The sequence below is a fragment of the Lemur catta genome, chromosome 22 (assembly GCF_020740605.2).
Source record: "Lemur catta isolate mLemCat1 chromosome 22, mLemCat1.pri, whole genome shotgun sequence".
Taxonomy (NCBI): domain Eukaryota; kingdom Metazoa; phylum Chordata; class Mammalia; order Primates; family Lemuridae; genus Lemur; species Lemur catta.
Genome location: NC_059149.1, coordinates 18,354,653 through 18,498,831, shown reverse-complemented (window position 1 = coordinate 18,498,831; position 144,179 = coordinate 18,354,653). Strand labels below are relative to the sequence as shown.

Sequence of the window (144,179 nt, the reverse complement as noted above, 5' to 3'; positions counted from 1 at the left end):
TATTGGTTTTCCTAAAAATATTTTTGAGCTTTGCTGTGAGATGCAGTTATGTGAATACAGTTTGATTCTTTTATGTCCTGCTTTTAAGCTTTGTTAGGGAAGACCAGCATAGTATTTATTCCAGGGCTGAATTTTAACATCTACTAAGGCAAGACCCTTGTTAATACTTTGATTCCCCATTAATTATAAGGTTTTCCACTCTGAGTTGAAAATGAGCATTTTCCCTTGACCCTGTGTGATCTGTGAGCACCGTTCCCTTTAATCTCTTGGTTAGTTTTTACGTCAGCCTCAGATTGCTACCTCACATATATCTATTGATACATCAGTACTTAACTGAATCCTTGAGAGGGTCTCTGCACATGTAACAATTATTTTTCAGCATATTTCTCTTCTCCCCAGTGTTCTCCTCTGTGCACAACAGTAGCTTTGGCTTCTCCAAATTCCTGGCTCTACCTCCTCTAGGTTATTCTTAGGTGTCGCCTCCCTGAGCCATGGTATGAACAGTCCTTCCAACACATAAGAGGGGTATGCATGGGTATCACTTAATTATTTTATGTTCCTTAGGAATCCCTGTTTTTTGCTGCCCAATGACCAGTGTTCTCAATGCCAACATTTCATGGAAAATGGCTTGCTATATAACTCAAAATATCCTGCCATGTCTTAGCAGTCGGGCAGTTTGCAGAACATACATAGCACTGCAGGTTGAATAGCTATGTACCTTTCTTGTGCCAGAGAAAATATGTGCAAAACTGTCAGCTTTGATAACTTGAACACCAGACCATGTGCCTACTAAGCTTTTAGTTTGAGGGGAAACATTTGCATAGAGCCAGAATGTCAGTGTGTATCAGTGGTTTCTCAAGGCTTACAGCAAGGTGCTATAAAAATAGAGATGAGCTTAGGCAAAATTGGATGTTTTACAAGCAATAGAAAGAGTTTATAAATTCAAAGCCTTTAGGGTTAGAAAGCTAACTGCAACTGAATTTCCTCCCCAAACTAGTATTTCAAATAGCCTCAAGAGATACACCATTAAGAGAGAGAGAGAAACAAAAGTAAATAAATACAGCAAGAATAAGTACAAAATCCTAAATAGATTTTGATGTGTTTACTACCATATAGATCTGACTGTAATTAAATTTTCCAGAAATCTATTCTATTTTTGAGAGAATTATATTCCTGATAGACCTCAAACTTGGCCCAAAAAGACTGCAACCAATTAACACTTAATATGACTCTACAGATCCCAAACATACACTATTCCAAAGTAGGTTGCACAAAGTTCTCATTCCCCAGAAAGGGTACACTCTCCTTGGTCCACAATGGTGATAGAGATTCATGGCCGAGGAAGAACATCTCAGAAGGCAAATTCAATGCCAGTAAGAGTAAGGACAATGCACTTCCAGTGTTCAAGGTACTTTCTCTATGAATAGGGAAAAATGTCCTCCCATACCTGTCCAAGAGTATTCTATCATTGTTATGGTTCAATTTCTATTGTGTTCTTCCCATTTTCCCTTTGATTGTCATTGCCATGTTGTTCTTTGTCACCACTGTATATTGGTAGAATCTTGTCTTTAATTCATTAGATTTCTAGATCATGAAGATGCACTTTGAGACTTGGTGTAGAAGACTGAATATCACCCTGAGATCTTGGACTTTGAACTGAATGTGGTGTCTTTATTGGACTTTGGATTGGCTTTTTTGGGAGGAAGGGAGTATGCTCTAAATGTGGGGATGATGCTGATGGCCGTTTGATGGCCAGGGACGGATAAGGGCAAAGACTGGTGGCTGACCACAAAATGCATCCCCTTCGTCCTGAGCACACAGATGGGCTACTTTTCCCAGCCTCTCTTGCACTTTTTCAGTGATGAATTTAAACACTAGGCAATGTCATGTGAGTACAAGTGCTATAAGCCAATCTGGGTTGTGGCTTTTAGGCAGAAGCATATCTCTCCACAAACTTTCTCCTTCTGAAAGTGCATGTACATAACAGACAGACATTACGGGTTGGAGGAGCCACAAAACAGTAGCAGGATGGGTTCTTGAATCACCATGTGGAGCAGATTCATTTGCTTGCTAAATTTGTGCTCGCAGTTGTCTTTGAAAAAAGAAAACATTCTATTGTCTTTGACCTTTTATATCTTCTTACCCCTTTGTTGTAATGATTTAGACAGTTACATTTAATGTACTCTAACATCTTTTGGGAGGAAAGAATGGTGTCTCCAGATTGAGAGGGTATTCTTAGAGCAAAGGATGGATGGAAAATGCAAAAGCCAAATGGCAGTCAAACTCGAAAATTCCAAAGATAAAAAGACCTAAACTTTTTCGGAGAGTAGAACAGCAGAAATAAATGGGCTCCCTTAAAAAAGGGAAAGAAAAAAATAATAATTAGACTTCTCAATGACAAAATGAAAATCTCCAAGCATAAAGCAATGTCTTCATGGTTGGGAAAGAAAATATTCAAAAGTTACAAAATCTTCTCTTCTGTTAAACAAGCATTATAGCATAAGGGAAAACAAAAATGTGATCAAGTTATTAAAGGGGAAAAAAATCAGAAAAAAGAAAAATCAATCAAAAGTGATTAGGACAGAACTAAAAAAGGTATGCTTAGGTTCAATTATATCAGCAATCTCATATGCATATACTGTTATATTTAATCACATCAAATCTCATAATTACTTAAAATTATATATTAAAATTAGCAAAATTTAAAATCCAGAGAAACAGAGCTGGTTGATGCTAGAGTCAAATATATGTCTACTTCACTGTTAGACGTTCTACTTTTCTTCTTATTGCTGTCTGCTATGGTCTGAATGTGTTCCCCTAAAATTCATATGTTGGAACTAATCCTAATTGCCAATGTTATAGTATTAAGAGGTGAGGGCTTTAGGAGGGTAATTAAGTCATGAGGTCAGAACCCTCATAAATGGGATTAGAGCCCTGACAAAAGAAGTTTGAGGGAGCTGTTCGTCTCTCTGCTGCCCTTCCTCGGTGTGACACAGCGTTCATCCCGTCTGGAGGACACAGAGTTCAAGGTGCTGTCTTGAAAGCAGAGACGGGCCCTCACCAGCCACCAAACCTGCTGTCCCCTTGATCTTGGACTTCCCAGCCTTCATAACTGTGAGCAATACATTTATTCTGTTTATAAATTGCCCAGTCTCAGATATCTTGTAATAGCAGCATGAACAGACTAAAACATTATTCTTACAAACAGCGAAGTTGTTTAATATCTCTCTTATTAGAAGTGCAGAAGGTGTTCCTTAGAAACCCTCCCTTTGACCTCTTCATTTTAAAGGGGAGAAAACTGATTTCACAGAGATTGCATGGCTGGCAGGAAGCCCATTCGCCTGATTCTCTCCAAGGTCTCCTGCAATGGCATCACAGGTTCTGCTTATTGCATAGAGGGTCCCCTTAAAAAATTATGTACCCCAACTATTCCAAGAAATTTGCCTCTAATGGGGATGTAATCTGAATTCAATCTATAGTAAATTTGGAAGAGAAGCTTCTGATGTTTATGAACTCATTCTAGAAACAAACTCAACTTGGAAAACATCCCAAATTATTCAGGCAGCCCCTTTTGTGGGGTTCAGGGGAATGAGGTAATAAGAAATAGATCTTATTTTCACATAGATCAGGGCATGTTGAATGTAATGATTTCATACGTGGTGGGTTCCTCCTGAGCACACAGCAAGCAGAGAACCTATATCTCATGTATTAAATAAGATGTCAAGATGAATTTCAGGAATTCTTCTATACCACACACAATCACTGCCATTTGGTGTGATGGTTGGCGTATTTGAAATCCTCTAATGGGCTATGTTGAAGAGACTGAATAAATACAACAATTGCTGCAACTTACATTTACAATGTCTCAAAAGGCTTCTTTATTTTGTTGCAGAATGTCTTGACACAATAGTCTGAACAGTCAGTGGTGGCAATTGTTAGGATCATGCCCCTTCAATTGGCATTACTGCTCCCCTCATTCATAAGTTGGCCTAATCAGTGAGCGGGACAACTATAAAATCACATCAGTGTCCTCAAATCCATTATTTGTTTCAAAACCACACACAGTGATTTAAAAATATAAGAATTTAGTTGTAATAAACAAAGTAAATAATAGCTATTGCAACTTTTATATTATTGTTTTAACAAATGTGTTATACAAAATAGCAAAGAGGAAGTCATTTCCCTCCTTTCTGTTATATTTAGTCTTTTAAAACTATATAACTGTTTTCAAAATAATTTTTTTTTAAAAAATCAATGCAAAAATCCTTTTGGTAAATTGTGTTTTGAGAACCTCTACAAAAGCTGTTCTGGGCATCCTGCACTACTTGCCTGTGTGCATTATCTGTAATTGTCTTTTAATAGACTGAGACTCAATTATTAGAAAAAAATAGCATCACCAGGGAGTAAGGGTTGTCAGATACTACTGAGATGTAATACATCAAATGCTCAGGTGTTCAGCTTTATCTCATGGGCTGTTTATTTTCAGGACATACATTTTTAGAAAAAGTTTTCAACCTTTCTAACCTGTTCTGATTTCAAATGAGCAAAGTAACGAGCACTAACAACAAGGAGAACAATAGAATTAATGAGTCCTGGACAACAGCAACATATTAGATAAAGGATTTGTGACTAAAAAAGAAGATAATTTAAGCCTTTTTTTTTTTTCTTTAAGCCAAGGAGCAAACATTTTGCTTTCAGAATTAATTAAAAGTTCTCAAGAAAAAAGTTTTCTTTAATAGTTAGGACTCTTACAATGGCTTCAAATTTTCAAGAAAATGACAGAATTTTGCAAATGGAATATTTTGTGACAATCACAAACCAATTTTTTGTCTCGCTCATAATCTCATGAATGCAGTACAGTTGTGGAAATGCAACCTGTGTCTAAAGCAGCTCTGCATGGTAAAAACAATCTAATTTAAAAGTTTGATTTAATAACAAATAATTATAGGTCAAGAATTTTAAAAACTATTTTTAATTCCAGATTAATTTCCTTTCAGTTGAACTCCATCCACCTTGGCCATTTTTAGATCTTTCTGGATGTTTTCTGTCACCCATGTCAGGTACAAATGCTCTTCCTTGACTGTTTTCTCCTCATCATATGAGAGTTTCTTCCATATTTTCCCATTAAATTTGTTCTTTTGTGATCTTGCTCTATTATTTACTTCCATGACCAAAATTGTTTCTTTATTTGCATTTATCAAATGACAACCTTCTTGTCCTTTAAAATGCAAATCATTATTCAGCTTCTCAATCTTAAAATTTTCTGAGTAGAAACAAAATAACAAGATCTTGTTTCTAATCTAAATTTAAGCAATCTATTCGGTGCACAATGAGACTTTCTCTCACCTCTGCTTTTAAAAATGCTAAAGATGACTAATATAAAAACCTTCAATATTTATGTTCTCCTTGAGCCAGTAATTCTATTTTTGGGGGTTTTCCCTATGAAACTGTGTGCAAAGATTTTATTACCATGATGGTGTCGCTAAAATGGAATCATGGGGAACCAAATGTCCCACAAATTAGAGTGGGCTAAATAAATTATGATGGGCTAAATCACTAATTTACAAAATGAAAAAAATTATTGAGTTAAAAATATATTTTAAGTGAACAAAACTAAATGAAAATCTGGCATTATCCTAATTTTGTTTAAAACACAAGATTCCAATATGTATATGCTCTTGGAAAGACACTGAAAAATATTTCATCATACTCTATACATCATCTTCAGTGGAAAGAAATAATTTTTTCTCTTTTTGTTTCCTAAAATTTCTAAATTATAAGCGCTAAACATATTTATATAAAAAGAAAATTATTTAAAATACTTCTATTCTAGCTTGGTTTCTTTTTTCTCCTTATAACAAGAGCTTTTATTTTTAAATAAGGCTCCTACTACTTAAAGAACTACTGATGGCTCTTGCAAAGGACATGATCAGTGTCATGGATGAACAATTCTGTGCATATTAATAATCCTAGATCTACATTTGGATTCAAAACTTGAAAGGGAGAAACTGCAACGCTCTTAAATTTTTACAGTCATGTGTCATATAACAAGATTTTGGTCAATGACATACCAGACATAGAATGGTGGTCCCATAAGAATGCAATATCATATTTTTGCTGCATCTTTTTTATGTTTAGATACAGACATGCTTACCATTGTGTTGCAGTTGTCTACAGTGTTCAGCACAGTAATATGCTATACAGGTTTGTAGACTAGGAGTGATAGGCTATAGCCCAGGTGTGTAGCAGCCTATAACATCTAGGTTTGTGTAGGTACACTTTGTGCTGTTTGCACGACAGTGAGATCTCAGAACATATATCCATCCTTAAGTGATGCATGACTATATTTTAATCATGTTTCCATCAAAATGAACAAAACTTTATCCTGAAGGGTAAAAACTGTATAACTTAGGGGAATTAAGGTGTTTTCATCCCTAGTTCATCAAAAGAATTTTCTCTCAGTTTAATACCATGTAAAAAACTTGTAGGGCAAATTCCTTACAACAACAACAGTGAAAGAAATGAAACTTGCCTAAGTGTCTTTCATAGACTGAGGCACCTCTGTATTTCCTCCTCCAATAATCCCTTTGATTCCTTCTAAACAATGATACTTCATAAAATAAGTAATAAAAGAGTCTTTATATCTTGTAAATGTTGGGGAGAAGACATCAACTTTTATGAAAATTATGCTTTAATGGACTATTTAAGCAGATCAAACAAGTAGTTAAAACACATATCACGCACACACACACACACACACACACACACAGAAAGAGGACAGACCTCTTTCCCCACTAATAATCTTTCTGTTTTTAGCTGTTTAAAATTTTCTTTCTTCTCATATTGCATAAGTACTTCAATTTTTTCTCAGTAAATATTTAATATAGTAACTTATTGATAACTTTTTTTTTTTACCCTGGCCCTTCCAGCAGTCAAAATAGACCTTTAGGTTGAAAAATTTTTGAGGATGAATCATATTCTTGTCTTTGAGTACGAAAATAGATTATTGAAATTCATAGAAGAGGAAATAATCTTGAAATCAGAAGATAGTAACGTTCAAGCGTACATTAAATCACAACAGGCTAACCCTTGAAGAAGGCAGGAAATAACATTTGTCTCATAATAAATAGATTGAGAAGAGGATAAAGATATAGGAAAAACAGTACTAATTAAATTCTAATAACTGATTGCTTGCACATTTACTTAAAAAGGACTCCCACAATAAATAACAGGATGGCAAAGGATGTTTGAAAGCTATGAAAGGTCAAGAAAGAGAACTGAATGAGAATGGATGTATTGAGTTTCATATTTTCTCAATGAAACCAATGCAAAAGCAATTCTTATTTTCTTTGTAAAAGCCAATTTCACCTGTTTACAATGTGAATATCAAATAGTTGTATTTATAATGTCCCATTTACATGCTGTATAATTCAATTGTGTCGAAATCTGATTTGACACATTATAGCTTTTAGGTAAACCTACCAATACAATTATTTTGTGCAGTTGGTACCTCTTGCAATTGCTTGTCAAAAGAACAAGTGTTGGATTTTATTTTTTAATATCTCACTTGAAATATTTAAAAATGATTTCATTATAAATGTTAGAAGAATATTGAAAATAAATGAAAGAACAACTGAATGTATGAAACTGTACAAAATAATTTTCAATGATTTCAGCTTTGTGATTCCCAGAAGCTGGAGATTTTGTGTGAAATTAGGATGTGAACACATGCTCAGAAGATTACATATTCCATCAAATTCCTTGCTCTCTCTCTCTGAACAGTTGTGAAGCACAGGCAACCTATTATTGACCAGATACTTAAATTCTTTCACAGGGTAATATCCTAGTCACCATGAACCATTTGGAGCGTTCTCAATATTATGAAATTATAAATACTATTCATCATTAGGTTGAACATTCAGTTAATCAAATGCTATTCTCATTTTCCTTAGAAGCATTATGCTAGAGAACACATTTAATTCTGCCAGTGGTCTTCCAAGTGTATAAAAGTAATCAAACTTATAAAGTGCACTTAGGGTGTTATAATCTATACCACTTCAGAAATAACAGCTTGGAAATGAAGTGTTAGAATCCATTTTTATGTTATGCAGTAGTTGAACTATAGATATGTAAGCCTCTGTCTCACAGAAAACATATGAAATATTTGAAAACCACTAAAATAATTTTTACTAAACAATAGGTACATACTTGAAAAATTAGACTCAACTTGCCTCAAAATACTTTCCAAATTAATAATCAAGCTTGATTTTTCAAGCATGTAATTGTCACTTAATAAATTGCACCAGTGCACTCATGGTGCTCTGACTTTCTGAAAGAGTTAAAAGAGCTTCCAAAACTGACTCATTTACTCCCCAGTTGTAGCTTGTGCCTTGGGAAAAACATGGATCGTGATGCAACCCATTGACTAAGTTATATGTTGTTAGAGCCAATAATGGGTAGTTAAGTTCTCTACTTTTTCCCAGGAAGGCTATATAGAAAGCAAGGCTATATTAGAATAAATAGCAATAAATTGGTAATTGTTTTTTATAAATAAGCTAAAATGTTTATTGACCTATTTTCCATTTCCAATATAATGAAACCAAAGTGTATTATTCTTACATTTTACAGATCTTTGTAATTTAATTGTATATGAATATCTATTTTGTTGAGATTTTATATTATGCTTGATACAATGGTGAAAACAGTGTGTAAAATAACTTCATACTGCTACACATTTTATTGTAAACAGCGCCTTAGTAAATTACAGCTTATGTTATAATGCCAAGGATATAGTTGTCATCTGCTATTGCATTTTTATGGTGGTAATTGATAATGATGTGAGGCATTTTATCAAATATTGTCTTAACTTAAAAGATTTAAGTTAGCAAATTGTCCCCTAATTTAAGTGCATATTAATTATCTTATAATATTTAATAGAATATAATACTCAAGTAAATAAAGTCTTTATCCCTTGAATAAAATGTTTGCAACTAATTAGGAGAGTTCAATTTCAAAACATATTTTACATGATAAATTCTCAGAAGATGGAAAAGGGTATTAGAGAGCTATACTTCTAATTTTTCATTAAAACACATATTTACTGGAAACCAAGAACATACATATATATGTACATATAATATCTAAATTACCTTCTCTATATAAATATTTATGTAAATTTTCAGAGTGCCATTTACAAGAGTAATCAGAAGATCTAGATACCTAGAAATAAATTTAACCCAATATATGCAATTTTGTAATATATACATAAGAGGGGAGAAAGAGAATTATTTATTTTACTTTACCATGAAATATGATAAAATGATTATAAATATGTTAAATATTCTATGCAGGACCTAGAGCAACATTGTGTTTTTCTGAGATGTTCTTACCCTTCCTCAATCATTGTTTTCTATTCTCAGCAAGAAAAGAACAATTGCCCATCCAGTGACCAGTGTCAAGCAGTGGCTTCTTTGGACTATGATGCCAGAGAGGTTTGGATCACATCCAGGCCCTCCAATAGTGTAGCTATGTGACATTGAACAAATTACGTCCTTTCTGTGATCATTAAGCTTCATCTCTACAGTGGGAACACCCCTACCTCTCCTCCATGCTACTGGTAAAACAGAACTGATCTAGCACACACCAGTGCCTACTGACAGTATTTGGGAGTTGGTAAATACTGAATTATAATTCGTATCAACCCTCTTCCTTTTTGCCTTCATATGACTAATGTGAGTTTGCTATGTTATTTGAGAAAATGCACTTCTGCCAGAGAAAACAGGAAAACAAACCAGAATGGATATAACATATTAAGTATAGATGGTAAGTAAATAACCAGCATGTGAATGCAGACAGGTTTCATGAGAAATGTTATATATATATAGAGAGAGAGTAATTTAATAGCTTACAAAATATCCTAAAGATAAAATACATGGACTACTAGTAGAACAAGCAAAACATTTTATTCTAGATAAGAAGGATTAAAAGACTAAGTCATAAATATGGCAGCTCTGCCTCTCTAAATCAGCCTACTATTGGTAACAAACAGTGTGGTTCCTTTCTGGCTCCATAAACCTGTTCTTCAGGTCAGTTAGCAGCTCCAGCTGTGATTAGGTATTAATTGCCCCTCCAGCTCTCTCTAATAGAGCAACAGTGTGTTGGCCACAAGCGTGTTCCTTCTCTTGGTCCCTCATACTCAGTTCTGGTTCCTTTGGACCATTTCCCTCAGTGTGTTAGAGGTGGAAGAATGCAGGAACAGACCAGCTTCCTGCTCCAAGCCCCTAGAGCCATACAGCCAATCTGCACAGGGGAAATGGTAGAGTTTTAAATATGATATGAGATTTCTAAAATTCAAGCTAAGAAACTTAAAACATTGGAATAATTATGGCATTAAAACTATACGCTGTTAAGGGACCAACTACCCAGCAATGAAAGGACTTTCAACATTACACATTTGAAAGCAGTGACTGAAAAATAATAAAACCTTTTCGTCTTTATACATAAGGAATTGAGAATCCTCTAATCACCAGTTATGCAAGTAATAAAACCATGGCTAACCAAATAATTAACAATAACTACAAATGTTCTGGCAGCTTTCAGATTAAAGCCAAAAAAGCTATGCACTCTAAATTCAGACAAAATCATCCGAACTTTTGTTGAAAATAAAGCAGCTATTTTTTTTTTTTAATATTGCTCTTTCCATTCAGTTAGGAAGAAATTGGTGGAATTTTAGTGTTGATTTCTCTTCCTGTATATATAAAACCAGTTTTTATCACCTTTTAACAAAGTAACTTTAGAAGTATTTATGAAAGTGGCAAGGAATAATGGTGCTTGAAGGCAACATATCTTATTTTCTTAGATGCCTCTGTAAGGCTCTTACTAACCCTCAAAGCTGACTATTTCTGGGAAATTTACTCTCTGAGCATCTCAGTTTCCCTGTTCTTTTCTTTCTGTATACCAATTTCATCATCTCTAGAGGAGAGAGGAACCCTTATTGGTAGAGAGGATTTTCAGAAGATACAATGGGCACAACTGTTTTTGATTTGTTTTGTTTTGTAAATACCAAATAGCTCAACAGTATTTTGAAAATCCTGGGATTTATAAAAGAAAGTATTGATATGTGAAATATATGACATCGTGAAAGAAATATTTTTAAGTCTATGTCCTGAGCTCACTTGTTATTTGCAAAAGGAAGAGATAAGACTTTTGGATGGACTTAAAACTCTAATTTCAGTAATAATCGATAGAATTATCTAATATTTAAGAAAATTTATTTTGGATGACCCAGGTAAGATAATGAACTGGTTAGTCAGCTATAATACCATTTATAAGTCATTTCTTCTTTTTCCCATTGATTTTACACATCACCAAATTCTTCCTCAAATAGTTTCCAGACTTCCTATTGTAATACATTGTATTTTTTGTCTATTTCTGAGCAAATAATATCAAGGAAGAAAAGTCTTCCCTCATTATTTTTCATTTTAAAAGTATTTTTGAGTATTTTATAGTTCTTCTCCAGATAACTTTATGATTACATCATGAATGTTTAATAAAAACAAAACACAGAAACAAAACATTCCATTTTAATCTGATTAGAAAAGCATCACAAGTGCTGGCATCTTTGCAATATTTAATTTCTTTATCTAAGTACATGGGATACATTTCTCATACATTAAATCTCTCTGAAGAAGCTTTGGGTCTTTTTGTATTTTTTTCCAGAATATTTCTTGCAATTTTAACTTTAATGCTTTTAATTGTTTAATTCTTTCACTATTCTGAGTGGAATCATTTGCCATATCATTTCTGACTCATCACTTTTAGTAATGTATTTGGCTTTATTTTGAAAAAAAATGAAAAGAATATTAGCACAGGGTGTTTTTTTGTATAACTCGAGAAAGATGTGATAATTTAATTGAAATACTCATCTCAAAAATGAATTAAATTATAGAAAGCTATTTGCCCATGGTCACATAGTGTGTTCACTGCCCAAAATCAGTATATCATCACCATTTGGCCCTGTAACTTTTGTAAAAATAAATAAAATATAACTTTAGAATTCTATCTGAATGTGTTAGTTATTAATCCATAACTACTTCCTAACTTTTAAACAATGCTTTAATAATGTATACCTCCCTTCACATGTATTGCATATTTTTTAAGCAGTCCTTGGTAATCAAGAAAATCTTAGGATACTTACTTTTTAGTTTTCTTAGTGTGAGGCTCTTACAAAATGTGAAGATTTATTACTCTATCAATTTTGGTAAAAGACAGATGCATGACCAGAGGGAGGAGAACCAAAAAGCCAGCAAGGCACCAAATTCCTCTGGCTTGCTGGGAGGCCACCACTTCCTCAGTGCAAGAGATGAGCTGCCAGCGATGTCATAATGAAACATGCCGATGCCTCCCAGGGCCTTAGATTACAAACATCTTTTTCATCTGGCTTTCCATGGAATTTTGAACAGACCATTGCAAGACAGATGATTAGTCTTTCTGTTTCCTTTTTATTGTTAATGTGATTGTTACATTTACAGAGAAAAAAGACCTTTTATTATATAACATAAAGCACTTTTTGTGTTCCTTTCAACTAATGTTTTATTGGTTTTGAAGACAGTTCATCCTAAATTGATAGAAAGAGCCTAGAGTGCAATTGAAAGTATAATTTTGTCCAGTTGCCAGTTAATCAGGAGTTAAAAGCACTTGAGCAGAGAATTGGCCAAACCCTCTAGTCAGAGGAAAAAGGGGACCTTCTTTGTCATATAAATGAAGACATTTCCCGCTGCAGAAAAAAAGGTCATAAAAAATGAATAGGCATTATTATCACATTACCCACATCATTTAATTTTGTTTTCTCCTCTCTTATAAAATTTGTCACTGAACAAATAGATGACATTGGATGTATGTGCGCTACTCCTGGTGACTTAACTATCGGCATGATTTAGGGATTCTTCTATAGCCAGGCCTATCTGTTCCTTTGATGCTTTGAAATTAAAACAGATTCTATCACCTCTCCTCAGTCATATTCATTTGCATTTTAGTCTTCTCTCTTTAGTTATGGGGCCTTAAATTTAGCAGGGATGTTATTTGCCAGTTCAAGAAGAAACAGTCTCTGTCAGAATGTGATTTTTGCATTTGCATAGAAATAAGTTGATTTTAACAATTGTTCACGAGCACCACAAAAACTTTAGATGTCATCTTTTGCTCCAGTATGAATGTGGCTATAGTCTTATTATAGTTCCAAATATAATTCATATTCTGCCTTAAGCAGTTAGCTCTCCTGTCTGCCATTACACTCTGTTCTCATACAATCAAGAAGAGCATACATTTCCAGGGGCATACAGGCCACAGTGGCTTCACTCATCTCTTTGGGCACTTGAAGAATATTGTTGAATTTGATAATGTTTTTGGAAAAAGTACTAAGCACAATGGGATAAAGGTGGAAGTATTGATATGCATACTGCTGTCCTTTGTTTTCAGATAATACTGTAGATAATGTTGCTATCAGAATGTGCAGGTAGGATTAAAAAGGCTAACAAAGGATGACAGGAAGTTGTTTCCAGTTGCATAAAAATGAAGACTGACTTTGCTTTGTTCCTAAAGTAATACTTAAAGTCACGCTTCTTTTTCTTCCTCCCCAAGATTTACCCACAGTGAGCTGCCAAGCTCTCTCCTGGTTATGGGCTTTATTGTTGTGCCTGTTACTATTCTGCCCAAGCTTCTCTGCATCCATTAAATTTGTGTTCTTATGAAAGCTGACAATGAGTCTTGCCTTGTAGCCTTCTAGGGCTTCTTTTGCCCACTCTGTCTAAAGTAATTTCATTTTACCTGCAGTACAGCAGCTGTTTACGTATCCTTTGCTCATCCATCCTTCACTATTAGCACACGTTCTATATTTCAAGGGAATAAAAAAGTGACTTACTGCTAAATGCAAGGCTGTACTCCAGGAATTCATTTGTAGGGAATCTATCTGAAGCTTAGAAAATAGTAGAGTATTGCTTGGAGCTTATAAAATGCTTCTATGTTATCCTGATTTTGCCATTATCATCCTTATCATCAGCAACATCACAGGTATACAACAGTTACTTTTTTTTTTTTTTAGAAGGCACTGAGCTAAGGGCTTTATCACAATCATCTCATGCAATATTCTTGATCATGAAAAAATATATAAGGTAAGGGAGGTTGCATGAAAAAATTCATGATTAGAGCACATATGTATCTATCCAGGAGTCATAAAAATTGATAAGCTTGTGAGACAAAACTGTGGAAGAGTAGTAAGTGACCTTTCTGGATTGTTAGAGACACAAATAAAATTACTAATGAAACTAAATGTTTCACTTTACTATACCTCAGTTTTCTCCCCTCTAAAATGGATATAATAGTAATATTTTCTTTATAGGCTTGTTGAAGATTCAAATTAGTATGTTTAATATGCTTAAAATATTTCCTGGCACATAGTAAACATTTAATAAATGTTGACTCTTGTTGATTTAGTTTCAAGTTAAACGCTACAATGATAGTTACCTTTCATATATCTAAGGAAGAACACTACTCATCATAATTTGCTCTAAGTAATATAGCTTAAGTGTTATTAATTACTTTTCATTCATTAATTCATTAGACATTTTGAGTCCCTATGATAAAGAAAGTTTAGATAAAGAATTTTCTTATAAACATATTTGCTCTGTGTTTCTCCTTATAGCCAGGCTTATTTTCACTGTAATTAACTCAATTGTACCTATAGAATTGTGCATAATCTTGGTAATTCCTCATTAAATAAATGTTACACTGCTCCCGTAAGCAACAGCTGCCATCTTGTAGAAGAGGTTAAAAGACTATTGAAAACTTTGCTTGGTCAAGGTCATCATCAGGACAGAAATTATTTAACATCTAAAGTATCATTATTTTGGTGAAGCGCTCAGATAATTTGACTTTACACTATTCTGATTTATCGTGTTGGAAACAAAGAAGGAACCAGATGAGAGTGAATGTTAATGGAGAGAAGCGTTAAGATGTATTAGAATGTAGAGGAGTTTCTAAGTTTGCTTATAAATCTCAGTTCTGCTGACAGCATCAAACACTTTGGTAAATAATATCGAATTAATGTGGATATTTATGTAGAAAACAAGGTATAATATAACAAAAAGAGTATAAAAATAGAGAACATTAAGAATAACATAAATGCTCTCTAATGGACAAAGAAATCATTCCAACAATTTTACTGTGATTTATGCTTTTTCTTTGTAAAATGGAATGCTTGATAGTAATTTCTACAGAATCCTTTCTATTAAGAATAATATGGAAATATTACTTAAAACATTCACACTAATCTTGCTAACCATCACTTATTCTTTTAAAAACTACTTACATACTAATCTTCATACTTTGGACAAACGATTGTTTCAGATAATAAAAATACTGCCATCCTTAGATTGATGAATAATTTTTCAATTTTCTTCTTTTGTTTCACCCAATAGATTCACATTTTAGATTTCAAAATGAAATTAGTTGAAACAATGTGAAGAGAAATGTCAGTGGTTTTGAAAAATTCTTTAGCATTTTCTCTTAAAATATTGCCTCTTTCTTCTGAAATTCCCCCAAGGAAGATATTAGACATTTTATTTCCAAAGTTTCTTGACACAGTTTGCGCTTCCTCCCCCCACCCCTGTACTGCATTCTCCTTGATTTCTTCAGATAAATCTTTAGGTTCAATAAGTCTCTCTTCAGTTGCATTTCATCTTCTGTTTAATCCACTGCTAACTGACTCTTTCTTAAAAAGATTTCAACAATTATACTTTTCCTTACTGGAAGTCCTATTTTTTTTTTTTTTTCATATCTGTCTGGTCTGTTCTTTATTGATAATTTCCAGTAAGTACCTCACATGTCTTTAATCATTTTATACATAATTATTATAATTATTCTACATAGCAATTCTACAGTCTCTGACAGTTTCATCCTAAAAATTCCTTTATGGGCCCAATCAGTTGCTTATCATTTGCATTGATGTTCACTCTTGTGACTTGCCTCCCTGTGTTTTTGGTGATACTTCTGAACTCATAATTGCTTGTTCCAAATCTGTGTGGTAATGAGTTGCTATATTTAGAATTTTCATTTCCAGAAAAGTTTTATGCCCACTTTTGCTGGAAGTTGAGGCACTTCAGGTCAGCATGTTTGAAGGAGAAAAATGGCAGCACTTCCTCCTCCTCCAAGTGCCTTTTAGCATAACATGGACTCTCTGGTTTAGTTCCCACGGCTTGCTGCAGGCCCAAGGCTCAGTGTTTGGATTGGAGCATGTTCAGCAGCATTTGCTCTTAGGCAAACTTTGTTCTCTAGCTTCCTTTTTTCTAACTGCTACCAAATCCAGTTTGGGCTTAGAGTTTGTTTTATTTATCTTCTGGGGGGAGGCAGGGAGAGATCATTGGAGATTTTCCTAATAACTATGTGTCTCTAAAAATGAAGCCAAATAAAGGATATTCTGTTTTCATTCATTAAGCAGCAAAATTATTTTGTAATACCATACTCATTGGTTTAGACCCATAAGATTATGATGAGCCCTGTGGACTATTGAACCCTTGATGAATGACTATATTAAAAAGGCAGGACCTTCTGCAGGGCTGATTATGCCTTTTCTTCCTTTCCTGATTATGCCTTTCTCTCCTTCACTTTGCCCCATCCACCCATGTTGCAGGTGGCTGAGACTATGTAAGTCATAACAATACACTGTGGGGTAATAGAAGCCGGTTCTTACAATGATCATGATAAAGCAACATTTCTATATTGGCCCTTTTCCATTGGTCCATCTTTCCTTGGAATTAAGTTTCCTTAAGGTTCTAAGCTAGATGTGCTGACAATTGGCACAATACCACAATGTCACCTGATAGCTCACACAAACCACAGTATCTCCCCAGGGAACTGCAGGCTGTCTATTTGTTTTTGGAGTAGAGAAATACTTGTACTTTTGTTTAGATTATGCTCTGCCTTAATCAGGATAGAAGAAAGAGCATCTATAAGGCATGAATGAAGGGATGTGTCTAGATTTCTGAAGTACCCATTTGGGAAAATTGAATTCAAATAAGAATATCATATTGATTTTATGTTCAATAATACACACACTGATTTTATTTTATTTTTTTCTGTTTTCCCATTTATTTGTAGCCCCATGGCAGAAAAAAAAACAAAACAAAACAACCAATAAAAGAAAAGGCAGCCTCACTGAAGATTACCTAAGAGAAAAGCAATTATTTATAAGCCTCTGTAGAGATATTCAGAATTCTCTTTCCTCTTTTTAATTTTCCAAAGTTCTGAAGACATTAGTTTTACAACAGATATCACATCTTGGTAAAATAAAAAGCTTAATAAAAAGATACATGATATATATCTCTAAGGAATAAAAGTAAATGGAATGTAAGTTCGATATATCCAAGGGTAAAATAAGTAATGAAATGCCTCTTAGAATATGAAGGAAATGAAAAGTGTGTATTTTTTGTAGTCATTCATAACATAGTATTGAGTTAGTGAAAAAGTAGAGAATTATCTTTGAATACATTTCTGCTCTTTTAAAACAACATCTATGATACAGAACAAGTACATAAAACTTGTTTCAAATAGTCTTCCAGTGTTAAAACTATACAGAGACATCTTTTCAGATGTATATTCAATTCATATTCCTATTGGAAATTTTTCATATTGTCTTTTAATTCAACACACATTTCTTGTTATTCCCTGTAGGACTGAAAGGTACACCTGAAAAAATAATATAGCTTAATTTTTTTCCATAGGAAATTTGGTACCTCCAACTGAGTTCTTCCAATCACCATTTTGCAGAATAATGGTAACTACCATGGGATGACTGAAATAAATATGGTGCCATCAAAATCAGGAAAGCCTAAGTGTATTTTTGTCCTTGTCATCTCTGAAAAGTTTATGACCTGCAGATGTAAGTGTACATTTTGTCCTATGGATGGAATTTAGTGCTATTGAAATTTATGATAAATCACACACACAGGGTTTATAAAAAGAAACTCATGAAACACAGGGCTTAAGAAATTTGAAAGTTGAGACACCATATAAAGAATGAACTGGCAAAGGAGACTAAGAAAAGAAGGACAGAATTATTGTTAATCGAACTTAGAGAATATAGTATCATAGAAGCCAAGGGAAAGTGTTAAAAGTGATAAACTGTGAAATATTCCAAAATTGTAAATATCATAATGACTGGAACTCTTTTTTTTTTTTTTTTTTTTAAAAAAGAAACAACTTCTCACTGTGTTGCCCAGGCTAGATTCAAATTCCTGGGCTCAAAGCAAACCTCCCACCTCAGCATCTTGTGTAGCTGGAATAATTACAGGTATGCACCACCATGCCCAGCTATTAATTGGAACTCTTGAATAGGGACTGGCTGTATGTAGTTCATTGGTGACCTTGACCAGAAGCATTTGGAGAATGGTGTGAATAGAAGCCAGGTTGCTACAGAGTAAACTGTCAATGAGAAAGTAGGAAGTGTGTCTGTACATACAATTCATTTAAGAAACTTGACTTTCAATTGATGCAGAGAAATAGGAACATGACAATACATAATGAAGTGTCAAGAGGAGGTTTTAATTTTATAAAGACATTCAACAAATTTAATTAGGTATCTTCTATATTTCAGGCCTTCTTCTAGGTAATGAGGATATAGTATTAAACAAGACTGAGAAAACCTGTCTTCTCATGGAGCTTACATTCTAGTGGTGGGAGACAGAAAATAAACTAGAGGAATAAGTAAAATATATAACAAGTTATCTGGTGATAAGTGTTATGAAAAAATAAAGAATCAAAGAAAGGTAATACAAAAATCCCAACTGAGATTGGGGAAATGCCTCTCTGAGAAAGGGGTTTTTGAGTAAAAACCTACAGGAAATGAGATAGATATCTTGTAGATGTTGGAGAAGAACATCTTAGAAGAAAATTCACTTACGAAGTCCCTGAAGAGAGAGTGTGTCTAGGGTGTCCAACCAACAGAAAGCTACTGTGGCCGAATGGAAGGGAAAGTAGAAAGAAATAAGATCAGGTAGATAATGAGAACATGCACATTCTAGTGGGCCAGAGAGGAGAATTTGCCTTATGCTCTGAGACAGGAAGAGACTGGAGGATTTCAAGCAGAGAAGTGATATGCTAAGACTTACCTTCTAACACAATCACTTTTACCGAGGTGTTATATGAGGCGAGGGCCAAAGCAGGGACCCTATTTCAAACTTGAAGAGAGAGATCATGGTATTGAGATCAGAGCAGGGCCTGTTGGGTTAGGGAGATGTGCTATTCAGAGAATTCTGGATCTATTTTTACAGTAGAGCTGGCAGGATTTGCTCATGGAATGGGTGAGCCTTTTGAGGGAAGAGGAGAAGTCAAAGATGGCTACAAAAGTTTCTAGCATCAGAAATGGAAAGAATTGAGTTGCCATTAAATAAGATGTGGGATGGTTGAGAGGAAGCACTTTCTAGAATGAGCATATCAGGAGCTCAAATGATGTTAAAATGAAGACGCCCGTTAGACACTCAAGTGGACACATCGATGAGATGTTATTGGATAAATGGGACTGAAGTTCAGGGGGACATATGGGCTGAAGATTGACATGCAGGAACTATCAGGTTCTAGATGATATTTAAAGCAGTGAGATTAGGTGAAATCGCCTAGGGAGTAAGTGTAGTAGAAAAGGAAAGAGGTCAATAATTGAGATCAGGGTTACACAGAATTTAAAAGTTAGCACATGAAAATAAAATAGCAAAGGGATCTGAATATGAATAACTAGAAAGGTAGGAAGGAAGCCAAGTGAGATGGTGTCTTGTGAAGGAAGTATGCCAAAAAGCATGAAAACGATCAATTATGTCAAATGCCACTACATTTAATAAGATAGGAAATGTGAAATGACAATGGCTTTAGTGACTTGGACTTGAGTAACTCTCAGGAAAATGCGAATTAAAACCATCTAGTGTTTTTAACAAAGAAGTGGCCTTTTAAAAACAAAAAAATTTCATCATCAAACATTCACAAACATAAAAAATGGATAGAATTGTATAGTACTTATAGGAATAAACATGATAAACTCTTAGGAAAGAAATTTCACATTATTTTGCAAATATGCAGATAAGCAAACACTATCATTCTGAAATCCCTCTCTAGTTATCTACCTAAGGAAAAGTTTGTACATCATATGCAAGAACCCTTGTAGCTGACTCTACCCATAAGGGCCCCAAACTGAAAACAATCTGAATACTCATTAAAAGTAGAATGGATAAATAAATTGGGAGTAAATTTATACAATGAAATAATCATCAGCACAGATGAATGAAGTACATTGATAAGAAACAACATAGATGATCCTTAAGAAGACAATATTGAGGGAAAAAAAGCAAATCTTACAGAATGCATAGAATAGTTTCTATTTAGATATGATTAATAAACGAAACAACATAAACTTTAAGGACAGAAACGTACATTATAAAATTACAAATAAAACAGTGAAATTGTAAACACCAAATTCATGATAGGAGTTCCATCAAGGGAAAAAAGTTATTAGTACTGTGAGGCACACATGCAATAATTGAAAGATAATGGTAAACTCTATTTCTGACCCTGAATAATAAACATATACATATTTATTACTATACTTCACATCCTCCGCATGTTACAAATATCAGTGTGTATCTACTCAATATTTAATAAAAACAAAAGTCTTTACCAATCTATTGTCATTGTTCATAAAATAGATATAACATGTATGTTAATGTCCTATATTATATAATCTCATAGTATCAGGTAACTCTTTTTTGTCACATTTATAAAGTCATAATTTTACATGTATCTTTGCAAATATTTTATTTCTATTTTCCACCCCATTAGATAATACACTCCACAAAATGAGAAGCTATACTTTTAACACCCTTATGTATTAAATGGCTAGCATTTTAGTAGGTTTTTAATACATATCATTGTGTGCATATATATATGTATGTATAAGTGAATGAATGAATGAATAAATGAATGAAAATGCTAACTTGTACAATGCACTCATCTTAAAATTCCTCATAATTTACGACTCCAGTATTTTAGAACTTAAAAATTAAATCATTTGCCACGTTTGAATATGACCTTCATTTTCCCATAACCACATTGTAGTTCAAGTTCAAGTATGTGCAGAGGATTTTATAGATCCTGTCAAGCAAATATAATATCCATCCAGCAACTCATTTGTTCAGCAATTCTTTGGCAAGTAACCATGACATGGTGGGCCAGGCTAGGGGTGCCTGTGATTCAGCAGCATACCATTCAGATCATGGCCCTCTCTTCATAAAACTAATTTTAGCAGAGATTCAAATCTAAACAAGTAAATTTATATGAAAAGTTCATTTTGGTGTTGTGTGATGGAAAAACACTAAACAAAGCAATGAAATAACAAGAGCCTGAGAACTAAGGAGTTGGAAGTCTTTTTGGGGTTGGGTGGTCAAAGAGGCCCCATATTTGAGGTGAGATTGGAAAAAGGAAAAAGAACAAGCCATACAACATTCTAGAGAACTGCAGTTCCCACAGAAAGAATACGAGGAACCACGGCAAGAGCTAGCTTGCAAATTCAGGGAACAGAAAAAGGCCAGAATGGCTAGAACAGTCTTAGTAACAATAGTCAGGGGAAGGGAGGTACAAACAGAATGGATCATGTAGGTTTTATAGACATGGTTAAACATTAGGGATGAATTCCAATTGCGATGGGATGCCATTGAAGAATTAAAGAGGAAAATGATATGTACAGAAAGAAGTATGAAGACATAAGAGAGGAAAAAGTGTGGAAATGAATATCAGTAAAGGTGACAACTCTTGTTTTGTTTGGGTTTGTCATGATTTATCATGTTGTCCCCCCAAAATTATTTCCAACATTGGATAATACATTTTCTGGTCTTTCTAGTATCCATTCACATATTGGCAAAACTTTTCAAAATATTTGTTAAATCATTACACACAAAATATTTTCTTTTAATTTTGTTTTGTAAAAAATAGAGAATAATTTTGTTTAGAATGATTTAGGCATCATCACTCCACCTAGATCTAACACGATACTTTTATACTATACCTCTATCTCAATTCCACTCCAGTGTTAGGGTATTATGAATTATATTATTTCACATTAGGTTGAGACTTATGAGACAGTTCTAAACCTGCTTTGGAGAAATTATCCAAATGGATTATAAATCATCTTTTTATTATCCTCGCAGTTGCTGCTGAATTGTTTAGATAGGAAAGAAGCATCATACTCTTTTATTAGCTTGGACAAAAGTGGAAAAGCAATAAAATGCCCAGAAAAGTGTCACACAGGGGCAATAAAGTTGTGATAAAAATGACTTGGATTTTGTTATTCATATTTGCTGTTTGGCACCCAGTGCCTAGAAAACAGGCAAGGGGGCCTTTATATTATAGGTAATAAATTATTCATAATCATTGGGTTGTAAAAGATAAGCACTGAAATCCTAAGTATTCTTTCTTTCCTCTCTCTCTCTCCCTTTTCTCCTTTCCTTCTCTACTCTGTAACTGGGGCTTAAACTGTGTAAAATAGAATCTGAAAAGGAAAAGCAAAAGTATGGAGAAGCTTCCTTCCACCAGAGCAGTGTAAGGCAACAAACTGCAGTCATTAAAATCGAGGAGTATTTAAAAATCTCAGAAACCCAATCCGATGGAAATTTTCTAGGAATCAAGCCACATACTTGCTCCTGGCAATTTTAGATGCTTTACAATTTACATATCTACTGCAGTCACCATAATGTAACTTTTCTTACGAGTTTTTGATATTTTATTTTTATTGTTGGAAAGAGTCTAAAATATGAAACATTGATATTGGGTTTAAAACACAAGTTCTATGGAAATGAACTGTGCACATAATGGTAAACAAAAGGCACAAATGCAACTATCACAGTCAGCCTCTTCAATTTTACCCGGACATAATTATTCCATTTCTACTTTCAACCCATTGGCACCATTATTTTTCTCCCAGGAAGGCACCTTCTCTGGGTACTCATTTTGGTTCTCTGACAGTTTTACCATTAGGAGAACTGATTGACTCACACCATTATTTTTGGACAGGTCAACTTGAGGTGGAAATTATCTTTCTAAAACAATTTCCCAAGTAGGTCATTACTATCATTAAAAAAAAAAGTTTAATAATATCCAGTTACTCCCAAGGTAAAATCTTAATAAGTTTTATGTTATTAAAAAATGTCATTTCTCTGGCCAACCATTCTAACTTCCACCAGTAGCCCCATGATCAACCCTGACTTCCGTTACGTGTGCTTGCATGCTTAACATTTTTGCTCATTTTATTTCTCTTCTAATGCTTGAATTTTAAGAGCATATTAAATGTCCTCCTTTCTTTGAAGACTTCTATGACTTTGAACCCCAGCAAAGAATGAGCCTCTCCCCCTGCCATTTTCCATACCATTGACTAATGTCATTGGTCAATTGGTGACATACTAATGGGCACTGAGCACAGTATCTGATCAGTAGGACAGGATTTTATTCATTTTTTCACAGCCCCTGCAAAAATTAGGGGCTGAATGATTGTTCTTTATTTTTGACTAAGTTAATTTCAAAAGAGTTGTCCTCCAGCTCTGAGATTCTTTCTTCTGCCTGCTTTAGTCTATTCTTAAAACTTTCCACTGTGTTTTGTATTTCCTTAAATGAATTTTTCATTTCCAGAAGTCTTTTTTTTTTTTTTTAACATGTCTATCTCTTTAGTAAATTTTTCATTCATTTCCTGAATCCTTTTTCTGGTTTCTTTGAGTTGGTTTTCTATTTTCTCTTGTATTTCATTGAGATTCCTTACAATTCATTTTTGGAATTCTTTATCTGTCATTTCAGTATTTTCATTTTGATTGGTATCTATTGCTAGAGAGCTGGTGGTCCCTTTGGGGGGGGGGGTGTCCTTTCTCTCTGCTTTTTCATACTTCCGGAGTTCCTTTGCTGATTCCTTCTCATCTGGAGCAGGTGTTACTTATTTTTGGATTTTCTTTTGTTTAGATGGGACTTCCCTTGACACTCATACAGGTGTGTCTGTAGCTATGTTGGATAAGAACCTTTGGCTTTGCTTGTGGGTGCTGTGATGGCGGTCGAGGTTCCGGATGGATGCCTTGGTTAGAGATATCCTTAGTGTGGTGGTATTCTCAGTTGCTAGCTATTTGTAGGCTGTAGCAACGGTGAGCTACGTGTGTGGGCAGATTCCCTGTCTCTTGTCGATGAGAGAGGATGGAGGTCTTTGAAATCCTTTCTCTTTCCCTAGCCCTGTAGTCTTCCTAACAGTGTGAACTGTGTTGGCACACCCAGTTTAATCTCTGAGACAATTGGTGCTTGTGGCTGAGAATAAATCACACCCTGTATGATTGATTGAGTCAGTGAGTGCTATAAAGGGCTGTGCAATTTGACCTCCCTGCCAGTAGGTGGCACTTGCCAGAAGGAACCAGCTGCAGTGTTGATTTGGGGAACTGTGACCAGCTCTGGCCCCTAAGGAGAAGCACTTGAATGCCCCAGGTGGTGGATGGTGCCCTGGAACATCTAGGTAAGTCCTTATTCTCCACCACAGCCGAGGCGGTGATGAAGTGAGCCTGTCCTCGGGCTCCACAAAAGCTGGCAAGGTAGCTGTCTCAGCAAGAGTCAAAGGTCCTTCCCAAATTGCTGGGGAAAGCCACCAGGGAGGGGCTTAAGCAGCCTGACCCAGGCAGAAAGTCAGCTTGTGGGGGGGGGGGGTTAGGGGGCTGTCTGACATTCACAATCTGGCCGTCAGGAGCAGGATGGCTCTTCTCCCCGCACCCCTGCTCTGCAGTCTCCTTCCAGCGTCTGTCAGCAGGCAGTAGCTCTCACTGGCTGAGCTCCCCAGCAGTGGCACTGGGGGCTGGGGGCTTCCCTGTCCAGGATCCCACCCTGGGCTGAGAGTGCGTCCTTCCTGTGGGAGGAGGGGTGCTCCACAAATACGCCACAGCTGGGACCCACACTACTCTCCTTTCAGTTCTGCCCACGAGGGCTCCTTCACCTCCCAAGATTAGTTCACAAATCTTCTCTCCTTGCCCCCAAGCAGGAAAATCAGATCTTAGGGGTCTGGATCTGGCCTGTGGGTCTGTCCTTGGGCCCCCAAAGATCAATCCCTGACTGTGCCAGGGAGAAGCGTGCTGGTCCCAAGTTGCTTATGGGGTATTCAAGCAGGTTTGATGTCCCTCCCCTTCGGGGTGTGCCCTGCTCTTATGGAGCAGCCAGGCAAGCAGCCCTAGGGAGGACTAGCTCAGAGTCCAAGCACCCTTAGTCCACTGCAGGTCTTGAAGAGGAAAAGTTTGAGCCCCACTCTCTGTAGAGGCCTCAGTGTGGTGGGTGCACCGACAGGAGGGGAAGCAGCTGCTCTTAAGATCTCTGGCTCAATCATCTCTCAGCAGCTGAGGGCAGGGGAAGGGGAATGGCAGGAACAGAGTCTGAATGGAGAAAAGCTAGCACTCTGGTCACCTCTGTCCCTCTCCAGAAGGCAGCCTGCCGGAATGTTCAGGCTCTGGGGTCACACAGATCCCCCAGGACCCACCGGCCCCCTGTGGCTCCCACAGTCTGGGCCAGAGTTGGGAAATGTTTGTGTGGGAATGAGCGAGATGAAAACTAAGGGGTGCACAGTGGGTGGAGAAGCAACATGGCACCTGCCATCTTGGCTCGGGTCTGTGGTTATGGGAGGTGCCCCAAGGGGCTGGTGGCCTCGTGCTTTGTCCTCAAGAAGCCCCCAGTTCACTGGCGGCAGCAGCTTTTGGGCTTGTGAGGGTAGAAAGGCTCTCCAGCAGCTCAGGAGACTGCTGAATGCCAGAGATGTGAGAGACAGAGAAACAACCCCCCACCCCACCTACCCTTTTTGCCAGACTGCAAGCCTCTCAGGGTTTGGGCTCTGCCAATACCTGGCTCCTTGTTCTGCTTTGCAACTTCTTCCATTGGCATCTCTGGTAGGTTCTGGCACTTTTCCCTCAGAATTTTACCCAATCCATGATAATTTTTTTTTCTTTTTTCATTTAAAACTTTTTCTTCTTTGTGAGGCAGTCTGGCAGCTAATGTCTTTGGTCAGCCATCTTGTCTCTGTTTCCACTATTCATTCTTTTTTTCTTTTTTCCTATATGTTTTTAGTTGTCCAGCTAATTTCTTTCTTTCTTTTTTTTTTTTTTTTTAGTAGAGACGGGGTCTCATTCTTGCTCAGGCTGGTCTCGAACTCCTGAGCTGAGCTCAAAGGATCCGCCCGCCTCGGCCTCCCAGAGTGCTAGGAGCCCCTGCCCCCGTCCCCACTATTAATTCTTAAACATACAATTCCACAAACTCCTCACACATATGACTTGCAATCCAGGAATTATTCAGTCATTTATTAAATAACAAATACTGAGCACCTGTTTTGTGCTAACCACTGAAAGAACATCAGTGAATAAGCCAGTGTTCCCACTGATCTCCAACATTACATTTTTTTCTCCTTACAATGCATTCTTCTCAGAGCATCCAAGATGATATTTTAGAAACATGCATCAGGAAATGCCAGTCCCATATTTAAGCCCTGCAATGGCTTTGTAAGGCAAGACTGTAGCCTTTTGCCCAGCGTTTTCTAGGCGCTTCCTGATCTCTGATCCTTTTAAATCTCTGTAGCATGTTATCATTTGCTCATCGCTTTCCAGACACCCTGGTTTTCCTGCCCTTTAATATACCAAGCTTATTCCTACCTCGGTACCTTTGTATGTGAAGTTGCTCAGTCTGCAGACTCTTCTCCCAAACTGTCAGAGAACCCTAGGTCTCAACTAGTCAACACCTCAGAGATGCAACACTTGAACTACCTTTCAAAAATTGCTCTCCACCCACACTCGAGCACCCTCAGTCACTTGGTAATGGGCTTTATGTTCTACATAGCAATCGTGTATGTGAAAGTCTCTTACTTACTCAAACATGATTTTTATATGAGCACCTTGTAGCTGCTTCTATGCTGGCCTCATTTCTAACTCCAAACAAAGGAATCTATGGCAGTGGAGGTCTAGAGTTTAGCAAATTGCATCTGTTGGATAAATAAATGTTGATTGGAAGTCATCACACTGAAATGAGATGAAGGATACCTTCTACAAAATGACTCCACTTCCGTAATTTCAGGAAATGGCAGTTTATATAGTTAAATGAGTTCAGCTCTGTTTTTCCCATTTAAGTGTTTCTGAATATCAGGGGTTTTTTTTTTTCCTTTTAGTTCTCAGTGTTTTCTTCTCTGTATCTTGAGGTATTAAATGCTTTCTTTAGTTATTACTTGAGGACGTATATGTGTGTCTGTGAATAGACATTTTAAAAAATTATTTAGTATGCAACTCAACGTATATTTGAAATATCATTTTCTAACTTTAACAATGCAAAGCAATCTGCTGAAGATCTCTAATATACATTTAATGTTATCTATTATGGTTTATTAAGGAGATACATCCTGAGGGGAGGCAGCGGAAATATTCAAAGGCACATAATGTGCTAAGATTGTAAAAGAGAAAATATTTTTACTAGTTTCCTCAGGAGGATATTACATTTTGGATTTAGTTGCCCTTGGTTATGTACTTTTTTTCCTTTATGTTGCTAATCTCCAACTTTTAGAACACTGTGTTTTATTTTTTCTGCAAATACTTTGCCTATTTCTTAGGCATTAGTTGTAGATGATCCATAGCTTTTCATCTAATCATATTTCTGAACTTCTTTTTGCATGGTGGGCTTCCTATTTTAGAGAATTACATAAAAAGTAAAATATTTCTCAAAAATATAAAAATACTTGCTAGCTTCATTTCTGAAAACTCTTTATGCCTGGGAACTAGTAGAAAAGTTGTTTTTTGTTGTTTTTTTTTTAAAAAAAAAAACTGTAATCATCTAAAAGCTGAAGGCAAATTTTATATTGCCTATAACAGTTTGGTAGGGCTGCTACAACAAAGTATCGCAAACTGGGTAGCTTAAATAACAGAAGTGTATTTTCTCCTAGTGGTAGAGGTTAGAAGTCCAAAATCAAGATGTTGTCAGGGTTGGGTCCTTCTGAGGGCTGTGAGGGAAGGAAGGACAGATCTGTTCCAGGTCTTTCTCCTTGGCTTGCAGATGGCAGTCTTCTCCTTGTGCCTTGTCACATTGTCTTGTCGCTAGGTTTGTCTTCAAATTTTCCCTTTTCATAAGGACACTGGTTATATGAGTATATTGGATTAAGGCTCACCCTACTGACCTCACGTAAACTTGACAACCTCTATAAAAACACTATCTCCATATAAGGTCACATTCTGAATTACTGGGGGTCAATATAATTCAACCCATAATTTTGGTTTATTACACAGTTCTATTTTTTAACATCAACTGACTTTTAATTATTAGTATGCTATTATAAATATATTTTAAATTAATTCATATTGTATTTCCTACATAGTCTCCATATGGAAATGGAAACAAAATTCCTGCTAACAACTGACTTTTTCAATAGTTCTATATAGGGAGAACGTTCTTTGCAATAAGGAGCAACTCAACATGAATGGTTGAGTCAGGGAGAAATTCTTTCCATTGCTCAAATTGTTTCGCTCCATTGCCTTTATCTGTTCCTGCAGTTCCTGCAGTTATCTTGTTTGTTTTAATATAATGTTTTTCCTATCTCTGTGAATTATGAAAATTAATTTACTAACTAAATCTCATGAAAATTCTCTTATCAGTGACATAGACATATGAAGATTGGTTATCAAATTCCTTTAAAAATCAATTCCCAGTGTTTTGTTTAATCACAAAACAAAAAAGTTCCTTATTTTTATCTTAATTATTTCTTATTAAGTAATACTGTTTAATAGAATTCATCCTTACCAGTTCAGTAACTTCATTTTTTAATACTTTTAAAAATATTTCTTTCTTTCCATAATCTCAGTCACTCACTTTTCCTAAGTCTCAATGTTGATCTCCAAATTAACATGGAATATATTCCAGCAGGCTTCTCTGGACATGCACGTCTGGATTTCATTCACTAAGTCATGCCAGGATGCTTGCCCTCTGTCTTGCAGGAGGGAGAGAGCCACAGTGTTACATTTCCCTGCCCATGGGATCCAGCAACACTGCAGCTGCTTCCCTCAGTAAATACAGGATCCAGGATTCCATGACACAGGTCAACTTTCCCTTGTAAAAATTGCATTTTAGAGCCGTGCGTCTTTTCTCCTATGACTGCAAGTGCTTTTGTTCTTAATACCTTATCATGAAATATTCTTAAAGTCTGAGACTGCACTGGCTTTACCTGTAAACTCACTTCTACCCATCTGTCAGCTTTCTGTCAAGAGCACTTCTTTCCTTGCCAGTGGGCCCAGGTCTTTGACTCTTGGTTTCCCTCTGTAACTCATTCATTCAGGTTGTCCCTTGGTACCACCATCAATACAAAGTGTCATGCACACATCTGGATCTTCATGGGCATGAGTGGTGGGTCTTTCTCTAGTGCCCTGAAGGGACACTGAGGTCCAAGTAAGTTTTCAATCAGAATTACTAAGATCAAACTTCCTGGAAAACTAGTTAAGTGTTCAATTACCATTGAAAAGTAGCCCCTATTCTTTCAAATGTTGCTGTATCTTCTGTTGAATTCAATGAGAGTTAATTCCCATTTCTTCTATGATAATATAACCTAAAATAGTCCCTGCTTCTGATTTAATATCTGTTGGAATGCAGCATTGTTTAGACAGGAAATGTGGATCAATTGTCTGGCTTCATTTAATGTTAGAAACATATCGATTTACTGAGATTTTCTAATTTATTCTTACACATAAACTATATTTTCTTAAAGCTAAGAAATGATTGAACATCCAATTTTGAATCAATTGAAAAAATAACACAGTAAAGTGATGCTGCAAATTTCCATTTTAATAAAGGTATGAAAGAGAACATCTAGATTCCTCTACCTCCTGGGATCAGTTTATTCTCCCAGATCATTTCTCTCAATCACCAATTATTTGTTTTGATGATAGTGGGAAGGGACTGTCTAAAGTATACAGTCCCATACAAGGTTGTCATTTTCTATGAACATAAAATAAGATTACATTATTACTCACTTTTATTTGATTCTTTATACCATCCACACTAATGGCTTTTATTCAGGATCAATCAAACAGGCAATAGGCAGTATAGTCTAGTAACTGTGTTTAGGTATCCTTTGGTCTTAGTATTAACAATAGGTTACTGAAATTTTTGAATGCTTTTTCTAGATTTTTCGGTAAAGAAACTTTTACAGAAAATGTTAAAAGCACATGCACAATAGGGAAGGGCACCACTTAACCAAAGTTGAAGGCAGGATTGTGCAGTTCCAGGACAAGGAAATTTTCAGAGAAGGCATTTTTTAGTGGGTCAAAGACTTGGCATGAAAGAGCAGTTCTCAAGTATAATATCTGAATACAGAACAAAGAATAAGCAACAATAACTGCCTGCCCTCCCCATCACACCCCAATTCCTGCCACTGTCTGCTGAGTTATTTACAGGTTGCAAAATATTAATAGTCTTTGCTTTGGGTTAGGGTTTGAGGCCATCCATGCTTCTCCCCACACTCTAGTCTGAAAACTCTTCAGACAATAAGCCAATAAGACATGGGGCTCATCTTGTAATAGTTTCCCCTCTCTGAGGAATCTCTATCTTGTGCTACCTTGTGTCAAATGCCTGAAAATCATTTTCATGTATTTTAGCTAGTTACACAGTTGTTTCAGGAAGGAGGGTAAATCTAGTCCCTGTTACTCCATCATGAACGAAAGCAGAAGTTTTATTTGTTTTTCTTTTTATCATCTTATCAAAAAACAGAGATGATTAAAATTTACATGTATACTTTATATTCAGATGGAAACTGGAAGTCTCAATGGCTCCTTGTATCACATGTTGCATCGGGAGTTATCTTGTGTTAAAGGTCTAAGTTTCTTAATGCTGAGGGCGTTGGCAATGGTGTCATTTATTTCCCTTTCAGTGGTTTGAAATGAACATAATATTTCTAGGTAAGCAGGCCTGGAGTTTAAAGCACTTTCAGTATTTTATAGTTTAATAAAGAATAAAAATAATCAGAGGTAACACCAATGCTATTCTTAAATGCAAAATCACTCCCTGAACATTTTTATCCTAAAAATTAGGTGAAATAGTTATTCATTTTAATAATTCAGAAAATAAAAGAGAAAACCAAAAAAGAGGAGAGAGGAGAAAAGTAATAAAGAGCAGGTATCGATATATATAAATAAAATAGTATTTTATTTTTGAAAAGTGGGCATCTTGCATTTTGCCACATAAAAGTCTTTCTTACTTAGAGGCAAAATTTTATTTTGCATTTTCTCTCATTCCATGAAATCTTCATACAATTTGTCAATCAAATTGCCATGTCATTTTCTAACCAACTATTGAGCATTTTATTTCTATTTTTGGTTGCTTTAAAATATGTTCACAAATTCTCTACTGTGTGTCCCTTCAAGAGGTCAAGCCTGAGACTCTTCCTCTTGATTGTGGACTATGTCTAGAGACTCACTTCTAATAAACAGAATAAAACATAAGTAATGGTATGGATTTTGGAAACTAGGACATAAAAAGCACTGTGATGTCAAAGTCAAATAAAATATACAGATGAATCTCTGAAATTAAAATAATTTATTTGAGAAGAAAGGATCTGTTGTGTGTTTTACTCAACACCTTCCTAAATATCAGCAATAACCCAGTTAGAAGATCTAACACGTAACTTACATTCAAAATCAATATGTTAGAAGAGGAAAACGAAGAAGCCCCTTTCCAAATAGAATTATAATCTTTACAAAGATTATAATATTTTACTCATTTGTTATTTAACTAGGGTTTAGTATAATGCTCAGTATGTACTACAGTCAATATTCAATAAATAATTAATAAATGAAAAGATGGATTGCAAGTATATCAAAATTAATGCACAGGTTTAGCATGATTCCAAAAAAAAATTTCAATGAAATATTATTTGAAAATTGACAAAATGATTCTAAAGCTCATCATCAATAAGAATAGCTATATTTTAAAGTGACTAAACAGTCATCTTAATAGTTTAAGAATAATATAAAACCATAATTAAAATCATTTGGTGTCAGCACACGAACTGGTAAATAAATTAATGGGGAAGAATTTTTATTATTATTAATACTTAGTATTATTATACTATTTAATACAAGACATCACCTTCATAGAACCAATGCAGCTGAAAATGCTTTTGATAAATTGTCTCTGACAAAAACTTCATACAGAATAATCATGGTAGGACACAAAATTAGTTTCTAATATGTTTAACACATTTTCTTCTTAAAAAAAATTATATGGGAGATGGTAGGATATATGTACACAATGCACAACCGTTGAATCAAGCTGATTAAAATATCCATCACTTCAAATACTTATCATTCATTCCTTCTGTCTAACTTGTCATTTGTGACAACATGAATAAACCCAGAGGACGTTATGCTAAGTGAAAAAAGCCAGGCACAGAAAGACAGATATGGCCTGTGCTTGCTTATATATGGAAACTAAAATAATTGAACACATAGAACCTATATAGGTAAAAAGAGGAAATTGCTTTTTAAAACCCAGAAATACACACAACTAATCTTAGAAGAGGTGAGGCTTTCTTAAGTGTAAAATCATAATAGAAATCACAATGGAAAATGTCAATATATTTATAAACATAAAATTGTTTAAATTTTCTGAACATCAAGAAATGGCAAGTGGTAGCAAGGAATGTGATCTCAGAAGCATTGTGCAGTTAAGATTTATTATAGCTAATATAAAAAGGAAAATATTGGAAGAACACTAGCATTAACGTTAATAAGCAACATAAAAGTACTGAAAGTTCACATAGTGAAATTTCAAGTTAAATATGTGAAATATGAGGCACCTCACTATTAAATAAACAAAACAAATAGATTTTCTAGGTCACCTACGAAACTGGAAATATTATTTTAAAATAATTATGCTAACAACTGCTACAGGAAAACAGGCAAACCATATCTTTCTAGTCAAAATGGAAATTAACACAAATTAATTTTTTATGCTTTAACCAAGAGTCCACCTTTGGGATTCTGTCCTAGAAAAGGAATTAAAGATCTGTATGTGAATTTATATGTGATAATTTTTATCAAACAGCTAGTTACAATGTTTAAACTGCAAATGATCTTCATAAAAAAATACAGGAACATTACATAAGTCAATAAAAATCATGGCATAATAAGCAGCCAATAAAAATGTTTTATCTAAGACTATTTAGAGACATGAAAAAATGTTCAGTACAAGATGAAACTTAAAAGGCAATAAAACATGCACACAAATTATAATTTTAAATAATAAATATTGTATAAATTGAAAAACAATGCCTGACAGGAAATATTCCAACGTATTAATAAAATTTATTTCTAAGAAAATTCAAGTTAATTTTTAATTTATAAATTTTCAAATTATCTTTATTACTTTCAGAACATAAAATTGCATGATAATTTTCAAATTAACAAATGCTGCAAATTGGATTATATATCTCATTTGCTCTTATAAACATGGAGACTTTTCATACTTCAATTACAGTGTTACTAGTTTTCATATAATTTGAGTAAACTTATTACTTATAATATATGTAGCCTGTTCTAGATGTCATGGCAATAATATTTTTTTCTATAATTATCATTTTTTAATTATATGCCTTGAATATTTTATGCTTGCTATCATTTTCAAGAATAAAACCGTTAGTCATTTTTGATATCTGAACAACAAGGTTTGGGAGTCTATTTCTTCACTTATTTTGAAGCAGAAATTTTCAAATCAGTTGTTTGAAAAATAGCGTAAGTATGAGCCACACAGAAAGGTCCTACGTCTCACTGGTTGGGAACATCTGCCAAGCTAGCTTTTGGGCAACACTGGCAAATGGCCTTTGGAATCAGAGTTATCGGTCTTGTTACAGGAAATTATGGCCATGCTACTCCAGAAAGAAAGCAAAGTAGCTTAAGTAACTAAGTAGGTTATTTAGTAAAAGTTGCAGGAGAACATCTGAATCTTGCTAAAGCTTTTCTAAATAATTACCAGTCGACACTCCCCACAAATGTTCTGGAACACGAGAACAGATCAGAGGAGTCTTGTTATTCTGCTCTTTCATTACTAAGAAAGCCTGGCTTAACTGCTGATTGCAGATCTACACTGAGTTTTCTATGCCTGAACAGTGTCATGATGCTATTTCTCATAAATAAAATACATTGTTCTGTAAGAAAAATGTCTACTAGAAATATTATCAAGGGAGAAATTTCTTTATTTCTGTCTTTTTAAAAGAGATGAATAAAAGTTAAGGAATAAAAATGTAAGGGGTAAAATTTAAGCTGTTGTTTACAAGGAAAGGAATGTGTGTTGAACAAAATGTAAAATAATCTGCAATGAAAACTATACATGTAAAAAGACAAAATGCACCTATAAATTATAAAACAATTCAGAAGGAAACCAATGTGCCTTTAGGTGGTATTTTCAAAATATATTAGATCTAAATTAAAATAAAAACTAGTGTAATTTTTGAAATGTTGTTAGAGGTGGAAGGTTTAGAAACAGGAATTAAGAAACCTAAAGGAACAAATAGGAGTGTTTAACATTATATTTGTTGATTAAGGAAATTTAGAAGGAATTGAGTACAGGAGTGCTATAAACATATGACTGCTATAATAAGAAAAGATGCCGTTCTTATATAGTATTACCTCAAATTAATTTGTTTTCTGCAAATAAAATTCTACATTTTAGAGTAAGAAGGGAAAAGAAAAGTATCTTAAAATTTCCATGTGTTTTAAATGAATTAAAAAGAGGAATAACTTGAAAGAGAGCAGACTGAGAGCTATTTCAGAGTTACAGGAGGAGCAGTGGTTAAGGTGACTATGTAAGAGTCAAGAGAGGAGAAAAGTTGAAGGAAGAGGATAGGTGCAACTGAATTAAATGCTGTTGCAGTTCTTGGTAGGATAAGAATTTAAAACACGCCCATTGGATTTTGCACAATGAGTGTCTGACTTTAACAGCCAGATTGGAGTGGAATATGAACAATGAGAAACTGGAGACACTGTGTGTAGATTACACTTTTAAGAAATTACTAATAAAGGACAGTATAGGATAGAGTAGAGATGTGTGGGGGTAAAGGATTTCTCTTTAAGTTGGAAATAATAAAGTACATTGGAGTACTGATGGGAATGACTGAGCTGAAAGAGAGGGAAAATATTAAATGAGTGGACAAATGACCCAAAACCTGAGAGACTTGTTCTCCAGCTGCCATCATTTGAAGGAAGCTCAGAACCAACTTCCAGGTTGCTGGATAGAGCTAAGAGGTAGAATTTCCCCAGGTGGGGCCTAAAGGGTCCCCTGTAACCACTTATTTACTCATGGTCCCTAATGTCACCTGAGATAGCAGATGACACAGGGACCACTCAACCAACAAGAAAAGCGTTTGCAATCACAGTGCTAGGAGAGTGATTAAGGAACACTTTCTCCCATGCTTCACATCTCCTGTTAACCTCAGGGAAGAATCCAGTCATCCATTATGAACCAAACTATTGAGAAATTCTCTTTCAATACTTGTCTCTCAGGTCTTAGATGAGATGAAAATCTATTTTTGCATATTTTCTCTGGAGTGGAAGAGCCTACAGATGAAGTACTGTGTTTTGTTCTTCCATGTATCCAACATTGATTCCATAAATATTTCTTAAACACATCTTTAAATCAGTAGGACACTTTGTAATGCCTAAACAACAGTAGGTGCTATAAGAAAAATCATCAAATAAATAAATTAATAAATGAATGAAGTAGTAGAAGGAGTAATCAGGGTTGGGTTTCATAGTAATTATTTTTCTGGAGCACATTTTTTTTTACTCTTGAACTTTGATATTAATATTCTTTGAACAATGTTTTATCATATTTACTTTTCAAAAAATTACATTCTTTACAAAACATTGAACCTGTTGTACCATTATATGAATATTAAAACACCATCTTTATTAAGAAAATCTTCATGTATTTTAAATGTATTGTCTTACACAAGCTAATTTTTCCCTAAGCCCACAGGATTTGCCAACATAAGCAGCAGATAAGAATAATTCTATGAAACTTTTAATTTTGTAATATCCATTCAGAAAGAAAATGCAATGGCCAACTAGGGCTTTAGTAAAACATGTTCTAGAATGAAGAAACTCTGATTGCCTCAACCAAAGATCCGATGAGAATTGCTCAAAAACTTACACTTGTATCTGCAGATCATTCAAGAATTCAAGATGCTCACAAAATAAGCAAAGTAAGCACCTACAAAGTGTATTTTCTATTTCCTGGCTATAAGGTATGTTGCATGACAAATAAATCCAAAGGTAGATATCAGGAGGCTTACTTCATAAACAACACATAAATATAATGAAGCTCCACTGTATTCACCATCATTGGGGGGAAAAAAGAGTAATAAAGAAAAAAGAAGAAAGGAAGAAAAAAGTGGAGAGACTCTAGAATTCAAAAGTTTAAAAGGTTGTTTTGAATTCATTTGTTTTTAGACAGCCACAGAAGCTGTAAGGACATTCTCTTTGAATGTACTACTTAAAGAAGCAATAAAATTTAGGATCAAATTCACTTCCTGTTAATATGGACCAGATCACATAAGACTTTACAAATAAGTCAGAGCCTAGGAAAAACTCTAAAGTGAAATTTGCCTTCACTATCTATATTTGGCCTTTTAAACTACTTCTCCCTTCTTCTATCAGGTCCCTAATGTCCTCTTGCTGTCACACCTATCTAACCAGTCTTCACAGAAGCCATGTGGGGGGAGAGTTAGGGACACTCTGACCCAAGGTCCTGAATTTGCTGCTACTGCCTTGATACTGACTGCTGCTGCCTTATCCAATCACCCTGTAGCTTGCCCCAAGGACCCTCCTCAACCCCACCTTACTGATGATGGAGAATCATTTATGGGGCATCTAGCGTTTGTAGCAAGACTCTGCTGAATGTCTTCTGGGCTCTGATTTTTCACTCAGGAATCAAACTCTGTTTTCTAGTGTTCAAGGTATCCTCTCAGTTTTTCCATCTGTTTTAAGTTCCTACCTGCTTTTTGACAGTGGTTATGGATTTTGTTCCTCTGTTTTGGGTTATTTGTATTTAATATTTGGTGTAGGAAGAGGAAACTTCAACATATGATCAGTTGTGCCATCTTGAATTGAAAATATTGCCCACACTCCTTGAAAAAGACACAAGTAAAACAACATGGTAAGATGTGATGGCCATGAGAACCCACCTCTCAGATCTCCAACTACGAGGAGCAGATTGATTGATGTTCAACTTCTCTGAAATCCAGTATTCACACAGCATCCTATGCTGCTCCCAGCCAATGACAGTGATACCAAGTCATGCTGCTCCTGAGAGATGCAGGACATCTCTGACATGTGACTTTGGCTTGATGCTTTCCCCTAGTGGCCTTGCTCAACTTTCTTTAGAACATATGACCTTCCTTCTCTGTCTCCTTCTCTCAGGTCCCTCTCTACCCTCTCTGGCTCCCTTCCCATTTTTTCTCAGCAGCATTTTCCTAATACATTTCTTGCATAATTTATCTTGTCTGATATCTGCATCTGCTCAAGAACTTGAACTAACATATGAGGACACAAATAAATACATACATAGGGTGTATATGAAATATATGAGCTGAATCTAGGGTGGCAGTCTGCTGGACTGTTACCCAGAAATAGACTGAAGTGTCTGGCAGTGAGTAGCAGAGACCAAAAGTTCACATAAGTAGTGAAACAGACAGAAAGAACTCCACTTACGTGAAAGAAACCTCGAAAGTCCTGGAACCACTGTCCAATGTTGGCTCCATAGAGCTGCTTAGCTACCGTGGTTGAGGGAGCAACAACAGAAAAACCTCACACAGGAACTGAGTCAAATCCCACCTGGCTAAAGGAATGAATCCATTGTCGTTGCGGTTTGGAGCCCATGAATACCAATAGAAGATCTGATTTTAAACTATGCTTCATGATGGCTTGGATTTCTAGACAAAAGGGATGGGTAGAAAAAGAGAGAGGAATAATGTTCCAGTCAAAATAAGCTTTCAAGCTAAAGTTACAAATATGTGAGGAAAACTAACACCAAATCGGCAATAAGAAGGTAAATTAATTCAAAATAAAATTTTTTTAAAAGTACAATGCTTCAAATCTTTAGAAGGATAAAAGGAAAAGGAAAATAAAAATAAAGAAAATATTTAAAATAATACTAAATATAGCTCATGTATTTTTTTATTTACTCCATACTTAAGGAGGTAAATAATTATGAAAAAGAAAGCATTAAGGTTATATGGAACATAGATTTAGCAACTCCAGTATGACTAAGAACCAGTACCAGGAATAAAGAGCAGTAATTAAAGTGCTAAAGTTGGAGATTTCCATAAAGAAAAATGTGAATGTTTCAGGAACACATCTAATAAGGAGAAGGATGAAAAAAAAATCACACCCAGACACATATCATAGACTACAAAACACCAAGAAAAAGGAGAAAATGTCAAAAGCTATCAAGGACAAGTGAGAGTACCAAGAAAAAAAAACAGCTGATTGTTCAAGACAGCCTATTACTAACAGCCACCAAAGCTACAAGAAAATAGATTAACTTACTCCATAAATTAACAGAAAATGTATTTTAAGTTAGAATTTTCCCATATAAACTATCATTCAAGAGTGATTGTAAACAAGGGATTTATAGATTTAAGGAAAACTAAAATATTTTACCAGAGCATTTAGAGTATATGCTTTTAGCAGTAAGAAAAGTAAATATAGAGGGAAGAAATACAATGGAAAAAGCAAGTATAAGGAATAATAGTATATAAAATATAAATTAGATCACATAAATATAAATCACATAAAATATAAATCATATAAAATTCATCTTATTCATTTTTTATATTAAAAATAGTCTGACTTCAAATTCTGTACAAACATTACAAGAAGGCAGTGGTAAATAGGTAATTAAAGAATACCAATACCTTTGTTTTGTGTAGCAGTATGATGACACTAAAAATATAAAATCTTATAGAAAAATATACATTACAGTATTAACTTAAACATTAATAGTTACCACCAAAATAAGCAAAATACAATACAAAACTTCTAAATCAAGAGAAGGTAACAAGGAACAACTAAGGAAACATTTCTGACGTTTCTTCTTCCCCTTTTTACACCTTCCCTTAAGTCAAACTCTTCACTTCCCATCACTTCAAGACTCCCAGAATGTGGGAGTGAGAAGACGAATGGTCTGAATCTTGGTGCAGCCCCAATTTGTAAGTTAAAAATCTAACTTCCAAGGTGATGGTGTTAAGAGGTGGGGCCCTTGGGGGTGATTAGGTCTTGAGGGTGGAGCCCTCAAGAATGGGATTAGTGCCCTTGTAAAGCAGACCTGAAACTCAAATTCACTTTTGCCACGTGAGAACACAACTACAAGGTTCTATGAAGCAGAAAGCCCTCACCAGACACTGAATCTGCTTGCACCTTAATCTTGGACTTCCCAACCTCTAAAATTAAGGGCAAGAAATTTCCACTGATTATAAATTACCCAGTCTAAGGTATTTTGTTATGGCAGGTGAAATGAACTAAGATTGAGAAGAGGTGGGAGCAGAATCCATTTCTTAGTTGCATTTTTCCTAATATTTGAGTTTTAAAACAAGCAATGAAAATTAAATAAATTTTAAATAGTTGATGTGAACTTCCCGAGTTCACCTTAAATGTTTACATAACAAGGGGATTGATTTTATAAAGGGGTAGGCACTATGTGTAAAGAATCCTCAGATAGGAACTGAGGATAAGTATTGAGAACATAAATATCTGAGCAGAAATCAGAGCTTGACAATTGTATGACATCAAGGTAGGCTGAGGGCAGAGCAACCTCTGAAGCTAGGGAATTAAAACCTGACTTTTGTCATTTAATCTCTGTGCACACGTCTACAAAATGTTGAGCAAATGCTATAGTGGTACCATGGGAAACTGTCAATATTGATATTGCCTATAGATAAAGGGAACTCGCAAAGAAAAAACAGACTAAGCAAACCAACTTAAACTATGTCAAAGAATCCCAATTATTATAATTTTTGAGAACTGCCCCATGTGAATACGTATTTGCCAGGCCTTTTGCTAAGATTCTCATTAAATCTGCATCATTTTAATTTAATTATAATTTGATTTTAGAAAATGATTTTTTAAAAAACTTCTTTATCATGCTGAGATCACAACTTATAAAATGACACCATCTTGCTGGCAGAGTTTAATCAAACAGAGCAATGTGTTTAAATAGAATTTTCTTTCTAACATTCTGTCTTATGTTTTATTTGGAAATTATCTATAAACAACATTTTTTTTCCTCTTGTAAATTGTCACTATTTTATCTTAATCACCGTTATGTTTTCACAGTATGTGAAGACTGCCAATTGGATAGGAAAGCATTTCTTTGCAGAAACACCCACTTTAAATATAGGCAGTCCTCACTTTGCATGGTAGTATAGAACAATAAAAATAACCATGCAAGTTAAAAATGTGATAAACAAACTTGGTCAAAGAAAAAAATTGCAATTGTCCCATTAACTTTAAAATATTTTGTCCAAACATTAAAAATCCTTTTACTGTTAGTTGTAAATGTATAGAAAAATGAAAAATAGTAGTTTAATACACTGTAGTTTAAAATATTAGAAACAGAGAGAATTTAAGTGTTTTACTTATTTGTAAAAAATAATATCAGGAGTAGTTTGAACAGTGCTTGTCTTCTTTTCCTTATATAATTTATAATATAGGGAAATGCTTTTTTATCATGCCTTAGCAATGTGTCATATTCTTTTCTAAGTCGACTTTATACATTTTATCCTTTTGCTTTCAAGTTGTGAAATATCCCCAAGATATCCTTTAATGTGAAATTTTTGCTAGCATCAACACCTCTGGAATATCTTAATTCTTTTTGTCACAACCATTTTGCCAATTTGTGTTAAGTTTGTCTTCACTGTGTTCCTCTAGCTGCATAGCTACAGTCTCGTGAGTAGTGGCAGTTTCAATATTCCCGCAGTCAGTTATTTCTCCTATAACTCCATTTACATTTGATTTGAATTTCCCTATAACATTATCACTCTTCGTTTCCTGGTTGCACTTTCATCTTTCATCTTGGACAGGTTACTCCTTTGATATCTATTTTTGTGAAATGATGTGTGAGTTTATTACTGGGAGAAAAGAAGGCAATATAAGTACATGCTTTGCTGTCTGTGCATGAAATTAAAAACAGATGTGCAATGGCCAATCAATGAAAAACTTTGAAAAAAGGGTACATCTGTTATTTAATGTAGTGATTTGTGGCTAGTGTCAACGTTAGATTTTATGAAATTACTCTCGGTGAATATGCCATGGTAACTGGAATTTGAACTCCTGCCGTTAAAGGAGTAGTATTATTCAGCTACACTGTGGTAACTGAAAGCCATTCATATCAGACTCATTCAAAGTGAAGATTGCCTGCAAGGAACAATATTAGATTAAAAGTTAAAGGATAGAAAACAAGTTTCCATGTCAGTACATACACATATGCCCACATGCACACTGGCTAATATCAGAAAAAGTAGATTTCAATAAATAGTAACACAAATAAGAGAGCTCTTTCATAATAATGTGGTACATTCAGGCCATAAAATCATAAATACATAAAATCTAAAAACAGATACAGAGTATAGGAACCAAACCCGTTACATTTGGAAGAAGAAATAGGCAAACATAGATGGAGATTTCAATAGCCTCCTTTGAATGATTAAAAAAAAGAAATAGAAAATTAGTAGGAATGCTAAAATTAGCGAGCAGCTGGACATAGTTGAAATCTATAGAACGATTCACTCAATGACAGCAAACTACACATTCTTTTAAAATGCACACAGCTTATGTACCAAGATAGATCATACTAGGGGCCTTAAAACATGTCTCAAAAAAATTTGAAAGTATTGGATGCCCTATAGGATTGCTCTTCTCATAGTTCATTACCATCACCAGTGTATGTCTTGACGTTCATTTCTTATTCAATATTTCCTCTAAAAAAATGTACATTTATAGACTATAGATTTTTATTTTTAATTTCAGAAAATAATCTGAATATCTGGGCCATTTGATCTATTCCATTATTTTACTTTTTCTTGGGTACTAATGATCTCCATGTTGTATGAATTTTAACTATGCTCTTTACTTATTCATTTTGACCAAATTCTTCTCACTGCGCTTAACTGTGCTTTCTGTGGAATATTTTGTCACATGTCTCTTCTTTTCTGAAATATCCTTAATTTTTTAGATCATTTTCTCACTGATTTTTGGCAGATAGCTACTTGTTGGTTTAACTCTGTTCTTTGAGTCCTTGTATCTCTTGTGTGAGCTTTTGTTTCAGAAAACAGGTTTTCTTTAGTTTCTTTGATTTGTTGGAGTAATGTTTATTCATAGTATTCATCTATTCTCTCATGAATATTTTTTCCTATTCTTCTGCTATTCGTTTCCATGGTTCTATTCACACACTTTCCTGCAAAGTTTTTATATGCATACCATATTGAACCCCTTCCAGTTATAAATTATCATTGAATGGGGAATTTATATATCAAATATTTGTTAAAAGATGGGATGAAAAGGGGCCAGGAGTGAAGTGCCCTACATACCTCACATGCTTCAGTCTGTGTTCTCTGAATTTTATTTCAGCAATCTGCTTTGGGTATCACTTTACAATAGTGTAGTTTTTCTAAACCTCCTTGGCTTTAATGAAAGCTCTGTCTTTCCATGTGTCTTAGGCCATTGTCTTCTCTATAACAGAATACTATAGACTGGATAATTTATAAACAATGAAAGTTTATCTGGCTCACGGTTCTGGAGGCAGGGAAGTCCAAAAGCATGGTACTGCATCTGGCAAAGGTCATCCCATGGCAAGACACTATGTGAGAGACAGAGAGAAAGGGGGCTGAACTTCTGTGATAATGGCATTAATCCATTCATGGGGGCAGAGCCCTCCTGACTGATCACCTACCTCTTAAAGGCCCCACCTCTTAATACTGTTACAGTGATAATTAAATTTCAACAGAATTTTGGAGGGAGACATTGAAACCACAGAACTATGTTTGTTATTTTTATTCTTTACAAGCTCAGAAGTGACTGTATTGCTTATATTCCAGCTTTTCTCCCATAGGCTCCACCGTACCATACAAATAGCCTCCTTTATATAAAGATTTTGTGCCTCTTTGTTTCTTACTTTCCTGTCTAGTAATGCAAAATCATGTACAGTATCACAAGTTCTCCGGCAGATTCTATTTTCCAAGTAAAGGGACAATGATGAAGTTCATGATATGAAATCTATTTTTGGACAACTTTCTGAGATAATATCTGTGTGTGGATTCTCTCCAAGGACACATTTTACTAAAATTCATAATTCTGACTTTAGAGATTGGTAGTTAGTAGCTATGACTGATTTCTTATTATGTCAAAGATGTACTTATATATTTTTTTAAAAAGTTTTATTTTAAATTGATTTTAGAAAGGAGAGAGATTACTTTATACCAATATTGTATACTTGAAATACTTAAACTTAGTTTTATAAATGTTAAATTTAAAATTATTTTCAGAGGTTGGAAGGTGAAAATATCCACAAAAAAAATGTGTGGATATATGAATTTTGACTTAGTACTGTGTGGACTCCAGATGTAGAGATATGGTATTAGGGCTATTTTTATATAAATGCTCCTAAAAATTATGTAATCACTGAACTTGCCTAGACAGAGTGCATTTCATGAGAAGTAAAACAAACAATGAACCAAAAAATAGTAAAACTTACTGAGAAGGAATGTTCCATGGTATAAAAGCAGAAATAGAAGTTAAGGGAGGAGAAATTTTTAATGAACAACCAAAAGCTCCTTGGTGACTTTAGAGCAATGTCTCTGATGAAGGCACATTGCTATTGGTTGAGGAATCAAATGGTGATCAGAATGAAAAGGAAAAAAGAGAGAGCGCCATAGATTGTTAAGATGTCAGCTAAACAGAAATTTTATTTTTAAATATTTATTTGTTGGTTTGTTTGCTTTTATTAAGACATGTTTGTAAACCAAGGAGAAGGTGCTGCAAGAACATAAAACATTGAGAATAAAACAGAAAAGAAGGAGGGCACTTGATTGGGGAGGATTCTGAGGCTGGAGGAAGGGGTAGCATTCAGCACAGAAGTGTGGAGGTCATTAAATATGAAATGTCTGATTTCAAATCAAAAGTGTAGATTATATCTCAAACAAGAAGCAGTATCAACAATCAAAGTGTGCATCTAGACCATCTACACAGTTTTTCCATCTTAACGGTAGCTTGTTTATGCCAGCAGTGAAGAAGCCTGGAGAACAAGTGGCGAGGAAATCACAAAAGGCGTTTTCCACATTTTGTTGAAAATTGAATATTTTTCCTTGCAAGAAGTGGTCCAAAGCTTGGAAGGAAGTGGTAGTCAGTTGGTGCAAGGTCTGGTGAATACCATGAATGACAGACAGTTTCCAAGTCCAGCTTCTGTGGTTTGAGCAGCATTGTTTGTGCAGCATGTGGTCGAGTGTTGTCTTGCAAGAAGATTGGCCTGTCTCTGTTGACCAGTCTCAGCTGCTTCATCGCAAGCATCCTCATCATTCATCCAACTGGTGGCAGTGGACATCCGCTGTAATCTACTGATGAGGTTTTATGAAGCCATAGTGAATAATACCAGTGCTGAACCACCAAATACACACCATTAGCTTTTTTGGATGAATATTGAGTTTTGGACTGTGTTTCCACACTTCATCTTTATCCAACCATTGTGCTGAATGCTTGCGATTGTCAAACAGAATCCATTTTTCATTACATGTAACAATACTGCTTGGAAATGATTCACTTTTATGTCATGACAGCAAAGAAAGACAAGCTTTGAGACAATTTCTCTTCTGACATTTGTTTCATTCATGTGGAACCCATCTATCCCGCTTCTTTACCTTGCCGATCTGTTTTGAATGGTCCAATATTGTTGGAATAGTAATGTCAAAACTTGCTGCTGATTCGCACATAGGTTGAGATGGATTCGCTTCTACTGCAGCTTTCAGCTCATCATTATCGACTTGGTCTCAGGTCACCCACGTGGCTCATTTTCAAGATTAAAATCACCAGAATGGAACTTCTCAAACCACCGAGATACTGTGCATTCATTAGCTACATCCCTCCCAAATACTTAGTGAGTATTTCAAGTTGTCTGCACTGCATTGGTTCTACAACAGAACTCATATTTGAAAATAACACAAATTTTTGACTCATCCATGGTTTCCAAAAATTGCTCTTAAAAAAAAAGTGAAAGATAATCCCAAGCCAAAACATGCATTTGAAAGACAGAGGATATACGTTCACAATAAAAATAAAACAAGAAGTGTCAAACTGAAATGTCAGGGATATCAGCTGTCAAACTTAGTACTTAAGAAAATCGGACATTTCATACTTCATAACCTAACCTATTATTTTTGAACAGCAGGGACTGTAGGGAGAAAGTCTCTGATTCTAGGAGCAAGCCTGATGAAAACACATCTAGGTAAATGTGCATGTTGAAGTCAGTAACCGGAAGAAGGTCAAGCTTTTTAATCTCATTTTTCTCAGGGAGGCATGAAATTAGATATTTTGCTGAATGTAAAAAGAAAGTGAAGTCTGATTGGAGCCTGAAGAGACTACCAAAAGCTTAGATTAGATACTGACAGGATAAAATGGTGATAGGTAAAAAGATTGGCATGTTACGAGGGCTCAGTCAAATTGGAAATAATGAATTTGTAGTGCAGCTCTCTGCGACATCTTGTGTGTCCTTCGCTGGCCCTGGAATAGGAGCCCAGAAGTTACATCAAAGGTTTGAATAAAATTGGAGATTTGAAGGGCAGGCACTCGAAAGATAAAGGAAAATTGGTTGAAATTGTGAGTGATCAAGTAGTTCTAACCGTTAAACTTTGTTTCCTGGATGGTCAGGAATGGCAGAGACTAATTAAATAAACTGGAGAAAATTAAAAGACCAAGGGCTTCTATAAATGTAAAAGAACTTGTGATTGGTCTTGAGTAAACTTTTGACTCACTCATTCATTTTCAATTCCAACTACCCAGTACTAAGGTATGCCCCATGTTGTCTGTCAAACATTTTTAAATGAAGATCCATCCTCTGAAATATTATAGAATTATATTTTAAAACTTTACTCATTCATATCTAGAATGAAGACACATGAATTGTGATATTTTTAATCACAGCACTAAAATTATTTATAGACGTTATTACCAAATTAGAGTAAATCACATGCAAATGTTGTTAAGTTGCACATGGGTGTCCCAAATATTTGAAAGGCATTAGTGAAATGTGAAAGAAGGAATTTAAAGTCTTCAACACTTTAAGAATTAAATGAAAACATGAAATATGATATTGTAGTAAGAGGACAGATGGATTATTTGTGTTTAAGAGTAGTTGCAGGTACAGATAACTAATCTTGAGTTAACCTATTTATTTTATGTTCAATTATGAAAAAGTATTCACTTTTCTCTTTATTCCAAAATTGAAGTTTCTATAGCTTTTTTTTTTTTTTTTGAGACAGAGTCTCACTCTGTTGCCCAGGCAAGAGTGCTGTGGCATCAGCCTAGCTCACAGCAACCTCAAACTCCTGGGCTCAAGCGATCCTCCTGCCTCAGCCTCCCGAGTAGCTGAAACTACAGACATGTGCCACCATGCCTGGCTAATTTTTGTGTATATATTTTTAGCTGTGCATATAATTTCTTTCTATTTTTAGTAGAGATGGGATCTCGCTCTTGCTCAGGCTGGTGTCGAACTCCTGAGCTCAAATGATCTACCCGCCTCGGCCTTCCAGAGTGCTAGGATTACAGGTGTGAGCCACCGTGCCCAGCCAAGTTTCTCTATCTTAAACAATGTTGATTGTCCTGCTATTAAATTTAGAATTATTGCAAAACATTTCTTTGTCCCACTTGGATGAAAAGAAAATTTGTATAATTTAATGTCAGTATTACATAGATGTTTTACTTATGAATCTTTCAATTGTGTTCCTCAGCTACTCATGCATATGCTTAGATTGGTGTGCATGCCAAATCTAGTTATAATACACATTCTGACTTAAGACACTTTATGTTTATTTCTGATAGTGACGCACGTCATTATATCAACTGTAAAATACACAGCTATTAACTTTAGTCATGTTATTACTCCCAAGTTCAAAGTCAGCAGTTTTTCAGTTTGTTAGATTTACAATCAATTCTATTAAGATTCGAGATTACTACATTCATCAGGGAACAAATAGAAGGAATCAATATTGTTAAAAAATGGATTGTAGGAAAAAATTAAATTAGCTGTTAAAATACTTTTCTTCACATATTTTATTTCTTTATTTTAAAATCAAACAAGAATACAAAATATATTCTCATATTTCGAAGCTCTACTCATGGCTTATGATATAACATAAAATTTAATATGGTTTGATTCAATTTGCATTCAACATAGGGAAGTGCTCAAAAATATTTACCTAACAGCTTTATGAATATTAAAATATGCTACTTGCTGTTCAGTAGAAATTTAAAATAGTAAGAATATTCTGTTTTGTAGAAAGACTAATGGTTCACTAGCTTCAATCCTGAGATACTATCTCATCATAATGATAACCCTTTTTCTTACCTCCTGATTTATTAACATTGAAATTCTCCAACTTGAAGACTCACTAGCTCTAGCTGATATTTTATTCTCAGCATCAGAATTTAGTATTTTAGTATTAAAATATTACCAAGTAATTAATCAAAATTTATTTTAAAATTGTATAATTTTAAATAAGATATTTAATTCATTCTTTTTCTTCATTGAGAATGTGTTTTTTCAAATATACTATATATTCTACAGTAATAAAATATTAACTGGTGATATTTTTGTGTGTCTAGAAAATGTTTTTGGTGAATAACAAAGAATCATGATTACCTAGCTTGCTACAGAATCAATGTCAGACGTCTTCACAGCAAGCACTGTATCTCTGAAAACTTTTATTTTCCTCCTCATATTTTGATGATTTCTTCCCTGATTCCCCATACCAGCATTTTCAAACTTAATTATTGCATTGTTTATTGCAGCTTCATTTTAAATCAAATGTCCTCTAACTCACTATCTTTATATGCTTACTTTTCTGCTTTCATTCTGTGGTCATTAATTATAGAAATTCTACCTGTTATGTAAGAGTCAATAATTGGTCATCTTTTGCTCTGACCAGATTGTCAATGACATCTTCATAATGTTCCCTGTGTCAGTTTAACCTGGCAATAACCATTATATGTATTAGTTACATAGAAATAGTTAAAATAACAACATGCATATTTGTGTACTATTTAAGCTTACAAAGGGCCTTTATATCTTTTCTGATTTGATCAGATCTCGCTAGTACAAGCAGCAAAGAAATTTGCCGGAAGACTATTTGGCCTCTCCTAGAATCAGTGCGAAGCCTGGAGTCTCTGGCTCGAGGAAAGGGCACACATGAAACAAAGAAAACTAAGCGCGTAAGCCCAGAGCCTCCTTCAGTTAAGGATGCTGCTAATCGCACCATCAACACAGGATGCTTCATAATAAATCTTCTAAATCTTCTGCTGGCCTTCCATTCTGGCCATCACTATGACTAGTTTCCTAAAATTCTAAGAAACATTTAAGATGTTTCTAACATCTTTGTATTATTTTTTCAGGATCAAAAACCCAGGCAGAATTGAGTCATTGGCTTGGCCTAGGTCCCAGCCTACCCTGCAGTTACCAAGGGACAGGGAAAGAGAGTTTGTAGTGCTTCCTGCCCTGTAATGGGAAAATGGACCCTGCCTTCCCAAAAGGCACCAACAATGAGGTATTCACCAAAATTTGAAAGGGTCTCTAATGGCATTTAGTCAAAAGACAACAGCCCACTTGAATCATCCTTATCATAGCCACAGATAATAGAGTGTTGGAAAAAATAATCAATTTAAGTCAGGTGTTAGCTAGAAGAAATAATAAATTCTGTTGTCAGCCCAGAGCTTTTCCAGACAGGACCTCAAAAGGGAGGTGAGTTGTCCCAGGGATGTGGCCTGAGGCTACTAGAAGCCATGTTAAAGTTTGGTGAAGTCTCTTAGAGTAGGGTTTGAATGGAGGGTGCCTGTCCATAGTTATCACAGTTCCTTACATGGCTCTTGGTTAGAATTTGCTAATGAGTGGTGCTCTCAAAAGATTAGGGGGTAAAAGAGAAAGGGACATCTATTCTCTGATTCCAGGCAGATCAGACAGCAAATGACAGATTTGAGCTTTGGAGGGACTCCTGGAGATCATCAGTAGTAGCTTCTGGAGGTACTAATATTATGGAGGAAAATGGAGATATATAAAATAAGCAATTATAATATGTTCATGAAGACTAAGTGACCCATGTGGCTTAGTGGAAAGAACATCATAGAACATACATTCTAGTACTATGATGCTCTGTTGCTGGCTGGGTGACCCCAGATGATTTATTGAAGAACCTTTAAATTGTCCCATTGCAAAATAAAGAGGTTTTACTGTGAGAATAAAAGACTATAGAGCATGTGAAATTGTTATAAAGTAAATGGTATCCACTTTGCAACAATTCATTTGGCTATAGTATAAGTCCTACCTCTTCTCTTTTTTGAGCTCTTATGCTGACATTCCATAATGATTTCATAAACTTGTGGGTAAGAATTTGCTTAAATGTATTTTGCTCAAGGCTTAAATTAACTGACACTTTCACAACTTTTAAACTTATTTAATCTGCATGGGTCTTTCACTATAATTCTGAAGCCATACTTCCCTAAACTCAATACAATGTGAGTTAAAATTTTTAAAATAGCATGTAAAAATGAGATCACATTCACTTTTTTATTGCATTTTTGTGTCTTTTTAGCAAGACATGATCACGAGGAAAGGGCAAGTTGTTAATGTTGCCTTTGGGAGATAGCTGAGCTTGCAAGGAAATTAGTCACTAGTATTTTGAGTACACTTTATTCTACTTCCCTGTCTAAGGACAGTGGGTCTTTTATGGTGTGGGATATACTTACTGGCCTTTTAGGATGAGGTTTTGTATTAATCTGGTTAGGAGTTGGGTTGTGTTTACCATTTGCTGTAGATACAGCTCCAAGGAGCTAAATTTTTCTCTAGTGTCTTTGTTTTTTTTGTCTCCTCTATTGTCTTTGGGTTTCCCTAGAAACATTGCTTAAGAAAGAACCTTTCAGCTGTAATCCGCTGGTATCATACTGGAGCCCTGCTGATGGAGGGATAAGGTGTGTTGAAAGGAAAGAGTTCTATAGTCTTACAATTAAATCTCAGCCTTTTAGTGGGCCCACGTCCCTGCATTGTGACCTTCACAAGTGTTTCTTGGCTTTTGTTTTGTTTTGTTTTTCTTTTTCCCTATTAAGTTGGACTGGAAGGCAAAAGGAGCAAGATGGCCTTTACCTTAGACATATATATCCCAGCAACAAAAATGAAGTCATCAGGATCTAATCACATTAACTGTTAGCAAGGTGATTATTCAGATGATCTAGAATGTGCCCATGTTTGTTGTTTGTTTTATATATAACATTTCTGAGAGAAAATTCATAGATCCCTGATAATACATACACTTACCTCAGATTGAGAAAATATAGATACATATTTAGCCAAATTTTGAAATCAGAATGAGTTTGCATAACATCTCTGATGACTCATAACTCTGTGATTTTGAGAAATTTACTTAATATTTCTAAGAAGTAATTGCTTAATCAGGAAAATGACCTGGGAAAGCTGCTGTGAAATAAATGAAATGACAACTGTAAAGCCCCAATCCCTTAGACTTTCCTTCTGTTCTTTCAATTAATCGTTGGCTTGAACTAAACATTTTCCGTGTGGTTCCTTGGTAAGGTGCTCTTACACAGAGTAAGGCCTAATAGGTAATGTCATATTGTACAATGCATTTTCATACATATAAAACCATACATGTATGGTATGTATATGATAAATATATATAGTATATATTAGATTAGATGAAGAATGTGGCAGTCACCAAGAAGGGAAGTGGTTAGCATAGTGGAAGTACAGATATACACAGAACAATATTATAGAGACATACTAGAAAGAGAGCTCACAATGACAAAAAGAAAATTCATTAGGATAGAATTTTGGAAAGTTAGTATCTTAGCTTGTTATTCCTAGAGTCTGACTTTTCTAATCACATAGTTTTGACAGGAGTATCCGAATTTAACAATATATGAAGGGATTCTTAAATGCCAGATTTTGTAAAAACCCCAAAAAGATCGTATTCTAAAATGACATGTAGATACAAGTAATTCTAAAGGAAATGGGGTGAGTTCTGTTCTTAGTCTCCAGTTCTTCTTCACTAAGAACTTGAGGACATTCAAAACCACTTAAACTACTGTAGCTAAGAAATGGCCAGTAGCCTTCATGTTGGTCCAGCCTGCATCAACTTGTAATTCTTTGTTTTAAAGCTGCGTAGTTAGAATGTGTGCGGCTTGCATTACTATTACTATCATAGTAGCCTTTTTAGTGGTTACCTTAAGAAGGGCTGTGAGATACGGTTACTTGGTTACCTTGTCTCTCTCAGACACAGTGCACCATTCTGCATTCTTTCTTCTAGGCCTATTGTCTTCTAAGAGATGGTGCATGTGGCAATTTTGGCCAGCTTTTGGTAGGAACTATGACCCTTTCTATTTACAGCACCAAAAAGCACCTATGGGATATAAACTAAACACCTTCTCCCAGAAGTATCAGTTGTTACATTAATGTTAGCTCATTAATGTAATGTTGAATTTTTTTTTTATGTGAGTCATTGTTCCTTTGACCCCATGCCTGAGACTCCTTCCCTCCACTACACTTTCTGGGGAGATAAACAACTTCTTAGGTGCCCAAAAGACAAATAATGCTAATATCAGTAGAGACCTGACGTGTGCATTATTAGATCATTACTTTTACTAACTAGACATTATATCCTTTCCTTGTGTGTTTTGTGTTTGAGGCTACAGATAAAGGTATAAGGGAAAATGATGAAGAAATACAAATCACTGAACATGGAGTTTTCCCCCAACATTATATAATACGAAAGAAGAGATAATGGGAATTAATGAATGTTAGACAAGGCATACATAAGTCCCAAAAAAGAAAAGATCAATCTGCCATAAATTCTGTGCCTTGTTTCAACAACCCTTGTTTCTTTTCCTTTTCACTTCTCCTTTTCTTTTTTAGTGGCCTAGATAGGAAGAGGAATGAATTATCCAACAGATTTAGATTTTGCAAGCCTCTGCGTTGATGAGCATGGTATTGAAACACATTGCTAAGAAAGGTTTTCAACACACAAATGTGTCATTTCCTTTCTTCATGTGGTAGACGCTGAAATACTATGAGATAAAGGTTTTAGGTTTCATTTGTAAAGGAGGGAAGTGGATATAAATCAGTGCTGCCTTCTTTAGGACCAAAGGTAAAAAAAAGGTTACTTTGAATGTTTTTGTTCCAAAATTGCTTCTAATGATTATATGTGTCTACTCTGTGTGTATGTGATATGTGAGATATATATATGTATATAATCAATAATTTCTAGTAGCATATTTTATTCAAACATCAATTATTTGGTTTGGTTGTTTTCAACTATAAAAATTAGGGATTTTGGCTAAGTTTTCCATGAGTGAAAAATGTTATGTATATGCATAAACACAGAAAATACATGAAATACTTTGTAGTTTAAACTAATAGGAAATTCTGTCATATAATTATGCATCTTTTGTTAAAAATATTGGCTTTATTCAAAGTATAATTTAACATATTTTGGTTATTTTGTTTTCGTTACTTTTCAGTAACATTTTTGGCTTTAACCTAATGCCTTTTATTATCTTTACTTGCTCATATAGTAAATATTGGCTGGGTAGCAACTATATGTGCTTCATTGAACTATGTGTGGGGAAGGAATACAAAGAATAAAATACATTTACTGTCTTCCGGAAGGTCATGATCGAAAGCATATACCTAAATAGGCATAATGTAATTTGAGCATCTTAAGTACCCTGAAAGTGCTGTAGATAACTACTATGGAAATACAAGAAAGGCCAAAATTACTACAATGGGAGAAATGATTATCCAAAAAAATCTTCATAGGAGATGCTAGAAGTGAGGTTGACCTTGAAGAATGGGTAGGATTTATATAGCATAGCATGGGGGCTTGGCATTCTCATTGGCCATGAGAAAATCATGATAAAAAAAAAGTCATAGAAATAAGATTATGAATATTTTATATAGAGATTAGGAATTTTATGCGCTAGTTAGGAGCCGATATTCTGGAAGGACACTGTCTGCCTGTGTTCAAATCCCTGCTGCCCTCCTCCCTTGCTATGTAACACTGACTAGGTGTTTAGATATTTTAAGTCTTGGTTTCCTAAGCTGTACAATGGAGAAAATACTACTGTATCCCTCATGGTCCTGCTGTGAGGGTAAAATAAGAAAAATGCATATTTTTTAAAAATTGGCATTTTAAAATAAAAAACATTTATTGATGGTTTTCTTGTGTATTGGGAATTTTACAAAAAATTATTTTTAATCCTCACAATACTTATTTGAATTTATATTGTAATCATATTTGAGATATAAAGAAACTGCACTTCAAAGAAGTTACAATATTTGCCCCTGATAATGGCATAGCTACTATTCAAATCCAGATTTCAAATTCAGCAATTGATCTCTTTCTTATCTGCTACCAAGGCTGAGTGTCAGTGATATCAGGCACAACATGGATGTCCCTGTTTCTTACAAGAATCCTTCTGACGGACAGATTCTTAAGCACAGAGCTACTGGTTTCACAAATCATGTTAATTTTCATTTTCTGTACATTTGCAACTGTTCTTACAAAAATCAGAGTGTTCATTTTCAAATATTGAAGAATATTACAAGGTTATTACCTACTCCAAATCTTAAAGATGAGATTGACTGTAAGAATATGATGACAAATTTAAGTAGGGGGCAGTCTTAGAAGAAAGAATATACATCAAATATGAACAGATGGATGGTAAATAATATATATTATGTATAAAGGGTTTATTCACACACACACATACACACACACACACACACACACACACACACACACAAAAGAAAGCCACCCTGGAGATTTATAAGCAATGAATATGAATAGACAATAACCCAAGAAGAAAAATAAATGGCAAAAAATTACATGGAAATACCTCTTCTACATTAATAATAAAAAAATGAAAATGAAAGCCACCTTGAGGTATCATTTAACTCTTATCAAAATCTAAAAAAATTCTAAAATAAACTTTATTACCCAATGGTGGTGAATTTGGTTCAAAATCGCCATATGCATATATGACTGGAGTATTTACAAATGTGTGTGATCTTTCAAAAAAGCACTAAGGCAGTAGATACCAAGAAGTTCCAAATAGCTTTCCTTTCACCTGGTAGTTCAATATATGGTGAATAATCCTAAAGAAATGTTTCAAAAGAGTAAAGCTAAATTATGAAAATATTTCTAACATCATTATTTATATTAGTGAATCATTGCCCTCCAAAAAAAGAGAGGAGAAATGAAAAAGAAAAAATTCTATTATAAGAAAATGGCTATATAAATAACAAACATATACTTGATGAATTATTATATAGCTCATCATTTTAAATTTTAAAAAATCATTTGAAGTAAAAAAAATACTGAGATGATTTTAAGGGAAATGTGTTAAGACCAAATGATAGGCACACAATTAAATCAATTATGCAACCTGGGTACCTATGTACAAAAACTCAAGTTTCATAGGAAAAATAAAGTATTTTTTCCCTATTTTAGAGTGATAGGATGACAGAGTTTTTTTCCCTAAATTACCTTTAATATTGTTACAATGTTTTTATAATAGAAACAAAAAGAGTATGGTTGCAAACAAGTCAACCTTAAAATAATCTTTTATCATTATTTTCTTATTGTAGCTTCTGTAAACTTTTCACCCACTATATAAAAAGCTGATATTACAGAAATGTGTTTCACTTCTCATGAGAACGTGCCTTTAATAGATTATACAAACACAAAAGATTTCACAATCCTTTAATAGTACATTGACATTTGGTAGGAAAAGTAACTTTGTATGAAGTTACTTTTTCTCCTAACTTTGAAACTGATATTTAAAGGCACACTTAAATGATGTAAATTGTTCACTGGCTGTTACCAAAGCCTGACCTGTGCAGATACACTAACATTGCTAAATAATTACGGTGATTATAACCAGAGTAAAGAGCTGAAAAAATTTGGAAATTCTAATAATAAATGCCTCTGAGGCAAAGTGGAGGAATTGAGGGTAATATTTTTTGTTTCACTTTGCTAGTTACAAACAGAGAGAAACATTTTAGTTTCCAATGTGTAACAGAATTTTTTAAATTCCCACGTTCATGAAATACAAACTTTTCTTGAGGCATAACCCAAGATATAAAATCCAGTCAGCTTGAAAAAATATTTTGCCTTTCCTTTATTTATGTAATTTTAAATACTGTATTATGTGTGTAATGAACAACTTCAGGAACTCTCTAGTCGCTGAACCAAAGAGGTAAAAACTCCATATCATGGATCTAACCAGTGTGAAAGAAGACAGACAATTGAAAAGATCAATAAGGAGAGTGGATTTTGTGTTAGAAGGTGATATGTTTTCAGGGGGAAAAAAATCAAGCCAGGAATGGGAACAGGAAGTCAAAGAGGCAGGTTGTCAGTTGAAATCTGATACTCAGGAAAGGTCTCCTTTCTTGAGCATGAGATTTTAGTGAGAAACTACGTGAGATGGGAAGTCACTTAGGGGTTTCAAACAGGGAAGTGACATGACCTCACTTACTTTTTAAGAGGATCCCTGTGGAAGCTGTGTGGAGAATGAAATGGAGGGGATAAGAGTGAAGTTGGCAGGGATAGGTAGGGAGCAATTAATATAATCAAGGTGAGAAAGGTGATGGGATTAGACAAGACAGTCCCAGGGAAGGTGATGGGAAGTTGTCACTTCTGCATAGGGTTTGAGAACAAACCAACAGGATCTCATAGGGGATTATATGTGGAAGATGAGAAAAGTTGGGGAAAAATGAAGACCCCCTGCCTTGGGCCATATTAGAAACCTAAGTAGAGATGTTGTCAGGCAGTTGCATGTATGGGCTTGAGTTGAGAGAAGAGGTCTGGGCGAGAAATAAAGATGCGAGAGTCATCAGCCTTTTAGGCTGATGTATTTAAAGCAATAAAACTAGTGAGATCACCAAAAGAGTGAATATAGAAAGAGAAAAATGAGGATGAGGGCTGAGCCCTGGCTCACTCCCGTGTTGAGAGGTTGGGGAGATGAGGAGGAATAGATAGGAACAAATAGAGCCCCCTCAATGTACTATCTCAGTGCAATCATCAGTACCTCTCTTCTCAACAGAAAAGCATGAACATGACCAGATTTCAGGTATACACTCAGGGTCTTTCATTTTTATACATTGACTACCTGTTTGTTGATCTCTCAAGAACACGCTTCTGATTCTACCACATAAGAAAAACAGCTCAAATTCTGTGTCCCAGGTTATGACTGTCCTTGCGTGTGTACAAATTCTTTTTTCTTTTCCATGACCACTTCTTGTTTTTCTCCCGCAGTGTTAACAGAGTTCTTCCTTGTTTTTTGTACTGGGTCTTCTTCTTTTGCTCGCCCAATAAATATGTTCGTTTTCAAGTTTATGTCCTTTGTCTTTTTTTTTTCCCCTGAAAAAATATTTTCCACTGTTTGATTTTTTTTTTTCTCCTACTCTTTGTGAAAGTGCTATGTTTTCATTCGTTCTTTTAATTGCCTCTTCTTTCTTAACATCCTTGGATTTACTCCTTAATTGCTTACCCCATTGGTACTACTGTAGATGCTTGGCTGGGGTAGGTAAAAATGAGCTGAAATCCAAAAATTGGGATAGACTGAAACAAATGGATTCAAGAAAGTCAGGATTTGTGCTGCCATTGGATATAGGTCTTATAGGTGAATGTAGTCTAGAATAAAGGCCTGGCTTCTGGTTTGTGTAACTGTGCCTTATTAGCATATACCTGACTATATTATGTATTCTCCTATGCAATAAGTAGATGATAATAACAAATTATTACAATAATAAATACCTGCTATAAATGGATGATCTAACAACATTGAAAATCCTGGAAAAAGAAAAATTAGGTTGATGTAGAAAATGCACCATTGGAGCTAGCTGTATTATTTAAAAAAAAAACCACAAACTAATTTTGTGTCTGAGATCTGAGTGGTATATATCAGTTTGGTCAGCCAACAGGTAGTTCAAGCCATGGAAGTAGATGGGATTCCCAGAGGAAGAATGAAGACTAAGAAAAAAGACAGTAACAACAGAAAATGCCAGCCATCATATGACAGCACTATGTATGATTAACCTAATATTTTTTGTTCCTGGAAAAAAATATATCAATATCTCATGCACTTCAGGATTAACTACCCCCTGCTGTACATTGCCCCAGAAAGCAAACAGAACTTCCCATGGTGTGCCTGTGTAGCTAGAGGGCAATATTTTTCATTCATCATTCGATTCAGTATATTTTAGTTGTCATCTGCCTTCCAGCCCCCTACACCTGTCAGCGAAGTCATATAGACCAGATATGGTCAGTTAGACTAAGCCACTTGTAGACATTTACTAGAGGGTTTTCTTTTTCAAAGTTTAGATACATCTGCCCAAAGAAACAAGGGTTTAAAATATAGTAATCTACAGACTATTTATTATCACCCCTATAAGCTAAATAAACACAGATCAAGGATTAGAGGGTTAAACAAAAACAAGACTGAGCCTCATCTCTATTTCAGGGTGAAAGGGAGAAAAGCAAAATGTTTAATAAACAATAGGTATTGTGTCACTGATAATATTAATCCAGGTTGCTACTGCTAAAGCAAAGAATAATTCTTTACTGATTTGTATAGATAAAGACTTCAGTATTGTATTTTGAATAGGTTGTGAAAGCCAGATCAGGTTTATCCATCAGAAAAATGAAAGAAGAAATTGATGAATATGATGCTACCAGCTATATGTCACTCCAGCCTCCTTTGCTGTGTCCTTTGCCCAGAGCTCCTGTTTCCATGATGGTGATCCAGTCTAAGTTTCTTGCCTTTTAACATGGTATTTTCCATCATGGAATAATCCTCTTACTCCAAATTTCTGCTCTTTTCTTTTTCTTTTTATTTTTTCTTTCTTTCTTTCTTTCTTTTTTTTTTTTTTTGAGATGGGTCTTGCTATGTTGCCCAGGCTGGTCTCCAACTCCTGGGGCTCAAGTGATCCTCCCACCTCAGCTTCCCAAGTAGCTGGGACTATAAGTGCACACCATTGTGCCCTCTGCTCAAAGCCCTGATAAAGTGTCATCTTCTTTGTGTTCCTGCCTTGACTACCCACTTTCCCAAAAGAGTTAATCACTCTCTTTTGTACTATGCCTGTAAATTTATATATATATATGTATATATACAGATGTCACACTCTCAGTTAATTATTTATAAAGCTGTCAGACTTATGTATTAGTGGATAAGATCTTTGGTGGTTTGGTGGTTGAGAATATTCCATACACATTGATCTTGACATCCTGGTAACTTGCACAGTGCTTGATATAATAACTCAATAAAATGACTTGATATAATGACCGAGCGAGTATGTGAATAAAAATAACATTTATAGTGCTTTATTGAGGCCAAGATTAGATCATTGGATTACCATTCTGGAATCGTCATTTTCTCTTCTCTATAAGATAATAAAATGCTTAAGTTTTGTTGTAAGAAGCATTCATGTAGACCTTAATAGAGACTTATAACATATATATTTAAAGGGCTAAAAACACAGGGAGTGATTTGAGAGATATTTCCTCAAACAATTTGAGAAATCTGCATTGTTGCTGAAGCTCATGAAGATATTTTTTTTTCCATGAAAACAAATGTTCATTAAAAGCATGTTGTCATTCAGATGGCTCAAGGCAAATAGCACACAGAGAGTGATAGTTTCTGTTTCTCCAACCACATTTCAGAACCATGTTGAACAGTGGACCTCAAAGAGGGCTGGGTGTTTGAAAATATATGGGGATGGGGTTTTGGATAGTGAGGTTTGCAGGAGGAGGAGTGATATGATAATTAAGAGACACTATTGACATTTAGAGGGTGACAACCTGGGTTGTTAAATGTTCAACACCACCAAGACATCCCAGATGAAAAAAGTATTGTCCTAATCAAAAGTCTAGTAATGTTTCCTTGACAACTGCAATGGGATGTAGCCAAAACTGGTTGCCAAGTGGGCCCAACAAAATGAAAACAAATGCAGATTAGAAACACGCTAGAGTGTTTCTATGTCTCAACAGCATAAACAGTCACCCAGGCCTAAGATTTGGTTCAGGTCCAAAGAAGCTATTAAAAGAATAAGAATGTAGAATGGCAAAGAAGAAATCTGAATTATGGATAAAACTTATTTTTCTAAGAATTTCTCTATCAGAATCAGCATACCTTTTGGACTATTCTCCAAACATTCATCTTACGTAAAAAACAAAAACAAAACTAATATAGGAGACTAATGTCTTACAAAAACCAAATGTGATTATTCATTCAACAAATATTTATTAAGTATATTCTGTGTTCTAGGTTGCTTTAGACTCTAGTGATATTATGTGAACAAAAACAGGCATGGTCCCTGCCCCCTCATAATTTAGTCTAGAGATATTTATCAGATTCAAAAGGTTTCACTTTTTTGCATAAACATTTCTACCCAGTAGAGAGAGTAATCTGAGATGTTGTCTTTGCATTTACATGAAAATGGAGTCATAATATCTCAAATATGAGGACCAAAGTCATAGTCAAACATATGGAGAAGGGACCATTAGGCCACCAGAAAGAAAAAGATTTCTAGTTCCAGTCATGCACTGCATAAAGATATTTCCCCTTAACAGCAGACTGCACATACAACAGTGATCCCATAATATTATAATGGAGCTGAAAAATTCCTACGGCCCAGTGACATTGTAGCTCTTGTAAGATCATAGTACATCGCATTACTCGTTTTTGGTAATGCTGGTATTATATAAACCTATTGCTCTGCTACTCATATGGCAGTCTAGAACATACAATTATGGACAGTACATAATACTTGATAATGATAATAAAGGACTATGTTATTGTTGTTATGTATTTACTATACTATATATTTTTTGTAGCATGTACTCCTTGTACTTATTAAAAAAAAGTTAACTATAAACCAGCCTCAGGCAAGTTTTTTAGGAGGTGTTCCTTAAGACAGTATTGTTATCACAGGGGGTGACAGCTCCATGTGTTTTATTGCCCCTGAAGACCTTCCAGTGGGAGAAGATGTGGAGTTAGCAGACAGTTTTATTGATGATCCTGACCCTGTGTTTGCTAAGGCTAATGTGTGTGTTTGCATCTTCATTTTTAACAAAAAAAAAGTTTATAAAACAAAAAATTAAAAATTTTATAGAATAAAGATACAAAAAGAGAAAATATTTTTGTATAGCTGTATAATTTGCTGTTTAACCTAAGTGTTATTATAAAAGTCAAAACTTTTTTAAAAGTTTACAAAGTAAAAAAGTTACAGTAAACTAAGGCTAATTTTTTGTTGAAGAAAGAAAACTAGGGGATGGGCAAATTCATACCTAAGAGATGCTGTCTGGGGAATGGACATACTTGTAGCTCTGACTTGGGTGGTACAAAGGTAATTTATGTAACCAAAGCATTTGTACCCTTGTAATACTCTGAAATAAAATATATACATATATATTTTTTAAAAGAGAAACAAAACTAGGTTTTTAAAATAAATTTAGTGTAGCCTAAGTGTACAGTGTTTATAACGTCTACAGTAGTGTACAGTGATGTCCTAGGCCTTGACGTTCACTCAACATTCACTCACTGACTCAGCCAGAGCAACTTCTAGCCCTGCAAGCTTCATGCCTGGGAAGTGCCCTATACAGATGTACCATTTTTTAATCTTTTATACCATACTTTTTACCATACCTTTTCTATGTTTAGATACGTTTAAATACACAAATACTTACCATTGTGTTGCGGTATATTCTGTACAGTAACATGCTGTATACGTTTGTAGCCTAGGAGCAATAGGCTATACCATACAGCCTAGGTATGCCGTAGGCGTCTAGATTTGCGTAAATGCACTCTATGATGTTTGCAAAATAATGAAATGATGCAGTTCTCAGAACATATCCCTGTCATTAAGTGACACATGACTGAACATACCGGGTCTATATGAACACATTCTCCATGGGCTCATCTTTTACAAACTGAATTTAAAGCTAAAAAGCTTTACTACATAGTCCCAATTACTTTACACTATAGTTTTAAGATGAATTTAGCCTAAGTTTTATTGTCATCTCAGTTCTTTGAATTATTTGCTTGTTTTTTCATTTATTTTGCTTGGTGAGTAAAACTGTTATACAAATCTAAAAATAGAGAAAATTAAAGGGGAAGAAATGGAAGGAGAGTCTAGATCTGAATGATCCAATTTGGCTTCTTACAATAGTCAATTTTCTCAGATAATGGTTTATTTTTTATGGTTTGCCTCTACCTGAGAAAACAGAAGATTTAGGTCCTGTACCTATCTCACTTCATTTCCTTCCTCCACAACGGTCAAATCCTTTAAAGAAAACAGTCTTTGGACAGATCGACATAAGATTCACGGAAGCCAATTCTCAGAAATGATGCATGTACAAAGATTGGCATTGCAAACTGCCAAAAAGACTCTCCTTAGTAATATTTTAAAAAACATATTGGCAAAAGTTCAGTCACATGCCATTGAGCCTTACATATCATTGCTTCTCCCCAAAGCAGAATGAACACGTTTGCATGAGAGTGATTGCTCTTCATTTCCTGGGCGGAACTTGAGTTTGGTGTCCTGGAGCTACCAGTGCACTCAGTTAAAACCCTGCTGTGCTAAATCCATAACTCAGCATTAGAGAAAATAAGAAATGATCAGAACATGCTGGCTTCATGCTAAATTTATCAATCAAATGGACTGAACTGTGTCCAGCAAAAAAAATCATGTCATTTCTTTTTATAGAAAATATTCTTAAGATATAGTCCTCAGACCAGATGCCTCATCTCTTGAGAACTTGTTGGAATTGCAAATTCTTGACCTCCATCTCAAATATCAGAAACTCTTGGGGTGAGGCCCATCCATCTCTTTTGATCAAGCCTTTCAAATGATTCTGATGCATGTTATAGAGACATAAGCAAAGATTAAGTCATATATTATAAATTGTGCTTAAAAAGGTACAAGGACATATTTGTGTTGCTGCCAGTGTATAATGAGAATGAGAAAAGCCCTGGAAAGAGAGAGACAATTGAAGAGAGAGAGAGAAGAAGAAGAAGAAAACTTTTCCTTCCTGATGTAGTGACTAGACTAGACATTTTTTATCTTTCCAAAGTGATAAACAGGTGTTTTGGCAAGGAAAAACTGGCTCATGAAGCTATGTTTAAAATATTCAATCCAAAACCATGAGAAAAGATCACAGGAAATATTTATTTCAAATGTGCAAAACTATTTGTTCTAGGGAAATTACTTTTTGTCTTTTCAGTGAAATAGTTATTTTCTGTCAGTTGCACAATATTTTCTTTTTTAGCTGTCTTCCCACATTCAAAAAAAAAAATACACATCTACAAACACAGATATACATTTGTACCTAGAAAGATCCATGAGTAGGTTCCACATAAATTTGTGTTTTGATATTAAAATTTAAAACCTATAGGTAAGTTTAGTATGTTGCTCTATATGGCAGATATGTAAGTTTAATTATACTTGTTTCTTTTTTCAAATTAACTTTCATTTATAAATTTCAATTTGAAACATTATTCCAAAGGGCCCTGGCCATTCCATATGGAATTAATATGTTTTTCCATGTGCTTGACAGAACTATGGATCAACAGGAAGACAACGACAGCTGCTCGGAATCTGTGAAATTTGATGCTCACTCAATGACAGCTTTGCTTCCTCTGAGTAAGTAGAAGGAGGACAGGGTGCCCATGGAGATTCTTCTTAGAGTTATTGGCAATATATGTATTATAGTCGTGAGACTTACCTTAAATGTGTATGGATGTTAAAATAAAACTTATCTGATAAATAGGTCTACTTCTCTCTTGAGACAGAATAGAAAATAAGCTTAAATTGCATGAAATTAACTAAGCCTACAGTATTGATTTGGTCCTCTGATTTCCCAGCCACAGGTCCTGGAGATAACTATGATCTTAGCCTATGAACTAATAATTGAAAATCATGGGCAGTAGGTGCCTCTGTTAGTTTTCTACGGATGTTGTAACACATTATCACAAGTTGGGTAGCTTAAAACAACAACAATGTATTCTCTAACAGTTCTGAAGTCTCACTGTCTGAAATCAAGGTGTCAGGAGGGACATGTGCCCTTTTCAGGGCTCTAGAAAAAAATCCTTTCATGTATCTTCCCAGCTTCTAGTGACTCCTGGTAATTCTTAATGTTTCTGGGCTTGTAGCTGCATCTCTGTAACCTCTGCCATCTTTTTCATATGGTCTTCTTCTCTTTGTAACTATGTGTTCTTTTCTCTTATAAGGATGCCAGTTACTGGATTAGGGTCACCCTCATCCAGTATAACCTCATTTTAACTTGATTACGTGTGCAAAGATCCTATTTCCAAATAAGGTCACCTTCACAGGTATCTGAGGTTAGAACTTCACCATATCTTGTTAGGGCACATAATTCAATCCATACCTGCTGGAACAGATGTTTGTGTAGGTTACAACAAGAGCTCAAATGAAACCATACTCAGCAGTATCCAAACAGGCTCATTTAAGGTGGCAGGACACAAATGCTTGTGATTCTGCTAAAACCTTGAAGTAGATATACACATCACCGAGGGGATGGGTGGAGAGAAAGGAGTCAGAAAGATATTTCAGTTAGAACAAACAGCGTACACAAAATTGAAGGGTCCTACATGAGTTCTTGCATAGGAAAACCTGGATATAGATCTCAACCCCAGGGCATGGTGGATCTCATGTACTCTGCAAAGGAGGGATGGGGCCATGTACCATCAGTGAGACCCACATAAAAGAGATAATAGTTAAAGCTGAAACAGAAATGGTAAGAGATTGAGGAAGGAGGACCAAGGCATTGGGAGCAAACAAAAGGCAACAGAAACATTTGAAAGCAATGAGAACATTTGAAATTTATTTAAAAGATAAAATACAAAAAATTCATTATTATAAATTAGAATGAGGGAGAAGATGAGTCATAGTTTTTTGACTTAGTCAACCTGATGATAGAATATCCTATCTTAGTTGTATTATAGGATGTTCTTTTTCTTTTTCCTTTCATCTTTTCTTTCCTTTTCTTTCTTTTCCTTTCCTTTTCTTTACATTTTAAACATTTTCTCTTCTTTTCCTTTTAATCAAGAACATTATTGGAAAATGGTGTAAATTTTGTTTTTAATTTAGGAGTTTGCAACCGGAAAGCAAAATTTACTTCTTTTTTATTGAGCAATGAAAGCAATGGCCATAGAAAAGAAATTTTTAATGGACTTTTAAGTTTTAAAGTTTGAGTCACCGAATCAGAGAAAGTCCTTCCTCATCTACTACATTTCCTGCCTGCATTGATATATCTCTACAACTAGCATCCCATTATATGAATCACTGTTCTATAGAAATGCATAAGACTAAAAGGTTATTGTTATTAGTGTTGTGAAACACCCAGAGGATGGGCTTCATTGATCCATTTTAAAATTTAGTGAAAATGTGAATCAATTTTTGGTATGTTTTTTTCACACCGTGTTCAAATCATAAGAGATATCCAAATGCAAAATTACTGAGATGGACTTGGAAAAGAACAATATTTTTGCATAATAGTTATTGAAAATAAATATTTCTTACCTGATTTAAAAATATGAACATTATACAATTACCTGAGAAATTTTACTTTCACTCATAATATATTCTCATGTAAAATACATAGAAAAATAAAATTTATATTTGCATATGTCAGTATCAATATTAAAATTACCAATTGACCCCCCAAAATGAGACAAGCACAATTTTGTAGAGGATAGTACCTTTCTCATGGATGTTTAGTGAATGGATAAGTAAATCAAATGTCCGTAGTCAGACCCGTATTGGCTTTTCCTGTAACTTTCCCTTTGCTTCCTACTGGATAAATGAGAACCTATATATTTTTTTTGTCCCCTTTTTATTCTAATAGGTTTGGTAGTAACAGTATAATTAGAGATTACAAAAAAATTTAAATAAGAAGAGTAAGTTTTCTAATAGTAGGCCGGGCTTTTGCTTTTTTAGATCCTAAAAATGGCCCTACCCTTCAAGAGAAATTGAAGTCCTTCAAAGCTGCACTGATTGTCCTTTATCTCCTTGTGTTTGCAGTTCTCATACCTATCATTGGAATAGTGGCAGGTAAAGTATTCTAGCGTTTTGAAACTTAGCAATTCACCCCATGAATTATTTATTGCAAAAGTGAAAAAAAAGCATGGAATCTTTTATATATGGTAGATTAATAAAGAAAACTTTCTATTACAAAGTGTAATATAAATTTATTAAATTAAAAAATAGATTCTGCAAAGTTGATTAGAAACTAATAGAGTTTTTTAAATTAGAAAAACAGACATATAATGCAAAGAAGAATAAGATAAACTTCCTCTGCTAAGAGACAGTCTAAGGGAATATTCCAAGGGAGGGCCAAAATCCGACTAAGAAAGGAATGGTAATAAAGACAACAACAATTATAAGAGTACCTGTCATTTTTGAGCATTTACAATGTTCAGGCACCAGACTATAAGATTTCAATAATTATCTTAATACACCCTTACGATTACTCTCTGAACAAACACTATAATTATCCTCATTGTCCACACAAGAAATTGGAGACTGCCCAGTAATGGAGCTGGAGTTCCCATCTGTGACTTCTAAATCCTAACCTCTGTGGTTCACTGTCTCCCAAAGTAATTGAGTTTTTATACAAAAAATATGGTTGGCCAATAAAAACAAGCAAACAAACAAAACAAAGTCACCACAGAAAAAGATTTTCCACAGGTAAAAATTAACTCCTATTTTGGCCATTAAAAACAAACAGAAATAAAATTCTAACCATACAACCAAATCAACCAACCAAACTATAGCCATCTAAGTAAAAGCTGATGTGTCTGGTGTTAATCAACTTCCTGATGACCAAAGTTTTCTGTATGTTGTTTATGTATATGCTTATCTGTAGTTTGTAGTTTGAAATGCATAACTGAAAGATGCTTCATTATTGGTTATAAGCTAGTTAGAATTTAGGTAAATTTCATCACTTTTGTACAAACCACAGCCTGCAGAGGCAACCCCAGGGAGTGTAGTTTCTCACAGGCCCATGTAGTAATAGAATACAGACGGAAGTCTAAAAAGAATTCAAAATTCTAATCAGGTTCAAAATCTCTAGGCTATTAGAAAACAGTAAGTCAACGCATTTGTTCTAGAATTGACAATGGTTGATCTGAACTAATTTGTTTACTAAAATCACAATAGGTACCTACGAAGATTGACAAGAAGCTAAAAACGTTCCCATCTTACAAGTTCACATTCTATTCAATAGAATTTGGAAACAGACCTTACCATATCTATCATGCCTTCATAATAAACAATTGACACCATGTACACCTTTAAGTTGAAGATCAGAATATTTTCAATAAGAAAGGAAAACACAAAATATATACCTCCACTTGACATAAAAAATTATAAATGTAGGCAAAATATAGCCCTAAAATGGTAGAATGTGAATTGATGGGTGAAGTAAACTGCTGTGCATTAAAATCCTATTTAACTATGAAGGGTGTTAGCTATTGAGAGATATTTTCTTAATTATAAAGTTTACTCTATATGCTACCTTTTCTTAAAGAAGCTGCTGAAACACTGAGTGTAACAACATAATATTGTGTCAGAACAATAGGATACAATCTAGGGTTCATGTATATAAATTGTTACTAAAATACTAACAATTATTTAGCTAACAACAATGTAAATTTGGAGTAGGAAATAAATACTACCAACATAAAATAGTAAATATGATCCATGGAATCAAGTATAACCCTCTCCTATGTGTTGACAGGCCATGAAAATTTGTCTCCTTTTATATGTGAAATAGAAAAGTCACAAAATGACATCTCTTCAATAAAAACAAATGAACTTTTAAATAGAAACTCTGGTATTCTTTACTTGGATATAGGATAAAGAGTTAAACATTTTTAAAGAAAAATTAGTTTTCATTTAGAGTTTGATGAAACTAGCAATTGTGTTTTTAAATCTATTAGCAAAATGTAGATTTTACTGTCAGCTGATGTTTAACTTGTCAAATTAAAAATTGTTGATCACATGACTTTGGTCAAATCAGGTCTTTTCTTTACATAGTGTGAAAAAAATTTGCTTTACTCATACAAAATAAAATTTGTTTCTAATGAAGGTAAAATTACATTGTTGAGTAATTACAGCCTTATGCCTAGTAAAATAAAGCATAGAACACTACTGTGTTCATGGAAACATCCAATGCCAGAAAAATTTTTATGTCACACAATGTTAACTCCCCCTAGTTAATCAATATTGGGTGTATAGGTGCTTGAATCACAGATATTGAATCCAAAATATTAATAATAAAAAAAACTGGAAATTTACCAAAAATGGAATATTAACAATAACAAAAACCAGAAACTTACCAAAAACAGAAACTTCCAATGTACCAGGAAATGGTCTAAGCATTTCACATAGAGTTCATTTAATTATTTAAACACTGCCTATTAGCATCCCATTTATACAGTCGGTAAAACAGAAGAGTAGCTTGTTCAATGTCACTGCTTATTAAGGATAGAGCCAGAATTCTAACCCAGACATTTCTATTCCAGAAGCTGGATTCTTAACTGCTACCTCAAAAGAAATAATAATCAAGAAAGAAAAATTTTTAAGGCACAATTTTGAAATAATTTGTAAAATTGTTCATTTGGGTTTCTGACTGCTAAGGTCAAAATCCATTCCCAATCATTTTTTCATTCCTGGAGTTACTCAAACAATGCTTTAAACGTAGTAAATGCTTAATAAATAAATCATAGAATTGATGAATGCATGAATGAGGCTATTAACCCAAAACTTGCTCCCCACACTGAATTTAATAAATGTGATGAGATGTTACCAAGAAATATGCTCTTTCTGTGGACTTCTGAATGCACTGTGGAGGGATTCAATTAAAATTTGCTTCTATTGGATGCTAACCTATCTTAAGAAAATCAATTTTTGATCTTACACTTAGAGTAGTAACTATGAAATGCTATAACTTGTCTCATTTAATGTACTTATTTAATGTACATGATTAAAGTACAACAAACCAAATTGAAACAAAAAAAGAAATATGCTTTTATGTCTAATTTATTGATAAATTAAGAAGTATAAAATAACATACATTCAATGCAATCTCTGTTGTAGACCACATCAAAATCTTGTAACACATTTTATTATTTCAATAAGCAAACATTACAGGAATGCAACCAGGAAAAATGACAATATCATACGCTTTTTAAAATTGGGATTTAATTGCATATATTATATAATATTTATTCTCAATATAATAATAACTGCAATAGTAAGCATCATCTATTAAGTAAAAGTAGTGAATAGATTCTACAGCTAAGATAACATCTTTCATGTATAAGGCACTTTAGAGTTAATAGTTTTCATATGTGCCTATTTGTATGCTATGTGATTTCTATATCCACATCATGCTCAGCATCACTGTTGAGGTAATTATTACTTTTACAAATGGAGAAAACCTAAGCAAAGAGAGAGAGATAAGTAACTTGCACAGAGTAAAACTGAGGAGTGGAACTAGAGTCTAGAATCAGGCAGCTTGGTCACGTGTGAATGGAGGAGACACCCTGAGTAGGTACCCTGAGGGGTAAAACTAAATGGTTTTCATGTGTTATCTCATTTAATCCTCAAAACTTTATAAAGCTGGTACCATTACCATATCACTTTTATTAAGAAAACTAAAAAATTCAGGTATAGCTGTATATATAGACATATTTTTTAACCATATGAAGTTACTCTTTTTATTGCTCTATAATTATCAAGTATGAAAACCTTATGCATTTTGATAAAGGTATAATATATTCAGATATATAGAGATATGGCAAAACAATAATCTTAACCATTACTGAAGAGTGATAAAATCATGCTTAACATTTTCTTCATTGTGTATTAGTATGTATTATTTTTATCTGAAAAGTTAATGTTTATGTTTTTTATTTTTTGAAACTATAAAACATATTCCTCTCGATTGTTTCAGGAGGATAATTGGCTTATTGAGAGAACATATGCTCATTTGGAAATATGTACCAGTAGCTCAGTATGTTCCCAGAATACCATTTAATAGAATTTTTTCTTCAGGAAAAAATTAATCACAAGATTATTCATCAAAACATTGAATGTGTTACTGAAAACAGAAGTAAACTAAGCATAGGGGCTTTGTTAAATAAATCTGGTAGACCAATATTTAGAACACAATGTAGTTATCAGATTATTTTTGTATAATAATATTAAATCATATGAAAAAGTATGATGTAGCATAAGATTAAAAGGTAATTTTCAGATTGTGTATAAAATAAAACTTTTAAAATAATTATATGATAGCAGAAACATCATCAGATTTGAGAAACATACACTAAAATGTTAGAGTTTAACCCAGGATGGTGAGATTCATGATATATTATTTTTTCTTATTATCTACATTTTCTAAATTTTCAGCTATAAATATATATTTTATAATAGGTAACAAGGAGTCTTATAAAAGCAATATACTTTTAAAGTGAAAAGTATTTATTTGCCCAATTGCCTGATCTCACAACTGCGAATTATGCTTGTATGAAATAAATGACAATTGTATGAATTGTATGACAACTCTCTGGTAGCTTAAGTGAAAGGATGAAGAAGATAAACTAATAATTCATCCGTAGTGTGGATGACACCACTATCTTACTACATATTATTTTTGTCATCATCGTTATAACTAACATATTCAACATGCATACTTCAGAAACTGGATTAAGCATTAGCTCATTTTATTCTAACAACAATCCTGTGGAGTAAGATACAATGCCTTTCATAATCTATAGAATTTTCCCTAACTGGCAAAGCCAAATTCAATGGCCAAAGAGATTCAAATAAGCAGAAATTCAGAAACCATGATGTAATCCTGGTATAAATTTTACTGTAAAGCAGGAAAGGGATTCTGTATGCTTCTCAGCAATACACTCAGTGAGGGTTACACATTGTATATTTAAAATAAATACTTGATTTAGCCTAGCATTCAAAGTGTTGGAATGGAATGGAACGAAATGAATGGAATGGAATGATATGGAATGGAATGGTGTACGCATTTGAGGACACAAGCCATGACTTGGTTTATTTTTACTTAAATATACAGCTCAACTCCTGAAGTGGGAAGTGAAAAATTGCACAGTTGGTTCAGTTTATGAAAATGGTATATCTCAAAGTCTCACGGAAAAAGGAAATGGCAGTGAAGAAGCAACGAGATTTCAAGAAGTTGTTATGGAACACATGAGCAACATGGAGAAGAGAATCCAGCATATTTCAGATACAGAAGCCAATCTCATAGATTCAGAGCGTTTCCAAAATTTCAGTGTGACAACTGATCAAAGATTTAGTGACGTTCTTCTCCAGCTAAGTACCTTGGTTTCCTCAGTCCAGGAACATGGGAATGCAATAGATGAAATCTCCAAGTCCTTAATAAGTCTGAATACCACATTGCTTGATTTGCAGCTCAATATAGAAACGTTGAATGGGAAAATCCAAGAGAATACGATTAAACAACAAAAGGTAAGAGTTTTTGCATTGGAAGGTCACGTGCTGGAATTGAATACATCCAGATCCTGCCTCCTCAGGCAGTCAAGGAAAGCGAAAATTGCAAACTCTATTTCAACATCATCCTGTTTATCCTGATTTCTCTGGCAATCTTACCAACAGATTTCAAATGGATTTACTTAGTGCCTTCTCCAGACTCCCAGAAAAATGGGAAATTTTTTCCCAGTGGATGTAGACACTCTAAAGGTATTTTTATTTTATAAATCCTGTTGAGGTGTCTTATTAGACTGTCTAAACCAATTATAATTTTTAGATTATCTTAACAGATCTGGAGAGGTAGGCACTCTGTATTTGTGAATTTTACAACAGGTTCAATATTTCTTCACCATCAAAAACATGGAAACCTTACATATATGGATATTCTACAAAATATAAATTTTATACATGGGTATTCTACAAAATATAAATTTTAAAATAATTTATTTTGCCGCTTCCAAGAGGTATACATAAGGTGTTATGTATATAAATAACTATTATATAAAGAATTTTGAACAGTGTACACATATTACCATCATGGTATCATCATAGAATAATAAAGTACACTCATTATCATCATACAATCAAATCCACATTAAGTTTTCTACTTCTGTGTAAGCACATAAGTGAAGAATTAAAACCAAACTGGAAACCATCTGGAAGGTGGTGGGAATTTTGAACTTGTTTGAAGAGATACTTAATGGAAAGAATCAAAATCTGGTGATCAGTGAGCTGTTTGAGTTTGAATAGATTGCGCTTACGTTTTGAAGGGAATTCCAGCATTAGAAAAGGAGATATAAGGGGATGGTGGAATTTTCAAAGCTATTTATTTTTCTTTAAGACAATAATCACTTGCAGCAATTTAGAAACTATTTAATAGGTCAGTGCCAGGGTATATACGGGTGTTTGTGTGTGTGCATACATGTGCACACTGAAAAACAACATTGTGACTCTCATCCCCATTGCTTGAACAAGTGTATTAATCTTTGCATCTTTAGCCCAATGCAGAAACTAGTCAATTAATTGAATGCCTGAATTTGTAAGTGCTACTTGAGGAAAAGGCTTATAAGTAATACTAGCACAATACTTATAAAAAACATGCCAGACATTAATTTGAACCAAAAAGAAGAATATTGGCACTAAATGGGAGATGGGGGTGGAATTTACTATCTCCATTGTTCATAGAAGAACTGTATGACTGCAAACTTACACAGCAATTTCCAAGAGGGCCACTAGTGGTAGTGCGTGGTGGATGTGCATGAATCCTCTATAGGATTTTTTAAAATCAAATGCACTTTCCCTCCTCCTAGTGAAAATAATTCCAAGTGAAATTTGACAAATGTGAGTGTGGTTTTCAAAGAAGGAAACAATAAGTCATCCTCAGCTTTAGGTATAAAAAACACGGGTGATTCCTGGTTTCTAGGTAGCAAAATCACTTTCTAGCCATCTAAATTCTGCTCTGTGGCTATCTGGACGTAGCTGATAATTGCAGCAATTTGTCGCCATCTAAATTAAGTCCAGTACATTTATCATAGTGCTATGTCCTATAAATTATCCATGCTCACTATTCCACCTTTATTGTAATTGTATGGAAAATGCTAAATGGTCGGGGAAGGAGGAGGTGGAGTGTAGAGATACTCTAATCTAGAACAAGGTTTTGGATGAGGGAAGGCACAAAGCAGTGGAAACTGATAAGCTTTTCTGCTTAAGTATAGTATCATTGAAGGGGCAAACCTGGATACACGTTCATTTCTTTTCAAAGCTCTTACAGCTTAACTGTCTTAATCCTCTCATCTCAACTAGTCTAGTTCAGTCCAGTCCCAAAGAGTGTAATTTTCTCTTCACATCTCCATCAAGGAGTAATATACCACCAGCTTATTTCCATGTGCAAATGGGAAATGAGAATCTATCACAGAAATACCTAGAAGTATAAACCATACCGTGAAGACAGAGGATGGGATTAAAGTAGAACAGAGAGACAAAATCATTACCAGAATAGATGAGAAGGTTTCATGCATCAAAAAGAGGAAACCCAACACCCAAAGAGAAAAACCAAGCAAAGGACTCAAAAAGAAAAGAAACAAAAATACTAATTGTTAGAAACTTGATGACTGGATACTTTAACATCATTATATTGAAAAAACAAGTTAAGTAACAATGATTTATTACATCAACTCTTAGTCTGCAAACTTAAATATATTAATGGTACCCAGTATTTGGGTGTAAAAAGTAGACACTAATACACAGTACATAAGGGAAAAAAATATTAGCATGTATTTGGAAAGCAGTGTGGCAAGGTTGAACAAAAATTTTAATATTTAATCCCTATGGCCAAATCCACTTCCAGGAAGCTGTCCTATAGAAGCACTTGTACAATATATAAATATATATAAAATGGTGTTCATTGCTGCATTGTTTAAAGTTGTAAAAAAGTACATATCTCAAAACTCTATCAATAGGATTTAAATAAATTATGAAAAATTCATACAATTCAATTCCACTAAATTATTGGAAATAAATCATTCTCTAAGTAATTTAGTAGGTAAATATCCTTAGTATATCATTGAGTAAATATACAAGCATATTCCAGAACACAGTATGATCTTTCTTGTTCACACTCTATATGTATATATGCATACATATGTATAAACACACACAAAATATGTTCATATTTGAAAACAAAAAACACTAAGCCTCAAATACAGAGGCAATAAAAATTGAAAATAAGGTAGTATTAGTATGCTAGTTTGAGGTTTCATTGAATATGAAAATCTACCTTTAATGTTCATTACCGGCCAGGCACAGTGGCTCACGCCTATAATCCTAGCACTCTGGGAGGCTGAGGCGGAAGGATCACTCAAGGTCAGGAGTTCAAGACAAGCCTGAGCAAGAGCAAGATCCTGTCTCTACTAAAAAAATAGAAAGAAATTAACTGGACAACTAAAAATATATAGAAAACATTAGCCGGGCATGGTGGCGCATGCCTATAATCCCAGCTACTCAGAAGGCTGAGGCAGGAGGATCGCTTGAGCCCAGGAGTATGAGGTTGCTGTGAGCTAGGCTGACGCCACAGCACTCTAGCTTGGGCAACAGAGTAAGACTCTGTCTCAAAAAAAAAGAAGAAGAAGAAAAAAAAATGTTCATTACCACTGACAATTATAACATTAAACTTTAGTTATTGCTATAAAACAATTTTGTTTATAAACCTATTGGATTCACAAAATTGAAATATGTTGTCACTCTATAGTATAAGGAAATTTCACTTCAGATAAATTAAAAATCTGAATTTTAATTAAAAATTGGTTTTAATTTTATTTTATTTCTAGCATCTGGCATCTACATATTTAGGAATAGAAGCATATCTTATATTTATTTAACTGATTTTGGTGAGGGGCTCAGGGTATAAAAATTTAGCAATTCAGTCAAAAAAGGAAATATTTCACAACAAAAGAATTACCATTTTAAAACTGTTTTCTAATTTCCATATTCTTGTTCCATAAAACTCCTGTAATGTATGTTTTTAAAAACTTGAACTTCCAAGACCTCTTGAACTTACATATTTGATAATTACATATATAACAAAAGTTGTGGATACTCACTTATGTTTTACAGGAAATCAGAACATTAGAGGAGCGTGTGTACAATGCATCAGCAGAAATGATGTCTATGAAAGAAGAACAAGTGCATTTGGAACAGGAAATAAAAGGAGAAGTGAAAATATTGAATAACATCACCAATGATCTCAGACTGAAAGATTGGGAACATTCTCAGACATTAAGAAATATTAGTTTACTTCAAGGTAAAATGTCTTGTCATTCCTCCAGAAAATGATATATGTTAAGATGTACTGATAAAAGCAAGATTTGGTATTTGAAATTCTATGGTTTAAAATAAGTAGTTTTTGAGCATACATTTATTACAGATAACCAGAGGAAGGAACATTAAAATCAGATCAAGACAGGGTAAGATAACCAATAGGCTGATATCCTTTAAATAGAAAGGGAGGGACAAATAAAATATCTCTTAAGGCCTAATGAGTTTCTCATTGCTAAAAATATTTCATACGTACTGAAGACGAATATAAGTTTTCTGTAAGTACAAAGTTCTCTACTTGTCCATAAATCAAGCTTGTTAGTACTGTTTTTCAAAGCTTCCGGAGTCTTTCTTACTTCTTACTAAACTGTATTATTAATTTAAAAGGCCTTTTGAAGTCTCTGTAATAATGATAGATTTGTCAATTTTTTCTTCAGTTCCTGTTAACAAAACAAGGTGAATTGAATCTTATTTTGTAATTAAAATATATAAAACATACATATTTTTATACTAGTTTTATTTTTACATTGTAGATATTTTTCTATATTTTGCTTTCAACCATTTGCCTTTTGATATCCATTGTTTTACATTTGTCTCTTGTAATGAACACTTACCTATTTTTCTAAGACAATCTGACAATCTCTTTTCACTGTATTTATTTTCACCATATTATTATGTGCTCTGTTTTCCCCCAGCTTGTTTGTTTCTTTTGCTTTCCTTTCTTGACACTTTTGGATTGATCAAGATTTTTCTCTTATTAAATTCTCTCCACCAGAGTTACCAAAAAGATTTTGGAAAATTTATAGTATATTTCTATTTTATTGATTGTTGCCGTTAAAATTTATCTGTAAGTCTAAAGTTGATCAGTATCTTAAACTTCATCCTGAAATAAACAAGGAACTTCAGTTATTCTAACTGATCACCCTCTCCCCTAGCTTCCTGCTGTATTTTAGAGTAGTTCATTTCTATTTTATCCATTTTTGCCAAGAATTTAGTCAATATTATTTTTATTATTTTATACAGACATATTTACTTTGATTTGCCAATGAATTTACCAATTGTTCTCCCTTCTAAATTCATCCAAGTCATTCCTTCTGGGATTATTGTTTTTATGACTGAAGTATATCTTTTGCAAGTTCATTCTGTGAAAGTCCATTGGTGGTGAGACACTTTGATTTCATTTTTTCCATTTTGTTTTGATCTTTAAACTTGTTTTACTATATACACATTTCTTAGATTGACAGTTATTTTGACTATTTCTATCAGTGTTTCAAAGAAATTATTTCCTGGCTTCAGGATTTTCTTTTTGCCTTTAAAATGACTGCTACCAATCTGCTAGTCAGTCTCTTTGTCTTTAATATCTGCAGTTTTACTAATAATCTATGTTTGTGTATTGAGAATTTGTTCATTTGACATTGACAAATGGAAAGAAAAAAAAATGAAGCATGTTTAAGAAGAAGTAGCCTAGAAGATTTGGCAGATTTTTATGATGATCTGAATATGAGGCAAGATTGAAAACAAAGTAGAAAATTAATGATCATAATGAATAGGAAATGGAGAAGCACGAAGCATAGCTTTGGAAACTTAGGCAGATATTATTAGGGCTGTTATCACCTGAGGAATTTAAATGATATAATATGCCTGGATTTGCTTTTCCAGTTACTGAGTAATTCTGATCTATAATAATATCATTACTAAGTATTATAAGTGAATACATTTCTTATGGCTATGTTGAAATTTTAGGGTTTTTTAAAATAATCATGAGGGGAAGCTAAATGGTAGATTTTGTTCATGTGTTTTACAGAGGCAATTGTTCGTGACAGATTATTACTACAGCATTTATAAATTATTCCTGTAACTTTGTAATTAGGAAATATTAAGGATGAAGAAAAGTACTGTGAATGCTTATGGCTTCTTGAACTGTGGCCAATCATACACTTTGGCCAATATTAACCTAGTTTCCCTTGACATAAGTCAGCAAAGAACCTGACAGGTAGCATTTTGTCCATTTATTGATATACAGAGGCAGTTATTAATGTGATTATGAAACAGAATTAAGAGGCTAAATAGTGACTAAGAACAATGAAAGTGATTACAATAGATTCTAACTACTGAATCACATTTCTTCATTCTTTTTTCCATAACACAGCAGAATAGATTACTACATTTCTTTATAGTTGATCGAAACTTTATAAAACAGATTCTTTTTTAAAAGTACCAATATTGAATGAAAAGGAGGGTGAAATAGACAAAATACATTCAAACTGATAAAGAAAAAAAAAAAAACTCTAGCAATAGTCTAGTTGCAGGATGATTAGGATGTGAACTCTAATAGGGACAGAGAGGAGGCCAGTTTGGGAAGGTAGCAGGATAGGACTATGTTGCTAATGTTCTCGAAACTTCTGCACCAGAAGCTAAGAGTAAAGTGGTATGTAATTTGTTTAATTCCATTTCCCAAAAGTATCTAGAAGACACTTAAATCATTTATTGAGATCCTTCCCACACATCGTTGGAGGCAGTGAAAGAGATATAACAATGTATAAAAAATAAAACACAGTAGATAAGATTAATATTACATGCAGAATAGAATAAGAATAAAAATGTGAAGTTCAACACACCAAATTAGAACTATACGAGAAAACCCTTTGCCTGGTTTTTATACCAGGGTTCTGATACCAGGTATCAGTATTTTTATTTAAAAATACACAGAGAGGTATCTTTAACTCCACATTTTATAAAATAACAGATATATTTGTTATAACTGAACTAAAACTCCAAAATGAGAGTTGTATACAGTTCCCATAGTTATATGCAAAACAATTGAAAGGATAGTTAGCAATTAGAAAAGAGTTCTATTTCTTACCAAAGTAATGGTGAAAATTCTACCTTAGCAGCTAGGATCCTAGATGTAGTCTGTGTGTTCCTTGTTTCTGTCTCACACATTCTAGTTTTTCCTAGAATGTCTGTGCGTTGCTTTAGAACCCTGATTACCAAATCAAAGTCTTTGCTTGCACCCTTTTTTTCAAAACACCATTCTTGAGTACTGTGGGTTTGCTTGTCCTCAATTTTCTGAACAAAATTCAGGCTGTAAAATTGAGTCTGTCTGTCCTGCGTGCTTCCTGATTCCTTGCTGGGTAGTGATGACTGGATGCATCTGTATTCTTGGTTATGGACGTTAAATCCCCTTTCTTGGGAAGAACTACCTTTTTCTGCATAGAATAGATGATGTATATAGATTTCCACTGATATAGAATGATCACATTTCTTGGGCAACACCTAAATATATGTCTCCCAACAATTAATCCATGGCTTAGAATTCTCTAGTTAATTACTTAATGCCCAATAGTACATGTTTTGCATGATGATTATGCAAAAAAAATATGCAGCCAAAAAAAAAATATATAGACAGACACACACTTGGAAAAGAAATGTTAATGGTATTAATTTAAAGGATACAATTATGAATTATATTTTTCCTTACACTTTGTCTAGGTTTTGTATTTCTTATAATAAGTAGAGTTGCTTTTATAAGAAAAATACAATAAAATATTAGTGGCCAATGTTGCATATGGAGAGAAAGGGACAATGTGCCATTGAGAAGAACAATGACATCTTGAGCTTCTAAAACTCAAGTTAGACCTTGAGAAATGGAACAGATCAGAGAAATAAAGAGAAGTAGGAGCAAGGACATCAAGAGAAGCAAAGAAAATGGACAGAATAGGCTTATTCATGAGACAATCTTTATGTGGCTCCCTCTTCAGGATATTAATGTCTCTCCACTTGATAAAAATTTGTAAACAATTTGGAAACAAGCATTCTAACCAGGGATGCCAAATATAGTTGTGTGTTGTCCTTGGGTTGTGTACGTGGCCAAACCATAGCAATTGAAAATGGCTCCTTTGAAACTCCACTATTTCATTATTCTATGGTACATCCGCAGAATAGTGTTTCTTCCTTCCTGTTTCTTTCTTTTGATACTAAAAAGAAAATCAAGCATTCTGCTTTAAAGGAAGGGAAGAAAACTTGCCCTGTTCCCTCCACCTGGAAGAGGGAATGATGGTAGAATTATCTTTAAGTTCTAAAGACATAGTCAGTACAATCATTCTAAAGAGGAGATTGCCAGATATCTCTGTTTTGCTGGACACAGAAAATTCAAATGACTAAATTAATGTTCAAACTCAGCACTCAGGAGTTGCCTGGGAAATTGTGAAGGCAAGCAGTCAAAGTTTTCCCTGCAACCTCTCTGCCTTGTTGATAATATCTATATCAAGAGAGTATCTATATCTAAGAGTTCTATCTAATATTTTGCTTGAAAAAGAACTCTTCTACTCATTTTCACCTTTCTTTCCTCATCTCTCTCTCACTTTCTCAGAATTCTCTTCCTTCTCATTCTACCCATTTTTTCAAGTACTTCTCAAATCCTGCTCCCTTAACAAAGAATTCTTCAACCATTACCACTCACACTGATCTCTATCTCTCTGACAAATATCTGAGTTTATGGTCAGTTTCCACAATATGCTTTTTGGTTGACTACTGTGTATGAATTTTTGTTTCCCTTGAGGGTATCCAGAATGTCTTATAAGTTCTTATTTATACAACTTCACACAGTATCTAACTCAATATCTAACTGCCTAGTATGTGCACAACACCAATGTGGCTTTGTGCCATCATGGTGTTTTTCTCTGCCCCCAGGTTCTTAGAACCTAGAAAAGTGTTAGGCATACATAAATATTTAATACACAATTAGATGGTTTAATTTGGGGTTGTATCTTTTTTATCATTATAGGGCATCACATTACTCAATAGTAGAACATTCCTCCATTCAGGAAGGTCAGTCTCATTCATTCTATGTTATTGAACAACACATAAAAGACTTTGGATCTCCTTATATAACTATATTGACAGATGACACATCCATTTAACCTGTGCTTAACAACCATGGTCAGTAATTGTAATTTTTTTTAAGGTCCTCCTGGCCCCCCAGGTGAAAAAGGAGATAGAGGTCCCCCAGGAGAACATGGTCCACAAGGCATTCCAGGTCCAATGGGTATGGTAATTATAACTACTTAATAATATACTATGACACTAAGTAATATACATCCATGAATGTGTGTAGGGGAGAATAGTTATTTTATTTTTAGTTATTTATGTGTGTGTGTATGTGTGTGTGTGTTAGAGGGATATTAAGTATTCTAGTAGCCTAATCATAAAATATACTGAATGCAAAGCATTGACATGATTTTTGAAGAAAAGCAAATGCTTTAACCAGAGTCACCACATGGAGTTGTTCATAAGTCTAGGGAGTGTCATCTATACCATAGACTGCAAACAGTACATGGCAGACCCAACTTAAGATCACATGTGAAGGAGAACAGGAAAATCATCTTTGCATTGAAAAATTGCAAGTTATCTGGTTTTTAAGACATAAAAACCTCATATTAGTGAGTTATGAGTCCAAGGAAAATTGGATTATATTTCCTATATAGTCTTTGACTGGAATCTATCTGCTTAAACTCATGAAATCTGAATATAAATATTGGCTAAATTATAGATGACTTTTACCTTTGCTGTCAGCTGCTCTCTGTATTTTACTGAGAGCAAAATTGTTTCAAATTATTTTCCTCTGTCTATATTTAATCTTGAAAGCAATATTTTGAAAGAAGACAAGAAGAGAAGAAGAGAGAGCAGGAACTTTCTTGGCTCTTAAAAAAAATTGAAAAAGCCAATAACAATAACATGATTGTCATGTTACTCTTGGCTGGAAATCAAATACTCTGCATGCTGTTTGAAAGTAGGAAGTATATTGCATGGTCTAATTATAACTAGAATGGTTTGTGCTGCCAAAAAGTGTCTCAATAGCATGTTCTTAATCTTATTTTTCTGTCCTTTGATTATATGAAATGTTCTTTCTGATCAATGGGTTGATTAGCCTAGGTTACATCAGAAAAACAATTTTTAAAATGAAACACATGAATGATACCTGCCTGACCTCTATTTACATCCTTATGCTTAAGAAGCAATATATAAAATTTACATTAAAAAAAGATTTTAAAAATATTTTAAAGAAAAAATATGTATATGTGTTGGATGGGTTGGTGTTGATGTGCCTTTGAAAGTACTATCAGGTAAGAATTTTTATTCAGAAAAGTCTTTCTACTTGACTAGCACTCAGTAGATATTAACAATGGTGTATTAATGTCATAAGCATGGTAAATAACCAGTATTAAATCAGCTGCCAGAACTGCTATTGTCAAGAGTCTGTCATCTCCTCCATTACAAACTGCAATTGTCAAAGCTTTATAACTCAGCCATAAAAATTCAGTCTGGGCCACCACTTGCCATACAAAAGCTTCATCTTGGGAGCATCTTTTGCAGCAGTTTCTGAATTATGAATATAAGAAATAAAAAGGATTTAAAAGTTTCAGCTTTTGTTAATGCCATAAACAGATTCTATTACAAAGATTCTTTTTCCTTTTTTTAAGCTTTTAAAGTTTTGATTGTAAATTGATAATGTATAATTGTTTACATTTATAGGACACAAAGTGATGTCATATTGTGTTGTTCTTGGTACTGCTCATTTACACAAATAGGAATTATCCAGTCCTTCATAAAAGAGAGGTATATAATATATGGTTGTTGAGGTGATGCATTGACTCTTCTAGTTTTTCAGGTTACCATTTTGTTTGGTTCATTGCAACAAAAGCTAACACAAAAATGTTCAGGGACTTTTCTAAGTGTTTTACATTTATCAGCTCTTTCAATCATCACATCAAACTGATGATGTAGGAACAAATAATATACCCATTTTACAGATGCACAGGGAGGTTAAATGTCTTGCTCAAGTTCAATCAGCAGCTGGTGAGTGGCAGGGCTGGTATCTAAACCCAGATTGGCAAGATTGCAGAGTCCATGCTCTTAACCAGTCTGCTAGACCACAGAAGGAAGACTGAACAAAGAGCTAGGGACCTAGGATATGTGAGTATTTATCAGACCAGGCTTAATACAAGTGATTTTATCTCTCTAGTCTTATGCTCCTGCCTCTATAAAATGATGGATTTGGACCAGATAACGTAAGGTCCCTTGGAACTCAAACATCCCATGGCTGAGATTCTGTGTCGTTGTACCTAAATTGCCTATGAGTTAGAAGCAGGTGCCAGACCCTTTCCACTTGTCACATATTATTGTAGAAAACTAGCTAATTGCCACCTGAAAGGCTCAGAAAATCTGGTCTCCTGGAATAAAATTCAATAACAATGCTTATATTTAGAGGCCACAGTTTCAAACATCATTGAACAAACAAGTTACATAACTTTATAGGCCATACAAAGTCTGCTTAAACATCTCCCATAACAGGGGACTAATAATGGACTGATTTCTATGAAAGTGTCCCATGTGCTTCATTTGTGGATTTATTTGCTCACCTATTGGAAATGTACATATTATAATTCATAGCAGAACAACTGTGTTCTGAGCGTCACTGTAATGTACCTAACAAATTATCATCAGAAAGGCCCTTTCTGTCCCCGCTGTCGAAAACAGATCTTAAGAAATTTTCTATTATATTTCCCAGTTTTTTCTAAAGTTATAACCTCTAAAATTATCTTCCTAATTTATTTGTTACCTTTCTCAACATGTCTCTCTCCTGTTTTTCCACACTGGAATATCTGTTTGAATAAGGACATTTTTAGTTCCAGGAATGAATAGAGACTGGCACAATATGTGTGCTCAATATATATTTCTTGAATTAATGGAGAAAATAGTAAAAATGGGAGTTATTTATGAGTAGCATTCTATAAAAAGTGGGGCAATGTTTTAATTTTTTTAAAAATGAGAGAATTTAGTGTCAATGTTTTTATTTGTAAATTTGAGTGACAGGTCTCAACTACAAGAACAGAGGTCTGACTACCTTGCTTATATAATGAAGGAAGGTATAAATAGTAATTGATCAGCTTGTCCTGAAAACAGATGTTAGGTTTTTTTTTTTAGGCTGTGAAATCCAGCCAATATATACTACAAAGTATAAATTGAGTTGAAATGTCTTGCCTTTACTAATATTTCTAAACATAATTTATCATTTTTTCTTTGGATATCTGCTTAATTTCTGTTGGAATCAAAGTTTTACATTGGGTTGAATAATATTTCTTAACTATTTAGAATAATACACTTCTTAAATTGAGCATTTCTTAGGGGATAATCAGCCCATTTTTAGGTATCTATATGAATGAACCTCAGAAAGTGATTTTTTAATGAATTAATTATGCATAAGCCTTGCCTCCTGGAACTTGCAAACTAAAGGCAACATTCTAAAAAATTGATATCAAAAAAAGGTATATAATCAATTTCTCATAATGTGCCTCCCCAAGGAGTCAACCAGAAATTGGATTAATAGGATCTCTGTGAATTGATAATGACATTTAAAATAACATACAAACTATTTTACGGTAGTTTATCTCAAACCACTGAACTCTAGGATAAAATATTTTATTCCATAGGAATAGAACATTTGCTTTTATGTGTGGTTTTTATGGTTACCATAGAAATATGGAAGAAAAAAAATGGCCATCTTCAGTTTTCATTTAAGCATTATAAAACCTAGATTTGTATAAGTATATAATGTATACTCATAAGTAAATCGGTAGTGAGTGTGTGTGTGTGTGTGTGTGTATTTACATTGTTTGGGATTACAAAGGGATTTGTAAAAACAGGTCCATGAAAGATAAAGTAATATATTCCAGAACTAGGACCTCAATTGTTTTATAAATACTCTTTGGTACTTTTCACTGAGTTATGTTTTTCTAAGGTAAACCTTAAGAATTCGATTTCCAGCTATGCACTTTTAAAGTTACCATTTCAACTACAGCAAATCCTGCCATTTGATGATTCCTGGTTGACTACATAAGCCCTCCAGTTAAAACTTGGAGATTTATTTTTTTCTCATATGCTTTTGGTTCTACAAACAATGTTATTTACTGAATATCTACAAGGTGCTAAATGCACAAATGTTTATGCTTATTGCTTATATGACCTTCCAGTGTCACACATGAAATTTTAGAAAAGATACTATTCCTCTGATTGGAGATTCACCTATTTCATATTCATTTATAAAACTAGATGGTTTCATTAAACTCTAAAATCTGTATAAAAAATGAATTATTACCCACTTTTTTTTTCTTTATTAACTATGTAGGTCCTCCAGGTCTTAAAGGTGATCGGGGAGCAATTGGCTTTCCTGGAAGTCGAGGATTCCCGGGATCAGCAGGCAGGCCAGGTATTATGATAATGAGTATTTTTTTTTTCTTTATAGAATATGTAAAAGTGACACCAGTTCATATACATATATATATATATAATTAATTCTTGGATAACAAAAAATGGTCATCATTGTATGAATAGTAGCATTCACATGCAGTTTATCTTGTGGTCTAAAACATTTTGAAACTGATTTCTGCTCACCCAAGGAAAGTTTCCATGTCCCAAAGGAAAATAGTTTTTTTTTAAAAAAAACACAGGATTTATAAATTCTATACAATCATAAATCATCATGAAGAATGCCGCCGTCTATCTTAGAAAAAATAGAGTGGAAAGACAGGCAAAGAAAAACAAACAAGCAAAATATAAATACCCCTTTAACCACCACTGGCCAAACCCTGCAAAGTTACAGTTTAGCAAAATACAGAGAAGTCTGAAATCTTAGCCCATGCAAAATAAACTGCCTGCTATTATCTATTAGTGCTTAATAATCAACCTCGTTGTAGCACTTTAGAAGTACACACATGATGATATAATTTCTACTGGCTATGCAAGTAGCCTAAGCTTGAATCGAGAACTTTGAGCAGTAATTCTAGAAGGCGTTAGGCTGGTTGTTTCCTAATTTCAAAGTAAATTATCATTAAGAGAATAGCAGTGGTGCTGGCCTGTCATTCCAGCGACTCAGGAGGCTGAGGTGGGAAGATTACTTGAGCTCAGGAGTTGGAGAGGCTGTAATGAATTTTCTCCCTGTAGCCCAGTGAGAAAATAACCTCTCTTCTCAAGTTTAATCAAAAGGATGATTCTGTAAAGTTTATGTCAAGTATATAATCTTAGGTTGTTCATTTTGGGCAATTAAATATTTGTCAAAGTGGTTTGAACTTGAAATTCATGGTAACATGTAGTTATTCCATTTATATTATTTTGTTTTCCTTCTTAGGGAACATAAGAGAGTGAGTATAGTACATATTTGAATCCTAGATTTGAATCCTACTTCCCCGCTCAGTCCCTCTCTGCCTCAGTTTGCTTATCTACAAAACAAGGCTAATAACAGAACCCACGATTTAGATTTTCTGTAAAAAGTAAAGAAATGAATAGATGTGTTAAATTGCTTCCAGAAGTTCCTGTCCCATAGCACGCTCTCTATATATGTTAGTTATTAGCTACAGCCTGCACAAGCTCGAGGTTTCTTTCCACTCTCAAACTCCTAGAGTTCAACAAATACTCACTGGTCAAATTACTTGGGAGAGCGTTCTTTGATGCATTCTCCCAGTCAACACAATTGGATGCAGGTTCGCTGTGTGCTGGGGATAAACACACGACAGCCGCTGCCCTCAAGGAGCAAGAGGCAGAAATATGTGTTAGCAATTAGCTATAATGTAATGTGGCAAATAATCAACATTTGTGAAGTTGGAGAAAATGCTACGGGAGAGTTTGGACTGATTAATTCTATACCGCAAGAACATGTATTACAGAGGAAGTAGTGTTAGTGCTGGCCTAAAAGATGCTTAGAATTTCCTTAGGATTGTATTTCTCAGACTTTAGCAGACATCAGAATCACCTGGAGGGCCTGATAAAACAGCTGACCGAACTCTGCCCCCAGAGTTTCTGATGCATCTGGGATTGCTCCTGCTTCCTGGCCCGTTCAGGGTGATTCTGCAGATCCAGGGACCACACTTTGAGAACCACATCTTTAGGTGAAGCAAAGAAAGGGGTGGAGAAAGAGAAACTTCGCAATAAATAAAAGCAAGAAAAAAAGGTAATAAATCCAAAAGATATCCTTAGGATATCACTTCCTTATTGAAATACTCAAATTTGGGCCGGGCGAGGTGGCTCACGCCTGTAATCCTAGCACTCTGGGAGGCTGAGGTGGGTGGATAGTTTGAGCTCAGGAGTTCGAGACCAGCCTGAGCAAGAGCCAGACCCCCGTCTCTACTAAAAATAGAAAGAAATTATATAGAAAACTAAAAATATATACAGAAAAAATTAGCTGGGCATGGTGGTGCATGCCCAGCTACTTGGGAGGCCGAGGCAGGAGGATTGCTTGAGCCCAGGAGTTTGAGGTTGCTGTGAGCTAGGCTGACGCCACGGCACTCACTCGACCCCGGGCAACAGAGTGAGACTCTGTCTCAAAAAAAAAAAAAAAAATACTTGAATTTGGTAAAAATGTGAGCAAAATGCCTGGTGCTACTTTAGTTATATTGCAGATTAAAAGAAGGGATGATACAAAGTCCCTCCTCTACGAGAGTCTAAAGAAGGTGGTAAAGTTAGAAATAAATCCAATAATTGACATAGTGTTACTGATGATGATAGCCTAGCCTATAATGAAAACATTATCAGATTTTGAAGAAAGTTAAGAAAGAGCACCTCCTATTTATTTTCTCCTATTTGCTCTCTTCTCCTTTTCTTCCCCACCCTGCTCCCCTCCTTCTACATGTACTGAGTGCACACGATCTATACAGGATACAATGCTAGATACAGGGAAATGAAAGGTGAATAAGACAGTCTATAATAAGATACAAAAACATGAGAAAAAGAGACTTCACGATTTCTCCATGCACAGCAGATCTATTGAGTAGAAATTTTTGTTTTCTTGAACATAAAATTTCAATTGGGAATAATTTACACTGTTTAAGTGCCTCTAGTCTCATGCTACTCATCACACATTGAATTTCTTTAATTTCCTAAATTAGGGGCCAAAAATCTTCTCTAAAAGTTGAATAAAGATACATATTCAAAATGAAGCATAGATCAAAATAAACTAGAGAAAGAAACCAAAAAAATAAGTAAATATTAACACTAAAATTAAGTATACTCATACCATAAAAATGAACTGAGATGAAAAATCCCTTCTCATAAACTGAAAATAAATCACAGACAGCAGATTCTAGCTACGCTTTGGGAGATGAAAAGCTGAAAAATAATAAGAGCTACCATTTCGTGCATGCATCTCGTATGGACAAGATATTTTATGAACATTGTTGCTAATTGTCAAGGTGGCTCTGCAATGGAAGGTATCATTTTTCATTTTATATAGACGAATAAACTTTAGCTCAAAAAGATTTAAAGACTTGTCCTGAGCCACATACCCTAGAAAATGGCAGAGCAAAATAATTCAAGACAAGGGTTTTTAAATTATTGTTATTATTTCAAAGTTCATGAGTTTTAAACTACATCCTCTGAGCTCTTGGATGGAAAGATAGGTGTCCTTGATTTTGTTGGAGGGTGTCAAAAACAAAATTTTGATTTAGAGGCTGACAACACTAGGATCGGCTCTACATTTATGCCAAGATGATAATTACTTGCAAAGTAGATATCTGATGGCTGTTGGGAAAAAAAATCAATAAACAAGTACAGCACCACTTTCATGAAATGAAATTGTCACCATTAAAATCTCTTGTTGGTACTAAAGAAAGATCTCCTGCAGAACCCTTTAAAAATAGAACTGTGGGTCAAGTGGCAATTCATTATTAGCAAAATGTCTAGCAATGTCTCCACATGCATTTGAAGCTTGATCTTTGTACAAAATGATGATATTTGTCCCATACCCCTGCATAAATGGATGAGGTTTCTCAAAACCAAAAGTGCCTAGCCTGTAGATTTGGATGCCCCAGGGTTCTTCCTACCTTCCCCATGACTGAGGTCATCAGAACTCAGCACTCCCAGAAATTCATTGACAGTCTAGTCTTTGGGATGCTCTACTCTCAAGAAATGGAAAATAAGATAAACTGTAATGGGAATAGGAGAACTAGGTGTGGAATGTGTTGGAAGGCTCTGGGCTTCCTGGGGGTGGGAGGAAGACACAGTCAAAGGAAGAGGAGAAAAGGAGAATGAGTACAAAACAAACTGCTTATGTTTCAGCTTTGCCTCTTTTAAGAAAATTGGATATTTAGTGTCTTTGGAAATAATTTGAAATAGCACATAGCAGGTTCATGACAGAGCTTCGAAAGTAATATCTATTATTATTATTAACATCACCATTATTATTACATTTCAAAACCTGTAGGCTGTTATACATTGATATTTTAGATTACCTTGTCATGCTCTATCCATTTAAACCAAGCATTGTGAATTGCCCTGATTAAAAACAATTTTTTTTTTGCTTTTTTTTTTTTTTCAAGGAAGTCCTGGACAAAAAGGCCAGAAAGGGGAAAGGGGGAGTGGAAACACATCAAGTAAGTTTATAGTTTTTTATTTTCTGTGTGCGTTTCTGTAATAAATACGCTTGGGATATTAGTGATCCTGGCTTGAGACAAATGTTGAGAACTTTGGTATTGATCCGTAGGGAGTCTCTGGAAGCCAACCACTGTTTTCTACAAATAAAGCATGCTAACTGGAGTCAAACAAATAGATTATATTATGCAACTCTTTCAATCTCATTATCCATTTGTGTTTTGTTTTTGTGATGAGCACTATTTTCTAAAAAATCCCACATAGAAAATTGTTCAGTTTTCAAGTCAATTTCCATCTACAGAGAGGAAAATCAAGCTAATGAAAAGAAACAATGACAGCTCCTTACTTAACTAACTGAGCTAACTGAAACCTCCTATGTAAGAACCTTGAAAGATTAACTCTGTAATGGCTGGGATTTTTTTGTTTCATTTTATTAAAAACTTTAAAAAGTGGTGTTCCATGCCTTAGACCTTTAAACCTGCAGCTGAATCGATTTTATAGCAGGAATCATGATCAGTGGAATGCTGGCCTCATGTTGCAGTATAGAGAATCTTTAAATTGGACAGTAACAGCTAAATATTAGATGTCTTCGATTTGCCATGCCATGAGTCAATCGGTGTGCCTAGGCTGAATGTACAATGATATAATGAAATGGTTATGAAGAGGAATGAAGAATCCCCACTTGATTTCTCAGAGTCAAACACAGGCTTCTCCTTCTGTATTCCCAGTAGGAGTTACACGTGGTAGGTGTGTCTATGGGAATAGCTGATACACACATAGTGATCATAATCTTTACTCATTGGGGGTCTGTTTTAGAGAGACTATAGCAAATCCCTTCGTGTACCAAAATCTAGCAGTTTTTAGTTATAATCATTGCCTAAAAATGTACAGTTGCCAATTTCTCTGCCTGAGCAAAAATAATTTTAACCTAATACTGTGTATTAATGTCACATTTAGACAACTTTGGGTGTAGTTGTGAATATCAGCCATCAAAGTCAGCATTAGGGTGACCATGACACTTTCAAAATTGAACACAGGATATTGTGTGCCTTTTGAGTGCTTTAGTGTTAATGACTATTACTGTTCTCATTATATTAAAATAATATAAACATTAGTATATCTTTTCTCATCTGTGTCCATTTAGTCCTTAATATGGTCACTTTTGTATACTTTTTCCTCCACTTACATCCCTTTCTTTCTCTTTTTCACTCGATTTATTTTTGGTTAAGGTCCTCTGATAACTTTCTCTTCCCTGTCTTTATCTCTACCCTTATTTTATCTTTTGTTTTCATTGTCTCCTTTTCCTGAGGCTTCCTCTGAGCTTCTAAACCTTGACTATAGCCAAATAAAATACTCTTCTATTTTTAGTCTGTAAACGGAGTACTCACACTGTCTTTTGTGACCTAAGGGTATCACATGCTTTGAACATTTTTTGCAATATATTCAGAAATGTTTCTGGTTAGATATTTTCAAGGCTATTTTGGCATTTAAGAGCATACTTTCTTTGAGAAAGCAAAAAGAGATGTTTCTATGTAACAGTGTGTTTAGCCTCTGAATTCCCCTTCATGCCTTCTCCGTGTAGAATGTAAAACTCCATGTTTTAAAAAGAGAGAATCATATATGTAAATATCAAATATAGTATGTTCTGCTTTTTGCTTAAGTTAATATGCCAGTCATCTGTCCACATCATTGCTTATGCTCTACCTCTTTTCTCTCAATGGCTCACATTATTCCAGTTATACAGCTTTACCATAATTACCATGATATAGCCATTCACTCCTGAACACTTAATGATTTTTGTTTGCTTTGGTTTGGCTTTAATAAACAATGCTACATTCAGCATTTTCACATGTGATCTTGTGGGAATACTACTTAATAGAGAATCTGCTAGAAGTAGAATCCATGGTTCAAAGGTTATATACATTTGACAATTTGATGAATTCTTGTAAATGGCTCCAACAAAGTCATACCAACTTACTCTGCAGGAAAGTGACTAATTTCCCATATTTTAGTTAATTCTGATATATGAAAATTTGTACTGAATTACTTTAATATACTTTTAAAAATATTTCTCAGGCGTGATTTATATATACTAAAAATATTCATTGATTTCCTCTTTTACATATGTGTCAGGACCAGTACATCGCCCTGGGCCCTTTTAAAATCAGGTGGGTGGGCGAGACACCCTCTGCTACCATCTCATTCGAGGGCCCTTCACCTCTGGACAAGTCATCAACACAGCTGACTTTCAAGATCCCTTTGTGGCTCCTCCAAATGACCTTGGTCCCCGTGTCATGCCCGACTTCCACATGACTTCCTCTCCTGGTCCTTGGTGCTATTTGGGCCTCTGCTCCCGTGTTCATACCTCTCTGTACTCCAATTGCCCCACTGTCACCCCGATCCCCTAGCACCCCCAGCCTGGACACCTTCCATGTGCTGACTGGTGGGCTGCTCCAACCAGTCCTCACGTGCCAGCCAGGAGTTCTCTGCTGCCCACTCACCTAGAGTCTTGCTGAACCCAATTTAATCCATTGGGTTCTAGGATAAATCTCATAGGTCCTGATGAGATGTGGGTTCTTTATATTGAAAACATTATTCACAACCAGGGGTAGGGATCACATAGAAGAAAATCCATTCATTCAATCATTTATTCACTCATTCATTTAGCATATTTCCGTTGTGTACCTCCATGAGCTGGATGTAACAGCTAATAAGACAGATATTGTCCCTGGCTTCTAGAGTGATTTTCCCTGAGAGACATACACAAATAAACAGGCAATTACAGTACATCAAAGTTACATTGGGGTTATCACAGGGCCGGATGGGTTTTCAGAGGAGGTAAAGATTGTTGAATTCCTTAGAATATTTAAAAAAATTGATTTTGATTCACTTAGTTTACCTTCTCATCTTATTCTCCAAATTACAGCATTATTTTTAAGTTTTAAAGTGAGGTAAAGTGGAGTTTGGACAATTTATTCAATACATTTAAACCAAAACCAAAACTTATTTTCTTATGTTACCTGGCCATTTCAAACAAAAACATTTTGATCATTAAAAAATACTGCTGATTTTTTTTATTCCAAAAAGTTCTTTACATGTTATGCTTTAAGTATCTAGTATATATCCTGGAGAAAAAGAAATACTTCAGTAGAACTGAAGATATTTTATGTAGGTGAAGAAAGGGCAGAAAATGAACAAAAAGAAAAAGAACAAAAAGGCAACAAAAAAGGAATAGGGAGAATGTAGGATTCCACGTTATTTTGAGTTTTTATTTACTGATTAAAAGACCACAGATTCACAACTCTCCTCTCCTTGAACTTTTAACACATAACACCAGGGTTTGCACCAACCATTAGGGCTCTAGCAGAATTCTAAGTAGTATGCCTGTGTGTGTCTCACTTTTCCCCTTTCCTCCCCTGTGAAATGGACATGTTAACACCTACCTCACAGGGTTGTTGTGAGGATGAAATAAGATATTGTGTGTGTGACGATGCTCTGTAAAATCATAAAGTACTTTAAAGATGTAAGAGATGGTTCACAGTGGTCTTTCTGAACTGGAACTGCTGTTCCTTGCTGGCGTAATGCAGACATTTCAAATCTGTAATCAGAACATGAGTGACAGAGAAATGAAATTGTAAGAAGCCAAATAAATGTCATGGACAAAAAGAGAGATGCTAGAGAAAAGGAGAAGATTTTATATTAGATAGAGCAACGCAAGTGTGCCCAGATCACAAATCAATGAATTTGTCTGAGCTGAGCAGAACAGCATTAGTTATAAATAAAAGAAGCTACTAAACAGCGTGCACGCCAGAGGCCAGAAGCTGTCAACAGAGGTCAGAACAAAATGTCAGACTAATAAAACAAGAGTCCAGTCTCTGAAGGACAAAGCATGAGCCCAAGACACTGTTGATGAGAAAGTTCCAAGGAGGGTTGCAACAAATTAGAATTGTCAGTGGTAGTCTGGGTTTATGTCTGCATGACACTAAAATCTCCAGTGGTAAAAAAGGGTGGGGAGAGGAGGAATTAGCCAGTCTTCCAGACAGTCTTGAATATTAGCAAGCTATCAACACCGATTAGCTGGTTAATGTAAACATCTAGAGATAAGTTGGATCTCTTTGCCTATGGTTTACTTTGATGCAACTTCCTATCCCACTCTGCCCTGGAGACCAGGTAGAATAATGGGAAACTCTATTCAGTAGACCTTGGTCCACTCTGGGCACAGAAAAGCCCTGATCCCAGAGATTCTGGGAGATAACTCCAGGGGATTTAGCTCAGTAGATTGTTAAGTGTGAAATACTAACCCAAACTTTCCAAATTAGGGGAGAAAGGCTTCTCTTCTCTCATTAGGCAAAAATAGATGCTGAATGCCCAGCTCAAATGCATAGTTACACCGACATTAATCATGTGTTAATATAATGAAGAGAAAAGAAGTCTGCACCAAGCTTTAATGCTAGTCACAAGGGGTTGTCTGCTCTGTTCTCACCCAAACTTGAAAGAGTACATGTTTCACTCAAGCAGAAGAATTCCTGCCATTCAGTGAAACACGTGTGTGAGCCTCTGTCCTAAATATCCCAATTACCAAGGTGTGGTTTGGTAGTGTTTCTTACCAGGATTTGCTCATGCCCACTGAGACTACAACTGAAATGTGAATTTCGAATTATTTTCTTATTTTGAACCTCATACAATGATAAAAATAATCCATTTTTCTTTTCATTTGATTTCCACTGAGGACTCAGCTCAATCTTAAAATGAAAATTGGTCTTTCTCAAAGTATTCAGTTGATCAGGGTCAAACCTTCTTCTCCAATCACTGAATAACTCTGATGATAAACATTTAGAGAACCCTTGCTATAAACCAGCTGCTTTTGATGCTTCATCACACCTAATCCTCAGAAGAGACTCTGGGTTAAGTGCTATTATTATACTCATTTTATGAATTAGATATTGAGGCTTACTGCTAGTAAGTGGAAAAGCAGAAACTCAAAGCCGGGTCTATCAGTAGCCAAAGTCCCTATGACTCCATTCAATACTCCCATGCTAGTTTGATGTATTTTTATGTATAAATACCACAGAAGTGTAGTGTGGAGGGTGTGGAAGGAGAGAGAGAGGGAAAGAGAGAGGGAAAGAGACATAGGTAGGGAGAGAGGAAAGAGAAAAAGAAAGAGATTTGTAATGAACAGTTTGATTTTCTAGGATGGGCCCAATAATTTGATGATCTAAGGAGATAAAAATTGTTACAGCAGATCAAATTCCAAAGAAGCATTCTCAATTAGTCTTTATTTGCTTATGTTTCCACCTTGATAACTACTCCAGTGACTGCCTCCAGTCTCTCTCCAAAGCATATTACTCAGAAACATAGACCTCCTGGAGCACTCACAAAGCTTCCATTATCACTAATGAGAGTTACTTATGTGCACCTGGGGAAGAGCCACATGTTAATATTCAATCTTTATTTTCATAACTGGCTCAGCTTTAACATTTTTCACTATCATTTGACTGCTACAATGTCTTTCTCTTTTTTATTATATCTCTTTTGTAACTCCACCATGTGCTTTCCCAGTAGCACTAGTTATGAGTTAACAAAGCCGAGACTACCTGAGCAGTGATGGCTCCAGGTAACTTAGATAAATGCTGCCCATTCTTGACAGTTAGGTGGTGTTTCAAGCTTCTGTGATTCCACAAATTGTTGCTTGATAAAACACACCACATTCCATTAACACAGTAGCTTGTCCCTTAATGGTGTGTATCACTAACACAGGCATACTTTGGAAATATTGTGGGTTTGGTTCCAGACCACTGCAATCAAATAAATATCACAATAAAGAAAGTTACACAAATGTTTTGGTTCCCCAGTGCATACAAAAGTTATGTTTGCACTACAGTGGAGTCTATTAAGTGTGAAATGGCATTGTGTCTTTAAAAACATGTATATACCTTAATTCTAAAAGATTTTATCGCTAAATATACTCACAGTCATTTGAGCCTTTAGCAAACTGTAGACTTTTTGCTGGTGGAGGATGTTGAAGGCTGTGACTGATCAGGGTGGGCGTTTCTGAAGTTTGGGGGTGGCTGTGGCAATTTCCTTAAATAAGACAATAATAAAGTTTGCCATATTGATTGGCTCTTCCATTCACAACAGATTTCTCTGTAGCAGGCAGTGCTGTTTGATAGCATTTTACTCACACTAGAACTTCTTTCAAAATTGGAATCAATCCTCTCAAGCCCTGCTGCTGCTTTATCATCTAAGTTCATGGAATATTCTGAATCCCTTGTTGTCACTTCAACAATGTTCCGGCATTTACACCAGGAGTAGATCCCATCTCAAGAAACCACTTTCTTTGCTCATCCATAAGAAGCAACTCCTCATCCATTCAAGTTTTGTCATGAGATTGCAGCAATTTGGTTATATCTTCAGACTCCTCTTCTAATTCTAGTCTTTTGCTATTTCCGCTACATCTGCAGTAACTGCCTCCACTGAAATCTTGAACCCCTCAAAGTCATCCATGAGGGTTGGTATCAACTTATTCCAAATTATGGTTAATGTTGATATTTTTACCTCTCCCCATGAATCAGAAATACTTATAATGATATTTACAATGGTGAATCCTTTCCAGAAGGTTTTCAATCGACTTTTCCCAGATCCATCAGAGGAATCACTGTATCTGTGGCAGCTTTAGCCTTACAAAATGAAGTTCATAGTTAATAAGACTTGAAAGTTGAAATGACTCTTTGATCCATGGACTGCAGAATGGTTGTGTTAGCAGACATCAAAACGACATTCATATCTTCACACATCTCCATCAGAGTTCTTGAGTTACCAGGTACATTGTCAATGAGCAGTAATATTTTGAAAGTAATCTTTTTTTCTGAGCAGTAGGTATCAACAGTGGGCTTAAAACATTCAGTAAACTATGCTGTCAAGAGATAAGCTGTCAGGCAGGCTTTCCTTTTCCATTTACGGAGCACGGGCAGAGTACATTTAGCACCATTCTTAAGGTCCCTAGGATTTCCAGAATGACAAAGGAGCACTTGCTTCAACTTAAAGTCATCAGCTGCATTACTCCCTAACAAGAGAGTCCACCTGTCCTTTGAAACTTTGCAGTTAGGCATTGACTTCTCCTCTCAACAGTTATGAGCACAAAATATAGTACACAATGCCGTGCAGAATGTCTGTTGTCTTTTGATTACCTCCAACTCCAAGTCAAGGTTAAAACACTCAGTTATCTTGGAAAATTATATTATCTTCATAAAAAGTCAGAGAATTCTGTACTGAGTTGTTGGTCCTGCCAATAACTGGACAGATTAAACTTTAGTGGGTCAAATTTGGGACACTTCTCTCTAAGACTCACATCTCAAATCCCCTATAATCTATGATTTCACAGGCTCCCAGAATAGCTTTTAGAATAAAATATAATTAATAATTCTATTATTACTGTTGATCTACTACTTCACGGTTTAAAATGCATTTTTTCACATGTCACATTTGAAACCTCAGTCCTAAGAGGTAGGTGTTATGCTTATTTTATAAATGGGCAAATGAAGACACAAAAAGGTTAAATCATTTATCAATGTCTCAACAGCTTATAAGGAGAGACACGAGGTCTTTTACAAGGTCTGGCTAAGGCCTATATTTTCAGAAATCAGAAGAACAGTAAAATAATTTATGCTATTTTACAATGGGAGCTTTCTAAATAAGCTCTGTTCAGTATCTTAATGGATGACTTGATTATTTTTGCTCCTTCGGGTTTTAAGTGGGAGGCAAAATTTTAAATGTCCTACAAATATGTAAATAAAATTCTTCTTTTATAAAGTTTTAAAAGTTCTTTCTAAGTAACTCTAGAAATTAAGACTCAGTAAGGAAATATTAAATAATAACAAGATTGCTCTAAAACGACGGCAAATCTCCCAAAATATGAACACTATCATCGAAGACAACAGTATGCTCCTTGAAATGCAGGTGTTTTTCTTTAATTGGCAATTTGAAAAATCCAGAGGTAGTCACAGCATTATAGCTCATGATACTCTGAAGAGAACTTGTGCTAATATGCACTGCTTTTGGCTCCCTTGACTTTTGAGTTTTGTTTTTTTCTCCCACAGAGACTTATTCTTAACAATCACATCGCTGTGGTGATCCATACAACTAGGGAGCTTTATTCTTTTCAAATGCTAAGTTCTTTTTTCATCTTAAATATTTACCATTTCTTGTAACAAGATTATTTTGAAGTCCTATCTTATGGTTCAATTCAAAAACTGACCAATTAAATATAAGAAATAATGGCCTACTTTTTCATTTTTATACATCAAAGTAATTTACTCATAATTAGGTTAGACTTACAGAATATCATCTGAGTTTAGTGTAGTTCATTTTGAAGCAACAAATTCTTAATCTTTATTTTAGTTGTTCAGTAGTTGAACTATAAGTGTTTAGTATCATGGTTGACTTTGCTAACTAATCAATTTCCAGCATGACCAAAATATCTACTGCCCAGCTATTCTGTTATATTCAAATGTTGGGTGTCATTTTGTTCTTCAGTATTGAAATAAAATTGTTTCAATACAGCACCAATGCCACATTCTGAGGCAATTCTGGTGCCTCCTGTCTACAACATTTTGATGAAAATAGAGAAAAATTATTTTCTTCCATGTCTTATTCAAATATCAGCCACCTCTATGGTCATGGGTTTTACAGTGTTTCCAAAAATTCATGCTCACCCCAAACCTCTAAATGTGGCCTAATTCGGAAGTAGGGTCATTGTAGAGGTAATTAAGCTAAGATGGTGTCACACTGGATTAGGGTGGGCCTTAGTGTCTATAAAAAGAGAAAGACACAGATAGAGACACAAGAAGGAAAACCATGTCAAGATGGAGGCAGAAATTGAAGTGACGTGGCTACAAGTCAAGGAATGCCAAGAATTGCTGGGAGCCACTGGGATCTAGGAAGAGGCAAGGAAGGATTCTTCCCTTGAGCCTTCAGAGGAAGCATGGCCTTGTGGACACCTTGCTGCCTCTGGGACTGTGAGAGAATAAACATCTTTTGTAAGCCACATGGTTTGTGATCATTGCTATGGTGACATCAGGAAACCATGATATCTTGTCATCTTTGGCTGCTACCTTCCCTCCACACCACCTCAACTTCAACAATGAGCACCACATACATCATCTCTTCCCTCTTCTGAGGAATTTTCCCACCTCTACTTGTGGATCAAAGAGAATTTTACTGAAGATTTAGGCATAACAGTAAAGTTAAGCCTAAGAGTCTAAAACTTAAAGCTGAATCTTAGACTGCACTGTCTTGAAATTCCCCAACTAACATAGACACTGTATTTTCCTCACTGGTCATTCTCCTAGCCTCTCCCCTGCTATCCTAAGATTTTCACACCCTCCCTCTCCAATAAGACCCTCTCCCTCTTGTTTTCTCTTCTGAACTCTGCCTCAGAATCTCCAAAATCCTTGTCTCCCCTAATTTCTGGGGAAGACTCAAAATCTGTTATATTTCCAGAGAAATTTAACTCTGTTTCTCTAGACATCTGATCTCTTGGTTATACATTTCGTTGCTAAGTACATTATGAAGGTAATTATTTTAAATAAAGATTCAGTTTCCTTCCAAAAGGAGTTTTGCCATGTCATAAGGACTTCCAAGTCAAACTGCAACCAGATATTTTAAAAACGTCTGTGTTACATTTGGATCTCAAATATCATAATTACTGTTGTAATACATTTAACCCTAAGTCCTAATTCCAATAAATTATACAAAAAATGACCATGAAGTAAACAATAGGATAATAATTGAAATAAAAGTGGTACTTCTCAAAAATCACTTTGAATTTTACTTCTTTATTTCTACACAGTAGTGATTTACACATGCAAACAAGTCCTTAGATATCACATTTTCCCTGATTTTTCTTTTCAAATTAGAATTTTGTCTGTCTAATAAAGGTTAGTAGATTCATAATATCTTTTTTCTACCTTGTAAAGAAACACCTGTATATGAAGCCCTTTCAAAATTTATTTAGGGTTCAGGTACGGCTCTATCAACATTGCTGTGACTCTACTTGTTCCTTCTTTAAATAAAATAAATTTCCAACATAAAGGAAAGAAGAAAGAATATTTATAGGAAATGGCTAATATACAGTCATGTGTACACTACCTGGATTTTCAAGATGTTGACATTTCCCATGTTGACTACAGGTATTTGAAGCCCCATTATGTTCACCTCACCTGCTTTCCAGGGTAAACCTTTATCCTGGAGCTTTTATGGTTCTTTCCATTCATGCTTTTATGCATCTACTACATATGTATGTAGGTATGCATAAATAATACATGGTATTATTTTGTCTGTTATTTTACATAAATGACATTATACTATATCTCTCATTTTGAGCTTGTTCTTTCCCTTCAGTTTTATGAATTTCAGCTTTATTTGAGTCAAAGATCCTTTATAACAGTAAAGACATTACTGAATAGTCAGCCCACCCTTTAATTTAATTAATCTTAGTTTTAAAAATGATATAATCATGAAAAACAGAAAAAAGATTGAAAATTCAATTTCAGTCCCATTTACAAAATTACTGTCAATATGCCTGGGAACTTCCTTCCAGTCTTGTAACATAGCAATATTTTTGGTGTAATTATAATCAAGTTTTTAATCTGAGTGTAGTCACTTAATGTTATATTATCATCTTTTTCTACCCATTTTCTACATGGTCACTTTAACAGTTTAAGCTTCTAAAACGATCCATCAAATTCATATATTATAATTTATTTAACTCTCTATTCTGAGATATTTAATATATATCTGTTTAAAAATAAGCCTTCAGTAAGCAAGATAGAAATGACCACTGAAATTGTTCACTTTTACTCTATTTGGAGTTATTTCCTCAGATTAGATTACAAAATTGTTCCTTCCTTTGGAAATTATCTTCTCTATTACTTTTTTTTTGGTGTCTTATGGTCATATAAATATGAATGAGCTATCTGTGTAATAACCTTTATATACATTTTTAATTTTATATACAGACTTTAGAAACTATAAAGGACTTCTCAGCATGATACTCTGCCCTCCAGAAATAGGAAAAAAGAATCAGGGGACTGCGTTTAGAAAGTTAAACTATAGAATGAACATACCATGAATCAGAGCAGAGATATGTCAACTCATCTAACCTGACTGAATGGATTAACATATAGAAAGAAAAATGTGCTAACCAAAGAGCACTGGGCAGTCCCAGAGGCAAAATCTCACTGCTGTGTCTCATTGTAAATTAATAAATTAATTAAACTAATGATTCACTGGTTGTGAGTTGGCTTCCCATGCAGATTGCCCATGGGAAGAAAATGGCCTTGTCAAGCGATTCAAACATTCAGTTTTTGAGGCAATTACATTTCTCATTGTAAATTGGATTGACATTTAGTCCCAAGATTCTGTTTAACATTAGTCTGCCTGTAAGAGATAGATCCTTTCTAGGAGCTGACAAAATCAGGTTTTGTGATGTCTAAGGCTTCCACCCTCCCACCAAATCCTCTCACCTTGGGAGGCTCTCAGTAGCCAGCCATGTAGGTTTTCCCCATAATAGGACTCGTGTTTGTGCCAGTTAAATCAATCTTTCCTTCATGATTCTTCTTGCTGTTTCTACACAAAGAAACTATATTCCTTCTAAAGACTTATAAAATATTAAATTATATTTCTTCTATTATTTGGTATACTAAGCATTTGTTAATTTAATCTCACTAGGTAATGCAGTCCACATATCAAGAGACGTTCACCACTCATGTCTTCACTCACACCCTAACTCTTCAAGTGACTACTAAGTGACAACCTACATTCTGTCAGGTGCTGAAAAGATAACCATAAGGGTTTCAGTCTAGTGGGGGATTAAACAAAATTACAGGGCTTTAATGTAGTATTTGTAATGGTGCTATAGGAGTTGAAAGGAGTAATCTATCCAAACATGGGGATTGAGCATGGAAAAACAAAAAGGGTGGAGGGGAAGGAAGAAGGAAACATTGCAGACAGTCCAAAGCCCTGGAAATAAAGAAGAATGAGGCTTATTCAGAAAATGTGAGTAGTTATATAACTGGAAGGAAAAGGTAAAAGGATGCATAGGTGGAGAATTTCTCAAAGGGTTAGATTGGAGAGGTGAGCAGAGATAAATCATGACTCTATGTGTTCCAGGAGTCAATTGGCAGGAGAATCCCCACTGAAATCCGCTATCATTCTAGTCTATTGTGTTTGTAACTCTACCAGGGGTTGCCAAAGTTTTTCTGTAAAGGACCAGATAACAAATATTTGGTTTGCATGCCATTTGTTCTCTGTCACAACTATTCAACTCTCCTGTCATAGCCTGAAAGCAGCCATAGACAATACATAAACCAATGAGCATGGCTGTATTCCAATAAAACTTTATTTACAAAACAGACAGCAGCCTGGAATTGGCCCACAGGCCACAGTTGGCCTCACCCCTCCAAAAAAATAGAAAATCATATTTGGAAATAATAAAGACAAACTAAACTCACATCATATCTGCAATCACAGGGCAGGTTTTATCTGTCTGCAGAAGCTCATTTTCATAGGTTAATAATTCCTCTTTGAGGAAGATGGCATTAAATGGAAAATTATTAATAGTAAATATATATATGCATGTGTATAAAGGTGATTAATATCACAGATAATACATCAATTCTATTGCTTTCATCGCAAAATAGAAACCTCAAAATTTTCAAAACATGTAAAAATAAAAACTTTATATTTGTAAACAATTTTAAAGAATGCATTATATCTTCTAATAATGCCCCAGAAAACTTAAAAACAAGGATATATGTTTTAGCCAAATTATTCCTAGAAACCAGGGAAGTGCCTGGCCTGGCACAGAGAAATTGTGTTTAAATGCATTTAACTTAAAGCGGATATTACCTTCTCTCTTAACAATTAAAAAATTTGGTCCCACAGAGATTAAATGGTTTACCAATGTCACAGTAACAGTGTCAGAGGCAGAACTAAAATCCAGATTATCTGACTTCTAGATTTTTAATTTCAATTATACTCTAGAGTCACAGATATAAAAAAGAGTATAGGACTAAACATATAGTATAATTGATATTACACAAATACACCAAAATTATGAAAATTTTTTTTATAGAGTGGACTTAAGATTTTTTTTCGCAAATCTCTGCTTCATCAAAGAAATGGCTCCCTATTCTCACTCCAAAAATGCTGTGTTCATACAAGAGACCTTGCCTGTTGGCCTAGGATGTTTAGTGCATAGATGGGCCTCTGGCCCAAACTAGGCCATAGAAGGGCTTCCCTGGATATTTTAGAATCTATCACTGAGAAAGAGACTGTAAAATATAAACTCAGGTGGCTGTCAGAGCTGTCAGTCTGTCACTGAGAAAAAGACTATAAAATATAAGCTTAGGAACTGTTAGCAGACATGTTTTATCATGTGAACTGGACGGCAATGATATCCAGCTTCCAACAAAAAAGAATCATGAAGCTTGGATAAAAGCTGGAGTTCTGAGCTAATTCAAGTCTTGGTTCAGCTGTTCTAGATATCTAACTATAACCTTATCCCTGGGTTCCACGGAAAATCCCATGATCCTTAAAATATATTATTATTTCTGTTTTGGTTTAAGTTACTTTGGTTTTTGTTTCTATTTTTTGTGGGGGTTTTGCCAATTTAAAAGTAATAATTAATATATAGAAACATTCAGAAGGCATATAATCAATGCTTATGTGTGTTGATTTGAATCAGGAAAAAGTCTACACTAATAAAGTTAAAAGGAGAATTAAGGCAGCTATGCAGAAGAAAATATATAAAAATTACTCTCTTCTGAAATCTTTAGATGCAATACAAAATTTCCCAAATGGAAAATCTGTCTGAATAAATATGTTAGCTTGATGCCAAAGGAACCATAGACATTGTTAACATCCATGTAACGATGAGTTAACTAGATTCAGAGAAAATTCTCAACTGCAGTCTTAAAGACAAAATGCTGCGATGGAGGCTGATGACAAAATGAACTTTTCACCATTGCCAAGATAGAGCAATTGAGTGGTGTGTGAAGCCAACTCTCAAATGAGTCCGTTGACCTATCTAGAGACCTTTCCTCTGTATTAGTTCAGAGGTGGTCAAGGATCAGTGAAATGTGATCGCCCTTCAATAGCTGATTTATAAATGAAAAATATTCCAGGTGACAGGTATGGATTGGCATACCCAGTTATAGTTGGTCCTAAAGCATGCAAATAGAGAGACTTCCTCCCCCTCAGAATCCCATTAGGATAGGGGATTTGTAAGAAAATTTCAGCCATTCTCTTTGCAATAAAGGAGACCAATAATAATGTAAGCATCACCATCTGTTTCTCATATAACATGCCTCCTCTTTTAAATATATAATGCAATCATCTAGGTCAGTGGATCTTAAAGTTTGGTCCTGGACCAACAGTATCAACATAATAATTTCCCAATACCTGGGAAATTGTTAAAAATGCAAATTATTTAGGCCCCACTCAAGGCCTGCTAAATCAGAATCTCCAGGTGTGGGGTCAGCAATCCAAAGTTTGAGAACCACTGCCCCAGGACAAGCAAGGCTTATTAATATTTTGGGGGGAGTAAGGGAGTAAGAGGTCAAGAATGCACAGTGAGAATGCTTACATACACTTGTTTGGGCAATAAGATCGCCAGGTTCATGCAAACAAATGTTTGACTATGCCTGTTTTTTTTCATAATATGCAAGGTAAATATATTATGCTTGGATATATCTGACTTATGTAATAATAAACATTTGGGCATGACACTAGTTAATACAACATCACTCTATTATGTAAAGACTATACACAATCCATTCTTGGATTATACTTTCTCATTTTCTTAGACAATTGCAGGGAATGATTGGGTCACCCAGGTATTTTGCTAGATAATTGAAAGTTTGGATACTGTAACAACAAATTGTTTTCATTTTTTAAAATATTTTAACTTATGCTTTAATAAGCATGGTGAGGAATGGCTGTGCACTTGGGTGTGATTACACTAATTCAGTATTTAGCACTGAATTATATTTTGGAAGATTCAATAAAATAATTATGTTATAATAACATATATTAACGTGCTATCTTTTTATGTCTCTGAATAGCTCAGTCAGTTTTTGTTACAGTAAATTGTCAATTTTCGTTAAGTGTCATTGGATTACTGTTTCAACAAAATTTACTTGAATTGGGGGGAAAATGTTATTGAATATTTCTTCAATTAATTGAGCTCTGAAGACCTACCCTAAAACCCTATTTTTACATTAGATGTTCTTGTTGTGGCAATTACATCTTGCTATTTTATAATATAGTGTTCCTCAAACATACATTTGAAAAGATTATTTAAATAAAACTGTATTAAATGGTTTTTATGAACATTACAGAATATTGTTATTTTTATTTATCACTAATTAAATTTTTAAAAATATTTTCTGTCTCTACCTTTCATTCTGTTTTTCAGATAAATGATTTTTTTTTTAACAAATTCTTACTGGAATAGTTCAGGCTGTTTAAATAATTTTGATACTCCAAGTAAATTTCTCTTATAATATTAATTGCACACTTTTATTTAGCTCTTCCTAGGTTCTAAATATATGTATTAGTTTTTAAAAATATAGGCCGGGCGCGGTGGCTCACGCCTGTAATCCTAGCACTCTGGGAGGCTGAGGCGGGTAGATCGCTCGAGGTCAGGAGTTCGAGACCTGCCTGAGCAAGAGCGAGACCCCGTCTCTACTAAAAAGAGAAAGAAATTATCTGGCCAACTAAGAATATATATACAGAAAAAATTAGCCTGGCATGGTGGTGCACGCCTGTAGTCCCAGCTACTTGGGAGGCTGAGGCAGGAGGATCGCTTGAGCCCAGGAGTTTGAGGTTGCTGTGAGCTAGGCTGACGCCATGGCACTCACTCTAGCCTGGGCAATAGAGCGAGACTCGGTCTCAAAAAAGAAAAGAAAAGAAAAGAAAAATATAAAAGCCATTTTGTAGTTATGTAAATCTCTCTACAGCATGATCAAGACTTTATAAAACTTTATGACACATAGGGTCATTTTGATTAGTTAGGCATTACAGAAAAAAAAGACTTTTCTAATTATAAACAAAGCGTTTTTTCTTTGTGGTTTATTGTTTTAGTCATTTCTCAAAATACACAAAAAACGTCTTGATTTTTTTCACACAAAAAAAATTTGGAACAAACTTCAGGTGTTTCACAGCAAGGAATATTCTCGCTATTTCTAAATGAATGTTGTCACTATAGTTACCTTGTTTCTCTTAGTAAAAGACATGAAATTTGGTCACCTATTTTTACATTTACTATATTAGGAAATATCTGCTCCTCAGCCTTCTGTACCACTGAAATTTGCTGAATTGTGTATTCCAGTTTGTGTGTTATAGTGTCAAGAAAACGAGGAATCACTGTTATAAATTTCTATAAATAGTATGAAAAATCTATGGCATTAATAAACTTGTAGCTGTTAAATTTTAAAGTCATTGGAATATAAACTTTGAATTGTCTCATATATATATAACTTGCATAAATGTTAGACTGGATTTTGCTTTTCCGCTTTTACAAATGCAATGTTTGCAGTTAATCTCTTTGCCAATAGGTGGTGCTAGAAAGTTTACTATTTATTTCAGTAGTTGAACTTATTTTAAAAAATGTGCTAAAATGCTTTTTAAAAAAGAAAAAAGTGTTATAAAACAATATATACATAAATAACTCTCATTTGTTTTTTTTTTGGTTTTTTTTTTTTTACAGCTCTATCTAGGACAGTTCGACTGGTTGATGGTGGAGGCCCTCATGAGGGTAGAGTAGAGATATTCCATGACGGCCAGTGGGGTACAATTTGTGATGACCGCTGGGAAGTGCGTGTTGGACAGGTCATCTGCAGAAGTTTGGGATACCAAGGCGTTCAAAGTGTGCACAAAGGAGCTTATTTTGGACAAGGTAATTTAGAGAAAATTTTATTTTTTAAAAAATGAAACATGGGCATTCTCTAACAACGTAGCACCAAGTACAGAAAGGAACATATAGGATAAGAGGAAAGAATTCTGTGTAGGATTTTTTAAATGGCCTTACCTAGGAAATGCAAATTTTAAAACGGCAATATTATAAACAAATGGCATGCTCTAAGACGACCTGTACTGTTTCAATTTCATGTAGATTCAGTTGGTTAGTTGGAGAATATTGACAGAGAGGAAAATAGAGTCATTGGTAAGGCAGATCAAGAACAACAGGGACAAGTGAATTATTGACAAGGCATGACACAACCTGGGTAGCTCAGTTTGCACAACTGGGTCCGGTGGGCACCTGAGCACTGAATGCCACGTGCTCGCTTGTGCTCGCCCTTCTGTGGAACTGGAGGGGAGAGTGCCATCCTCCTCTTCTACCTCCCTGTGAGGTCCTGCAGGAACGAGATACAGTACTCATCTCTGATGGAGTACCTGTATTCTCAACGGACAGTGAAAAGCCATCAAAGAGAAAGGGGCAATTGCAATTGCTTCTGGCTTACCCTCCTTTAAGGAACATGGCAAGAAATAAGGAAAGAGAAAGGTTACTTTCCCCTCCATTTGAATTTGCTAAAACATTGAATAGTTCTTTGGCTGCATATACATTTGTGTATTTTCACCCAGATGACTCAGTAACCTCTTCTATGAATGTATTAAAAGGGCTAGGAAGAGAATTTGCAGGGCACACACTACTTGAACATATACCTATGAAATTTTGACTGTCTCGTTGTTTTTCTAAACTGACATCTTATAATAAGTTTTATATGTAATTAAATATATACAAATTAAACATATACCAATGCTTCAACTCTGAATGACAAAGAGATGACAGTTATATGTGTACATATATATATATATATATATACACACATAGGTGCACAGACTCTCTCTAGGATTTTAGTCAATATTTACTACTTGTTTATCCTATTATTCAAATCTGATAAGTAATTGGTTCCTCTGAAGTTAATGTTGACCAAAAAAAAAAAAAAAAAAAGATTTGACCTTCTTGATTTCATAGGTTTTATTATTCTAGATACATATGGGCAAGCTGGCAAAAATGGAGAGGAAGCTATTATGCATATAAAATTATAGAGATAAAATAGCAGCCTTTCCAGATAATCTTATCTATAGTGATAAAATAGTGGAGTGTGTCAAATCATCACATCAGAAGACTGGAACAAGATAAGATGGATTTCTCAAATACCTAAAAGATATTGTTAGTGATATTATGCTATGGTCTATTGAGTAATAACTATATGCCAGGCATTGTGCTAAACAAACCTGAATAGGGTGACAGTAAGGTCACAATTATTTCCTTTATTCCTTTACCTAAACAAATTCCCATATTAGATTTAAGAGATGGGTTAAAACAGGGGCCCCAGGTTCTAAGGTCTTCAGAGGCCAGAAAGACACTTGAATTTCATAGAGTAGACAGAGAGACTAGAGACTGGTGATACGCCAGAGTTTCTGCACCCAGGTTCAGCCCCTGGCCACCAGTTTTGAACTTGTACCTTAAAAGGAAATAAATAGCTCCAAATAGATATTTGGAGTTTCCAAATTTCCCATCTCTACCACATCTTCAGAACTTTCTTTCCAGGTTGAAAAGTGTGGAACTGAAATCATTCTGGTACCTCAAAATTGATATCCCAAAGTAAAATTTTTTAAAGTCAAAAGCTAGATTTTTTTTTCTTATTTATTTATTATTTTTAGAGAAGAGGAAAAAGACCAAAAAAAAAAAAAATCCCCAACTCTTGGTCACTAGAGAATGCAATGATGTGGTTAATCGTTGAGCAAGATTGAGCTGCCAATTTGAGTGTCCACAATATTTTATGGGGAGAGAATCCATTTCTGTGATAATGAAGGTCCACAGAATGAAAGGCTATGTATTTTAAATATATAATTGTATAAAACAGTTCAAGTAACTATTGACGTCTATGAAGAGGACAGTTGTAGGTCTAATAGGGGACATAACAATTCTTCTCCATGCTGTCTTACTCATCTGGTAAATACCTGAAAATTCTTCAGTTTTAGAAATAACAGCTTGTGGATGCTTTGGGTTCTCAGGATGTGCATTTGTTGACAAAATGAAATACAGAGTTTTCCAGTGATTTGGGTAATTTAATCAACGTGGGCTAGCTCAGTTCAAAAAAATATATATATCTTCAAATGCCTTTAATCAGGATGAATTCTTTGGTTGCTTACATTATCCAGAGAGTTGACAACTCTGTGTTTAGCTTGTTTCCTTAAGAAACTAGCCCAATAGTACAGTTTAATAACCTCATGTCTTGAGGTAAACCTTTTGCATCTACTACAAAGAAAAAACCAAATTCAGGGCAACAACTGTAGCGCATGTACTTTAATTCAGAGAAAACTAATAAGCTTTGGCAAAATACAGCCTGTGGTATGGATGTGAACAGGACATTGCCCCTAGCTTTATTTCTTCTCTGAACATGAAGCTTTGCCATGGACTTCAAAGATATTTTTCCACTGGAGTTCCAAACACGGGTGAGAAACACACAGTTGGAGACTATTGTCTTAAGACTGCATTAACTTCAAGGCCTAGTCTCACAAGTGAAATATTCTTTTCCTGAAAGTTTTTCCTCATTCCTGCTTATATCACTAGAAATCTGTGGTCTAAGGAACTGATAAGAAAGGAAGGATACTGGCAAAAGAATTTTCTATTAAAATAAGGAATAAAACAGTAAAGTTTAGTCTCAGGTGAAATTATTTACTAGCTACGCAGAGAGAAATCTCTTGGGTTTTCTTAACATAATTGACTACATGTCTAATGTGAGTGTTTACTTTTAATGAGGCTGTGTGTTTATGGTAGCTGATGATTCTGCACATTGTCCCACAGTTTTATTATAATAAAACAAGAAAGTATGTCAGGATTTTGGTTTTCCTTTCACATAGCACCTAGTGAAGCAAACTGGAAAGATTAGGAGTTTTATAACTAAGAAGATATGAGTTGAAACCTTAGCTCTGGTACTTAACGTCTCAGAGTTTCAATTTCCTTTGTAAGAAAATGAAAATAATACCACCAACCTGGCAGATTTGTTTTGAATCTTAAGTGAACTAGCACAATGAAAGTGCCCACTACAAAACATGACTCACAGTGTTACTCAACAGTGACAGAGATCACTGCTAGCAGTAATACAAACTATATCATGACAAGTTTATATACCATTCTCTTTGAAAGAGTCAGATCAGTCTCGTATTATATAGTGATAATAGTGATGTTCCAAGGCTCAGAAAGTTAAATGTGACTTCCCGTTGTACAAAGGTATTCGGGGAGAAGACGACTGCAGAGAATTTCTCATAATCTCCCCACTCTACTCAATATTGACCAAGCTCTTTGTTCAGCTCTCTGCCTAGAGTTCAGTACCAAACTGAAGAATGATTGTAAGAATTTTAAAATAATAAAGCAAGATGAGCTGGGAGGAAAAATAAAACCAGAACTAAAGTGATTTGTTTGAAAGAAGAAAAATGTGAAAAATAAAGTTTATGATCTGCTTCGCTGGATGTTGTATTTTAAGAGACAGGCTTACACTGTGAACTGATTGGGGATTAGACATGGCGAACAACCTTTTTATGCAAAGCTGTTTAAACTCTTTTGCATTTTTTTCACTCCTCCACCTTAAATTTACAGTTTCACTCAGAAGGAAAAGAGAAAGCAATTTTGAATGCAGAATAGAGACAGGAAAGGAAACTTAGAAATGCGAGCGGATGTCTAGGGGAGTGAAAAAGAGACATGCATTAGAGTTTTAATTATTTGTTATTCTCTCAGGAGGGTAAGAAGAATCAGACTGGTATTGTACATCATTACCAAAATTGAAACAAAAAAGAAAAAAATTAAATGTATCCCCTGTATGGTTCCCCCATTATAGAAAGAATATACTTTTCTAGACACAACACCTCCCTCCTACCCCTGCTATTTCTTTTCTGATTTTAAAATAGCAAACCTGGCTTACCAGATAGAATCCTTGTTAGTTTTAAGAACAATTAGCTTTGCAGCTGCAAGCAAAATGATTTATGGCAATAAAGCTTAAAGCATGCTCCTTTAAATAGGTTCTTTCATTTGGATGCACCTTGTGCATAAAGTGGAATGTTCTTTCTTTTTCCTGAATAGACAAAACAAGTTAAATTAAGGAGGCACTGAGAGGTATCTGGTGCTTGTCATTGCTCGGGGTAGGGAAGGGAGAGTGAGTCACTTTTCTCTCCCTGTCCAGAATTTTCAACCTCTTGTCCCAGTGGTCTCCCTGTAGCAAACTTGAATGAACTTTATCAGAAAATGGTGGTACCTAAGGAAATTTGTTCCAGGTATATCTGAGCCTATATGGATGCTGATGCAGGACATCAGAGCTGGATCTCGGAGCAGCTATTTCATCTTCTCCCAAGTTCATAGTGCTGAAGCTCCTAACCTGAAAACAGAAACAAAAGAAAATTCTAAACAAAAATGTCGTGGAGGTTTTTAAATCTTAGCTTATTTAATCAGCTTAATTCTTAGCTGCCTATTCTTTGCTTCTGTATTACCACTTTGACATTCAATGGGTATTATTTTCTAAGTGGAATTCTCAAAAAAATGCAAGGACAAACAGAAGGCAGTCAAAAAATATAACTCTGCACCTCCGAACTATCCTTTAGTTAATGGAAGTAAAAATAATCTCAAAGATAAATAAAATATATCAATGGGTCAGAACTCAAATTCTTGTATACTGCTCTCTGCAGTATATAGTTGAAAGTTTTTAAATGTAAATTTTTGAATAATGAATATTATGGAAAATAATGTAGAGCCCATAGAATTTATAACATATCTGTTTTGTTACTTATAATAACAAAGACAATACTGAGTATGGGAAAGCATTATTTGTCAAGTGCATACTATATGATCTCATGTAGTAGTCACAATGTCTGGGAGAAATAGGTATTATAACCCCAATTTTTCATAAAGAACGTAAATATGGGTAGCAGAAGTCACCAAACTTGCTCAAATTTTCAAATTTTCATAGCCCTTGTGGTGCTGATGGAGGATAGTGGAGGAATATCAAGATTCATGACTTAACCTGACCTCATATCACACTCTTTCCACTAGACAGAACATCCTTCTAAGTTCTTTATCCTTAAGAATTTCATTTCTCAAAAGATTGCTTCTCCTAAATCTTAGAATGTTAAAGGTAGATGAAATCTTGGAACTATTTTAGCCCCATCCTTTTATTCTGCATAGGATAAAATTGCAAGAAACTAAGTGGTTTCTCCAGAATCACAAAACCGGAATCCAAGCTATAGTTGACGTTGACCTATTCTCTATTCTGATTCCCATGGCAGTTTCAACTTTAATCCAGAAACTCAATGTTTTTCTCAAAGGAAACACTGTTCACAAAGCACTTCCCACATAAAAGTCTTAAAAGTGATACTGATTCATGTCACCCAGCCATGACTAAGTATAATTAAAATACATTCAGACACTTTTAACCATTAGTGACTTTTGCTTACCCTCTTATCTATTCAACAGCTAATCTCAAATCTTACCACTGTTTATCTGAGTAATATATGAAAACTGATTACTTTTTTTCCCCATAAATGTGTTGGTAATATTGAAGATACTCAAATCTCCCAAAGAAATATCAATATCTGTCTTTTCTATAAAGAGGTTAAGAGACAAATAGTATCCTCTGTGAGGTATACTCTCAAGCATCATAAACCGAGATCATGAAACCCAGAAGCCATGGACAACACTCCTATTGTTGTCTGCTCTTAGAAACACAAAATCAATCAATTTTTCCTCCCTATATCCCTTAAATTGTAAAGGAAATCATAGATGCATGGATGCATAGGAAAATAGGTAGATAAGAGAGAGAGAGAAGAGAGAGAGGATGAGAGACTAAAAGCCTATCTAAGATAAACACATCAATTTTGCATAGCTTTCTACTATGTAGAAAGAATAGTTCAGAGGCAAAAAAAAAAAAATGACAGCAGCAACAACAAAAATCGTTGAGTAACAGTTATTATCTAAAGAAATAAAACCAAATTTGTTTTTTATCTTTTAGGTTTACACGAGGATAAAATTTTATGAATTTTATGCTATCTTTGCATTAATTTTTTAATGCAGAAAACAATTTGGAATGAGATAGGAAAGATGTATTATATAAATGTTTCCCTGAGGCCCAATTGTCCTGAATGTATTAATGTAGAAGTAAAACAACAAATCTTTGGAAAATATTTCTGTAACTCTATTTGGGCATCTATGTAGCCAATGAATATCACTAAGTTTTAAGTGTCATCATGTTCTGTTGGTTGGCTCTATTCTCTGTCATTTTGGGAAAGTCATACACCCTTTCTGAGTCCCAGTTAATTTATCCATAAAATGTAGATAACGGCTATAATTTTTCAAGGTTATTATAATAAGTAAATGTAAAGTTAGACGTGAAAACTTAGCAATAGTGTCTTATACCCAAGAACCCAAAATACGTTCACTGTGTCTGAATCTTTTCCACATAGCAAAAGACAGAATTAACCGAATGGTACCATAAATTTATCACATTCATGTGTCCTCAGTGAAAAAGAACTGGAATAAGAATTCAAGGTTCTAGATACAAGGATCGGCTGTGTCACTAATTGTATATGTGACCTCAGTTACTTCGTCTACCTAGAACATAAGCCCTCACTAAGAGGTCAGTCCAAGAGAGAAGGATTTTGGTTTTGTTCACTCATTGGACATCCAAGGCAGGTTTGTTGAATGACTGAATCTAACCATGCAAGGGATTGCAGTAAGTCATTGATTTAAGGTACTGGCTCAGGGCAGACACAGGGTGGGAATGCTCTGTAACCTACGATAGATCCTTATTCTCTTGGATTTTCAGTTTCCTCAATAGTAAATGGCACAATAATGGCACTTAATATTTTAAGGTTGTTTGAGGATTCAGTGGGATAACACATCAAAAATGCTTTGAATGTTTCCTGCCACATAGTAAATTCTTAAATGAGTGAGTTTAAATTTTTATTATTATTACCACAGCCTTGGTCTTCTAACATGCATGAATTCCTTTCCTGCAGTTTTTAAAAATGTGTGCTCACTTGTCCACACATTAATCAACTAAATAATTTCTTTTTTGTGCTTACCCTGTTGGAATGGCCTTCCTGCTGCTGTAGCCATTGGAAGGATTCTCACTCTTAATTCTCTTTTCCTGGGTGGTAAAAATTCTGCACTGCGGAAATCTAAATCTACTAACTAGATCTATAAAATATACAGCAAAAGTATCACAGTCCCCTGGGTCCGGAAACCATGAAGTCACTCCATTCTTGTGTTCCCAAAATTATGACAGAGCCATGGCTTTCACCAAAAATTAACTTCTGTTTATTTATATGTTAATAATTCATAAATGTCAATAAATATAAGAAATGCAACTTATAAATTTCCCACTGCTTTGGTCCCCTTCTATGTTAACATGGGAATAGTTTTATTATTTGTGCAATTGTTTTTATTTGTCTGTATTTTTAAGTAGCCTTTGGGAGCTTTCAAAAAGTTTTCATAGACTTTAAAACTTAAAAGGAAATATAAATACACAAACACACCTACACATACAGACATGCTCACACATATAAGCAATCACAAACACAAAAGGGAATGTGCCATACTTAGGAAGAATAATTTGGGAACCAAAAATTGTCTCTCGAAAGGTTTTCTGATTTTGAGATCATATTCCCTTATTCTTTCCTTTTTGTCTGCCTTAAAATTCCAAGTTGAAAAGTGTCAATTCTTTATAAACATTTCAAAAAATACTTGACCTGTCCAGCTTACCATTACTACTCTTTTAATTGGTCAGCCCAGGAAAACCTTTGCTTTTTTGTAATGGAAGCATTTGTTTGAATTCAAATAATTTAATTATGAGTATAGTAAATAAAAAATATATTTTTCATGATTAATTTGATAATGCAAACTAAAATATAATTTGTTTCATGTTTGAATATTTCTGTTGATTGCACAAATTATTCAAAAATTAAATGAATGCACCAATTTATTTTACATGTAGAAATCAAAAAGTGTGTCTAATTCTAAGAGCAAATAAAAACATGAGTCTTCAAAAAAAATGTCTGTATAGACATCCATGAACTGTCCTGATTTACAGATTCTTTCTCTTCAATCCAACTTCCACATTTCTGTAGACATACTCTTCTAAATTATAGATCTGATGATGTTATTTATTTTGGTGACTCACAATAAAAAATTTAAGTATTTTTATAATATGGCCCCAGATTTCTACCTAACCTTCCCAATGAGTCTTCCTCCTCTCATTAATATATTTTGAGTTTTACATGCCAGGAGACTGTTAACTGTTCTAATACATCAAGCATTTTCATGCTGTACCTACATAAGGAATGATTTTTTTTTATACATGTGAAAAGCCTCTATCAATTTTGTAAGGTTAGCTCAAGTGTTATCCAAACTGTAACTTACAAAATCACTAATATCTGCTAATTTATTTATATTTACACATACTGTTATATACTTATGTACATTATTAACCATGTACATATTGTTATATTTTATTCATTGAGCTCACAGAATATTATATTGTTATTTATAGGCCTCTGAAAAACAAGGCTTCATTTAATACTGTATCATGTAACTACACAGAGGTCTGTTTCTAAGTTGAAGTATTTTTTTTTTTTTTTAATTTTTAAGATGGAGTCTCCTTATGTTGCACAGGTTGGTCTCAAACTCCTTGGCTCAAGTGATCTCATGCCCAGCTACTGAAATTATTTCTAAATATGTTTTATATATCTCTTGTGACTGAAAGAGAACTAGTCAACATCTTATTGATCAAAATTTAAGAACTGTGTTATTATGCTTACAGTATTAAGATGTTTATTTACCATCCACCAATTTTACAAATGTGTTTGTTGAAATTTAACTACTAACTTATTGATTTCTTGATGGCACGAAATGTTCTTGAAAGCTCATCAGGGGGTTTGCAATTTTACATATTTAACAAAATCTGATGAAACAATTCATTTAGAAGTTTTTCAAAGATTCTGTTTCCAAAAGTCTTAAGGGTAAAAGAAACGAGAACTAGAGAATATTGGAAAGACATTTCCAAATATTTATTTTCAAAATTATCTTTTCATAGCATGGACTCCTGTCAAAAAACAGTTGTTTTCTTATTCATTGATAAAATAGTGTCCTTATCAAATAAGTGATGGTGAAATTTGTTTATTTATTTAGTTAAATATCTGCTAAGTTAGCCTAGTGCTGACAGCTATTGATTTTCCTTATAATGTATCTGAGTTGAGCTCAAAGAGAGTATTAGCTCAGTCACTTTCTTGTTGTTAGCTTGTGCAATTAGTAATATTCTTAATCCATAGTTTCCTTACCTGGATAGTTTGTGAGCCCTTTGCTGATTGGATTCGTGTCCGTTTAATTAAAAATAGATAATATATTTGGTAAAACAGGCTCATGTAAATTGAAATACAATGGAAGCTAAGGAAGGGAGGAAGATGCTGCTATTGGATCGTCCTTTCTCCCATATATCTTATGCTTCAATACACCCTAAGACCCTTTGAGATCCAGATACACTTAGATCATCAGATTATTATTAATACATATACCCATAATCATCAAGGCTAATTTCCTCCCTTATTTTTAGATTAATAATAAAATTAATTTAAGTCCTTTAAAAAAATCAGTCACTCTTTAATCTGCGCTTCCATAGAACTGTATACATGCCTTTGTTATACCTCTGATGGCTTTGTATTTTAGTAATATACATGTTGAGTATAACGTTTTCTGAGACAGGGAATTAATTTTTGAATTCTAACAGAGAGTATAGAACTTAGATCTAGATAATGATCAACACTGTCTTGTTTAATGAGTGAATGAATCAATGGCTTTATCCCACACAAACACTCAACTGTGCTTACCAATGCATTTGTATCTGATTATTGCAGGTACTGGCCCAATATGGCTGAATGAAGTATTTTGTTTTGGGAGAGAATCATCCATCGAACAATGTAAAATCAGACAGTGGGGTGTGAGAGCCTGTACACATGCTGAAGATGCTGGAGTCACTTGCACTTTATAATGCACCATATTTTCAGTCACTTTTATGAAATCATTGCTCAGAAAATTTATTTTTATTATTTTTTCCCATAAAATCAGTTTAATGAATATTTAAGAGATTAGGAATATTTTCTAAAGAATAAGAATTGTTTAAATTACTGAATAAATATATTGAATATCTTCTTACTATATATCTATATTTAAACCATTACAACTTCCACAGGTTTTTAAGTGTAATTTTCTCATATAATGATTTATATATTGAATGGAATATATTGAAATTTAGGAAGAAAGGGAGGGAGGGAAGAAGGAGGGAAGCAAAGAAAGAAAGGGAGCTCCAAGGAATAGAAAATTTGCTAATCATCTCTTGATTATGGGCCCCAAATTTTGAATTAGAAGGTAGGTTGGTTTGTGATATTCCATCTTATGCTCAAGAACTGAGTAACAAATTAATTGAAAGAAAAGGCCCTGGAGACTATAATAATACTAGATAATTATTTCTATGTTAATATTCCTATCCTCAAGTTTACGTCCTACTTAAAAACAGTCTCATTCCATGTTGCATGTAGTAAGAAAGTCAAGGAATCACAGAGAAACAAATTTATCCTAAAAAATTTCCCACCAGTGTCTGTGTACCCAGATTATATTATATTTGGGGAAGATCTCTGCCCTGAAATGTAACTTGTGTTCACATATGGACTACATAACAAGCATTTCCTATGCTAGAGCACCATTTGTTTTATTTTTGATTTTGAAATAAAACTGACAAAATTAGTTACCTTTTAATCATCAACATTGAGTAAAATTATAGCACACTGAGATAAAGCACAAATGCACAATACCCTCTATCTGCGGATGATGCTATTCTTGCAGAGAATAAATACTTAAACAGTTCATTACTACTTGCCAAATGCCTTCTCCATGAACAAGGCAAGCAGTGTGTGGTCAGGGAAAAGGGCTGGCTAGAATCTGTCAGGAAACGACGTGATGTGGTTGGCATATCAGGCAGTACTGGGTCTGCCCCTTGCTGACAGCACATTCTATAGAGTCATTTAACTTCTAATCCTCAGCCTCCTAGCAGGTAAAGTAGGAATGATTATCTGTGACCTACCTAATTCAGGCTGTGATTGTGAGGACCAGAGGTGAACGTGTATTACTGATAAGATAAAAGTTCATAATTTTCAAGTGCCTGTAATATCTACTGGCCCTCCCACATTTGACGGTGTTAATGAAAGTAAAAAAAATTGAATTACTTTGAAGTTGCTTTTGTTTTTCCAGACTGTGTCCTTTTCATTTTGACATGACTCCGAGACTCCCACATGTCATAGTTTTATTAGGGTTCAAAATGTGATAGTGCTCTGTAAATTATAGAAAGTTTATTGTGTTAGTTAGAACTTTTAATTTTCCCAGATCTCTAGGGAGGGAAAAAGGCTATGTGAATCAGCTTCCTCTAATTTAGTGAAGGAAGTGTCCTGTAAACTGAAAAACATTTTTTTTCTTTTTTAAAAAATATATACATGTGTGTATATATATATATATATATATATTTTTTTTTTTTTTTTTTTTTTTGGGACAGAGTCTCACTCTTTTGCCTGGGCTAGAGTGCCATGGTGTCAGCATAGCTCACAGCAACCTCAAACTCCTGGGCTTAAGCGATCCTCCTGCCTCAGCCTCCCGAGTAGTTGGGACTACAGGCATGTGCCAGCATGCCTGGCTATTTTTTTTCTATATATATTTGTAGCTGTCCAAATCATTTCTTTCTATTTTTAGTAGAGACAGGGTCTTGCTCTTGCTCAGGCTGGTCTCGAACTCCTGACCTCAAGTGATCCTCCCAGGTCAGCCTCCCAGAGTGCTAGGATTACAGGCGTGAGCCACCGTGCTTGGCCTGAAAAACATTAAAAAAAAAAAACAAAACATTAAGGGGGACATTTCCAAGACTGCCTGGGAAAACTTGGCCTGTCTGGTGTAGAAAGCCAGTTCTAGGCTTCCACAGGAGTTCAGATAGAGAAAGAGGAATTTTCTCTGATGCCACATGAAGCCTGATGCTACATGAAGCCACAGCAGAAATCTCAGATCAGGATGCACTGGCAAAAACACTCCCTAAGTAAATCTACTTCCTCCTGCCTTCCAAAGTTGCAGCCCTTTTAGTTCTCTTTTCCTCTGTGCTCTCCTACTTTCATTGTGTTTTTACTCTCTTCTTACTCCAGAAGGGCCTGGGGTTTCATTTGAAAGTTGCTAAACTAAATCTGGCCAGCCCTGCAGAATGCCTGGTGCCAACTTCTTCCTGCAAACCACTTGCTCACGATGTCAGTCCTCCAGCCTCTGACACAGCTCACCGTCCTCCAAGTCAGGCTGCGGAAAGTTCCCGAGAGGTAGGCAACAAGAAAGAACAAAAGGGAGAGACTTGGACCCCTTCGGACTCCTTTATGATCTGAAGGAGAAGAATGAGGTTTGGCACGGAGGAGATTTTTATAAGTCGTGCCGTGACAGGATGGAGTTTTAACAACCAGCGTGCAAACTAAAAGCTGAAACCAAACAAACCAGTTGCTAGAAGAAGGAAAGGCTTCAACTCAGGAGTTTTCAGTTGGATTTAAGAGGCATCTGGTCACCCCTGTAAAGTCATGGAAAGGAAAGTACTATCTAATGATGATGGGACTACAAGGAAAGCGGGTGATCTGGAGGCTTGAGGCCCTGGTTAGACGAAATACAGGAGTGGTAACGAGGCTTGTTTGAGCTGAAAGTGTGCTCCTTAGTGTTGCTGCACAGTAAATCAGAAATGGTCACAAAATCGGGATTGAAGCCTCAACAATGCCCCTGATGAGGACGTTATCTCTGCTTAGCATTTTTTTCACCTTTAAAATAAGGTATTTGCACCGTGACTCTCGACCTTGCAGTGTCACTGGTGTGATAAAATTCAATGCTGGTATGAAAATTTGTGTTAGCTGTGCAGTCTAATAACATTGAAATTAGCATTATTATTATTATTATTAGTGCTGTCTAGGAAGAGATGGCAAGAGAGAGGCAATTACCCCTTTGTTTCTCAGATACCTCTTTCCTCAACTCCTTCTCTTTCTTCTCAGGCTATAATCTATCACGCAAATGCCTATTAATTACTTGTGCATCACAGATCTTCATTTTATTTTTTTAACTATGTCCCTGACTAAGGAGTCTTACTTTCCTTTTGTAAATCTACCAGCAAACTTTTAACTAATACACTTAGCATTCTGTCTAAGAGATCTATTTTGAGCTGCTAAAACAATATGCTCCCCCATCCCATAGGTTAGTTTTAAAGAGAGAATATCATCATACATTTACTACAAACTGAAAACAGGCAAGCGTTTATCTAGATATTGTGGGAGGAAACAAAAGTCAATAAGATGTCCTGGTCAATAAGAGGTGAATAGTCAGAGTCACCAAGGTTTCAGGTATAATGAGCTTATTATTCAGATTTAGCAGAAGCCTTTAGCAAACAAATAGACTCTGTTACTTAATGACTCCATCTGGCTAGTTCTTGAAATAAGACTGAAAACATGTTAGAAGCCCAATCCCAACCCAAGCAGATGCAATCTCAAACCACTGACACAGCTATACTCCTGGTATCTATTCTATTTCCAGAGAGTCCTGAGTATCCTTTTACCTCCAAAAACTGCCTTCTCAGTATCCTTCCTATGTTAGCTGGCCAAATTATTGGATGTTTGCTTCAGGGCCTGGTTATCACAGGGGTTCCCTGCCAGCCTGGAGGACCCCTTGGCACCCTGGCCGGGTTGATGGGGTCTTATGGTCCTATTTTGTCCTTGCCAATACTCTCTCCCATTTGGTCCAGCCAGGTCCTCTGGTCTAGTAAACCCTAATTGTATCCCTGCTCATACCAAGAGAGAACCATGAAAACTGCAATCCTCTCTATCCTGATTTCTGGTATTGTCACTTATTACTTGGACTCACCTAAAGGATCCATCCATTGAATGTATCCCATTCAGCGTTTAGAAGAGGTGGAGCTCACTTAGGCCACTTCCTAACCATCTCTTGCACCAGACTCATTGATCTTGTAGTTATCTCTCCAGTTATCATTTCAAACTAGTTGAACTCTTTTATCACTTTATTCTACCAGTAATGTAATACTTAACTTTACAGCCTGGTACTTTTTAACAATGGTCAATTTCAAAGATAATGTGAATCACTACTAGTACAAGCACAGAATTATTAATAGACCATAAAAAGGTATTTGTTCATATAAAGTATCACTCATTGCCTTCCTACCATACCCTTTATCTAAGCACGGTGTTGATGTCTGTGTGCAGCAATAATTTCATTCTTGAACTTTAAAGTAAGCCTTGAAATGACTTAAGCATCTGCTCCACCAAGGAGGCATAACCTTCCCTGGGTGTTGGTACCAGGGCCTATTGACTGGGCTCTCTGAACATTTTCTGACTTCTCATAGCACATTTTAATAAATTAAAGCTAATGTAAAACAATTTATACCCAAAATAGCAGATGGGTTGAAAATATAATAAATTAGTTTTCAAACTTTTTCTATAGCTGAGTATTCTCTGACATGAAAGTGGTGGACTGTCAGAATCAGCAGCTTTTAGACAATGGAAACAGGCAGAGAAGGAAGCTGAAATAAGAAGAAAGGTTGTAGAATGAAGAGAACTCTTGGTTTCTCAGCATTTGTAATATCTGAGGGTTCATCCATAAGGCCTAGTGCTGGGGGAGGGTGGAGGATGGCATCCCGTCTGCCCCAAGCCAGAACAGAATGGGATACAGGGTGGGCCTGGGTGAGAGATTTGTCAAAGTTTCATCATACACTCTGCACTGAGGCACTGATGTGATGCAATGAGATTATCCAAGCTGTGGGTTGACTATAGAAATGGGGACTTGAAGTGCGTATCATGGTAGGTGAAAAAGCGCAATGGAAAGGAAACAATCTGAAGTCCGGGAGCTCTGAGGCCAAATCCTGACTCTGCATTTTGCTAGTTTCCTAGTTATATAACCTTAGTCAAATTATTTTACTTTCCTTAGACTCACTGGCCTTATCTATTATATTACATGAATGTAATAATAATTATCACAAAGCAGCATGGTAATCTGGAGGCCTTGTTTAGTGGAAGCCTTACTGAACCTTGTACACTGTATTCTGACACTGTTCTTGGATGATCCCACCAGTGATGAGCATTAGGGATATTTGTTCACGGATAACAGGGTGATACTTCTGGACCAATGAGGAAGCAAGAAGTGACTAGAGAGAGGATAGAACCTGTTGAAAACTCACACTAGTGTTTAAATATGGAAAAAAGACAGATGACTCTGGGCCATCTAGGAGCCTGTAGAATTGGGGCAGAATCCAAGGGCGGTTGGAATTTGGGTTCCAGCATTCAGCATTAGCACATTATGAGCTGCTGAGCTCTGCAGTAGGGAGGGTGTGAGCACAGCACCACATAGGAGCCAAAGAGCTGGCACGGCTACCCTGTCCCAGCCTAACCCAACTGAGGCAGCAACTGTTTCTATTCTTCTCTATTCTTCTGCTTGTTCTTCCAGAACATCCTCCCTCAAGGTTAGATCAGTATTTATAAGGCCGTTTTGTCTACAAGAAGAGGAAATTACTCATTCTTGACTTCCCTCATAGATCTATGAATATGCTCATTGAATATTTCTCCACCAAGCCCTTAAAAAATGGTCTTTGTTATTTAGGGGTTAATGATTAGTACTTTGTTGCCCTGCAGTGATTTCTCTCAGAGGCATCTGGGTATCATATCACTGAAGCACCACCTCTAAAATCTCAGAGATACGATCCACAGGCTCTGTCTCACTATGATAAAATCTGAAAACAAATGCCACTGTATTGAGGAGCTAAGAGATGGGTACTAGAAGTCTAGTTTTCAACTGTATTTATAATGTTTTAACTCTCCAGATAGGCAGTGGCCTCTTTGGTGTTTATCCTATTATTTATTCAAACCTTTTTGTCATTTTAATAATTTCATTAAAATTTTTAAAGAAAAAAATATTGTAAAGGTATGCTATTTGAAGGTGACTTTTTTTTTCCAGAAAGAGGGAATGGGAATAGTGTCACATGCTGCAGAAAGTTCAAATGTAAGAAGTAAAAAGTGTCCCTTGGATTTAAGGACCTAGAATATTCTTGTTGACTTAGTGGCAATAGTTTGAGTGGCATCGTAGGAGTGGAGGTTGAGGAGAAATTGGAAATTGTAAAGTAGAGACAGGGACAATATACATTAAAGATATATTTACTCCACCTGAATTGTGTTGTAAGCCAGCCTGGCACAGTTTAAAGCAAACCTAGTCTGAAGAGGTTTATCAACAGATACTGTAATCAGTATATCTCTTGAGAAGGCCTAATGACAAAGCAGGTGCTTGTAGTTATGCATTGTGTATTTTTAGAGACCTTCGTTGCTTTGGATATAGGCTATTTTACGTACATGAGAAGTAGCCAAAAAGGCCTACAGTCTGAGTACTGTTGGGTACTAAATTTACCTCAGAATGAACTGGGCTTGGGGGTGGGGAGAGAGTTTCCAACTATCCTCTCAGTTTAAGGGTGTAAAAGTAAAATGAGAGGTGGGGAGGGATAGATCCAGGAATCAGGAAGACACAAAAGAGAAACAAGAAGAAATAAAATAGTGTGAGAAATGAGGATTAGGAAAAGCCTTCCTCAATTTGCAATTACTAACCCGTGAGAACGCGTTTAATACTTCCTTTGCCTTCAATAAATACATTCACAATTAAAAACACATTATCTGCGCATAACACATTGTAAAACTACGTGCTGTCTTCTTGAAGCAGCCAAGCTCAAGTATTTAACTAAATGCTTACAAAAATGTTAATCCCGTGGCAACCACGTCTGGGAAATTCTGTGTACCAAGTAAAGTCAGAAATAAACGATCTCCAATGAGGGCAAAACCAGAACATCATACTAAACTATAAAGATGGGAGATAAGAATTTAATAGTAGTAATCAAAATGAGATACAGTCAATAATCTGTTTTTACTAGGGTTGCCAGACTTAGCAAATGGTAACACAGGATGGCCGTTTAAATTTGAATTGAAAATAAACAACAAATAATTTTATGGTTGTGAACTAAAAATAAAATCCTTGCCCCCTGGTAACTGAACGGGGGCCTCTTGGCTAAGAAACTCCTTAAAACTGAGTTAGTTCCCAGCCATGGTGGGATGGGAGAGATAAAAAACAATTAGGTGCATCTGATTTCCCTTTAAAAATATTCACGACTCCTCCTATAGCTTGTGGAATATGTGTATTTGATTACCCTGCTTAGTGTACAATCCTGTTCCCTTTTGTCTCTTCTTTGAAGCATGCGTGCCTGGCTTCTGGCCAAGGTTCTGCTTCCCAGCCTCTTGGAATGGCAGCCCAACAGGTTGCTGCCCTTTATGAGAAATAAACCTCCTTAATTAATAGTTAACAAGTGGTAAAAAAGAAAAAAAAAGTGGTGGTAAAAAAGAAAAACAAAGTGGTAACCACTAAGGGATCTAGAGACCTGCAGCTTCCCTCAGCATGATGGGAGGTCAAGGCATTGACCTCTGCATGAGCCCATTGATACAGCTCAGCTGTCTCCCTCACCTTGCCGGGAGAAGCTGCCCTGGATCCTGGATCTCGCGTTTTTTAGAACTCAGGTCTCGGAGGCTTTATTTATCTCCACCCCTTTCCTCCATTCCTCTCTAGTCCCGGTTCCCTCCATTCCAGAACTCCGAGGGAATGTGTTTGTAGGCCTCCTGGTTTGGGGGGCCCTAGCTGGATTCGCCGGTCCATAAGGTTTTATGAGGACACCCATGTTTCAGCTCTTGGGGAGGACGCTCTCAGAAAGGTAAGTCCAGCTATAAAAATAATGTTATTGTGGTTATAGTTTTAAAGAGTCCTTATCTTCTCTAACTAGCTGTTTAAGTATTTACAGATAAAATGATATAATGCTTCAAAATGATGGGGAAAGAAAATGATATATAAGTGAAACAAGATTGGCTGTGAGTTGATAATCAGTGATCTGAGTAATGGGTACACCAGAGTTTGTTTTATTATGTCTGCCTCTATAAATATTTGAATGTTTTCCTACTAAAAGGTTTAAAGAGTGAAGTTGTGGATGTACATTTATTGAGGTTGTAAAAGATGTTCATAATTTTTTGCTAACTAAAAAAGTAAGCAGTATATGCAGAATGGTTGTTTTTGGTTAAAAACCACACATAGATGTGAATAAATAGGAAATTGTTGGGAATAAAAGGTAGGCTAGGTTAAGCTATGATGTTTGATAGTTTAGGTGTATTAAATGCATTTTTGACTTGTGATATTTTCATTGTGTGATGGATTTGTAGGGACAGAACCTCCTTCTAAGTCAAGGAACGTGTGTGGATTTTTGCAAATGAAAATTTTAAGTAAAAAGTCATTTACTATATAGTGTAAGTTCATCTCTGTAAAATTTCTAAGATGATGCCAAAGGAAAGAATTCAATAAAGTGATTACAGGTAAGATTCGGGCTGAAACAGTGACAAGAGACAAAATTATATTTAATACTATGTTAGAACCGTTTGTCATGGTGTGAGACTCAGAGTATTGAGAAGGTGAGTAGAAAACTCCAAGAGATTGGGAAGGAGGGTGGTCTGACAGCTGGGACTGATAGACCAGGTGTCTAGCAATCATGTTATTTGTTACAGCTGCCTTTAAATGAATGGTTAGACCTTTAATCAAGACCTAAGGTAAAGCAGCCTCTTAGACCACTGTTGTCTTAATATTTCCTGAGGAGACCTCATAGTATCTTTCACCTGACTACAAGTCAGAAAATGCTTGGCCCCAGCCTCCAGTCCAGATAGATGCACGAAGTCTGTGAACCAAGAGCAATCAAAAAGCCTTTTCTTTCCCTCTTTCTCCACCCCTTTCCATCACCTTTTGCTTCTCTAGGTCAACATTGGTGGGGTAATTGGGAAGGAGGGAGAATGATAACTTTGTAGAAGGCTTCTGCCTTTGTTTTAGGATCATTGCTAAGAAAATGTTAGCACAAAATTATCTATTTTTGACAGAACATGTAATAGGTGATTCCAAAAATCAAACTTAGGATAAATATCAACAAAAAGAGGATAATTTTTGAGTTCTGGTGTAGATTAAAAGGAAGACACAGTACAAAGCCCAGACTTTGTACTATCAAAAGTATGGAAATATGAAGGGTGATGAAGGATCCTTCTCTGCCAATTCTATCTTCTGGGCAGACAGGTGGTACTCCCTCAGGCTGCCTCCCAGGTGTTTATAAGCCCCAGGAAGAAAGCTGAGTGGGGGTGGCTTCGGTAGGAGTGACTACTTGAGGACTGTAATCTTTGCTGACTTGGCTTGATAGAGTGAGACTTGGAATACTTGTTAAATGGCGCTAAGAGATTGTTTCAGGGGGAGAGAAGCAGCCACTCCTATTTAACAGAAGGTACAGAAAGAACAGCTATTTGAAGCTGCCATGGTTGCAACTTTCTTCCAAGGTACAAGTTATGGTTAAAAACTTTGAAATTAAAAAAATAAAAATAAAAAAACTTTGAAATTGTTGGTGTTTCCCATTGATTCTTCTCTATAGATTATATTTTTAATTTAGAAATTACTCTGCAGGTGCAGAATCTGCTAGATGGAATACATTTCCAATTCTGTTTTGTATTAGAACATATAAATATTTCAGCTAAAATATTTTCAAAATTACTGTTTTTTGCCTACTTTCGGCATACCTTTCTTCCGTAAACATTTTTACAAGAGAAAAATACGTTTCTATTATTGGTACTCTTAATGTGTCGTGAAATTTTGATATGGCATAATCAGGCCCTCTCAATTCTTTCTGGTACAGAACTGAATGTAAATGTACCCAATTATGAAAACAAGCACCATCAAAAGATTCTTCCCACATGTAGAGATATTCCAAGCCATACATATAATTTCAAAATTGTATCTTTTTACAGTGAGCTTTCATCAATTAATTTGCTCAATTTCACCCTTGTTCTCACCGGGATAACTCTCAACATTTTCCTGTTTATAACTGTATTTTTTATTTTTTTTATTTTTATTTTTTTTTTTTTTTTGAGACAGAGTCTCACTTTCTTGCCCGGGCTAGAGTGAGTGCCGTGGCATCAGCCTAGCTCACAGCAACCTCAGACTCCTGGGCTTAAGCGATCCTACTGCCTCAGCCTCCCGAGTAGCTGGGACTACAGGCATGAGCCACCATGCCCGGCTAATTTTTTTTTTTTTTTTGTATATATATTTTTAGTTGGCCAGATAATTTCTTTCTATTTTTAGTAGAGACGGGGTCTCACTCTTGCTCAGGCTGGTCTCGAACTCCTGACCTCGAGCGATCCACCCGCCTCGGCCTCCCAGAGCTGGGATTACAGGCGTGAGCCACCGCGCCCGGCCTATAACTGTATTTTTTAAAGACATGTTGCCACTTGTTGATATTTTTATCTAATTTTTATAACAGCATTCACAATGATGTCAGATATTTACATTTGAAAAGGAAAGCCCTGAGTTACTGACATAAATGGATATGAGAAACACATTTTGAGAATGCATGAACATTCAAAATTATGAGGAAACGGCCTAAAAGAATCTGTAAAACCTTCCCAGAGATCAGAATCAGGAAGACCATTTCCTTCCCACCTATTTTCCATAATAACTTAAAATGGATGCAGGAGAGAATAATTGACTGATCCATTAACATGCAAATCGTCTTCCACATTTCACCTGGTGGTTTGACTATAAACCCCTACATTAGATGAGAATGTTCCTAAAAGCCCTGGTTATCAAGAAATTTAGCCTCAGGTTTCAAGCTTTGGACAAAAGCAGAAAAATGGCATGGATTTTTAATGGGAAAAATATGTAAACATATCCCTCATTGACATTGCATGGGGAAACTTTTGTTCTTATGAACTCATGGAAATACACTAATGAAGGGGATATTAGTTTGGATTCATGACTGTATGAAAAACTTTAATTGATACAAGTGGATATGAGTGGGTATAAATTAGGAAAAGGGAAAAAGATTGGGTGCCCTACATTTATTTGGGCCATGAGTACTCTTTATAAGTTCATTTTTATTTTTTTAAATTTTAAATGTTTTTGTTACATGGATCACTTTTATAATGCTTGAGTCATGGCTGTAAGTGCACCCATCACCCAGATAGTGTTCATTGTACCTGTTAGGTAGGTTTTTCCCAATCCTCTCCTCCTCCCTCCCCCCTGCTTTTCACTGAGTTTTACTTCTCTCTGCACATGTGTGCTCATCAGTTAGGTCCAATTTAATAGCAAATACATTTGGTGCTTGTCCATTCTTTAGATATTTCACTTAGAATAATGGTTAATGGTCTCCAGTTCTATCCAAATTGTTGCAAAAGGCATTAATTCATCTTTATTCATCTTTTTTTTAATGGCTGAATAATAGTACTCCACGATATACATACACCACATTTTTGTTAATCTGTTCATAAATTGATGGGCACTTGGGTTGATTCCATGTCTTGGCAATAGTGAATTGTGTTGCAATAAACATTCGAGTGCAGGTGTCTTTTTGATAAAATGATTTTTTCCTTTGGGTAGACACCCAGTAGTGGGATTGCTGGATAAAATGGTAGCTCTACTTGTATTAATAATTCTTTGAGGAACCTCCATACTGTTTTCCATAAAGGTTATACTCATAGCAGTCCCACCAGCAGTATATAAGTGTTCCTTTCTCTCTGCATCCACACCAGCCTTTATTGTTTTTGAAATTTTTAATAAAAGCCATTCTAACAGGGGTAAGGCAATATCTCATTGAGGTTTTAATTTGCATTTCCCTGATGATTAGTAACACTGAGCATTTTTTCATACAGTTATTGGCCATTTGTCTTTTGAAAAAATTCTGTTCATGTCTTTTGGCCACTTTATAATGGGTTTTTTTTTTCTTGCTGACTTGTTTGAGTTCTTTGTAGATTCTGGATATTAGCCCATTATTGGATGTATAGTTTGCAAATATTTTCTCCCATTCTGTAGGTTGTCTATTTGCTCTGTTATTTCCTTAGCTGTGCACAAGCTTTAATCAAGTTGTTTATTTATATTGTTGTTGCTGTAATTGCCATTAGGGTCAGTTGGCTATATGTAGATGGTTTTACATCTGGATTCTCTGGTCTGTTCCATTGGTCTATGTCCCTATTTTCGTGCCAATACCATGCTGTTTTGGTTACTATGGTCTTGTAATATAGTTTGAAGGCTGGTAATGTGATGCCTCTAGACTTGTTCTTTTTGCTTAAGATTGTTTGGCTAGTCAGGTTCTTTTCTGGTTCCAAACGAAGCATAGAATTATTTTTTCTAGATCTGTGATATATGTTGTTGGTATTTTGATGGAGATTGGGCAATTGTGTGGGAATGAGCAAGACAAAAAGTGAGGGTCTGAAGCTCACTGAGGAGGAAAAAAGGGCGTGGTAGGTGGAGAAGCAACATGGCCCCTGCCATCGCAGCTCCAGTCTGTGATGATAAGAACTGAGTCCAAGGGGGCTGGCAGCCTGGTGCTTTGTCCTCAAGAAGCTCCCAGTTCACTGGCAGCAGCAGCAGCTTTTGGGCTTGTGAGGGTAGAAAGGCTCTCCAGCAGCTCAGGAGACTGCTGAATGCCAGAGATGTGAGGGAGGGAGATACAAACCCTCCCCCTCTTGGTCGGGTTCCAAGCCTCTTAGGGGTTGATCTCTGCTGATATCTTTCTCTTTGTCCTTCTGTTCTGCAGCTTCTTCCTGTGAATCTCTGCTAGGTTCTGCCACTTTTCCCTAGGATTTACACCCAATCCATGTTTGCTTTCTTTTTCTTTTTCATCTAAAACTATTCCTCTTGGACGGGTGCGGTGGCTCACGCCTGTAATCCTAGCACTCTGGGAGGCCGAGGCGGGAGGATCACCCAAGGTCAGGAGTTCGAGACCAGCCTGAGCAAGAGTGAGACCCCATCTCCACTAAAAAATAGAAAGAAATTATACGTACAACTAAAAATACATATAGAAAAAGTTAGCCGGGCATAGTGGCACATGCCTGTAGTCCCAGCTACTCGGGAGGCTGAGGCAGAAGGATCGCTTAAGCCCAGGAGTCTGAGGTTGTCATGAGCTAGGCTGATGCCACGCACTCTAGCCAGGGCAAAAGAGCGAGACTCTGTCTCAAAAAGAAAATAACAATAAAAAAAATAAATAAATAAAAGTTTTCCTCTCTTCTGAGACTATGTGGCAGCTGATGTCTCTGGTCAGCCATCTTGTCTCCTCCATGAGTACTCTCTGTAAGTTTGATGAAAGAAAAAACGTTAGCGTGAAGGAGGCATCCCGCTTACATGCACCATCCCATCAGGAAAACCAGCTATTTCTTTTGGTCAGAGTTCCCTGAGAGCAACACTGTATCAAAGATTCTATCATGTTTGTGTGTGTTTAATATTAACCAAACTATTAAAGTCTCCAGCTCCAACCCCGACTTCTGACAGCTTAGGGCTAAATAGGTTCTACCTAAGTATCTCTAAGGACAATATAAACAGTACTTCCTCATTACTTAGGAAGAATATTAAACTCCACATTTTTAATGGAATATTTTTAAAGTATCACATTGCCACATTCCCTTGATATGTAAGTCTGCTAGTGACAATATTGGCTGCTGCCGCATGTGCAAAACACAACGGAGAGGTCCAACATTGGATTTCTAGGCAGCCTTGCCAACGTATAAATCGCTTTGTCTACTTGGCACATTGGTTTGTACATGGAAAGAACTCAATAAATGTTTGACAATCGAATGGAAAACATGAGTGTGAATTACTTCTGGAAATCAGTTTTTAATACTTCAATTTATGTGAGTATATATCATGAATAACAATGCGGTATCTTTATTTTGCTGACTATTTCTGAAACTTTCAAAGCCTATTGCATCCCTAAATCTATTTTTTAATCTTGAACAACTTCATTTTCTTTCCCTGTATGTATGCTATTATTTTATTTTTTCATTTGCAGTGAAGGACTAGTACTATTTTTTAGATGGGAATAGGTTCCGGAGCAATGAACTACATTCTGCAGATTTTGTAACGTTTGAGAATACTGTTTTTTCTCCAAAGAGGTGTTTGAAAAAGCTGAAGTTAACCTGATTGCTTTAAATGGTATTGAATCCCCTTCCTCCTCCTTCTGTATATTGAAAAAGACGTTTTCTTCACTCATATAATTGAAAAATGTTGCCATTATTTAGAATTATCTTTTTTAAAGATTTTTTGCTCAGTTATATCAGCTCCTTTTCAATGTATATACTTTTTAATCTATTTTCTAGAGCATAAGTTTGGTTTCCTATTTCTCTAGCATCCTTCACTGATTTATAAGGTTTATTTATAGCTTAGACATTGTAGCTTTTTAGTTCTAGGGTTAAGGAGGTGATTTTTTTTCTTACTATGATGAGTTCCTTTAGGAAGAACATTTTTATTGTCTTCTACCCTCTAAATGATCACAGCTCACTTTTATATTTCCTATAATTTGTTTCTAAATTTACTCCTATAAAAGTCAATTTCTGATCTTTTTCAAATTCCTTGCCAGAATGAATTGGATTCTTTTATGTCTCTTTCCTTCTGTCTCTTTCTAGGCTGCTGTGCTCAGTTGTTATACTAGCATTCATATCCCCTCTCATTTATCTGTTTTTCTACCTGCTTTCCTGCGTTACATTACAGGAATTATGTAAAATATGTGTTATGGGCACCTCTTTGGGCCAGATCATTGCCCTTCATATATTTGAAAATATAATTTATCTCCCAACCCACCTTTCCATTGTTGGAGAAAGCACTTTACCACTTCCTCTATTACACAAAGTTAAAATGTCTACAAGGTAGCAACAGTCTGAATTTAAGAATTTTGGAAATCCACACACGGGAGTAAAGATAAGTGGTAATTTGGAATAATGACAGAATGAAAGCTTATAGCAAGTGAGAATATGAACTTTAAAAGAAAGAAAATAAGATAAACAGATAAGATTCTAAGCCATGTTAGGCAAATCTGCTTTCCTGAGTTGTATGTTAAACATCTTGAAGTGGAGGAAGCAAGTTTCTCATCAAAATATTTAATTGCAAGGGAATATTTTTAATATCAAATATGCAAAGCAAAATGTATGGTTCTATAGGGGGTTTCAGGAGCTTGAAAAGAATGGCATGCACATCATGCTTTCTGGGAGTTTACAGTTTACTTGTGGTGAGAAAATCTATAACACAAATAATTGCCCAGGAAAATAAGTAATACAAGATTCTATTTGATTAGGTGACAAATAAGTGGAATAAACCATCAACTCCAAATTCAAGTTTTCAAAGAGGAGAAAGAAGTTTTATTACTGAGATCAATGCCTTGATCCTATTGCATTATTATTTTAAAATATTTCTCTACTAAATAACATATATCTTTCTATACATTTTTTATTTTTTGTATATAATTTATGAAGCCAATAGCTTACTGATTATTAGAAACCAAACATCTGTGGTTAATTAAAAAGGGAGTTTGAAGTGACTGCAACAAAAAGTTTGAGATGTTTGCAGTTTAATTGAAGACAAAATAATCTGTGCAGAAAATGGCAGTATTTAATAAATGTTCATCACCACGTAGAGCTGTAGACCTGAATGTGTAAACTGCCCAAGTGCTTGCTAATTAGGAATCAGTAAAAGTCTCTGCTGCGGTGCTGGATGCAGGGGGCCAGGAAGTCTTAACACAAGGAAGAAAATCAAAAGTGAAACTTAAGCTAGTAGCTAAAATCATGGATTACATTAAATAAATGATAAAATAGCAGGGTTCGAGAGAGAGGTTGGCAGTAACTGTAAACCATTTTAACTGTGTGTTTTTTTACAATCTTCTGCAATTTTCCACTTTTTCTGCTGAAGCTATCAAAGATCACTGCAATTTTGTATGAAATGTTCCAGTTTTTCCATTGATTAAAACTCAATGGCAAAATAACTGGAGCTGTCCCCAGATCCCCTTGAAAATGGCTGACAATCACAACAAATAACTGAAATCTTTCTCAAGAAGCCATGTGCTGCCATTAGGCATTTTGGGTGAGAGGAAGAATGCACTGAATAGATACTGTTATTCTGATATTATTGTGGATCCCCTCCCTCCTGCCATTTTAGAATGTTATAACATGTATTGGATGCTCTCAAAATATACTCGGAATGGACTTGAGCTTTGAGAAATTTGAGACAGGCTCAGGAATAGCTGGGAGTGAATGTGCAGTCTGCATCTCCTCTTTCAGCAGTGTGGGGCACAGACAGCCTGAGGTTTGAGGCAAGTAATGTGTTCAGCACGTCCCAGCTGTTCCTGGGAACACTGTGTAAGGCTATTTGCTTATAAAATTATTTGGGAGGGAATCATAAATAAAAGGGTTTTTGTATGTTTGTTTGTTTGTCAATTTCCTTGGAATGTCTTTCCTCAAGTTATATTAGAAATTATTTTTTTAAATCAGAATAAGTCACTCTGGTATTTTTGAAAATCCTTGAAGGGGAGCATTGCCTAGAAGATAAAACACTGGGTGCCTGTCATGGAATGGAAGACCCTGTAAAATTGTCCCCACCCCGTCTCCCACCTCTGAACATGGTGGAGTGTGCCTGTAGTCCCAGCTACTCAGGAGGATGAGGCAGGAGGATGGCTTGAGCCCAGGAGTTTCAGGTTGCAGGGAGCTGTGATCGGGCCTCTGCATGCCAGCCTGGGCCACAGAGTAAGACTCTGTCACCAAAAAAGAAAAAAAAATGTTCCCCACACCTAATGCTTCTCCTGCCTCAAATCCCCTCACTTCTGCATGAGCTAGAACTGGCTACTCACAATTCTACCAACACCTGTGCATTTTCATACCTCTACACGGGCTTTATTTTTCCCTCTGCTTAAGATGTCCTTGTTTCTCTGATAGACTCTTCAGTAATTAAGAAATGAAAACTTGCCCAATTCTTCCATGCTACCCTTGACCCTTCCAAGAAACTGCCCCTTCCTTGCTCTGGCATTTCCCACAGTACCATGTAAATATTCTATTGTCCCTTATCATATTATTAATAACACTATTTTAGTTTGATCTCCTCGATGGTGGAAATTGTGCTTATATTGCTGGAACTAAGCATCGTGACTAGCATAGATTAGAAACTCATCAAATAGTTACAGAAAGAAATAACCGAAAAAGAATGGAGGATGGGGGAGATGGGAAAGAGAGAAAGAAGAGATGGAGAAATGAAAAAAATCAAGGAGGAAAGAAAGAGGAAAGAAAGGGAATGAGAGGTAGGAGGGGAAGGGAAGGGAAGAAAGGAAGAATTACATAATAAGAAAATAAATGTTTCCAACCATCTGAGTAAATAAAACTGTCACTGTTCATCAAAAACAAAAAAAAATCAAAATTCAACATGTGCTCATTTGGGAAATACAGAAATCAGAAATATTAATAGTTAGTAAATACCATGAACTAAAAATAAAATTCTAAGCCTCCCTGCCCAGGATGGACCCCATAAAGTGGTATCAACCATGACAGCACAGGCACATGTTTTTCTTTTCATAAATACTCATGACTCTTCTGTAGTTTATTAAATATGTATATTTGGCCACCCCGCTCAGTATAAATTCCTGGTCCCACTGTCTCTGCCTGGAAGCTCTGGTTCCTGCCTTGTGACTGACTGTAGGCTCTGCTTTCCAGCCTGCCAGAACGGCCACCTGCAGGCTGCAACCTTTTATGACAACTAAAGCTCTCCTTTTCAAATTATGAACCTCATTTTGCCTAATCTATCAAATTATGAACCTCATTTTGCCTAATCTATCAAGGTGACATACTTCTTAGAACTTGATTATCCAGTATGTGCACACGTATATGTAACTTTCTGTTCATGGTTCATGGGGCATCTCAGTTCAGCCCACTGTAATGGGTTTGCTCATGTTTGCCTATGACATCAAAGCATAATGACATTTTGCTGAACTTGGGTTGCCCTTTTTTCGCACCTGTTTCCATTGTCCCTCTCTTTCTTCATTCTTGCAGTAGATTGGGTTGTGAACAAGAAAGACTGAGCCACCTGCAAAAAAGAAGCTTGACAGGCAATCAAAATTATAGGAGGGAATTACTCTTAAAACATCTCACTGCAATTTTCTGCCTGGCCAACACAAACTCCATTAAGGAGCATATTTAAGGCACAACATTTTCTTTCCAACAATTTCAGGCAGCTACGTTTTTCTTTTAAAGAAGCCAATAATTAACCACTGGTTCCAGAAACTGTAATAGGTTATGACTGTCATTGGAATCACTGTTAGTGAAGTATTGATGGCAGGTTTCAGACAATTCCCAGAGAACAAGCAGAGCATTACCTGAAATACTTTTTATATAGCTTCTGTGGATGTCTCTAAATTCAATTTTGTATTCTGTGTGACAGGGGTTCCCAAACATTTCTAGAAAAGCGTACTGTGAAAATCTTGTTCCATACTGCAAGGTCTCCTTGGGAATTGATTATTTCAGCAACAAACTTATTATGAAAGTTATGGCCTAGAATGAACTTGGATGCTTCCACTGGAAGCCAGTAGTATGCGGTGTGCACTTGGAATCGATTTAGTTTGAGTTTTTCCTTCATTTATAATAAAATCTGTTCACTTAATCCTGATGATATTTTCTCTGTTCTTTTCCCATTTTAAAGCAAAAATATGGGTTACTAGGGCTCAGTCCTCAGATTGGCTGCAGGTCTGTCATTTTCTCGGAACCTGCACTTAGTCTGTGCGATTCCCTGCCCCTTTTAACTGAAAGCAAAACAAACAAGCAAAAATGATTTAACGTGAAAACAATTCAGTGTATTTGGGAAGGCATTTATAATTTTTAACATAATAAATTAAGATGCAAGGCAAATGACTGTATGCCTGTAATTAAGCTTCAATTATATTATCTGTAGGGTGGGGGAGGGCTTAGGCTTAAATAATTGATATCCTCAAATAATCCTCATTTTGTAAACCGTCTCAACCTACCTCCTTACTATTCTCATTCAGAAGCTGTTAATAAACAGAAAAGTTGATGGGCTTGAATTTCACTTTTTAAAATTTCGCTATCTCTCTCTGATGGTATTGCTAATATTCAGTAAAATGATCCTAACTAACATTTTGGGGGTGAGGGGGCTCCTATCAAACTAAAAATATAGATAATTAGACCCCCACAAAGGTATTCTCATTGGTGAGTGGTTGTCAGATTCCATTCACTATGGGGAGAAGATATTAGAAAACTTCTATTGTGCCATCTTGCTGATGTCACTCTCCATTTTTCTTTATTTAAATCAAATATGCTTTAGGGTAGACCGTTTTTGATACTTACAATATTTCTGAAACTTCTCAATCACACCATCCCTCCTGTTATAGTTTGGATGTTTGTCCTCTCCAAATGTACAAACCTGGGAATCTCTTTTTCAGCCAGTGAGTTTAATATACCTTCATTTAATGTGATCACTCACATTTTTGGAGTTTTACAATAAAATTTACTTTTCCATTAACTTTTTCCTTTTTTTATTATGGTTTTAAAATGATGTAGTCTGCTTTTTGGGGTTGTTACCAATATTTTGATAAGATTCATACAATCATAAATGTACAATTATTAGATCTTAAAACCATTTACTATATTTCTTTAGTTGATTCACTTTCATGTTCTCAGCTGTTACACTTAGAAAACTTTCTGTAATTTCCTCCAACTTCTCTTGCCAGCACTAAAGCCTCCTAAGTAGTCCCCCCAATTCAATTTTTGCTCCTCCCGGATAAACTCTTCAAGAACAGCTAAAGTGACCTTTATTTTTTCTTTAAGTTTTTATTAAAGTATAGCATATACACACAAAAATCCAAATATCATACGGGTACCCCTTCATGAATTTTCACAAACTGAAAATATCCATGTATTTTCATTGCTAGTCAAGAAACAAAACATTGTTGGCATGCAGCTTGTTTGGTTTTGTCTGTTTTTATGGTTTATATGAATGGATTGGTAGAGAATGTGTTCTTTGTTGACTGGCTTTTTTGCTAAGAATTATTAATATGGTTATAAAATTAATCCATGTTCGTGTATATATAGTTGTTGTATAGTATTTTATTTGAATATGCTAATCTATTTATTATGTAGTATTACATATTTTTATTGTGTATATATACTAATATATAATCCACCCTTAGATGCCATTTATATAGTGGGCATTTGGTTTACAATTAAGTCTATCATGCAGTAACACTGCCATCAGCTGTGCTGTTGGTATCTTTTGGTGAGCCTATGTATGCCTTGTTATTGCACGTGTACCTAAAAGTATGCTAGATAATGCATTTATTCCATTTTATTATATAATTTTAGTTTACCAAAGTTTAGTACCAATGTATACTAACAACAGCATGAAATTATAGTTTTATTTACAGCTGTAAATAAATGAGAGTGGCAGTTGCTTTAAATATTTGTCAGCACTTGATAAAGCCAGTCTATTTTTTTTCCTTTTAAAAATTCTGGAGGATGTGTAGTTGTCTCGTTGTGGTTTCAATTTGCATTTCCCTGATAACTAATGAAGTTGAACACATTTTCATATTTATTGGATATGTGGATATCTTTTGTGAAGTTCCCATTTATCTGCTGGGTCCGCTGGCTTTCCTTATTTGGAGGAGTTCTTTATACATTACGAATATGAGTTCTTTGTGAGGCATATATATTGCAAATATCTGCTCCCATTCCATTCATTGCCTTTTCATTCTCTCAATGATGATGTTTTAAGAACATAATTTCTTAATTTTACTATAGTCAATTGTACCATCTTTTTCTTTCTGGTAAACATTTTATTTATCCTTTAAAAGGATCTTGGCCTGCTCCAAAACCACATTTTCTGTAAGTGCTTTATTGTTTTATCTATTACATCCAGATCTATAAATTTTCTAGGATTGATTTTTATTTTTGGTATGAGATAGGGGTCAAGATAAATTTGCTTTCTATGTGATATCAAATTATTCCACTACATTTAATGAAAAGACAAGTCTTCCCCTCAGTGCACTGTGGTGTCACATTTATCCTAAATCAGATGACCGTGTATGTGTGGGTCTGTTTCTTTTCTGTCAGCTTATCTGTCTTTGATCCAATATTACATTGTCTTAATTGTTATGCTTTGTATTAGGTCTGATTCTTGATACCTGGGATGGTAAGTCCTATACTTATTAATCCTCCTTCATGATTTCTTGACCTATTTTTGGCCTTTTGCATCTCTATGTAAATTTTAGAATCAGCTTATCAATTTGCTTAGGGAAAAAAATATTGAATCTCTCAAGCACTTTTGGGGGTGTCAATATTGAATCTTACTGGAACATGGTATATTTTCACATTTATTGCAGTCTGCTTTAATTTCTCTCAATGATGTTTTACAGTTCTAAGTAAAAATGTCTTGCACATCATTTGTTAAATTTATTCCTAAATATTTGATTTTTTTATTTTATCATAAATTGTTTCATTTTATAGTTTCCATTCCTCTTTATTGCTAACATATAGAAATACAATTGATTCATGTATATTAATTTATACTCTATTATCTTGTTAAATTCATTTATTCTAATATTGGGTCTATAATTCTTTAGTATTTTCTATGTCCTCTGTCATGTCATCCATGAGTAGCTACTGTCTTATTTCTTCCTTCCTAATTCTAATGCCTATAATTTAATTTTCTTGCCATATTTTGCTAAGTTTCTAGTATAATGTGAAATAGAAGTTGCAGCAGTGAGCATTTATTCTCATTTCTGATCTCAGTGGAAATTTTTCAATATTTTATAATTATGTTCATTTAAGATTTTTTTATGGGTAGTTCTATTAAATTAAGGAAGTTCATTTCTATTTCAGGTGTATTAAAATTTTATAAATGGGTGGTGAATTTTGTCAAATTTGTTTTCTACATCAATCTAAATACTCAATTTTTCTCCTTATTGTATAAGTCTGATTAATTACATTGTTTGATTTTCTAATCTTTAATGGTGCATACTCGAAACAAATCCCACTTGGTCCTAATGCATTCTCCTTTTGATATTACTAGATTTAGTTGGCTAATAATTTGTTAAGGATTTAATGGGATAGACTGGTCAGTAATTTGCCTTTGCTAAGATAGATAACTTTGTTTCTTGAATTAATGTTATGCTGGCCTCATATAAAATTTTTCAATATGGCAAAGCATTAAGCACTGCCTCTGTAAGACAAACAAAACTGTGCTAATTTATGGTTTCCCTCAATTTCTGTCTTATTTTTGATATACTGTATATGCTTTCTATTTTATCTCATGCTGTCCCTCATACAAAACTTATTCCTGTTGATTAGTACACACACACCTCACTTACACACTCAAACCCACACACCCCTAAACGTAGCATTTTGTAGACTTAATAACTTTACAACAGATTTGGGGGGGTGGAGGCCAGGGAGTCATATGACACAGTGGAGTATTCTTTTTCTCACGCTGCTCCTTCTCTGAATCTTCACATCTCTAACATCCCGATACCAAGTCATGTCCATGCCCTGCAGAGACTCATTTTCCCAAGTGGTCTAATCAAGGCATTTTCCAAACAAAGGCAGCTTGATCCCTAAGTCGCTTTTTCCTACCAGCTATGAGAACTCAATTTTCTCCCTCATTACATTCTCCTGTGAGCAAAACAGTTATAGCTCCTTGCAAATTTATTTTATTAATTCTCTCCTTGGACCCGACTGTGAATAAAAGAAAAGCACAGTGACAAACAGGCCCACTCAGTCGGCCCAGACTCTGTCCTTTCTAATCTGCAGTTGGAAAGGACTCTTCTTAGAGGCCCCAGAAAGGTAGTGTTTCCTGAATTATCCGTGTTGTTTGTCCCTTTCCTCTTTGGCAGGATTCATTACCTACCGTGGTCCTCTTCTGCGTTTGAGACCAGCAAGCAGCTCCCCTTCCCTCTGCCACAGCACAAATGCTCTATGGGCCATGATGGTGGCCAAGAAATGTTCAGATGTATTTAAGTACTTAATACAAATAAAAGAGCAAGTTTCAAGAAGAAAAAGAGTAAAAAACAATTCCCACTCAGTCCCTTGGCACACTGTCTCCATTCACAAAGCAAGGCCCAAACCCCTTGTTTGCAACCCTCACATGTGACAAAAGTACCAGGAACATCAGCCTCCTGCACAAGAGGCCAGCAAAGCTCACCTCTCCATAAACACACCTTCCAGTTTCCAACCTTGTTATCCAGTAGAGACCACTTCCCACAGGAACCCCATTCTCTCTGTGATCAGAGCTCCTGAAAATATTGTGCTCTTTCCTGCCCCTCCCCCGTATAGACTATAGCCTGCTGGATACCAGGATGTGTAAGTCCATTGTTCCCAAAGATCCTGTTTCTCACAATATTTTGCATGTGACAAGCAAATTGATGGGCATAATCTTAGCTCAGGTCACAGGGCTTACTCTAGGGATTCATCAGATTGGAAGTAGAGATCTTATTTCTACTGCCTGGGCCCTTGTTTGTTGTATATTTAACTTCAGGAGGCTGATTGTACCATCACATCCAGCTCCCAAGTTGGAATGAGTCTGCAGTCTCAACTCCGTTCTGATCGTCCCCAGGTGGAAGTTAATGTTGCTTCCTTTTCGTCTGCCTCCTAAGTTATCTTCACTGACACTGAGTCTGTATGTGTCTTGGTGTAAAAATATAATTTAACAATATGCAGAAATCTTTTCTCCTACTTGTAAAAAGACTGTGGTTAGAATATAGACATCAAGTCCCTGAGATTTTCTGTATTACTGATACCAGTGGGAGTGTGCTCAGATATTCTGCTCAGAAAGAGCTAGATTTGTCACCACATACGACTCTCTCAGGATAGTTCATAAAAACTTTTTTACCAGCAGTGATTTCTTCTCCACCTTTGAGGCCTGACAATCCTATAACATTCTGGTAGTATATTCTTCCCAACTGGAAATCCTGTGCTCCAAGCTTTAGCACAGCACTACTTGGGAATGTCTTTGGTTTCTCATGGAGAAATGCCCTAAAGAATGCTGAATAAACAGAACCATGATAGCTATACATTTTCCAGGGCATTATGTCTTACCTGCAGGGCAGGGACCATTTGGGAGTCATGTATATAATCCATAACCTTCTTCACTGATGAAAAACTCAGTTTTAAAAGACATCATTATGTATCTCTTGATGCATGATACTTCTCCTTTGCCGCTTCATGGGGAAACTTCATGGATTTTGTCACTCTTGTAAGCTTGCATAATACTTTATCTATAACAAGCTGTCCTAAAAGCTATGTCCATTACCAGTAGCTGCCATTTGCAGTAGTATTCCCAGAACTATAATGACCCATGCAGGGCTGTTCTCTGTTCCCTTAATTCCATATACCTAACAGTTTTCGAGTCACTTTGACATTGCACTTTTGCCAGGTTAGTGTATGGATTTCATCTTACACAAAGCGGGGAAATGTACTTTCAGTTCATATATCCTGGAAGAGGTCCCAAAATGTAGTTTGGTAATGGCTGAGGCTCTTCCAACCTTATTGGGATTTCCTCATTCTGTCTTTAAACCCAAACACTATTCCTTTCTTACCCTTCCTCCTCTCAAGCAAGCAAACAAATGTCTCTCATGTTCTCAAACCAAGTAGTTTTTTCTCTCTTGTATGACATCCATGCTCAGCAAGTATTCTAAACACAGCATTTTCCAAAGTCAGTTTTCTCCTTACATTAAAAAAAAATTCCCTCTAATTATGGGTGGAAAACACATTTAACTATTATCTGCAGAAAAGCACAATGAAGTCAATAACTATTCATTAAAATCCCACCAACATTAATTTTTTGGTGAATCTAATTTTGGTCTTTTTGAAAAATACATCATTTCACACATAAATGGCATCACATCAGGAATTACAAAAATTTTTCATTCTTTTTATTATTAAACATCATGCCTTTGGATATTTTTACATAAATGAATGTTACTAAGCATGTAGCATTCCATTATTTATTTAAGCAATACTCCACAATTGTTGAGCATTTAGGTTTTTGTAAAATTGTGTTGCTATAAGTAATGCTATGAAAAATAACCATTCCATAATTATAAATTTTCATGTCATATGTTGATGATACTCTTTCAGATTTAAGCCCAAAATCAGTGTATTTGGTCCACTACATAAAAGAACAATTAAAAAGTTAAATAAAAAAATATTTACAAATTGAGTAGTTTTAATACAGACCTAGGTAATGCCTATATATTTTTAAGAAACTCTTTCTTTGAAGAGATTGTCACAGAGCCTTTTTTTGTTGTTGTTAAGCAGAGAAGAGTATCAGATAACGTGGTAAATTCACTGGCAGATTTTATTTGAAGTATGACAGCTAAACCATCTATAGATATCCACTACAAATGAGTGGCAGAATTTTGTGATACTTGTTTTAATAAAACAGGAGATCAGATTCCTAGAAGCAATTCTTTCCTGGTCTCATAGAAGAATCAAGGGAAAATGATCTTAAAGTGATCTTTCCAAACCTACAGTCAACAGGGAATTCCTCTTTTTAGTAAGCATTGCGGTCTTGGAGAATCTAAGCATTGAAAGAATAGACCACCCATGGTCTGTGTCTTTGGATTAAAAAAAAAAGCCATAAACACCTATATAAAGCCACTGAAGAATAGTTCACCAGTTCAGTAATTTTCCTTTATCCTTTATGGAGGCTAACACATCTAAATGTTATTGTAGGAAAAATTATACATAGATACACACATTGATGGATATATAACATATAATGAATCTCTTACTATCATTGACAGATAAAAAACTACTTTCTTCCAAGTTAGGAAGACAATATATAATGTAATGTTTGTGTGCACTAAAATATTAATACTTTATTTTTCTGTATTAAAGATAATAAAGACTATATACTAAAGTTTTGAAATATTTCATTTTCACTAGGGCAAAGATAACTTTTAAAAATAATTTTATGGCCGGGCATGCTGAATCACACGCCTGTAATCCTAGCACTCTGGGAGGCTGAGGCAGGAGGATCACTTGAACTCAGGAGTTTGAGACCTGCCTGAGGAAGAGTGAGATCCCATCTGTACTAACAATAGAAAAAAAAATTTAGCCAGGCAACTAAAAAATAGAAAAAATTAGCTGAGCATGATGGCACAGACTTGTGGTCCCCAGCTACTGGGGAGGCTGAGGCAGGAGGATCACTTGAGCCCAGGAGTTTGAGGTTGCTGTGAGCTAGGCTGATGCCACAGTACTTTAGCCTGGGCAATAGAGTGATAAGAGACTCTGTCTCAAAAAATAATAATAATAATAATTTTATCCCAGGGAAGTTTTCTGTTTCCCTAAGGATTTGATTTGCTTTTTCTCTTTCAAAATTGAGATCTCTGTAACAAATCAGGTTTCCCTTTTTGTAATAATTTTGAGGAAGCTCAGAGAAAAATTTTTAAATAATATTGAATGTTATGGCTGGTGTTTGTGTCTCCATCTTGTTTGGTTCTGATTTTCTATTTCTATTACATAATTACTTGTATATATCTTTTATTATAAGCCATATTAGAAAACTTTGTAAAAAAGATCGGGAAAAAGGACAGATTTCATATTTAACAACACTAAAGGTGAAATAGTTGGAATAGCTGTTTCTTTTTTATCACATATTTCTCCTGACTAGAAAATAATATTAAATGTTCCAGGAGAAATTAGAACCAAAGTTTATATGCTCACTCTTGGCCAACTCTGGCTGGTACTGTAATCTAAAGAAATATTATTTGGTTGTTTGTGATGTAATTTCAGTGGTTTGTTATTATGTTTTTCCCTAAAAGGGAAAGAAAATCAAATTGTACATCATTAAATACTGCCAAATTTTAAAGTTTTGATTCAGTTTTGCTTTCAATTATCCTCTCCAACAAAAAACATTATATTAAAAAACACATTTATTAATAGTGAGCTTTGAATGGTGCTCTTCTTAACAAATTATCTTTTTTTTCTCCCAGTATATTTAAGACAAAATCCAAAGTTGCAAAGACAGAGAAAAATAAACAGGAGAGTTAAAATTATAACCCCCACAATTCCACTGCCCGAAAAAACCACCTGGACATTTTATGAGAGGGTATTGTTTGGCCTGATTCTTCAATGTAATGAGTTAGTGAATAATGATTATCTTCTGTCTATTGTATTCAAAGATAATTATAATAGCAGCCCAATCACAAATATAAAACATACGTACATTGATGTATGAGAAGAGGGTTTTAGAGTCAAGAACTTATGATAGCTGAATGTGCTTAAAGAGTGAAAGCTTCTTATAATACTTCCCTACTGAGTGTGTTTTGGAAGGAGAGGAAAGAAATCAATGGCCCAAGAGCCTAGGAAAAGCCATTTCAGGCAAGACACAGTAGATAATGGATGCATGGTAGAACAAGCCTTAATTCTCCACTAAACTTTGCTAACTTAGGCCTAGCCTAAATAAAAAAGTATTAAATGAATACCTCAGAGTCATTTAGCTTTTAAAAGTAAGAGTAATTTGTTCTCAGACACAGATTTCCAGTAGCTTGCCTAGAAGTAGTTTCCACTGCTCCTCACACAGACTGTAGCAGGCTATTGATTTCTGTAAGTTTTGCAGTTGTTATTTTCTCTGTCTACCATCTCTTTTGTGGTCTGGTTCAGAATGTATCTCACCTGCTGGGCATACTGCTGGTGGGAACATTTAATCTGAACTTTAGCCATTCTCCATCTAGGACTTAAAGAAGAATAGGTTTTTTGGTTTTTTTTGTTTGTTTGTTTGTTTGTTTTAAATCTGTTTGTTTACTGAGAAAAAATGTTATCACCATTTCAGAAAAAAATTAACCCAAATTATGTTGCGATAGTAAAACAGACTTCGATGAGATACCTGCCACACTGCTGGCCTTGTATGCTGTATGTTTTATGTGCACAAATTGGCTCCTTTGCAAAGTGGCATGTTAGACTTACCAACTAAAGGAAAGAACATTTTTGAAACTAAAACAACATTTAATTTGAAAGAGAAACTTTATAGAATTAGGAAATAATTGTGGTAAACACTCAAAAGAAAATCACAAAATAAACTTCAATATTGAGCTATTATCTGAATGCTGGAGTGGGAAGCAGTACTGGAAAAAAAAAAAAAAACTCCTAAAACTTTTGCATATGAAAGAAAGCCTTAGAAATACCTTTGTGGACAGTAGAAGAGTGAATGCATTTATCATATTCTATAGAGAGGTCTCTGTAAAGAGACAGAAACATAGTAAGTAGCTAAAGTATAAATAAAAAAAGAGAAAACATAAAATGTACAGAAGGCTTAATAGAACTTGATAGTGAATATAAGGCCACATTTTAACACTTGTAAACCAAGAACAAAGATTGCCATGTGGCTTCTTTTGGTCAAATTCATCAGTTCGTTTTATGAGCACTCCCTAATGTTGGTGAAAGGGCAGTGAAGCTGGTTGAGACTGAACTTTGCTGGGGCACAAACCTTTTGAAAAGAAGAAAAATATATTTGGTAGTATCTGTCAATAGAAAAAATGTTGACACTTTTGATGTCATCCTCTTCTGGCTCCCCATGCTGGGGAAATAAGCTAATGGAAAAAAGTACACATCCAAAGATCTCTATAGCATTTTAAATAGAAAGCTATAGGGAACCTCAATTTTAGTAATGATGGTATATTCAGACATTTAAAATAGCAATTGAGAATGCTATATATTGCAATAAAAATGCTGCTCGTAATATTAAAAGTCTGGATGCAAAATTATATATGCATGATTATACATTGTGTGTAGGGGCAGGAACAAGGGCAATTTAAAAAAATTTTCATTTTATTCAATGATTAAAAAATATAATTAGAATTTTAAACCTGAATTAAGATTAATGCCAGAAGTAGAGCAATTTTCAATATAATTAATAAAAAGCCTCTACAAAATAAAGTTATTCAATAACTTTTTCTTGGACTTACATT

The 144,179-nt window shown here is 35.1% G+C and overlaps 1 protein-coding gene across 3 annotated transcripts; it reads left to right on the top strand.

Annotated features, from left to right (window-relative positions):
- Positions 1-52,300: 52,300 nt before the first annotated feature.
- Positions 52,301-115,413, top strand: MSR1 (macrophage scavenger receptor 1). 3 transcript variants are annotated; one of them, XM_045535300.1, is made up of 10 exons: positions 52,301-52,504; positions 62,975-63,060; positions 65,377-65,490; positions 70,535-70,947; positions 74,581-74,767; positions 79,748-79,828; positions 83,969-84,049; positions 88,149-88,202; positions 104,969-105,157; positions 115,165-115,413. In XM_045535300.1, the coding sequence occupies exons 2-10, from the start codon at positions 62,979-62,981 to the stop codon at positions 115,296-115,298; spliced, it is 1,335 nt and encodes a 444-aa protein (XP_045391256.1). In that variant the 5' UTR covers positions 52,301-52,504; positions 62,975-62,978; the 3' UTR covers positions 115,299-115,413. The 3 variants fall into 3 exon arrangements, with proteins under 3 accessions (XP_045391256.1, XP_045391257.1, XP_045391258.1); XM_045535301.1 differs by lacking the exon at positions 65,377-65,490; XM_045535302.1 differs by lacking the exons at positions 104,969-105,157; positions 115,165-115,413 and adding an exon at positions 90,334-91,727.
- Positions 115,414-144,179: the final 28,766 nt, after the last annotated feature.

Coding starts and splice junctions, on each gene's coding strand:
- MSR1 (XM_045535300.1), top strand. CDS start 62,979: ATGGATCAACAGGAAGACAACGACAGCTGCTCGGAATCTGTGAAATTT. Junction 79,829..83,968: donor AGGCATTCCAGGTCCAATGG/GTATGGTAATTA, acceptor TTAACTATGTAG/GTCCTCCAGGTCTTAAAGGT. Junction 88,203..104,968: donor GGGGAGTGGAAACACATCAA/GTAAGTTTATAG, acceptor TTTTTTTTACAG/CTCTATCTAGGACAGTTCGA.